Raw genomic sequence first — 103,811 nt, 5'->3', positions numbered from 1 at the left:
GCAAAGATCTCTCTTGGAGAATGAGCCATAGTTCTGGGCAGGGAGTAAGGAAGTGGGCAGTCTCAGGGAGAAAGAGAGAGACTTATTAGATGGAGACCCCAACTATGAGTGTGACTAGTCATGCTTATTTCTTTGGTTAGGTGAAATTCTCCAGGACAGCCTGTATCAGATTAGAGCAAGAACATAATCAATCTAAATGTTCCCAACTCAAAGACCTGTTAAACGATGTGCCCACAACTGATTTACGACTTATGACTGCTTAACCAAGAGGAAACTTTCTGAACCCCAAATATCAAATGATTGACATGGGATTTCATTTTCACAAAAGCTTGCCTGACACTTGCATTTTTCCCCCCAGGAAAATCCTATCTGTGGTCAGAATTCCATCCTATGTGCATCACTCTGCTCCGAGAGGCCAGGTCCTCTGCACCCTGCCTGTGAAGTGTGTACACTTTGCTGTCCTTTAATAAATCTTAGCTTGTGCCTTGTTTTTGATTAAATCCTGAAATTCTTTTCAGCCACGTAAGTTAAGAACCTGAAGGAAATGAGCAGACACTTCACAGAAGAAGATCTACAAGCAATCAACAGATATATGAAAAAATGTTCAACATCTCTAGTAATAAGAGAAATGCAAATCAAAACTACCCTAAGATTCCATCTCACCCTAATTAGAATGGCAATTATCAAGAATATAGGCAACAATAGGTGTTGGAAAGGATGTGGGGGAAAAGGTACACTCATACATTGCTGGTGGGGTTGCAAATTAGTGCAGCCACTCTGGAAAGCAGTGTGGAGGTCCCTTAGAAAACTTGGAATAGAGCTACCATTTGACCCAACTATCCCACTCCTCGGCCTATACACAAAGGACTTAAAATCAGCATACTACAGTGATGCAGCCACATCAATGTTCATAGCTGCTCAATTCACAATAGCCAGATTGTGGAACCAACCTAGATGCCCCTCAAATGATGAATGGATAAAGAAACTGTGGTATATATATACAATGGAATATTATTCAGTTATAAAGAATAATAAAATTATGGCATTTGCAGGCAAATGGATGAAATTGGAGAATATCATGCTAAGTGAGATAAGCCAATCTCAAAAATCCAAAAGAGGAATGATCTCACTGATAAGCAGATGATGACCCGTAATGAATGGTGGGAGGGGGACAAGAATGGAGGAAGGAGGGACTGTATAGAGGGAAAAGAGAGGTGGGAGGGGTGGGGGGGAAGGAAAAAAATAATGGAATGAATCAAACATCATTACTCTATGTAAATTTATGAATATGCAAATGGTATGCTGTTACTCCATGTACAAACAGAAACAATATGTATCCCATTTGTTTACAATAAAAATAAATTTAAAAAAAAAAGAAGAAGAAAAATAAAATAGGTGTGGAAGAACTTAAAAAAAAAAAAAAAAAAATCCTGCTTGGGTCAAGTCAAGGTCCCAATGCCCCCTAGAGGTGACATGATCATGTCTGGTTGAAAAGTGAAAAGCGCCCAGAAAAACCACTCTGTATGTGGGAACTCACGCAAGAGATTTATTAGGCGGAGGAGGGGGGGGGGGGGGGGGGGGGGGAATAGCTTGAAGTGGAAGGAGCTGGCGGGGGACCCGCTGGAGTCCTGCTGACCTTTCGTTAGGTTGCTGTAGTAGGGATTAACCTTAGAATTGACATTCCATCTTCCAGGCGGAAGATGAGGTCTTCGTCCGCCATGTTCCAGGCGTGCCCGTTTTACCCAAGGGGTGCACGGTACAGCCAGAGTTACTGGGCAAATGCAGCAGCAAAGGTCCTCCTGGGGGCGGGCAGGCATGGCCACCGCTGCCCACGGCCCCAAGGATCCAGCAGAGCTGGCAGAGGCTCGCAGCCCTGCGCCCCAGGCAGCAGGGTGAGCGGCCCGGAGAGTGCGGGGGAGTGGCTATCAGGGCGCCTGCACCGATCCTAGGGCGCCTGGCTGCCGGACACAAGCTCAGGCAACAGAGAATGGGGCTGGGGCAGCTTTATATTATACTGGTGACCTGATCCTTTATGTTTTAGGGTGGTACCAGGCACAAGGCAGCTGGTCACAGTATTATACATGTTTTATATGGCAGATTAGCTCACCTAGGGCCACACAATTTTTTTTTCACTTTTTTTTTTTTGTTTTTGGATACACATGACAGTAGAGTGTGTTTTGACATACACGCATGGAGTAAGCTGTTCTAATTAGGATCCTGTTCTTGCGGTTGTACATGATGTGAAGTTGCACTGGTTGTGTATTCATATGTGAACATAGGAAAGTTATGTCTGATTCATTCTGTCTTTCCTATTCCCATCCCCCTTCCTCTGATTTCCTTTTTTCTAATCCTATGAACTTCTATTCTGCCCTGCTTATTGTGTGTTATCATCTGCATATGAGAGACAACATTCAGCCTTTGGTTTGGGGGGACTGGCTTATTTCACTTAGCATGATATTCTCCAGTTCCATCCACTTACTGGCAAATGTCATATATTCATTCTTTTTTATGGCCGAGTAATATTCCCTTGTGTATATATACCACAATTTCTTTATCCATTCATCTGTTGAAGGGCATCTAGGTTGGTTCCATCATTTAGCTATTGTGAATTGAGCTGCTGTAAACATTGATGTGGTTGCATCACTATAGTATGCTGATTTTAAGTTCTTTGGGTACAGGCCAAGGAGTGGGATAACTGGGTCAAAATATTGGTTCCATTCCAAGTTTTCCAAGGAATCTCTATACTGTTTTCCAGAGTGGTTGTACTCATTTGCAGTACCACCAGTAATGTATGAGGGTACCTTTTTCCCTGTATCTTCAAGGACACATAATTTTTTGGCAATCTCCTCAGTGATAGCCCAACATTCATTCTCTCTCTCTCTCTCTCTCTCTCTCTCTCTCTCTCTCTCTCTCTGTCTGGTACTGGAGATTAAACACGGGGATGCTTTATCACTGAGCTACATCCCCAACCCTTTTTAAAATTTTATTTTGAGACAGATTCTTCCTAAATTTTTGAGACTAGCCTTGAACTTGTGATCTTTCTGCTTCAGTCTTTGGAATCACTGAAAACCAGGTGTGCAATACCTTGTGTTACGGTTTAGATGTAACACAAAAGCTCACGTGTGAGACAGTGGAAGAAGGTTCTGAGGAGAAATGACTGGGTTGTAAGAGTCTTAACACAATCAGTGAATTAATCCGCGATGGGATTACCTGAAATTGTAGGGTGTGGCTAGAGGAGGTGGGAATTGGGGTGTGGCTTTGGGGTATGTATTTTTATCTGGGATGGAGTGTCTCTCTTTTCTGATCACCATGTGAACTGCTTCCCTCTGCCACATTCTTCCACCATGATGTTCTGCCTCACCTTGAGCCCAAGGAGTGGAGCTGGCCTTCTATGAACTAAGACCTCTGAAACTGTGAGCCCTCAACTAAACCTCTCCTCCTCTGTAATTGTTCTGATTGACTCTTTTAGTCACCACAGCAAAATAGCTGACGAAAACACCTCGCCTGGCTCCAACGCTTCTCAATACCCTCACCTGCCCAGTTTCCATTGACAGTCACACAAAGGTCGCCATTTCTCTATCTTTACTAAACACTGTGGTCAAAACCTTCACATCCTATACTCCTGACATAGGGAGCGATGAGACCGACTCCACCTAGGAGAGGCTGGTGCTGGGAATCATCTCTGTATGGGAAGGAGGTGGGTCTTCCCACCAGCAACTGGTTCTCACAAGCCCAGGCTGCCTCGTCCAGTTCTCTGGAATCCCTGCCTCTCTTCCTTTACTGGTTACACCCTGCCTTCTTCTCTAAACCCTGGAGCCACAGAGAAACCAATGGCAAAGTGTGAGTGTAGAGAGCCGTAGGCCTCACCTGTTCTAATGCTGTCCAGTAGGGAATTATCAGGAAGCCAGTGGCTGGATATGGGATTCCACTGGGTGTAGCGAGTCTTGCATTTGTCCTGGACTTTGCTAATTTCCAAAAACATTTTTTTTTCCTACTGGGGATTGAACTCAGGGACTTTTTACCACTGAGCTATATCCCCAGCATTCCCAGCCCTTTTTATTTTGAGACAGGATCTCCCTAAATTGTTGAGGCTGGTTTTGAACTTGCAATCCTCCTGTTTCAGCCTCCCAAGTCACTGGAATGACAGTCATGCACCACCACACCCAGTCCAAATCATTTCTGTCTCTTTTTTCCTTCCTTAAACTCTGAGGAAATTGTGCAGAAAACAAGAACATCTCAGATTAGCTCTCTAGAGAAGAGTCCTTACTTGGCTGGACTGTGTGTTCCCAGTGTCCGGCATTGACCCCGCCACCTGGTTCCCTAGGCAATCACTGATATTTGCTAAATGAATGATTTTTTAAAATTAAAATATGATTCACATGCCATGAAATTCACCCTTTCGACAATACAATCATGAGCCTGGCACAGTGGTGCATGCCTATAATCCCAGAGGCTCTGGAGGCTGAGGCAGGAGGATTACAAGTTCAAAGCCAGCTTCAGCAACTTAGTGAGGCCCTAAGCAACTCAGTGAGACCCTGTCTCTAAAATATAAAAAAGGGCTGGGGCGCCCCTGAGTTCAATCCCCAGAGAAATCCCATTCCCATTAGCAGGCACGCCCCATCCTCCCTCCCCTGGCCTCAGCCTCTGACAACCAGAGTGTTTCATTTCTGTTGAAACAATTCAACCAGTACTCTTAGAAAAATGATGTCTAATGTTAATGGACACAAATGAAGTGCTCTGGATGCTTTTCAAGTTTATCTCTCACATGGGTTTTGCAAGACATGTCTTATTAATTTCCATTTTACAGATAAGGAAATAGAGGCCCCGTAGGCTAAGAGACATAGAAAAAGTCACTCAGCTAAAAAGCAGAGCAGCTGAGCCTTGAACAATAGGTGGGAACTGTGACCACAAAGCCAGGAAATCTTCTAGTAGGGCAGCATCCCTAAGGGAGCTGGAGGTCACTGAGCCGGCAAAACTGTCTCAACTGTGGCATTAAGCAAGCATGGGAAATTCACTGGGTGCATGCCCAGTAACATGTGACACAGATAATAGAAACTCTGTGGACTTCCCTGGGGCTTAGGAAGGCTCCCTGAAGCGGAGGGGGCTGGGCCTGGATGGAAGAGGATTCCACCTGGCAGGTTGCACAGAAGTACTCAAAAGCACAGCAGGAAGGTAAAGATGGAAGGGTGCAGAGGGAGGTGGAAAGGTACGTAGGACAGGCTTGAGCATGGCACGGCGGAGCTGGTATGGCCCATCTCTAAGGATCTGCTCAGACCACGAACATCAAGGAGGTGTCCTCTTTGTCACTCAACATCTTGGCATGCAGAAGACACCAACTATATCCAGGAGAGGGGACAGGTTCTCACGCAACCCTCTTGTGCCCTTCCCAAGGCAGTTCATGACACACCTCCCTGCCCGTCTAGCAGTGCCAAAGTTTTGAAACTGAAGCTCAGGGCTTGGGCCTAACAAAGACGTTTATCTTTGAAGGTTTGGTGGTTTGGATACCGAAACGCTGGCATGTCCAGTCCACAGAAATTACTTGATGACTGGTGGGGACAGCAGACAAATTGTCTAACATCACAGAATCGAAGAGGAGGAAGAGGTGCTGATCTCAGCCACAGGGAACCTGGGCCTGAGGACCTTCCACCCAGGGTCACAGGAGCTCCAAGACACAGGGTCAACTGAGGAGCCTGGGAAGAGGCAGTAACCCCCCTGGGAAAGAGGCAGCCATCAATTCTGAGGAACCTGGGAAATGCTCTCCTTTTCTGCCTGTAGTTCCAGCTGAATTGGTGAGACTCAACAGACAGAGGGCTAGGCCCTGCAGCATCGCCTTTACCCTCCAGCCTCCTGGCAAGCATTAGGCACGGCGGCCCAGGCCTGTAATCTCAGGGACTCCGGAGGCTGAGGCAAGAGGATGGCAAGTTCAAGGCCAGCCTGGGCAATTTAGTAAAAATAAAAAGGGCTGGGGCTACAGTTCAGTGGTGGAGTGCCCCTGGGTTCATCCCAGTGCCAGAAAGAAAGAAAAAAACCACCGGGCAGGCTTGGCTGGAGCAGCCAGGGTGGCCCTGTGAGGTAGGCATTAGAACACGGAGACCAGGACAGCCCAGAGAGGTCAGGTCAGGACATGGCCATGTGCTGGCAATGGCGCAAAGTCAACGGAGAGGACAAGCGAGCCAGGCTCCTCTCTGATGGAGGGAGGTGGAAGTCTGAAAAGCTTCACACACTCAGTAGCCTCCAAACTGAAGCTGTTGGTGTGAGCACATGGCGAACGACAGAGAGAACACAATAGGAAGGAACACAGGTGTCAAGAGGGCCCGGGAGCAGCAACGCCCGTAGAGGAAGCACACCTGGTGCACAGACCTCGGTTTCCAGATGCCACCCTCCACTAAGACCCCTGCAGGAAAGGACAAAGTGACCTAGAGCATTTTGTTATGAGGGGCATGCTGAAACAATGATGGGGAGAAGCCAGCTTGAAGGCAGGCCCTCTGGCCAGATAGAGCAATGTGAACCTCAAAATAAAACTGACATTTAACCCACCCAATAAAATATGAAACCCTCAGTCCACACAGATATAGAGAGCAGGGAAAGCTCTCAGACAGAATGCCACCTCATACTGCAGGAGGAGAGAAAGAATACAAAGTTACCACTTGGCAACCAGTACAGTTAATCAGCAAACGACAATAGACCTGACACCTAATAGGTGGAATAAGGAAGAGTGTATTTACATAGTCTCCAAGTACCTCTGCACAAATTTTGGGAGCGGGGGAGACTAGGAATTGAACCCAAGGATGTCATGCATGCTAGGCAAGTGCTCTACCCCTGAGCTACCTCACCTGCCCTTTTCATATTATTTTGAGACAGGGTCTCGCTAAGTTGCCCAGACTGATCTTGAACTCATGATCCTCCTGCCTCAGCCTCCCAAGTTGCTGGGATGAGGCCTGTGCCTCTATGCCCAGCTCAATTTATTTTTTTATTACAAATGAAAAATGGGAACTTTACAATGGGGAAAGTTGTAATCACTGTTAATATCATCATTGGGACAAATAAACATTGAGTGCCACCCAAGAGGACACAACGAGAAGATGACACTTCTGTGATTACCCTGCCGAAGATGCTTGGACAAACCCAAATGAGGAGCCATTCCATGTAATGACAGTTATCTTCAGAAAGGCCAAGGGCATGAAGTTCAAGGAGAGGTCAAGGAGCTGTTCCGATTCAGGGGTGAAAAGAAACATGGCAAGTGGGTGCAATCAGTGATCCAAGTTAGACCTTCTTGTTACAAAGAATACCACCCAGGCATGTGGAGATTGGGTGGGGTCTCTGGGCAAAGAATGTGTGGGAATTCTGTGACTCTTCTGTGAGTCTGAAATCATCTCAAAATATAATATGTATATTTGACTGTGTGTGTATATATATGATATATATATATATATATGTATATATATGATATATATATATATATATGGGGGGGCCCTAGGAATTGAACCCAGAATCACTTTACCACTGAGCTACATCCCCAGTCCTTTTTAATTTTTCCAATAAAATCTCTTTATTCTTATGTATCAAGATCGTAACAGAATGTCTGTATGATTAAAATATTCTTTCTTCCCATTGACACAGTTGGCAGTTTTAACAGAATGACAGGATACATGTTTTTAGCAATATAAAAAATCAACATTTGGGCTGGGGCTACAGCTCAATGGCAGAGCACTTGCCTCGCACATGTGAGGCACAGTGCTCCATCCTCAGTACCGCATAAAAATAAGTGAATAAATAAAGGTCCATCGACAACTAAAAATATGTATAAAATATTTTTAAATAAGAAATTGAGGGGCTGGGGAGATAGATCAGTCGGTAGAGTGCTTGCCTTGTAAGCATAAGGCCCTGGGTTCGATCCCCAGCACCCAAAAAAAAAGAAATTGATCAGGCTGGGGTTGTGGCTCAATGGCAGAGCACTTGCCTAGCACCTGTGAGGCACTGGGTTGGATTTTCAGCACCACATAAAAATAAATAAAATAACTATCTACAACTAGAAAAAGTTTTTAAAAATCAACTTTTAACAATAACTATTCGAAGATGGCTTAAAGATGCCTATCACGAGGTTTGCAAGTTAGGTGTATTTTCTGGGGTTTTTGAAAGTTCCTTCTGATCCTTGCATGCCTAGAAAAGCTCAGCTAAAGATAGTTTGATATAAATGAGGCTGTGAACACAGACTTGCAAGGTGGTTACATGTTCAGATGAGAGGTCTGGACGCTTGGGGACACCACAGAAGGACGTCAGAAGAAGGACTGAGACAAGATCTCGACCCTAGAAAACTCCCCTTTATAAGACAGGGTCTTGCTGAATTGCTGAGGCTGACCTCAGCAAATTTGCAATCCTCCTGCCTCAGCCTCCTAAGTTTCTGAGATGACTGGTGTGCACCATCATGCACAGATCAAGATATAATTTTTTAAAAAGCAATAGCAGGGGAAAAGGATAAAAAAAAAAAAAAAAAAAAAAAAAAAAGGAAGAAGCAGGGATCCTTTCTCCTCTCTTTCCCCTTCAAACAGGTACAGAGGATCTGGTAGAGGACTCTAGGCCCCAGATCCAGTCCCTCCATCACTATTGCACAGGGGCCAACCTTCCCTTCTTGGTCAGGCACTACTTTTATCTTTACACGAACAATAAACTACGAAGCACTGAGATGGGGGTGCATCTTCTGCCTGTCCTACCTCACGTGCTATCCAGCAGCCTGAATTTGGCAGACCCCTACCTGAGGGCTTGGAGCCCTAAACTTGTCAATCACCTTGTCGTTATCCCAGCCAGAAATCCAGGCACCACTGGACCTTCCTCTCTGAGACTCAGTCCCCCATCTGGTCAGTGCCACCTCTTGTGCAGCTTGATCCTTCATGGGAGGATGTCCTGCCTGCCACCTTGCTTTCACCAAGCCATCATAAGCGGTCCTGGCGCCTCAGCCCTTCTCCCTCCCAGTTCTCTGTAGGGGGCATTCCCAGAACAAGGCGTGGTTTCACACTTCCGTTTCCCACTCTTCTTGGCTGCAACACTGTCCCCATTTCCAGTCCACTTGGTACACTCTGAACTCTCACAGAACAACACCTGAGTCACCTTGATGAAGTCCCTCTCTGGTCCCTACCCTCTGGTCCCCAGGACATATTCTTCGGTGGACAGCTGCTCTGCACACTGCACTATGGGCCAACACACATCTCTCAGGAACAGGGCCCACCCTCTCGCCCGCACGATCATGCTGTTCCCTGCGGGTACTGGGTGCCTGACCTGATGGGCTCCACCTCCTGATGCCAGCAGTATTCGTTAGCCAGCTTGCAGTAGAGCTGACCATTTCCACATTGAACATGTGTAAAACTGGCTACTTCTATACCGACTGTCTGGTGCCAATGGTTGGAAACAGTCTCCCAGGAACAGACCGAGTGCCTTGGCACCCATATATGCCCATACAGGTCCTCCCCTCCCACCCCCAGGAAAGTCAGACCCCAGATCCAGCCTCCTGCTACCACTGATCTACTGTAGGACTTCTCATGCTACCTCGCCCCCTGGACCTGCTCCTAATCTGTAAAGGCAAGACCAATCATAGGAATATCCTATAGTTACCCAGCGTCTGCTCAATAAATAGATAGAAGCAAGGTACTCCCAAGGCACTCTTTCCACTTAGATTAGCCCACTAGCCATCTCCCCAATGGCATTCAACCTGCAAATGAAAATCATTTTTTTCTTTCTTCCTTTTTTTTTTTTTTTTTCTGGCACCGGATATTGAACCCAGAGGTGCTTTACCACTATGCTATATTCCTAGCTCTTTTTGAGACAGGGTCTCCCTAAGTTACTTAGGGCCTCATTAGTTGCTAAAGCTGACTTTGAACTTACAATCCTCATGTTTCAGCCTCCCCCAAAAAATTCCTTGAGAGCCCTGGACACATAGCACACAGCCTCAGCTCATAGTTGGTCTCAGCTCCTAGAAGTTGCTGCATGTCCTTGGAACTCTCACCCACCCCAGAGCCCTGCCCAGACCTCTGCAAATCCTGGGTATTTTCTAAATAGCTGCTGCCAGGCCAAGACCACCAGCGTCCAGGACCCACAAGTCCCAGCCAGCACTGTGCTGGTGCATGACTAGCAACCGGAAACAGCCTGGCAGGACTCCTGTGAGATGAAACCCTGCCCAAAGAGCAGCATAGGGAGGAGGCATTTCTTTACCAGGTGCTTGTCTATTTCTGATTGAATTCTTGGGGAAGAGTCGGCTCTAGAGAAGTAGCAAATGGTGTTTATTCCAGGTCCCAACCACACATCCTACCCCCAAGGTCCCTGAGACCCAGGCTGTGGGCTGGAGAATGAAGGCACTGCATGAGTGAAGACCCAGGAGTCCTGGGCCTCAGGGACCTGCCTGCCCACAGGTGTGGCAGAACAGGGACACACAATCCCACCCCTTTGTCTCTGGCCTTCAGAGTTAGGCTCTCTGAGCTGAGGTCTTCTGAGCAAGCCCAGACCAAAGTGGCCAGGAGTCAGCAGGACAGATGCAAAATCTTCCAAGCAGCGCCTGACTACCAGGACCAGAGTGCTGTGCAGGTAGGCTGGATCCCCAGGAGGGAAATAACATGACTGAGTCTATGCTGGGGCAGTAGGGGTCAAGAAAGCACCCCAAAACAGGCTGCAGCTCGGAGGCCTGTGGGACTGGAGTCCGGAGCTGGGTGGGCCGGGGATCCTAAGGCGGCCACAACCTCAACATCACTTCGTGTGGCACAAAACAGTCACTCTTCTTCTGGGGGCAGGAGGGATGACAAAGCCTCAGAGCTTGCTCCTAGGGGCCTCGGGCAGGGGCCGCTGCAGCCTCCATACCACGCTGACGGACTCCGCAGCACGGTCCAGCTCGCGGAAGCCCCCCAGGTCACCAGTCTGACTGAACCGCTGGAGGGCGGGCTGCAGCACGGTGATGGGAATGCTGAAGTTCAGGTGTGGGTAGGTGGCCCCTGTGTTGTTGTCCCGGGTGTTGCTGGCAACAATGCCTGTTGAGGAGCCAAAAGAGAAAAGAGGACATGAGCCAGGGGGCAGAACGCCAGAGGGGGTTGGAGGACCATCTCTACTCTGGATCCCCGGGGCCATGGTAACAGATGACACTGAGTTTCCTATGATAGACACCCTCACACCCTGCCCCTGACCACAATCCTAATCGAACCCACTGTTATCCGGTCATCTCTCTCCCCCACTTGCTGAGTGCTTCACTCGTGAAGTTTCCTTAGAACCCAGCAGAGTTCCTGGCAGAGCAGGCCCTCAGCAAACACCTGCTGAAGGAATCGATGAGTCATGCCGGCAGACACATTTTGTTTGGTCTGCTGTGTCTATATTTTGTTTAAAGACAATTTCATGGAGAAGCCTTGTCTAAATAGTTTCTGCATGCCTTTCCTCCAGCTTTCCCCTGTGGCAAAAACTTATGTTATCATAAAACATTTATGGAAATTAAGAAATTCACTTTGCTAGCCAGGCACAGTGGTGCACACCTGTAATCCCAGCAGCTCAGGTGGTTGAGCCAGGAGCATCACAAGTTCAAAGGCAAACCTCAGCAACTTAGCAAGACCCCGTCTCAAAAGAAAAAAATTAAACGGGCTGGGGATGTGGTTCGGTGGTTAAGCCCTCTGGGTTTTATCCCTGGTACCAAAAAAAGAAAAAACAAAATTAAGGTTGCTGCTATACTATTGACTAAAATGGAGAACTCGTTTGGATTTCACGAGTTCTTTCACTAATGGTTCCCTTTCTGTTCCAGGACAACCCAGGATTCCACATTGCTTTGTCACATCTTCCTAAATCTTGGCAATCTGGTCGGATTCCTCAGCCTTTCCTTATCTTTCATGGCCATGACATTTTAAAGAGTCTAAGTCAGTTCTTTTGTAGAATGGGCCTGAATGTATCTCACGTTTGATGGAATTCTGCATTATTAGGAAGAATCCCAAAGAAGCAATGTGACTGTCTGTGTGTCAGGAGGTGGCTATCGCCTGTGTGCCAGGGACCACAAACCCAGGGCCCTCCACAGGAGGCAGCACTCCACCAACCTGCATACGTGGTACTTCTGGTGTTAACCTTGACCACTGGCTGAGCCGGCATCTGCCAGGCCTCTCCGCTGTACACAGGATGTCCACCTTTGTGAAGTCTAAATATTTGAGGAGCTATGCTGAGGTTATGCAAATATTCTGCCCACTACTTCCAGCATTCAGCCATGTAAGTCCTGTCTGCAGCTGCTGCTGTGGTGTCTGACTGTGACTTCCTATTTTCCTCACTTCTCCCCTACATTTATTACTCAGAATTCTGTAGGGAAGAGCTGTTGCTTGTCTCCATTTCTAACATTCAGTTCTTATATCAGTGTGGACTCGAGGACGTCCACTCTCGCCCTTGGGTATAATCTGACACTACTGACACCTGCTTTCCTGTTGGAGTTGCTCCCTCGAGAGCTCCTGAGGTTGGCCCTGGTCCCCTCAGCACTTGACACGCCCCCACCATTCTTCTTGTTTGGACTTCCTTTTGGGGACAAAATACTCCTAATTCATCTTGGTTTTTCCCTGTTTTAGCCCTGGGATCAGCCAGTTCTTGGTTCCTTTTGTAGGGAAAAGTATTTAGAAACCAAGGTCTGGGTTCTGGATGTGCTTGTTGACAAGTGGAGTCAAAGTGCTCCTAGTCCCTCTTGGTGGACAGAGTCAGGGTCGGGGGACTAACTTGTGCACACAAATCTGTTTTCTTTCTGCATCCACTTATGTGTATATATAGTTTAGAAAGACACCCAGGATATGAGGAAAACATGGAGAAAAGCTGAGAAGGTGACTGTTATTACAAATGAATAGCCTCAATGAAGGAAGAGACAGGAGCTGAGCTAAGTACCCTGGGAAAGCATTGTTTCGACAGGATGCTCCAAGGTTAAAGACAAAGCAACTGCACATGAGCACTCCGACACTCAACTCTACTTGCTAAAGTTGCTGCTCACCCCTGTGAGGTGAGCAATTCTAAAACCATTTGTACACTAAACTTGAACGAACAAGTAAAAATACTGTAGGTAGTAAGAGTGAGGTTACTCCCCACAAGAGAAAAAAGTAAGAAAGAATGAAAAGTAGTGCTGGGCATGGTGGCGCACGCCTGTAATCCCAGCAGCTCAGGAGGCTGAGGCAGGAGATCACGAGTTCAAAGCCAGCCTCAGCAACTCAGCAAGGCCCTAGGCAACCTAGCAAGACTCTGTCTCTAAAGGAAAAAAAATAAAAAGGGCTGGGGATTTGGCTCAGTGGTAAGTGCACCTGGATTCTGGGATCAATCCTGGTACTAACAAAGAATAAAAAAAAAAAAAAAAAAGAAAAGTAAAAAATAAAGGCTAGTAACAAACAAGTAGTGCTATACACAGAATCCTAGCAGTTTCTATATGCACTCAAGGTTTGCTTTTTTTTTTTTTTTTTTTTTTTTTTTTGCTGTTTGCAGTGTTGGGGGTCAAACCCAGGGCCTTATAGTGCCTCTGTCTCTTTTTCAAAATAGTTAAATAGATTAAAAAACAAAACAACAACAACAAAAAACTCTGATATTACCAAAAGTTTAAAATCAAAAGATTTAACAATCACTAATTTAAAAAAAAAAAAAAAAAAAAGTTCATACGGCCATGGTGGCTTATACCTATAATCCCAGCAGCTTGGGAGGCTGAGGCAGAAGGACATACGTTTAAGGCCAGCCTCAGCAACTTAACAAGATCCTAAGCAACTTATCAAGACCCTGTCTCAAAAAGTAAAAATAAAAAAATAACAGTAAAAGGGGCTGGGGATGTGGCTCAGTGGTTAAGGGTCCCTGGGTTCAATCCCTGGTTCCAAAGAAAAAAGAAAAAGTTCTCAGCTTCTTGTGAAATACTGTCAGGCCTGCATGTCTTCACGGCCACAGTCTGCTGCAGCTGAGCAGTGTTCACCCTAACTGACTTCTAACCTCACCCATCCACCCCCTGTTGTCTTCACTTTACCTGCCTGGCCACTGTAGGCTTGAGACTGACTTTCCTAAGGTCACATAGCAGAGTAGTGGCCGAGAAGGGACCAAGGCCCAGCTCTCTTCCCTTCCAGCCTAGCCTACCTCCCTCTCCTCCCTCAGAGGCAGAATAGCCTGGAAACTCTGGTAAACTAACTCTGGGCATAACACCCCACATCTTCCCAGACAGAGGGTCCTCCCAGGGCTGGACATGGAACATTCCCTGGGCAGGACTGAGGCTCTGGCATGGGGAAGGTTGGGAGAGGGCCTAGGAGCTGGTTACCCAGGAGGTCCCCCGAGTGGGTAGAAAACAGGGGTCCCCCACTGGAGCCACCATGCACAGCACACGTGGTCTGCAGCATCACTGGTGTGTCGTCCACCTGCACCACAGCCGACAGGATGCCTGAGGTCATTGAGGGCCCACAGGCTTGGCCGAAGACACCGAAGCCCACCACACTGACAGCCTCTCCTGCAAGGGAGGGAAGGAGGGTGAAGCAGGGAGGACTCACTCCCTCCCCATCCCCACCCTCTCCAAAGGTCCCAACCCTCCCCTCCCTTATGAGTTTCTGCTCCGATACCCGCATTCCAAGGAGTCTTCCTCCCCAGGTCCCCACCGCAGGGAGACCAGGCAGGCACACTTTGGGGCTCCCGTCACCTAGCTAGGTGCTTGGTAGACGTTCGTGGAATACTCATCTCCTGGGATTAAGAAGTCTCGGTGAAAAGAAATGGTGATGAGGGCCACAAAGCGGCACCGCCTTCCTCCCCAAGCGCTCCAAAGGTCAGGGCAGGGCTGGGCTTAGGTGCTTTTGAGGCACATCGCCAGCAGTCCTCAGCACACCAAGGTAAGGGAGCACGGAGCCCACTCTTCAGGGGTCCCTTCAGGGACATCAGAGGCCAAGGAGAGGCAGATCCAGAGCATCCGCCCTCTTCATCACTACATCAGTGTCCCCATGAAACAGGACATCTCACACTATGTGGCAGCGCCTCAAAGCCATTTATCCAGATCATACCACGGGAGCCTGAAGATACCACACACTCCTCTGACCAGCCTGAAGTGTCAGAATCAGCCCCCGCAAACCAGCACCCCAACGCCACACTGCTGCAGAGCCTGGGGGTAGGGCCATGCCTGACCCTTCTCAGGGCACACCATCTGCCCCCAGCCCGGGGCATTCGGGAACAGCCTCCAACAGGAGCCTCACGATGCCACCCTGACTCATCACCCCTGCGGGCCGGGGAAGGGAGCTGCCACCTGGTGCAGCATGGCTAGAGTAGTCAACACTGACTCTCCTTCCTGAGGTCTGGCCCAGACCACAGAGCCCACCTCCGGGCTGTACCCTTTGTCTTTACCTTCGTGGAAGTGCTCAGCAGGCACAGGCGTAGGGACACCGTCCAGGTCCTCCTCCAGGCTCACCACTGCTATGTCATAAGGAGTTGTCTCCTGGGTGGCAAACACCACCTGTCCCCAGATGGCCACACTCCTGGGAACAAGGGAAACAAATGACAGGCTAATTTTGCACTGGGGAGACAGCAAGATGAGAGGGACAATCAAAGTCACGGATTTGGAGTCAGAAGATCTGGGTGTCAGGACTGACACCTAGTAGCCAGGCAGCTCTGGGCATGTCACTTAACCAAACATGCCTTACAAACTACAGAGTACTCATACGCTAAGCTTCCTGTACCTGCCGTGCTAACCAACACTTGTTACCTACTGAGCACCTCATGCCAGGCCTTGTGGATATCATTTCACTTAGTCCTCATGACCCTGTGACCTAGGCACTGATACAATCTCCATTTTACTTATCCTTCTTTGGCAGTCCTGGGGATTGATGTTATCTCCATTTTAGATGATATGGTTGAGGTCCAGAGGTTGAGTAACCTTCCCAGGGTCACACAAGTGTAGGAGTTGGGCAAACATACCAGAACCGTTCTTCACTGCCTCCTTAATATCCCCAAGTCCCATGAGTGGCATGAAGGCACGATGGGCTTCCACCCCTCTTAGTTCAAGTTCACATAACATGCTAGTGCTTCCTAAGCACACTATGAACCAGCCTCTGGTCCAAGAATCTACATGTCAGCTCACTTAGGGGTGGCAGGGTGAAGCTTAGACACATTAAGTGACTTGCCCAACACGGCACAGGGATATCCTGCTACACAGTGCAGGGGTATCTTCCCACAAACTCAGTGGTTTTCTTAGGAACAAGAGCGGAGGGCTGAGGAGTTAGGGTACACCACCAGGAAAACCTTACTATCAGTTTTCCCTGTGAAATCCTGGTCAGTCACCCATGGGCCCTCTGGTAAAGCTGGGCTGTGCTAACCACACTGGACTAACCTTGGGGATTCAGAAGGGAGATCTGAAAGGGCCTGGGCTTGCAAGGCTTGGTTAAGCCAGGTAAGGCCAGGCATGAACATCAAGGTGCTACACAGCTTAACTTTGACCTGAATTAAGCACCTGAGGCTACAACAACAGAAAAACCTCACCAGAAAAAAAAAAAAAGCCAGAAAGCCAAGGCCTCTGGCCCAGTCACCAGAGGGAGGGCAAGGCTGCTTTTTGCTACACAAGGAACAAATGGCTAATCTGAAGTTGGCCTGGCTGCCCATCAGGGTCACCCAAAAATTGTTCAGAAAGTTATCTATCTGCCTGGGCCTCCACCCTTTGTTTACCTATGGAGAACTATACATTTGTAACTTTCATCCAGAAAGGCAGCTACTGCTAAACTCCAAGAAATTAACTAAGATTAAGAGGTCCATCTCATGACCCAGGAGGGCAGCATCTTGGGTCCCTGAAACGTTAAGATTAGGGAAAGGGATCAAAGGGCTTAGTGGAGTGTGAGGTCCAGGGCTAGAAGAGAGGCAAGAAATTCAAACTGCGGAGGAGCTCAAAAATGCCCAGTCCTGCATGTAGGGAAGAGACCCATCACAACTCCCAATTCCAAAGCAACTTGTAGCTTGGCATCTTGACCAAGCTCTATTTAGGTCCTCCCACTCAAGAATGAGGAGGGAGTCACAGGCATCTTCCCACAGTACATCCCCAAAGCACCGGCATGAGACCAGAAAGGCGCTCACAATCCTGTGTGGAAGGCCTGATCCACACCTGAGACCTGCTGAGTAGAGGGGGATAGTCCTGCAGCCCTTACTTGGGAGTGGCAGAGTGCACCAGGACTCTGGCTGCCTCCCGAGGGGCCACGTGCCGGCAGGTTACCACGAGGCGAGGCGCCACGGCCACTCCAGAGCCCCACACGGTGCCGCACTCCACCAGCACGGCTGCGGCTGCCCACGGGGGTCCCGGGTCTTGAAGGGACAGGCCCCGCGGGGCGCCCACCTCGGGCGGCAAGAGATCAGCCAGAGCAGCGGCCTCCGGCTGGAGGTGGGAGAGCGCCTCGCGGGCGACGCGGAGCAGCGGGGCTGCGGCACAGAGGAGAGTGAGGCCCACCCACTCGCGGGCCTTCCAGCAGAGCGGCGCCGCCACCAGCGCCACCAAAGATCCAGTGGGCCGCGCAGCGAACACACCGCCGCCCTCGGTGCCTGGCAGGCAGCGGGCGTCGGTAAGCAGCAGAGGGCCCGCCGCGTTGCTGAGCACCCCGCGGCTCAGCGTGTTGAGGAAGATGTCCGGGCAAAAAGCCCCGAACGGGGAACCGCAGGCCAGCAGCTGGGCGCCCTTGGGCACGACCTCGAAAGGCGCCACCGTCACCGTGGGCCCGACCTCCTCCTCCGCCTCCTGGCCGGGCTGCACGCGCAGCAGTGCGAACCAGCCCAACGCTCTCAGCTGATCCTCCTCCTCGTCCTCTGACACCTCGTCCTCAGGCGCGGCGCTCGCGAAGCGCCACTGCTCTGCCACCTCGCCTCCGAAGAGGCGCTCGAAGTGGGTCCGAAAGGTCGGGCAGCTTAGCAGCAGCAGTAACTCGGCCGTGCGCGGCGGTTGCAGGGGTCGTCCGCGGGGCCGCGCGGCCAGGCCGGGATCGAGGCCCGAGCATTGGGGCGTGCACAGCCCCGGGCGGCCCAGCTCCGCGCGGCCGGCAGGACTCGCGGCCGTTGGTCCCCACTGTACGTGCAGGCGCATGTCGTCGCCACAACTGTCGCCGGACAGGGAGGCGGCGCCGGCCGCGGTCAGGGACCCGCTGCCAGCCCGCAGGAAAGGGGTGAAGATCCCCCCGTGGCACAACACCAGGCCCGGGCTGCGGCTCAGGATCACCCCGCTGCAGCTCCAAGAGCCCGCTTCAGGCTGTCCAGCCCGGGAGGCGCTCACCACGCAGCCCGCCTGCTCGGCCGCCCTCATGGAGGGCCCCCACTGCCGGTTTCCGGGGCCGGACTCCCAGGACTTCCCGAGAACAAGGCAGAAAGCAAGGTAGGACCCGAGACCCTCAGAGTCAGGAGATTCGACTCGGCGCTACCCACAACTGCGAGCCAGAAGTGTAAGCACGGACTCAGGTCTTCCTTGTCGAGCCCGATTGGCTAAACCCCAAATGAACAGACCCGATTGGTTGGACATGAGGCTGAGGCCTGATTGGCTGCTGCTGCCTCCTTTCCCCGCCCTCTTTGGATTATCCAATTTGTGGGATTTCGAAGCAACAGTTCCACTAGTCCAGCCTCGGTAAAGAGTGACAGGCGTGCGTCACCCGGATATGTGGTGACGAGGCTCGAGGGACCCGCCCTCCGAGCCTAATCTTTGGGAAAGAGAAAAAAAAATGAGCACTTAAGTAGCTATACATGCCTATGCCTTAAGAGGACCAGATGTAGGCGACCCTTAGTCTCTGACCTGGGATAATGTGGCCAATTCACATGGGGTCTTTTGTTTTGTTTTTGGGTGAAGTGGGGGTTACTGGGGATTGAACTCAGGGGCACTCGACCACTGAGCCACATCTTCAGCCCTATTTCGTATTTTATTTAGAGACAGAGTCTCAATGAGTTGCTTAGCGCCTCGCTGTTGCTGAGGCTGGCTTTGAACTCACGATCCTCCTGCCTCTGACTCCTCAGCCGCTTGGATCACAGGCATGCGCCACCGCGCCGGGCAATTCTAGATTTCCTATGTTATTTTTGTATTTTGAATTTTTAAAGTAAACCTTAAACCAGGCGCGGTGGCGCACACCTGTAATCTCTGCAACTCGGGAGGCTAAAGCAGGGGGATGGCAAGTTCGAGGCCAGCCTCAGCAATTTATCAAGACTTGCAAAAAAAAAAAAAAAAAAAAAAAAAAAAAAAAAAAAAAAAGAGGAATGTAGTGCAGTGCTTAATTTCCCTGGGTTCAATCCCCAGCACAAAAAAAAAAAAAAAAAAAAAAAAAAAAGGTAAAATCCTAAGCACCACCACCACCAGGGGGCGCAAAACTCACAAAATTACTCTAGGACCGTTTGTTGCTAAAGCCTCAACTTGACAAATCTCATGGAAACTAGATTTGCTCTAAATTAAATTGTCCTTTAAATTGACTATGATGAATAGTAGCTAAAGTCAAAAATTTTAATCATACAATTCTATATTTTGCAGTATGCACATCTGACATAATGACATTTATAACCACCACTCAGGATTTATATAGGCCCAGCAATCTTTTCTTCTGTAAAAATCAAGAATGGAAATAGTTCAAGTTTTGCAGGCCATACAATCTTTGTCACAAATACCCAACCCTGAGTTGTATCACACAAAAGCCAAAGGAAGGGCAATGGCTGTGTTCCAATAAAACTATGAATTTTGTCATGGTGTAGCACACCTGTAATCCAACTGCTAGGGAGGCTGGGGTGGGAGTAATGCAAATTCCAGGCCAGTCTCCCCAATTTAGCAAGACTATGTCTCAAAATAAAAAAAGGGCTGGGGACATAGTTCAGTAGCAAACTACCCCTGAGTTTAATCCCCAGAAATATATACACCAAAAAAAATTACAAATTTGAATTATTTTTGCTACAAAAAATAGCATTCATAATTTTCAACCATTTAAAAGTGTAATCTTTATTAGCCCAAAGGCCATACAAACACAGCTAGCAGACAGAGTTGGCCCCTCAAAAAGTTAAGTCTGCCATTTCTAATCTAGGCTAACATAAAACTTCCCTACTTTTCCAAAGAAATATCTTGAGGATAAGTGGGCCTGAGGGGACGTCCTGATACCCCAAAGCAGTCACCACAAGCTAGACATTGTATGAAGGTAGCTTTATCACTGTATCACTAAAATGTTGATCTTTAGTAAGATTACTAGCACATCTAGGTCAGTATTAATGAAAAAGTTACTATTTAAATTACATAAACCTTTTTTAAAAAATTTGTTTAGTTGTGGATGGACATACCGTTATTTTATTTTATATGTGGTGCTGAGGATCGAACCCAGTGCCTCACAACATGCTGGGCAAGCACTCTACCACTGAGCCACACCCAGCCCCAAATGACATAAACCTTTTGCATGACTTCTTTGAATAAAACTAATGCTGCTTGGTGTATCACCAGCACAAGATAATGCTTTCCATGTTCCTGGTGACACAAATCTGTTTGAAGAAACAATTGATCATGGTATATGAGGCAGATCTGAAAGCAAGCAGTCTTTCTACAGCAGGCACAGTCTTCTTTTGGCTTTGACACAGAAGACAGCTTGATCACAGCAAAATCTCCCCTAACTCAACTTCTGAGCAATTAAGACTTTCTCTCTAGAGTCCAGTGATTCTCCCCTAATGACGCTCAAGCCGCTGGCATGAACTATTATGCGTCAGGTTTTTCTGTTTCTGTATACAGAAGTCCCAAGTCACAGCAAGCAGTAGCCAAGGAGAGAACCAGAGTGCCAGGCTCGTCTTTGATCCTCATGTTCCACTGCCTCACACAAAACAATCCCATTTCCCCACGGAACCCACGGCATCCTCTCACACCAACGGGCATGAGAGCCCATCTCCGGTGGTTTAAATCTTGTTTGTAAAGAACCTGTTGCATTTTGTTTCCCATTCTATTTGTCCTCATTTTATTTTGGAATCTCATTTTTAGTTTTCTGAAAACAAGGCTTCCCACAAGTCCATTAAATGCTCAAGGTGCTCAAGGAGCCTTATTTGCCAAGGGTAGCATTCAACTGATTATCTGCAAGTCGAGTAAAATGAGCTAAAATGGATGCTTCCCTGCCAGCAGGTAAATAAGTGACTCTGCTTACACATCTGCCATCCCTCTCCCGTTGTACAGATGACAGCCACCCTGGGTCCACAAGACTTCAAGGTCCCCCAACAGTACTAAATTTCTACATCTACCAGTCCAGGCTTGTTTGTTTCTTCCTGAAAACAAAATTCAAGACTCTTACATCCACATTAAATGTTTCTTCCTCTGTAAATGAAAGAACTCTGCTTTTCTTCCCCAAAACAGATGATTATATGCTCAAACTCAGAATAAATCAATGAAAAAGAAAAGAAATAGCAAGTTTGTTTTAACTTTTTATTAAAACACTTAGGATACAGATTGACTTTCTTTCGTAAATGAATGTCTTACTTTTCCTGAAGTAAGACATATATGCACTGATAAAACAGAATGAAAGGTCTCAGCTCGTGGGAGTTCTTGTCCAAGGCTCTGCTCGTCTATCTGAAGCTGAGCTCCTCAGCAGCTTTCTCAACTATTGCAATATAGGACAGTGTTTTGTGGGGCAAGAAATTGATGGTGCTGCTTGACTTTTCAATGCCCTCTTTCTCCAGTGGCCAAAATAAACCACTTTCACAAAGAGCTGTCCTATGTAGAGTCCACAGTTTTCTAGCTCACTACAAACTGATTAGGGACAAATGGGGTGGGGGTGAGGAACAGAAAACTAACACTGAAGCCATCTTACTTCTCATGTCTTTGGATAGAAAAGTATGGACAATCTTTAAGCCAAAGGGAAAAAACTGTATGCAAGTTATCTACCTAGTCCATTCACTGTTCGCTAGATTTGTTCACTTAAGGCTTTGACCCCTTTCCAAACCAACGATTTTGTCTTACTCCAGCTGCGCTTGCTATGAACACGTTTGCACTTCCCAGACATACTTTATTGAGCCTCTGCACTTGGGACCTGGCAGTGGAAAAGAATGCTTTCCCAACAAGAAGGTACTAAAAACTAAGAATGAGAAATCCAACTGAAGAATGATCCTCTCTCGCCCCAAGAGAATGTTACCCGCAGTCTCCCTACCCTCCCATTGAAGTCAGAATCCACTGAACTGAGTTCAATCTTTTGCAAAAAAGTATCATCATCACAATTTTCAATTTTGAAGAAACCATCTCCAATCTTTTATTAAAGAAATGAGTATAGATACCTCCCACTTTAAGATGATTCCCTATCATCTTTCACCACATGGTAGAATATGGGTTAAGATCATGAAAATCCAATGTTACACGTGGCACTATGAAAATGGAATGCTATAAAAATGCTCGCTGCCCTCGTGGGACGCTGATGCCTTCATACTGACGCCAGTGATGCTGCTGCCACAGGAAGAGCTCATAGGACGTCCCTGGGTTGGTGTCTCCCCCCAGCTTATTTCTGAACAAAGAAAAGCAATTTCATACCAAAAAAACTGGAAAAGCTGCAGATATTAACCTTTAAAACACCAACAAAACAGGTAACTGATGAGAAGAAAAGATGTAAGACAGAACCTCATAAGAGAGAAACCAAATTCTGCAAGTGGAAATTTTAAAGCGCACTGAGAAAGTCTTTCCTAAATTCACACAAGTGCTACGATACCAGATGTTTAAGTCCTCAACTCACAGAATTAAGAGCCTTTAAGCTGTTAACTTTGTCCTGTGTCCTCCTATTCAAAATATTTCCTCCTAGAATCCCTGCAAACGCAACTGAGACACACCTGCAGTATCTGACTACATGAGAGATGTTTTCAACTCTCTCTTGAGGCAAAATTCACTTTTTATAACTGAAAATGAGAAAGGAAGATGCTACAGAGAGTAATCAAATTTCACAACAGTATAAAAGCAAAGATTGGCTGAGATTTGTAACTTTATAAGTAAAAATAATATAATAATAACCCACTCTATAATTAATTCCTCCACAGTGAACAATCTGTTACCCACTCTGTGATGAGGAATGACCCCAGCTGACCACAGTGGAAACCTGCCACACCATAAGGCCAAGTTTCTGCCCCTTTTTCAGTTCTCCGTGGTCAAGCTGATGCCACCTCCTACAAGGTAGTTACAGAGACAAGGGAGCTCAGGGGAGCCTCTCTCACCAACCTGCCACCCCAGCAGGAGTAAGTTCACCCTCCTGAACTCTGGTCTCTAATGTGTAACTGTTCATAATTTTATGAAGTATCTAAATGTCACTCACTAATTAAAAAAAAAAAAGAATAGAAAACTCTGGACCAAGGATATTATGAAGTCAAAAAATTAGGAGGGATACCAATTACATTAACAACACTTTCTTTAAAAAATAGAATCACTTTCTTTTGAAATCAACCACAGTGGTGAGACGTGTTTTTCTTCTCAGGTGTCCTGTGAGGGCACACAGCCTTACCCAGCAAATCCTGCCAGCTTCCAAGTCCGAGGATACTGACCTGCACCACCAGCACATGGGGCAGCACTACCTCACAACAGTGTGGAGAAGAGCACATGTCACCACTGGGCGATGAGAGTTGACAGAGACTCTTGGCTTCTCAACGCCAGACATGGTTGGAGAGCTTTCCTTGTTCTATTAGAAAAGTTCATGAGGAAGCTGTAAATAGGATCAGTCCAGAGGAGTAAAACTCTTTTATTTTCACTGTCCAAACATCAGTCAATATACTGGGAGAGCCAGCGGAAACCCTCGCCGTAGCCTTGCCTCTTGAGCACACTGCACATGAACACTTCCATGGGGCGGGCATTCAGTTCCTTCAGAGTCACGTTCCCCTAAGGGAGGCAAAGCCAAGAAAGAGCTGTTAGTATCTCTGTGGTGGAAAAGCTTGAAAGGGTCATCACGAAAGTCTGAAACTCAGTTCCTTAAATGCAAACCGAAGTGGTATTAATTACAGAAGTGTAGTCCAAGCCATCGCACTGCCTTCCCCGGCCTCTTGCTTTCAGGATACAGTAAGTAGTACAGTTCTACTCCCAGCCATTCCCTCTCTCTCTTAAGAGCATCTGCTTTGAACACTAACTTTCATCTAGAAAGTCATGGCAGCAAACCAAGAAACAGATACTGGGAGCCATGGAGCCAGCATGTTTTCTGATGAACAAGAGAGGTCTGGGACTGATTAGAAGTCCCACTTCTCTCAGCAAGGAACACTAAGAATAATCAAGTGCTTTGATTCCAATGCTTAGAATGTGACATAAATGACTGCTTCACTTTCAAACCTGCAATCTTCAGCCCCCCAAAACAACAACAAAAACCCCACACTTTCTGGCTAAGAAGTGTTCTTTCAAAAGATTGCTTTTCTACTAATTCTTCAAATTCCTAAGGAAATAGGTATCAGAAGGTTAAAAAAGGGGCTGGGGACAGTGCTCAGTAGTATAGCACTTGCCTAGCATGTGTAAGGCCCTGGGTTTGATCACTAGCAACACACACAAAAAGAAGCTTTAAGAACATGCTCCTGCCTTCAGTGAGCTTACAAAATACCCATACTAAAAGAAATCCTAAGCCTTTAAACTTTTGAAAGGAGAATCCAGAGAGCCAAACATCAGCATTTCAAGTGTTGTGAACATCCTTTCAATGCCTTCTGAAGACTTCTCTCTTACCTTTCCTGTGGTCTGTCCATAAAGCCCAAATATCTCGCGGAGTTTTTCTTCACTGATTGCATCTGTTCTGTCAATTTTGTTTCCCAAGATAAGGATTGGCACATTGGATATTGTTTCATCAGTCATTAAAGCCTAAAGACAGCATTAAGAAAAAAAAAGAAAGCTAAATGATGAACCAGATAATGAAAACATTGACTTCTATTGATCTTATAAGGCATTGTATGCAAAGTGAAAAATCTGAACACTTCTATATCTGAATAAAGACTCATCATGACAGTTGGTAAAAATCCCCTAACTACCTCAAAACAATTTCAACTTAAGGTTCCATTTACAGGACAGCAGAACTGCTCCAAACTTAACTTTGAGCTAGTTTGCTAACCATCCTCAGATGGTCCTGTCCATTTGCACAATTCAAAAGAATGAATGCTCTGACTACGGAGCCTCAGAGATATAGGCACCATCCATGTCTGAGTACCCAGTGTGTGAAAAGCCCCATCTCAGACACAGCACGGGCTGCAGAATGAAGGGTAAGAGAAGACATTCCAGTCCACATTCTATGTCCACATAAATGTTAACACATTTATGTTAACAGAACTAAAACACAATGTAGTAGATTGTCACAATGAATGGGGATAAAATAGTAACACTAAAACAAATTCAGGGAAATGAACAATTTGGCTTGGCAAAGATATGAAACCAAAACTGGGCTCTAAAGGAAGGGCAGGACTAAGACTAAGTGGCAATAAAAAGGAAGAACAAAAGCAATGGTTTTGCAGTAGGATAAGAACTGAGGAAGCTACATGAAGTATTGCCTGACTACATTAAAGCATTTATGTTGACATGCAGCAACAAGGTAAGGATAACCCATGTTATGGTGCCAGTCTGAAAAGTCAGAGCTGCACTAAATCTACAGACATAGATCCAAAAGTGAGTGAATAAAAATCTATACTCACAGGACAGTGAATTTACAAATAGTATCTATTATAAATGAGCACATTTACAATGTGGTGCTCATGTAAAAGATGATGATCTGTAAAGTAGCAGATTTAATGAACAGTGCATGAGACATTTTGGAGAAAGAAGTGAAGTGAATTCTAAAAGACATAAAAAAGGAGAGAAAGCTGGCACAGATTTCAAGACTGGAGATCTAAATTTTAATTGATAAGAAGGCTTGGAAGGAAAGCAGAGTTGAAGCGATAAAGGGGGAATATGCTCTGACCATTTTGAATTCCAGGAAATGCTAGACAAAATCAGAGTGAGGATGCTGCTTTGTCATTTAAATACTAATGAGATGCCTAATATGTGTCCCAAGCTTTGCTGGGGGTGCGGGGGTCACAAAGAAATAAGACAAGTCTGTTGTAGTCAGTTTTTGCATCACTGTGACCAAAATACCTGACAAGAACAAATTAGAGGAGAAAAAGTTTATTTGGGGCTCATGGTTTGAGGTCTCAATTCACAGATGCCCAGTCACTACTCTGGGCCTAAGGTGAGAAAGCACCTAGTGGGAGAAGGGCCCAGTGGAGGAAAGCTGTTCATGGTAGGGTCAGGAAGCAAAGGGAGAGGGAAGAGAAGGGGCCACAGGGGAGATGTACCCTTCCAGACCCACCTCCTCTAGCCATACACCACTGCCTAGTTACCACCCAGTTAGATCATTCAAACTAGGATGGACTGATGAGTTTATAAATCTCCCAATCCAATCATTTCACTGCTGAATTAATAAAGGAGCTTTGTGGGGCAGCTCATAACCAAACCACAACAAAGTCTCTACACCATATAAGTTCATAGTCAGGTGGGAAAGACCTATGAGGAAACCAATAAGGACAAGACATGCAGCTAGGGGGAGACAATGCAGTCTGAGAAGTCAGGGATGGCTTCTCAGAAGTGCTCATATCTGAACAATGAGATCTCTTTTAAACGATATTTTTAAATTTAATAGAAAAAGGAAGGTGGGCTGGGAATGGGGAGAGAGGAGGGAAAAGTGAGGAAGTTAAGCAGGGAATGGCTACTTATACATATTCAAGGAAGGATGAGTTGTTCTCCATGTTTGGAATGCAGTTTAAGGTAGGCAGCAGGAAAAAAGGAAGCTAAAGAAAGAACAAAAAAAAAAAAAAAAGAAAAAAACAGGGAGGATCATAAAAGATCATAAGTTATGCAAAAGATTTACAGACTTGGGGCTGGGGTTGTAGTTCAGTGGTGAAACACTTGCCTAGCATGTGAGAGGCACTGGGTTTGATCCTTAGCACCACATAAAAATAAAACAAACAAATAGAGGCATACTGTCCATCTACAACAACAACAAAATTTTTAAAAATTCATGGGTTTTATCCTGAAAGTGATATAGAACCGTTAAGGAATTTCAAGCAGGGCAATGCCAAGTCCGAGATAATTTCTTCTAGCAATTTAGTAGAAGAATCTACAATAATTCAAAGGTTTCTGGACTGTGTATCTAGGAAAGTGGTGGGGAAGATGAATAGGTTCCCCTCTGGGAAAGCAGGATCAGTAGGTTGAACTGTCCAGCAACAAGCACTGTGCATGAGGCAGAGTTCAGAAGATGTCGGGAAGTCATTGACCTATGGGTGGCAGATGAAGGAACGGGAGGAGATGAAACTAGTCTCGGGGAAAGTAGAGACTCTGGGGAACACCCACATTCAAGGGCTAAACAAAGGAATAAGCACTTATGAAAAGACTGAGATGTATAAGCCGGAGAGAAGTCATCAAAATCAAGAGTGTAAAGGAGAGTTTAGAGAAATGAAAAATGGCCAATGTCAACAAGACAAGTGGAGACTGTCCTGTATGCAATTCCACAAGACCAGAGCTATAAACATAAAACACACTTGGAAATAATCAAGCCAAGAATATGCAATGTTAGTCAGGCACAGTGGCACATGTCTGTAATCCCCTGTAATCCCAGCAACTCGGGAGGCTGAGGCAGAACAACTGCGAGCTCGAGCAACTTAGGGAGACCCTGTCTCAAAATAAAAAAGGGTTGGGAATATAGTTAAGTGTCCTTGGGTTCAATCCCCAGTACCAAAAAAAAAAGTTGATAAAGAAGAAAACCTGAAGTGAGTCCTTGACAGTTTTTTTTTTTTTTTTTTTTTTTGGGGGGTGCTGGGGATCAAACTCAGGGCCTTGTGCTTACAAGGCAAGCACTCTACCGACTGAGCTATCTCCCCAGCCCCCCTTGACAGTTTTGAAGGATGCATGTAATCAAAAAACTGAAGACAGACTGTTAAGATCTAGCAAGTCATTCAGTGGGAGGACGGGTAGGTACAACCTTAAGAAGGCAGATTTTAAAATACAGTTGGTCACAGTGGCTCACACCTATAATCCCAGTGGCTTGGGCGGCTGAGGCAGGAGGATTGCAAATTCAAAGCCAGCCTCAGCAACTCAGCAAGGTCCAAGGCAACTCAGGGAGACCTTGTCTCTAAATAAAATAGAGAAAAGGGCTGGAGATGCGGTTCTGTGGTTAAGTACCCCTGGGTTCAATTCCCAGTACAAAAAAAAATTTTAAATAAAAAATAAAGAACTCTGATCTCTTTTCTCAGGTTTCACTATACCAATACTACATAAAGATTTATAACACATGATACATGAAATGTAAGGTTACTAACTATGCTGGGACAATAGGCATAAACAGACCTTGAGCAAACTGAGTCAAATAGTCACTGCCATGATATAAAGCACAAAGTTAATTTATTCAAGTTCAAGCTGAGATTCCCAGGACATTGAAAAACAATGCCTTGGGGGTTTGGGGGCTTTTTTGTACCAGAAATTGAACTCGGGGTGCTTTACTAAGTTACATCCCCAGCCCTTTTCATTTTTATTCTGAAACAGTCTAAGTTGCTCAGGGCCTTGCTAAGTTGCTGAGGCTGGCTTTGAACTTGCAATCCTCCTGCCTCAGCCTTCTGAACCACTGGGATTATAGGTGTGTGCCACTACGCCTGGCACATCTTGGGATTTTTGTATTTTTTTAAATTATTTTTAGTTTTAGATGGACACAATAACTTGATTTTCTTTATTTTTTTATGTGGTGTTGGGGATAGAACCCAGTGCCTTACACATACTAAGTAAGCACTGTACCACTAAGTCACAACCCCAGTCCATGCATTGGGTTTTAAAACATATTGTGACTTAGACTTTTACCGTGCTAACTGGAATGATTAAATATTGGCACTACTGAGCTATATTCTTTAGAACAAAGGCCAAGAAAGAAAAAAATATAAACATACATTAAGCTCAACTTTGGATTCCATGAGGCGAGAATGATCTGCACAGTCCACGAGAAAGACAATCCCATTAATTGCTGGAAGATAATTTTTCCAAACACGACGAGCTAAAAGACAAATTTTACAGCTGCATCAAAAAAAATATACTGTAATAACTAATAACCTAAATGATCTATAAAATGAGCACATCTTAGGCACACTGCAGTAACGCTAGACTCCCTATGGAGTCTCTTAGTCCTGGGCAGTACTAAATCAGAACAGAGGATGCAAACTGATGGTTTATGAGCTGAACTTCTTTTTCTAAATTTGAAAATCAGAGCTTCTGCCTTCCTTAAAAACCAGCATCATCTGGCAAACCCATGCCTACTTACCTAAATGTCAATAATCAGCTAGAACTGAACAAATGGTACCTTTCTCTTTAGATGAGGTTGGAGTTCTTCAGTTTGCCAAAATCTCTTATTATTCCCTAGTGTCTTATGCTGAGTTAATCTGACTCACTTAAATGACCTGTCTTGTCTTTGGAGTCAATTTTGTTTGCAACCTCTGAGTTAAAACATTAGTGTACTAATTACTTGTCCATATAACTACTTACTTTGGTATGGGGACTATACCCAGGGGTGATTTACCATGGAGTCACATCCCTAACCCTTTTTCTTTTATTTTGAAACAAGGTCTAGCTAAGTTGCTTAGGGACCTATTAAGTTGCTAATGCTGACCTCAAACTTTCAATCCTCCTGTCTCAGCCTCCCAACTTGCTGGGATTACAGGAATGCACCACCATGCCCAGCTTACCCATATAACTTTTTCTAATTCCTTACCAACTAGAATATGGGTGTGGTGACATCTCATCTACTCAGCTCTCAGGGGGCACTCAGACTTCCATACTTCAAGTCAGTCCCTGTGTTTTTTGCTTGTTGTTTTGTGACAAGAAGTGAGAAATTTGGGAAGAAGTCCTTTAATTACATTATATTTCTAAACCATCCATGTCAAGTCCTTGAATGGCACGAACAAGGAACCATCTCTACATTTAAAGGATTAATAACAGTTACCTGGATACCTCTGAACATGAGGCAAGGAGACTGGAACTTTCCTTTTGACTTTCCATATTTCTATACTGTCTGTTGCATTGAGACTGTACTAAGTTTTATTTTTCTTTTATGTACATTTTTCGTCACGTTTCCCCCCTTTTTAATAGTTCTGGGATTGAACCCACGGCCTTGTACATGCTAGGAAAGCATTCTATCACTAAGCCACACCCCAGCCTAGAAGTTAAAATCCATGCCAATATAAAAGGAAACCTCCAGATGTGTATTTTAGTAACTTCTATAAAATGGTGGCTAGATTATTAAAAGGTGCTTCTGTTAAATTTTCCTCAGTCTATTTAAAAAAAAAAAAAAATAGGACAATATACATCAACACATTTCCCTTCCCTTCTTTAACAAAACCTGAAAGCAAAATTTATCACACTGAACAATCTACTATCCCCAGTTCAGGTTTCTAAAGACATCTGGTATCTATTTCTTCAGCATTCTCCCAATGATCTAGGTTGTCTTATTCTGCTCTGAATTTAAATTTGTAAAGAGTAACAAAGTCTTTTTGGAAGGAGAAAAGACACCGAATACCCAGGATTTTATGTGATTGTGACCATATTATATGGAGAATTATTCAGGATATAAATATTACATGAATAAAATTAATGTATATGCTAATGAACTTACCAACTATAGAATTATTAGGCTAGATGATTAGAAACTACCAATATCCTATTTTTAACTTTTTTAAAAACTATATTAGATTTATCCTAATAAAATGCTCCACAAACAGATGTCTCCATTCAATAACAATTGAGTAAATCTGACAGAATGTCAGTGGTTTCTTTTCCCTACTTTCCCAGAATATTTATTCCTACAACTTAAATGTTTTACTCCCACACCTACAGTCTTGCCAAATGTTATCTGTCCAAGAGATAAAGATGCCCATTTTGTAGATCTTGAAAGTACATAAAAGACACCTGGTGGGAATCTGTGAACCAAAAAGACACAGCCTGAATAAGGAAAAAGGAACTTATGAGAAGAGCAAAAAATTGGAAAAAACGGTTCCAACTGTCCCAAATGGGTGGAACATATGAAATATCAGTTTAAATCAGAGTGGTCACAAGTAGTCACTGTATTATTTTGGCAACTTTTGACAAGTTTAAAATTACTTATGAATACTAAGTTAATTTTCTACATACTTACATTCCATTGAATATAAGTACACAAGAGAGATGACAAATTGAATACAATTTGTGATACTGTACAGGTCTATTCAAGAGGCACAAATGCTAATAAGAGAGATTACTGGGATGATAGACAAAAAAAGGAATATATATGACAGAGTAAATAAGAATAAAAATCTTAGATTTTTATAACTATAATGATTATATAAGAGAAATCTTTTTCTTTGGTAAAAGGCAAGAAAGTATTAGGGAGTAAAGGAGCATGATGTATTCACAAACTGTTCAGAAAAAATAAATTTTAATGTTATTAGAGAGAGATTAATAAATATGGACAAATGTTATAAGAGAATAGAATTCCCTGTATCATTTATGCAACTTTTGACAAGTTTGAAGTTACTTAAAAATAGTAAGTAGATAAAAAAGCTTCAATGAAGTAGTAAGATCACAATCCTAAACATGGGCATAGCGGCTCCTGCCTGTAATCCCAATGACCCAGGAAGGTAAGACAGCAGGATAGCAATTTTTTTTTAAGTTGTCAATGAACATTTTATTTATTTATTTATATGTGGTGCTGAGGATCAAACCCAGTGCCTCACACATGCTAGGCAGGCATTATACCACTGAGCCACAACCCCAGCACTAAGGATAGCAAATTCAAGGCCAGCCTCAGCAACTTAGTGAGACCTTGTCTCAAAAAATAAAAACTGATGAGGGATGTGGCTCAGTGGTAGAGCACCCTGGGTTCAATCCCCAGTACCACAAAAAATAAAATAAAATAAAATAAACAAATATGAAAACAAAATCATTCCAATCCTAAATGCAAGCAACTTAAAAGGTAAAAATGACACACTTGTGGGGTGAGGGGTGAGTACAAAATGAACCATAAATTAATACCATGTCTTCCCTAAGTCTCTTACCTTGCTCATGCCCACCAAGATCAAAAGTTGTAAAAGTCATTCCAGCAATTGTCAGCTCTTCTGATGCTGAAAAATTGTCAAGAGGAAATAAATTTTTCCACCCATAAGCCCAACTTCCAATACTGCAAGCCAACACTAATGCAAAACCCGATAAAGTTTTCACTTTGTGAAGAAAAAGATACAGAAGCAAAAACATTCTTAACACATTTTAAAGTCAGAAGTTTACTTTTCTCCAAGATATTTTGTTTCTTAGGAGATAAGGGAGATATGTCCCATTTCAGAACCAGAGAGAAGAGAGAGTGACCAATGTTCCAGAAGTTCAGATCTATGATTATCTGATCTGAGTATGTACTAAAGGTAACTTCAAAGTCAGCTGGCTTCTGGGGCCTCATTTAATAAAAGAATGACTTTAACTGGAGATTCATCCACTAAACCTGACATTGACCTTCAAAGGTCAAAAGGTCACCTAGTATTTTCAAACATACTTGGATGTAGTGTTGGAACATGCTGGCCCAATCTGTCATCTTTGAGCATGTGAAGAAGAGTGGTTTTGCCTGCATTGTCCAAACCCAAGAATACAAGTTTTCCAGATTTCTTGTAGAGTCCTAAAAGAGAAGAAAAGTTTTTAAAGTAAACTCTCTCCCTATATACCAAAGGCTGCTTATATTTAAATTGCTGGAAGAAATGCATAGTATAAAACCTCTAATATATTTAAAGGAAATGACTTTACCTAGGAACTGGAGCACACTGCTGAAGCCATTGTAGATCCACTCAAAGATGAAAGACATTATTAATGCTTACTACCTGTATAAAATATGAAAGTAGCAAACATTAGCTTTCTGAATACCAGTACAGTTCTGGAGAAGTCAATTCTTATTCCCTGACTCAGATGCATGTTCATATCCCATGTCTTCTGTCTTCTGGTCTAAGAAAGATTAACTAATCTCTTTTACCTTTAAGACATTGATTTTGAACACTGAAGGGAAGCTTCGAGGATCCTTGCATCTGCATAAATTCATGGTTTCCTAATAGCTATCAACCTATGATACTCAGAGAATTATGAGTTAACGATACACATTCCTCATTTACTGCGTGACTCACTCCTCCAGGCAGCTGCTGCTCATTCACATTCCCTAGATACCACTGAGGTCTACCATTTAATAACACCTCTAAGAAATCAGTCATTCATCACCTGGATCAAAGGACATAAAATACAATAGGTAGAAAATAAGAATGAAAAGCATATTAACCTATCCTTATGCACAGCTCTAAAAACAAAGTCAAAATCATACTGGCTAGCTTAATTTGCCCTGGTCCATTTTCAACCTCTTCATGCCCTACTGGGGATTGGACCCAGGGCCCTGAGCAAGATAGGCCCTATGCTCTAATACTAAGCTGTATTGCCAGTCCTTTCTTAAATTTTATTTTAAGACAGGGTCTCACTAAGTTGCTCAGGTTGGCCTTGAACTTCTGATCCACTTGCCTCAGCCTACTGTGTAGCTGATGGATTTCAGGTATGCACCACTGAACCTGGCTAAGTATTATCTCTTCTTAAATAAAATTTGTCTAACCACTTCTGCAAATATGTTTCAACTTTTAAAAAGAGAAGACATACTATTTTATAGAAATATAAAGGAATAAGATAATCCTTTCATAATATAAATAATCAAGTTCAAACCCACTTCATAAATTATTTAAGTAAGAAAATTCATTTATAAGCCAGGTGTAGGTATGCACCCCTGTAATCCCAGTACTGGAGAGACTGAGACAGGAGAATCACAAATTCAAGGCCAGCCTCAGTAAACATAGCAAAATAAAAAATAAAAAGAATTGGGGATGTGGATCAGTGGTAAAGTGGCCCTAGGTTCAATTACCAGTGCCAGAAAAAACAAAAACAAAAAAAACCCAAAGACTCATTCATAATACAATAGTAGCTTTCTAAGCAAGTACATACATTAATTAGCACTAATTAATATAATGAGCAAGTACATATATTAATTAGTAATTAATTAACTATTCTTAGTTTCCCACAGACCTAGACAAAACAATGACCCAGAGCTACAGGTCTAAATACACTGGTAATAAACAACAGAACCTCTGAGTGAAGTTAAAAGGAAAGAATCTAGAGACATTGGTGAGTCTAAGGTGTCTCAGAGTCATTTTCTGGTTACACTAAGTATGTGCTTCAATATCTCAGACTTAGGGCTGGAAAAAAAAAGAAAGATCACCACTTTTACTCCTCTCCATTAACAACGAGTTGTGTTAGTACAAGACTTTATTCTAGATGTGATCAACTGTAATCAAACAAAAAACTTTCACAAATAGTAATTGGTAAAAGGGTTGCACACAAAATATTCTTTTCTATTGCCTAGGCTGGCTTTGAACTCCTGGGCTCAAGTTACCTCCTGCCTCAGCCTCTCTAGCAGCTGGGACAGCTGGTGCACTCACACAGGTCACAACTATGTGCTTCAAAGACTGCTAGATGAAGAGGAAGCTGAAAAATGCAAACAGCATATGTTTTTCTTTTTCATTCAATTACTGGATTTCTGTCAGGATGGAGTACTGACTTACAGACTTTAGGGTCTTCCTAACACTTTTCATAGCTCTTAACATAGAGCAACAAATAAAGCATGAAAATTTGGGTGGAGGTACATACTGAGGGAAAAGCTTTTATGAAAATAAACTAAATCAAAGCTTCTACTCCCATTTTCAGTAACACTGAAATTTATTTTAGTAGAAAGATAGATCACATTTGGCATGTTAAATAATAGTTTTGTTTAGAAACTTAGTCTGCACTTTAAGTCCAATAACTTAAATGCACTTACAGGCTGGGCGTGATGGCACATACTTGTTAATACTGGTGACTCAGGAGGCTGAGGCAGGAGGATCGCAAGTTTGAGACCAACCCCACCAACTTAGGAAGGTCCTAAGCAACTTAGTGAGATCCTGTCTCAAAATAAAAAATAAAAAGGACTGGGGAGTATCTCAGTGGTTAAATGCCCCTGGGTTCAATCCCCAGTACCACAAATAAACTCAAATAATGCACTTACAAAGCTCCCATGCTAAGTGTCTTTTACAATAGGCAAGTAAAAGAACAATGTGCCTTTCTGCATAGTCCCCTCAAAGCAGACATCCTTCCCTATTTTTCCTCAGTCTATTGCTTGAAGAAGCACAGTCACCTTTATTTATTTATTTCACTGGGATTACAGGAGTGTGCCACCACACCTGGCACAACTCACTTTTAGAGAGGGCCTGCTCCTTATTAAGGTACTCTCTGACCACTGCTCCTTTACAACACAACACATCTCTACTAATTTGCACTACACTTGTTTGCAGTCAATAATTGATATTCTCCCCCCACACACACCACTGCACTGTCCCCACCCCCAACATACTGGGGAATGAACTCAAGAGCTCTGTGCACAATAAGCAAGTGCTCTACCACGAGCTACATCCATAGCTCCTACATTGTTCTGTTTTGTTTTTTGGGTGGCGGGGGGTGCTGGGGTTTGAACTCAGGGCCTTGTGCATGCAACACAAGCTCCCTACCAACTGAGCTATAGTCCCAGCCCTCCTAGGTTCTTTTACCACATTATTTCAGATACTCCCAACCAGGTGAATTCTGCAAAGGTGATGAGAGGAAAACCCCACACTTGAAGGACTTTTTCACAGTACTCGACTACTCTGATTTTCCAACTTATTTTCCTTTGACATCACTATAGTCTATTATGGGTACAGTGTGGCATGCCCGTAATCCCTGCTACTTGGAGTCTGAGGCAGGAGGATGGCAAGTTTGAAGTCAGCCTAGGCAACTTAGTGAGACTCCGTCTTAAAATAAAAAATAAAAAGGAATGAGGATGTAGTTCAGTGCTATCATGCTGGTCTAGCATGTGCAAGGTCCTGGGTTCTACTCCCAGCACCGCAAACACCAAACAAAGCCATCTATGGAGAGTGAAGAAACTTCAGGTGAGGTTGAAAAAACAAAACAAAACCACAATCAAAAACTCCAAGCCTTTACTGGACCCAAAGAGTTGGGTTGTACTGCTACCAAAAGTTAAGTAAATGGCCTTCACATCTCCATTCTTGAATTCTCAGAATTTATACCAACTCATCAGTCATTTTAGAGTTTACAGAGTACCTGCATATATATCTCATTTCATCCTCATACCAACTCCAGAAGCAGGGCTTATTAGCCTCATTTAACAAGATGAGGATGCTAACACTTCTAGGTTAGCTACCTTGTTCAGGACTGCTTAGCTGAAAAAGTAACAGTTCCAGGACTGAAACCCAGGGCCTCACACATAATAGGCAAGTACTCTACCATTGAGCTACATGCCCAGTCCTTTCTATTTTTTGAGTCTGTTGCAAAAGCTGGCCTTGAACTTGGAATCCTCCTGTCAGTCTCCCTCACAGTTGGGATTACAGGCATGGCCCCCATGCTCGACCTTATTATTTTCTGGGATCTTGCTAACTTCCCCAGGCTTGGCTTGAGCTTCTGATCCTCCTGCCTCAGCCTCTGGAATAGAATTACAGCCACCCAGCTTAAACCCTCCTTTTATAACACCAAAGCCAAAGCCCTTCCTGTTAATATCACATAAAATTCAAATCCAAATCACAAAACTGATTAAAAGAAAAAAAATTCCTTAATCCACCAACTACATAGATGATAATTTTTGAAGTCTTTATAATTCTTCATACCTTTTGGATGGTATGTTAATAACTAGTATTCTACTTATTTTCTTGACCCACAATCACATTATGGCAAGTTAAGAGTATTCTAAAATTTAAGGGTTCTAAAGATCAACAAAAACAATGCTGCATCTAAAACCAAGTTCAGTTCTGAGTCAAACAAATATTGAAAGGAGAAAACACCAGATTTTTCTTAAATTCCCATTTTTAAAAATTTTGCTTCAGTTCTTATACATACTCAGAACAACTTTGAGACACCGTGCCAAACAGATCTGAAGTAGTAGACAGTTGGCTTTTAGCTAGGAAACTACTTGGCTGAAGGAGTAAATGTTAACCCATGGCAAATCTCCCTAAACCTCCTCTTTAGGACTCGGGGTAAAGATAAAGAAGAGGAGCAAGAAAGAATATTTATAAAGGCAATTTGGCGCGACTCTCACGATTCTGACCTCATTGGCTAGAATCGTGAAGAAAATAGAAATCTGTGCTGAACCCACATTAAGAAATTTGTCCGTGCACCGAAGAGGTGAAAAGAGGGAGGCGGAAGGAGAAAACACGGGGTCTGACACAAGACATCAGATGACAACAGAGAGCTGATGTGGGGAGGAGCCCTGAACTAGGAGTCTGTAGACCTGGTTCAAGCGCTCCCATTTGCTAGCTGCGGGGACTTGCCGTGCCTCAGTTCCTGAGTCTGTACAAAACAAGGATGATCAAAAGCTCCCAACCGCCTCACCGAAGACTGAGGCACCTCCAAGCCCGGAGACACGAAACCGTTTCATAAGCTGGAGCGCAAAGTACACACAAGGAAACTGTTATCCAGCCAAACAGCTGCAAGACCCCGAGAAGAATGCAAGTGGACTCCAGAGCCCAGAGGCCGGCAAGGGACTGAGCAGACCCGGGCGAGCCGGCCTGTCCCCGCCCAGAAGCAGCCCCGTGGCCCCAAAGAACCGCCTGCGTGTCACTTCCCCCCCCAACCCCGCCGGGGCCGGCCTCCGCCCCGAACCCCTCCGCGGTCCACCCCAGCTCTTCGGACCCCCACTGCCTTCTCCGTCACCGTACCCTGACTTACGAACCAAGGGGCTCCTCCGACGGCAGCGGGCGGCTGAGACCCTCCCTCAGAACACACAGACCAGCAGCACCCGGGACCGCCAGCTACTCACCGGATATACGTCATACGCCTCCCCGGAGTTTCCGGGAGCGTCCTTGCCCCCGCCCCCAGCGTCACGCCGCTCTTACCAAGTACCGCTCTACCAGCAACTCTGGCAGGGGAGGGGCGGGCCTAAGGCGTGACGTGAGCGCTCGGGGGCGGGCCCTGCACAGGCTCCACCTGCTCTCATGGAGACTGCAGGCCGCGCGAGACGTGGCGGCGCCTGGCTTGGCAGGCTGTGGCTGGATCCCGGAGTCCAGCGGCGTCTTTGCTCGCTCAGCTCCCGGGTTTCCTATCCTTCTGTGCTCCTAGATGCACCGAGAAAATCAAAAGGGGCATCCGACGGGTAGGTAGGTAGGTGGGTTCTGCTAACAAGAGTTGACCTTGGGGCCGGCGACCTCAGGTGGATGCCACCAAGCTTTTGCTTTAAGTCACATTTTCCCTGTCCTGGGATAGCCTGTTTAGTGGAACAACTAATATCTGTTGAGCACTTATGCCCAAGCAGTCCGCTGGGTACTTGCACGCTTCATCTCATTTTACCCTCCTTACAGTTTTATGAAGCAGATACCATTATCAACGCCGTAGTGCAAATGAGAACCGAAGTTCAGTTTAGTCAAGTAACCGAACTTAAATTCAAATAGCTAAAAAATAGCAAAGCATCATGTCGCCCCCACTGTACTGTGCTTCACATACATTTTCTCATTTGATTCTGAGGGCAACCCTATGAGGTAGTTATTATTAGCCCCATTTTGCAGATGAAACAGTAGAATGCAAAGATGATGCTCTGGGGTAGGAAGACTTCAGTATCATAAAGATGTTAATTCTCCTTAAGTAAAATTAAAAATTTAACGTAATCCCAGTAAAAGTACTAGTAAGATTAATAGGTCTTGTGTTTGTGTTGAACTACCCTGTTCCTAAAATTCATATGGAAAAATAAACAAGACTAGTCGAGAAACAGGCTCTGGAAAACAGCTAGGAAGAAGAAACTACCACTATCAGATATTACAACATTATAGATCTGAGCAGGTGGTACGTGCCTTTAATTCCAGTAGCTCTGGAGGCTGAGACAGGATAAACAGTAGGTCAAAGCCAGCCTCAGCAACCTAGCAAGACCCTGTCTCAAAATAAAAAGTAAAAAGGGGGTGTAGCTCAGTGGTAGAGCGCCCCTGGATTCAATCCTCAGTACCAAAAAAAAAAAAAAAACAAAAAACAACAACAACAACATAGCTAGGCTTGGTGGCCCAGAAGGATGAGTCAGGAGATTCACAAATTCCAGGCCAGCCTCAGCAATTTAGAGAGGCCCTAAGCCACTTAGTGAGACAGTCTCAAAATAAAAAAGGGCTGGGGATATGACTCAGTGGTTAAACACCCCTGGGTTCAATCCCCAGTACCAAGGGAAAAAAATTATAGAGCCTCCTTAATTATTTAAAACTGGTACAAACCAGTTGAAGTGGCACATGCCTGTAATCCAGCTACATGGGGGACTCAGACAAGAGGATCACAAGTGCTAGGCCAACCTGGGCCACTTAGAGAGACCCTGTCTCAAAAATAAAAAAAGGGTTGGGGATGTGGTTCAGCAGTAGAGCACTTGCCCACCATGTGCAAGGTCCTGGGTTTAGCACAACAAAAACAAAAAACAAAAGAACTGGTGCCAAAACAATGAGACAGAACAAAGTACAGAAATCGATCCAAGTGTACTTGGAGAAATAAAGTGGCCTATGGCACTCCAGCAGCCACATCCCCATTTTCTCCCCCGCTTCATCCTATGGGTCTTGGGTATTGAGTTTGAATCTTGCTGAGAAAACAAAAAAGGATCAGACCATGTTCTGAGGCTTCTTTCTTAGCAGCTTTGTCGAAACCAAGGGTCTGTGCCCCTGGGGCTTGCAACTGCAATGTGCAACCTGGATTAAATCCCCAGAGTGCAAAAAAAACCAAACCAAAAACCCAAATTGCATCCATAAATAACATATACCAAGTAAGTTCCAGGTGATTCAAAGATTTGCATATGTTTGGCTAGGTGGTAGAGCATGCGCTTAGTGTGTTCAAGGCACTACATTCAATCACCAGCACCAAAAAAAGTTTGCATATTTTAAATGACACCATAAAAGTACTAGAAAAATAGAAGAAAGCATGGATTCCTTATCATCTTGAAATGAGGAAGACCTTTCCAACTATGACTGAAAATCCAGAAGCAATTAAAGGAAAGATTGACAAATTCAACTGCATAAAAATAAAAACTGAAATGTAAAGGAGCAAAAAAAAAAAAAAAAAAAAATAGGGACATCATAAGTAAACTCAGAAGGCAGATAAGTTGAAAATATTTGCAAGTGAAAAATAAGCATGAAAAAGATGAACATTGGAAAAATAGGCAAGGAATAGGAACAGATAATTCACAGGAAAGGAAATACAAATGGCTCTTACACTTCATAAAATAATAACATACTATAAGCTGAGTACAGAGTGTTGCATGCCTGTAATCCCAGCCACCTGGGAGACTGAGGCTAGAGGATCATAAGCTAAAGGCCAGCCTCAGCAACGTAGAGACCCTATCTCAAAAAATAAAAAGGTCTTGAGGTATAGCTCAGTGGTAGAGCCCCCTAGGTTCCATTCCTAGTACTACCAAAAACAACAAAAACAAAAATTATAGAATATATACACACTCTATAGTAGAGGACATATATGTATATAGGTAGAAGAGCTACTATAAAATATATTTATCTGTTTATATAGGTATATAGTTACAGTTGTTCCCTTAGTGTCCAGGACACCTCTCAGATACCAAAATCCAATGATGCTCAATCCTTTATATAAAATGGCATTATATTTGTTTATAACCTTTTTTTCAGTGCTGGGGATCAAATCCAGGCCTGTGGGCTGGGCAAGTGCTCTGTCACTGAACTGAACCCTCAGTTACTTCCTGTATACTTTAAACCACCTCTACAAATACAAAATAAATGATGTGCATACATTTGTTTTGTTTTGCTTTTGTAGTGCTGAGATTGAACCCAAGGCCTCACGCATGTTAGGCACGTGTTCTTCCACTGAGCTGTATCTCCAGTCCTGTGTATATAATTGTTATATTGCATTGTTTAGGAAATAATGACAAGGAAAAAAATCTCTGCATGCTCCATACAGATGCAGTTTTCCCCCAAAGTAGTTTCAATTTGCTGCTGTTGAATTATTCTGTCAAAGGGCTGATTGCATAAGGACAGACACTAATTGGGTAAGATTTGTTTGCAGATTCCTCTGGTACCATTTTGAGCTGGTAAGAATTACATGCTTATCTTGGTATGGTGGAAGGCACCTCTCTCAGAGGAATTTTATGGCTTGCTGCAAGCAGGAGCTGCTGAAGGGCAGTTCAGATGGTCATTTCTGTAACTCCTATTTCTCAAGTGCCTTCTGCTCTAAGTAATTGGCATGCCAAAATGACCTATCTTGGGGTGGCATATTCTGGTTTCCTTCATGACTGTTTATGGGAATATATAAGGTGATGTCATTTTTTGAAAAAATAGGTTCTAGAGACAATCTGGGTTTGAATCCTGGCTCTTCCACTTACTAGCATAACAAGCACTTAGAAGCTGTTTTTGCTGAAAACACTGACTCTTTACTTAGGCCTGCAAATGTCTGGTGGGGTAACAAAACTCAGGATAAAGCTTGGCATCTCTGTCTTTCTTTTGTATCCGTCTTCTTTATTACCTTAAACTTTGGGTCAGATTCTTTTTTAGCTTTGCACACAGGCATGTTAATCATTTAAGAAGTGTTAATCTAAAGCTGGCAATCCTACCCCAAGATAGAATAACTAAAGCATTTGCAGGATTTTCAGGGACATCATAATCAATTGATTGTCAACTGCCAGCTTTTACAATATCATGTTCCAGAACACCAAGTAGCACCTGAATGACCAGCAGTCATTGCCGTACACCTGAAGGAACTAACACCATCTTGCTTTTCTAACCTGTCCTTTTCTCTGAGTCATGCTCTCCTGCCGTCACCTTGGATTCCAGGAACACCAGGTCTGATCAATAAACATTTTGTGATGAGTCCAAACTACCCCCAGGCAACAGCAACTTTCTTATAGCTACTGAAGAGGCTCCACATGGCCAATCCTGAGATAATGATCAACCAGACCAGTTTGACCAAGCCTGCTTGACTATGCATACTTGTGGCTCCCCTTTCTCTGTATAATCTGGAAGTTCATGTCAGTATTCGCAAAGAAAGGGCTGAAGACAACTGATCCCCCTTATCTTTCCTATACAACTATGTTGAATAAATTCCTTTCCTGCCTTTCACCATTACTTCTTCCATTTAATTTCTGGGGTGAGTGGCTGGACCTGATTGTTGGGACTCCTGGAAGTCAGGCCCCACATAGTCTAGGACTCTGGTCATATGACATTCGCTGCCAAATTTGGGGTAATTTATTTAACCTTTATGTACATAGGAAGGATAATATTGTTGATTTTATGATAGTGTCTCCAATGGTTAGCATATTTCCTAGTGTATAATAGATACTCAATGAAGTTGAATAATTGATTGAGTGAATGAATGAGTAAATGGTGGTGTGTGTTGTTTCTTTGGTTTTTTGTTTTTTTGTTTTGTTTTGTTTTGTTTTTGAACTGGGGATTGAACCCAGTGGTGCTTTACCACTGATCTGAGCTACATCCTCAGTCCTTTTTATTTTATTGGTACTAAGGATTGAACCCAGGTGCGCTTTGCCACTGAGCTATATCCCCATCCATTTTTATTTTTTATTTTATTTTGAGACAGGGTCTTTCTGCCTTAGCTTCCCAAGTCACTGGGACTTACAGGTGTGCACCAATGCACCCAGCACCATTTTTGTTGTTGTTGTTGTTGTTGTTGTTGTTGTTTTGTACCAGGAATTGAATCTGGGGCACTTAAATCCCTGAGCCACATTCCCAGTCCTGTTTATTTTTTTATGTTGAGACAGGGTCTCACTAAGTTGCTCAGGGCCTTGCTAAATTGCTGAGGCTGGCTTTGAACTTGTGACCCTCCTGTCTCAGCCTTCCAAGTCTCCATGATAAGCCTAGCATTGAATGGTTCTTATGGAGATTAAGATTACATAATTTTAGGACTGGGCCTGGGGCTCAGTGGTGGAGCACTTGCCTCCCATGCATGAGGCACTGGGTTCGATCCTCAGCACCACATACAAATAAGTAAATAAAATAAAGGTTTAAAACATGTATCAAAGATTATATAATTTTAGTTTCTAGCACACACATTCAATAAATATCAAGTGTTACCATCAATTTCTCCTTTAGCCTGGGGATTCCTTCTTTCCTGTATATATTTGCATGGGCTCTTCAGTCTGGAGGGCCCTTCAACTCCTTCACATTGTTGTTCAGGTCAAGCAAATCTCTATAAGCCACCTTTTCTAGGTGGTCGTTCCCCACATCGCAGGTTGACTTCCTAAAGTTCACATACGATGATTTTTTGGGGGAAATAGCTTTATTGAGATATTATTTGTATACTCTAAAATTCACCCATTTAAAATACACAATTCAAGGGGCTGGAGAGATAGCTCAGTTGGTAGAGTGCTTGCCTTGCATGCACAAGGCCCTGGGTTCGATCCCCAGCACCGCAAAAAAAAAAAAAAAAAAAAACACTGAAAATACACAATTCAGTGGGTGTTAGTTTATTCACAAGATTGTGCAACCACAACTACAATTGATTCATTATATTTTCACCATCCTCTTAAAAAACCCATTAGAGCCTGGCACAGTGGCTCACATTTATAATCCCAGATATGCTGGAGGCTGAGACAAGAGGATCACAAGTTTGAGGTCAGCCTCTGCAACTTAGACCCTGTCTCTCTGAAAATTAAAAAAATAAATAAAAGGGGTGGGGATGTAACTCAATGGTTGAGTGTCCCTGGGTTCAAATCCTGGTACTGGAAGGAAAAAAAAAAAAAAAAAATGAGCAGTTACTCCAAATTTATAGAGGCAAAAAGTAGGGTAGTGGTTGCCAGAGGATAGGGTAGGAGGCCAAACCAGAACTTTCCAGAAGGCAGTTCAGGTCATATCAGAATCTTTGTAAAGGTGCATACTCATCTACCTGCAGTCCACTTCTAGGAATTTATCCTCAGGGGAAAAGGTTAGAGATATCTTCTGATTTTTTTTAAATAAAGATGTTCATTCATTTCAGCATTCTTTAAAACCAGAAAAAACTGGAATATAAACCAAAAGGCAAATCATAGGAGATTGGTTAAATAAACTGTTACATATTTTCTTTAAATAATTAATTGAGTCATTTTATTTTATTTATTTTTTTTATAATTAGGAAATCAACTTTCTTTAATATAAAATTTTAGATGCATGTTCTAAAACTCAATGGTAAAGGTTATCATTGGCACTCCCCCCTCCACCAAATGCAGAGTTAATGATTTTATCCTGATAGCTCTTAAATGAAAGAGCTATCAGGCCTGTTTTTAATTGAGAGGTCAAGGATTAGAGATGGAGGAAAAATGCATGCTAGTGGTCCTTAAATGAAGGCCTGCCTTGTTCTTGTCTTTATCACATAGGAAGGGATCACAGCAGTTTTCTCTCTGTTCTTATGACAATGGTCTTTACTATTACCATTTAAGGTATATCCCTTTAAATCTACACAAATAAGACACTCTGTAGGGAGAGGAATTCAGATTAAACCTGCCCACCTAACCTTCATAAGTCCTACAATGCCTGGTTCTTTGCAGTTGCTATGGTAGAAGAAGGCTTCTTCTTCCAGCTTCATGGCTCTAAGGAAGTTTCGTGCCTGGTAGTTTGGAACACCATCCCAGCATGCTGTCTGCTTGGGCTGTGCTTTGAGATCCTCAATGCTGAACTTCACATCTACACCTTTCTCTAATCGGCTCTCTGGCTCTGACTTCATCAGCCAGTAGTTGCTTAGATTCCTCCCACATTTTTTAAAGGCTGAAGTCTTCTGAAGGCTGGAGTTTTCCACTTTAGCTGATGCCTCACCTAAATTCTCAGATTTGGTACGTTTTTCTGATTGCCCCTTCTTTTCTGGGCCAGCAGCCCCGGCTGGTCTCTTCCGGGGTCTCGGCATGGTCTCTCTGTGCAAGGGGCTGAAGTGCAGAGGGTTCTGGAATCAACGGGAAGATACAAAAAGGAACTCCACTGCCCTTCGAAAAGCGCAGAGCAAGATGGAGACGATGCGAGGAAGTTCAAAGGGCTTCCGATTTGCGAAAAGCAGAAAACTGTACTTAAGGGTGTCAAATCCTTCCCTCCGTTAACTGCGCCCATTCCATCTCCAATAGCCTGCCCTCAAACTCTTCCCAGGTCTTCCCTTGAGCCCCGTCTTAGCCATTTAACCATTCTCCCCAACATCAGCCCCACCCTCAACAAAAAGGACCACCAAAGACCCAATTGAGTCATTTTATATAGTATTATTTTTCTAAAAGAAGAACAGTTCCCATATTAAGTTAAAATAACAGGTTACAAAGCTGCAATTGAGTTTCTCACTTTACTTACCTAAGTGTACATGTGTACGGACACACATGTTGATTCTGGTTACTTGCAGGAGTTGGGTTCTTTAAAGTCACCCCAAATGCTGAATCTGCTTCCTTCCGCTGTTGCTTTGTTAAGGGAATTTGCTCAGAAAGATGGGCGCTCGCTCCTCTGGTTATGCGCTTCCCCACTCATATCTTTCCAGGAGATTTCTTCATGGTCTTCTTGAAGAGACTTGCATGTATCTTGTAGCTGAGGACAAAACCTGAGCACTAGACTGCGACTCTGAGGTGCCCTCCTCTGTCCACTTCCAATAACTTCCAACCACTGCCTTTTAGCTTTTTATCGCTGCAGACACTCCTCAGGAAGTGAGGAGGCAAAGCTAAAGTGACCTTAGCACACCATCACATTTAGGTTGCACCTCAGGCCCCACCTTGCTGGGACACATCCTCTGGGAGGAGCTATGAACATATCCTGACACAGCAAAGAGTCACACCAGTCTTTGTGTTCTGAAATTTAAAAATCATGTAAATATGGCTGGGCATGATGGTTCAGGCCTGTAATCCTAGTGGCCCTGGAGGCTGAAGCTGGAGGATCACAAGTCTGAGGCTAGCCTTCGAAACTTAGTGAAAGACCTTGTCTCAAAACCAACCTTGGGGTTGTAGCTTAATGGTAGAGCACTTGCTTCACATGTGTGAGGCACTGGGTTCAATTCTCAGCACCACATATAAATAAATGAATAAAATCAAGTTCCATCCACAACTAAAAAAAATACTTAAAAAAATAAAAAATACAGAGGGTTGGAATGTAGTTCAGCGGTAAAGTGCCCCTGGGTTCAATCCTTCATACCAAAAAAAAAAAAAAAAAGAGAGAGAGAGAGAAAAAAATCATGCAAATGTGAATTGAATCTTAATTATCAGTTTCCCAATCACTCACCTCTTCAGATCCTGCTCCCGACTATATCAAAATCAGACATGACATCTTTCATGTTAAAATGTATGATCAAGGCAGGAGTCAACTATCTCATTATACAAAATAGGAAACTCAAGCCCAGAGACACAAGAGAATCTGCTTAAAGTCGCAAGAGGCCGAGCCAACACAGAACTTTTCAACTTTGACTTGAACAGTCTGGTGTCACAGCCATGAGACAACAGTCGCAAATAGCAATTTGCCCAGAAGTGGCACATTTTCCCTTCAAAATTCATGAAGATTGGCATTCAAAGCCATAACACATCTGTGTCATATAACCGTGGCAGGACCTTGCATTTATTCCCTTCCTGGTGAAATCGAAGCCCCAGGGCTTTGTCTATGTTTGCTCTGTGGCTTTAGTATCACTTGGCACAGGCTGTGTCCCACGTGGAAAGTCCCATCACTCCACCTTGACACCCACACAGAACCTCTGAGTGCAAGCAGGCAGGCTGCCGGCTCTGTCATCTTGAGGAGCCCAGTGAAGTCCTATTTGAAAAGCCACTCTGAACAATCCGAAGGCATTAACTGAACTCCTACTGTGGACTGTACTGTGCTGGACAGCAGGGATCACAGTGACAAGGCCCCAGCATGTGAGGAGTGCAGCAGCAGGAAGCCGCATGTCACACTGGAACACACACACTATGAAAAAGAACAACAAAGCTGCTTTAAGACAGAGGCATGGAGTGTTGGGGTTTGGGTAGGCCTTCCAGGACACCTCGCTAGCCCCTCAGAGTGTAGTTGTGGAAGTTGTGGGGCTTGGGGGTTTTGTTTTTCCAGTACTTTACCACTGAGCTACACATCCCCTTTTAATTTTTTGAGACAGAGCTTGCTAAATTGCTCAGGTAGGCCTCAAACGAACAATATTATACAAAAGAGCAGAGATTGGCAAACATTCTCTTTTCTTTTTCTTTTATGTGCAAAAGACCGTGGTGCAGGTACTGGGGATTGAACCCAGGGCCACACACATGCTGGCAGATGCTCAGTTGTAGAGCACTTTGAATAAACACCTAGGGAGTAGATATCTCTCACTAAATTGCCCAGGTTGGCCTCAAACCCACCATTCTCCTGAGCAGCCAGGATTAAAGGCATATGCCACCATGGCTGGTGGTGAATATTTTCTGTAAAGGATCAAATAACAAATATTTTCAGCCTTTTGGGTCATGTGTATTGTGTCCCAGTTACTGAACCCTCCATTGCAACATGAAGGCGGCCACAGACGGTTGTGAAACGAATGGACATGGCAGCCTTCCAGTAAAATTCTATTTACAAAACAGGTAGCAGGCTGAGTTTGGGCCAAGGGCTTTGTTTCCTCCTATAGAGTACTGCCACTTCCTCTTTTCTCTTACATAATTGGACTTTTCCATGCCAGTCATGCATCTAGTTCAATCCAACCGCTACATGCTATGGGTGACATATTCAGCCATTCCTTTATTGGACATTTATTTTTCCTGTTTTGCCATTATAAACAAAGCTGCTGGGTCATACTGCATACTGTTGGGTCATTGTTTTGCAGAATGAATTCTCAGAATTGTGCAAAGGAAACTACAAATTAAAGAAAAGAAATTTTTTTCTTTGTTGGCAGTACAGGGGGGGTTGAACCCAGGGACTCATGAGTGCTAGGCAGGTACTCTACCGCTGAGATGCATCTCTCCTACTTTGTTTTTGTTTTGAGATAGGGTCTCCCTAAGTTGCCCAGGCTGGCCTTGAACTTGTCATCCTTCCCCCTCAGCCATCCAAGTAGTTGGATTTCAGGTATATACCCTGGTACTGAGACTGAATTTAAAATTTTGATAGATGGTGCCAAAGTGCTGGGAGGCTTTTATTGAAATTCAGTTTGTCATGTAACCTTGTCATTCTCATTACTTAATCCTGTTTCCAGTGAGTATTTTCTGTTAAAGTTTTGGAGATAACTAAGGGAACAATTGTAGAGACCAACAGGCAGCAATGAATCAAATGGTAATGGATTCAACTCTGAAATAATTTTCCAACATGAAACAATTCTTTTTTTTTTATTAAAATCTTTTTTATTTTCACAGACTATATTTTGATTCATTGTACATAAATGGGGTACAACTTTTCATCTCTATGGTTGTACACAATGTAGATTCACACCACTCATGTAATCATACATGTACATAGGGTAATGCTGTTTCATTCTACTATCTTTCTGTCCCCCCTACCCCATTTTCCTCTACTCCATCCAAAGTTCCTTCATTCTTCTCTTCCCCCTGCCACCCCCACCTCATTATATACTGTCATGCACTTATCAGAGAAAACATTCAGCCTTTTGTTTTTTGAGCTCAGCCTATTTCACTTAGCATGATATTTTCCAACTTCACCCCATTTACCAGCAAATGCCATAATTTTATTCTTATTTATGGCTAATATTCCATTGTATATATATACCACAGTTTCTTTATCCATTCGTCAATTGAAGGGCATCTAGGTTGGTTCCACAATCCAGCTATTGTGAATTGAGCTGCTATGAACATTGATGTGGCTGCATCACTGTAGTATGCTGATTTTAAGTCCTTTGGGTATAAGCTGAGGAGTGGGATAGCTGGGTCAAATGGTGGGTCCATTCCAAGTTTTCCGAGGAATCTCCACACTGCTTTCCAGAGTGGCTGTACCAATTTGCAACTCCACCAGCAATGTATGAGTGTGCCTTTTTCCCCACATCCACGCCAATGCTTGTGTTCTTGATAATAGCCATTCTAATTGGAGTTAGATAAAATCTTAGGCTGGTTTTAATTTTCATTACTCTAATTACTAGGGATGATGAGTACTTCTTCATGTATTTGGTGATCACCTGTATATCTTCTTCTGTGAAGTGTCTGCCCATTTCCTTAGCCCATTTATTGATTGGGTTCTTTGTATTTTGGGTGTAAAATTTTTTAAGTTCTTTATAAACTTTGGAGATGAGTGCTCTGTCTGAAGTGTGTATGGAAAAGATTTTCTCCCACTCTGTAGGTTCTCTTTTCACATTATTAATTGTTTCCTGTGCTGAGAAAAACTTTTTAGTTTGAATCTATCCCATTTATTGATTCTTGCTTTTATTTCTTGCGCTATGGGGGTCTTGTTAAGGAAGTCTGGTCCAAAGCCAGCATGATGGAGATTCAGGCCTACTTTTTCTTCTATTTGGTGAAGGGTCTCGGGCCTAATTCCTAGATCCTTGATCCATTTTGAGTTTTGTACAGGGTGAGAGATAGGGGTTTAATTTCATCTTACTGCATATGGATTTCCAGTTTTGCCAGCACCATTTGTTGAAGAGGCTATCTTTTCTCCATTGTAAGTTTTTGGCACCTTTGTCTAGTATGAGATAACAGTACTTATGTGGGTATGTCTCCATGTCTTCTATCCTGTACCATTGGTCTACCTGTCTATTTTGGTGCCAATACCATGCCGTTTTTGTTACTATTGCTCTATAGTAGAGTTTAAGGTCTGGTATTGTGATACCTCCTGCATCACTCTTCCTGCCTAGGATTGCTTTGACTATTCTGGGTCTTCTGTTCTTCCAGATGAATTTCATGATTGCATTTGTTTCTATGAGAAATGTCATAGAGATTTTAATTGAAATTGTGTTAAATCTGTATAATGCCTTTGGAAGTATGGCCATTTTGATAATATTAATTCTGTATTCCAAGAACATGGGAGATCTTTCCATCTTCTAAGGTTGTCTTCAATTTCTTTCTTTAATGTTCTGTAGTTTTCATTGTAGAGATCTTTCACCTCTTTGGTTAGTTTGATTCCCAAGTATTTTATTTTTTTGAGGCTATTGTGAATGGACTTGTTTTCCTCATTTCCCTTTCAGATGTTTCATTGCTTGTGAATAAAAATGCTTTAGACTTATGTGTGTTGATTTTATATCCTGCTATTTTGCTGAATTCATTTATGAGGTCTAGAAGTTTCCTGATGGAGTTTTTTGGATCCTCTAAATATAGAATCATGTCATCAGCAAATAGTAATAGCTTGAGTTCCTCTTTTCCTATTCGCATCCGTTTAATTTCTTTAGTCTGTCTAATTGCTCTGGCTAGTATTTCAAGCACAATGTTGAATAGAAGTGGTGAAAGACGACATCCCTGTCGTGTTCCAGTTTTTAAAGGGAATGGTTTCAGTTTTTCTCCATTAAGAATGATTCTGGCCGTGGGCTTAGCATAGATAGCCTTTACAATGTTGAGGTATGTTCCTACTACCCCTATTTTTTCTAGTGTTTTGAGCATGAAGAGGTGTATTTTGTCAGACGCTTTTTCTGCATCAATTGAAATAACCATACAATTCTTAACCTTAAGTCTATTGATGTGATTGAAAGCACCCAGAAACCACTCCGGGCATAGGAACTCACACAAGAGATTTTATTAAGCAGACAAGCAGAGTGTCTCCCTGCAGGGTGAGAGAGAGAAAATAGAGAGAGAAAGAGAGAGAGAGAGAGAGAATGCGCTAGAGAGTGAAAGCCAGGAGGAGAGAGCATGAAAGCGAGGAGGAGAGAAATGGCGGGGGAGCTATTCTTAAGTAGTTCCCAGGCTAATAACAGACCAATGACTGACAAGAATGTTTGCAGGCTGACAATCTGGACCAATGACTGCTGAGAATGTTCACAGGCTGATGAGCAGACTATTAGCTGGCTGGGATGTTCACAGACTGACAATCTGGGTTGTAAAATGGTGTGGGGGAGGGAGAATAATGGCAGCAGCAAAATAGCAGATCTGATGCCAACAGTGATGAATTACATTTATTGATTTCCAGATGTTGAACCAACCTTGCATTCCCAATGAAACAATTTTCACTGTACTACATTCTTTTTTTTTTTTTTTTTTTTTTGTACCAGGGCTTGAACCCAGGGGTACTTAACCACTGAGCCACATTCCCAGCCATTTTTCATATTTTGTTTAAAGACAGGGTCTCACTGAGTTGCTTAGGGCCTCACTAAATTGCTGAAGGTGATTTGAACTCACAATTCTCCTGCCTCAGTCTTTCTAGCGCTGGGATCAGAAGCATGCACCACCACACCCAGCTGTACTGCATTCTTATCAATGTAAAAGTAAATTTCATTCTGCCCAGAGAATCCCAGAAAACAGCAGGAGCAGCTTTTTCTAAATGTGAAGAACCTGACGTGCAAAACTTAGAGAGCCAGTGTGCTTACAGATAGGACATTATTGCAGTTTGAGCTGTAGTCTTTGCAGGCCTGAGCTCGGTGATGATGAAATGAATTTTGAATTTCCAATTTAGAGTTCTGAATCCAATCCTTTAAACAATCGGGCCAATGCTTCAGGCTTCCGTATCTGAAAAATGCACTGATCACACTCAGTGTTGTTGAGGTTACAACTAGCTCTTATTGAACACCTGTGAGGACTCTGGCAGTGAGTGAGGTCCTTCATGTACATCCCCCCAACCCTGTGATGGTGGCATCACTGTTGTACAGATGGGAAAAGTAAGGCTCAGATAGGGAAGTAACTTAACCAGGTAATACAGTCTGGTCTCTGTGAGGAAAAATACAGTCATGCTGTACTGAAAGTTGGCCAAACCCTGGCAGAAAACCCTAGGGGTAATGAAACCCCTATTTCCCATGACCTGGCAATCTACTCCATAGAAATCTATTCTTAAAAAATGATCCCAAAGGAAAAAAGTTATGCCACAGATAAAGAACCAGAACTTGGAAGTAGGAATAACAAGAGGTGCAGTGGCATGTGTCTGTGATCCCAGTGGCTGGGGAGGCTGAGGCAGGAGGATCGCGAGCTCAAAGCCATCACAGCAACTTAGCAAGGCCCTAAGCAACTTACTGAGACCCTGTCTCAAAATTAAAACACAGGGCTAGGGATATAGCTCAGTTGGTAGAGTGCTTGTCTTGCGAGCACAGGGCCCTGGGTTCAATCCCCAGCACCAAAAACAAAACAAAACAAAAACAACACAAAAAAGGGCTGGGGATATAGCTCAGTGGTTAAGTGCCCCTGGGTTCAATTCCTGGCCAAAAGAAAACAAAAGGAAATGACACCAGGCCTGATGGTGCACACCCCAGTGACCTAGGAGGCTGAGGCAGGAGGAATGCCAAGATCCAGGTCAGACTGGGCAACTCAAAAAGATCCTGCTTCAAAATAAAAGACTGGTGATAAAGTTCCCCTGGGTTCAATCCCCAGTACCTAAATAAATACATAACAGCCTACAGACCTATGGAACAATAACAAAAGATCCAACATTCGTATTAGGAGAGAGAGTAGGGCAGAAAAAGTAAAGAAATGGCTAAAAAAGAAAAAAAAAAATTGGTGAAAGACACAAACCTACAAGATCCAAGATGAATGAACCCAAACAGGATAAAGTACTAATATTTTGATAATTACTTAAATGTAAATGCTGTATATACACCAAATGACTGATTGGTCAGCTATAGTGGCACACTCCTGTAATCCTAGCCACTCACGAGGCTGAGGAAGGATTTCAAGGTCCAAACAGTCTCAGCAGGTTGGTGAGACCCTATCTCAAAATAAAAAATAAAAAGGGCCAGGAATTTATACAGTGAAAGTGCCCTTGGGCTTAATTCCTGTAACCACCCCCAAACATGTCTATTACTGAACAATATGTTGCTCATAAGAAACTGATTTAAACATAGGTAGGTTGAAAGTAAAAGAACAGAAAAAAATACATACCTTGCAAACATTAATTTTTTTAAAAGAAGTAACTAATAGCTGATAAAGTAGTCTTCAGAGTAAAGAAATGACTAAAGATTAGAGAGAGACATTATGTAAGGATAGCAGGGTCAATCTACCAGGAAGACATAAAGATCTTAGGTGTATACTCATCAAACAACAGAGACTGGAAACAAAAACTGGTACAATAAACAAAATGGGCAAATTCAGTTATAGTTTGGGACTTCCATACCTCCCATTTAGCACTGCTAGAACTACAGAGAAAAATACCAAGGCTATAGAAGATCTGAACAGCACTACCAACTGAGAGGATGGGCTCAGTGTCAATAAAGGGAACGTTCCACCCCACAATAGAAAACACTTTTTCTTGCTATGGTGGTAATTAAACCGAAGGTGCTTTACCACTGAGCCACATTCCCCAGTCTTTTTTTTTTTTTTTTTTTTTTGAGATGGGGTCTTATGAATTTGCTTTAGGGCCTAAGTTGCTGAGGCTTTGAACTTGTAATCCTGCCTCACCCTCCTGAGTTGCTGGGATTACAAGGGTGTACTACTGGGCCAGACTTCAACATTCATTTTAAAATGCCCATGTAACATTTCCCAAGACAGACTAAAACAACCTCAATAAGCTGGATGCAGTGAGTAGGACCCACCTATAATCCCAGAGATTCTGGGAGGCTGTGGCACAAGAATTGCAGGTTTGAGGCCAGACTCAGCAACGTAGAAAGACCCTGTCTCAACAGAAAAAATAAAAAGGGCTGGTAGAGCACCACCCTGAGTTCAATCCCCTGTACCACACATACACACTGAGGATAAACTCAACAAATTTAAAAAGTCTTGAAATTAAAATATGTTCTTTGACTATTATAGAACCAGGCTAGAAATTAGTAATAGAAATGCATTACTCTCTAAACACATAACTAAAATTGATTTATAAGCTTAATGCAATGCCTATTAAAATTCCAGTGAGCCAGCCATGGTGGCACACATCTGTAATTCCAGCAACTCTGGAAGCTGAGGCAAGAGGATCACAAGTTCAAGGTCAGCCTCAGTAATTTAGAAAGGGTCTAAGCAGCTTAGTGAGACCCTGTCTCAAAATAAAAGACAGGTGTGGGTGCACATCTGTAATTCCAGCAGCTCAGACGGCTGAGGCAGGGGGATCATAAGTTCAAAGCCATTCTCAGCAACTTAGTGAGACCTTGTCTCCAAATAAAATATAAAAAGGGCTGGGGATGTGGCTCAGTGGTTAAGCACCCCTGGTTTCAAACTCTAGTACCAAAAATTTTAAAAATAAGTAAAAATCCTAGTGAAACTGGGCATGCCAGCACATGTATATAACCCCAGCAATTTGGGAGGCTGAAGCAGGATTCAAAGTTCAAGGCCAGCCTCAGCGAGTTAGCAAGACACTGCAATTTAGCAATACCCTGTCAAAATAAAGAATAAAGGACTAGAGATATAGTTCAGTGGTAAAGTGCTCCAGGTTCAATCCCTTGTAGGGAAAAAAAAAAAAAAAAAAAAAAAAAAATTCCAGCAAGTTTTTTTAATAGGCATGGACAATAGACATGGCAAAATTTACTCTGAAAAGTCATAGGCCCTTGAGTAAATAATCTTCATAAGAAAGTGGGAAGAATTTAGTACTACTTTAATATTAAGGCTTACCATGTAACTAATCAAGAGAATATGATATTGGCAAAAGGACAGACATAGATCAGTGGAAGACATGACTCAGAAAAGGGTCCATGTAAATATGTTCAACTGCTATTTGACAAAAGTGCCAACTAATTCAGCAAGAATAACCTTTGAACATACGATGCTGGAGCAACTGAACATCTATCTGTAGGACCAATTAAGGCTGTGGTTGAGGTCAGGGTTTATGACCTCAACCACAGCCTTCAACAGAAAAAAACTCAAAATGGATTGTAGACTCAAATGTCAAACTTTAGACTTGTAAGTTGGACTTTATAAAAAATCAAAAGATTTTGGCTTGTGAAACCTTGTGTGACGAGGATGAATAAACAAGATATAGACTAGGAGAAAATATTTGCAAACCACACATCAAAACTGAACAGCAAGAACACACAATCTAACTAAAAAATGGATAAAAGACAGGATCAGACATTTTACCAAAGAAGATATACAGATGGCCTAAAACAAGCACATGAAAGATGGTCAACATCATTAGCCACTAGAGAAATGCAAATTAAACTATAGTGACATAGGACCAGGGATATATAGCTCAGCTGGTAGAGTGCTTGCCTCGCATGCACAAGGCCCTGGATTCAATCCCCAGCACCACAAAAAAAAAAAAAAAAAAAAACAACAACAACTACAGTGACATAATATCATTACACACCCAATAGAATGACTAAGACAGTGACAGATCAAATGCTAGCCAGGATGTGAATAAACCAAATTACTCATACATTGCTACTGGGGATGTAAAATAGTAGAGTTACTCTGAAAAACAATTCCCCAGCTTCTTATAAAACTGAACATGAACCAGGCGTGGCGGCAAATGCCTGTAATCTGTGACACAGCAGGTTGAAACAGGAGACTCATAGTTCCAGGACAGCCTCAGCAACTTAGCAAGACCCTGTCTCAAAATAAAAAAATAAAATAAAAAAGGTCTGGGAACATAGCTTAGTGGTAAAGCATTCCTGGATGCAATCCCCAGTACTCAGGGGCATGGGAGACCAGGAATTAGGTAATTGAGCACAGAATCAAGACCAATGTAAGTATAAGGGATTTCACTGTCAGGTTCCCAAGAAAGAGCACTCACTCATCATCTAATAATCACACAATTCAATTATAAGATCACTGACAGAATACAAACACCAAAAAGTAACCATGCCTGCTTGGTAACATTGACTTCAGAATAAAATAAAAATATTTTGAACAAGTTTCAGCAAAATAATTTTATTTCCTAACACATGGTAAACATATACATCCAATATGTGTTCATCTTGCACATCTATTCACAAATGACTTCCAAACCACAACTGCTTTGACATTTAAGCATGTACTAAAGTTGTCTTAGCTGAAATATGAAAAATGCTTTTGGACAGATAACATTCTGAATATACTGAATTGGTCACAGAAGAATTTGCTTTAGTTAGATGAGTTCTATAAATGTAAAGCTTTGAAAAGCTACTACTTTTGCATCTAATACTTCCAGATGAATAGGATGCAGCAGTATCAGCTTGTATTCCAGAGAAATCCCATCAGTTTTTCTGGTGATGGAACCACTTATCCACTGTATTCAGAGAAAAGAAAAACAAATCAGAATCCCTGTTGAGAATCAAAATTACACAACATATAGCAATACTATACTTGCTTTAATGGATCCCAGTATAGATTACCTCAAAACATAAATATAGCAATCCTCCTGCCTCAGCCTCCTGAGCCACTGGGATTACAGGTGTGCACCACTGCACCCAGCTGGGCTTCCTTACTCTTGATGCTAATGGTACAATGTAATTTTCAAATTCGTTTAAATGGCAGGACCATTTTCTTATTAGAAGAAACAGGTTTCTAAGATCTAAAGAGGGAGAGAGCTATTTTCCAGATGAAGCAGTTGGTGACCAGATGGGGATGTGGAGCCCAGCCCACTCAGGGTCCCATCCACATTGTCCACGAGGCATGTACATGATCTCGGAGGAATACTGGGTCACAGTTTGGAAACCAGAGTGGCACTAAAGGTGCTACGTAGCATCCTTCTTCACATATGCTAGGAAATTATAAAAATGTTTATCTTTTCCTTCTCCTTCCATGTGTTATTTGGTATACTAAATATGTATTTATATATAACATGGATGAACCTGGTGCACATAATGCCAAGTGAAGTAAGCAAAGCACAGAAAGACAAATACGGCATGATCTCACTTATATGTAGAATCCAAAAAAGTTGAATTCATAGAAGCTGAGAGCAGAACAGTGGTTGCCAAGGGCAGGAGAGTGGAGAGAGTAGATAGGGAAAGGGGAGATATTGATCCAAGGATACAAAGTTGCGGCTAGACAGGAGGAACAAGATACATGGATGTGCTGCTGCACAGTATGGCAGCTGTACTGAATTAACGAACTGCCCCTTCCTTGCTTTCACGCTAGGGACTGAACCCCAGACTTGAGCAGTTTACGCTCTACCACTAAGCTACACACCCATTTTGAAATACATAGGTAACACTGGATCAGTGTTATTTTAAATGTTTCCACCCCACAAAAAAGGTATGTGAGGTGACAGATTTAAAGCTGATCTAATCATTCTATATTATAACATATCGAAACATCACACTGTGCTCCATAAATATATACATCTGTCAGTGAAAAATAAAAATATATAGTTTAGCATACATATACATAATTTTTAATGTAATTTTACTGGAATGTAGACCTTACCATCTGTTGGTATTGTGCAGGCAGATTCACATGGCGGTGGTAACTAAAACAAAATATTAAAATGTATTAGTCTGATCTGGGGGGACAACCTCAAAGTATACTGGCAAAATTTAAAAGAATCTTGACAAAAGGCTACCCTAATTTTTAGATTCTAAAAATAATTTACAATAGACAGGAACAGTGCAAGTTTTAATACTAATATATTCAAGACTCTTCAATTTTAGTGACACAAAGGAGAATGTTTTTTTTAAAACAAAGAACAAAAACATTTGCATATAAAATAATTTTATATATATGCACACATATAAAGTATAGACACAGTGTTTGAAAAGTCAAGTTATAATAATCAATCAATGGTTTTCTCTTCCAGTTTTTCTTATTTATCTGAAATGTTGTCAGGATTCATAATCAACAAAGATGAGTCCTAATGTAATAGGCTAATATTAAGTTGTACTGCAAGACAGTCACAGAGATTTATTTGTTTATTTATTCATTCATTCATTCATTTGCAATTCTGGGGACTGAACCCAGGGCTTTGACCATGTGAGGCAAGTGCTCTGCCACTGAGCTACACACATCTCCAGCCCTTTTTTATTTTGAGGAAGCATCTCACAAGTTGCCCGGGATGACCTGATCTGGAACTTGCCATTCTCCTATCTCAGACTCCTGAGTAGCAAGGACTAAAAGAATGTACCACTATATAACTAATTAAAACTAAATAAACAAAAAATAAAAATGGTTGTCAGCAACTTGCTAAGAGGAAAAAAAAGCATGTACCACTATGCCTGGCTATTTGCCTTTTTAAATACTATAAATGATAAGATTTTTAAGATGACTGGTTCAGTACAAACCAAATAATTAAAAATCCAAAAACAAAATTACTGTTTTGATGGATGGTTTACTATCTCACATGACAGTCTTCTCTAGTATTACAATTTGCAATGGTACCTAAAATTAAGTAACTCCCTCAGTCCTTGCTATAATGAAGACAAGTAAATTCCCATTGGTTCTCTTGTGCAAAATGGGTTGATAGGTTAACAGGCACTTGGGTTACCTGGCACATTCTGGAGTCATTCTGATTTTTATAATTGTACTACTTTGCTATCTGTCCAACTTATGGTTCACTAGGATCATTCCTTGGCTTCTCACTTGGTCAAATGTCTACTTATGGTTTCTAATTTCCAGACTTCACACAATACTTTGCATACAGGAGGTACTCCAATTTGTTAAAGAAGCACTTTCTCTCCTTATTTGACAACATATCTTTTATCACTCAACCTCTTTTTTTTTTTTAATATTCTTAGTTGTATATGGATATAATACCTTTGTTTTATTTATTTTTATGCAGTGCTGAGGATCAAACACAGTGCCTCACATGTGCCAGGCAAGCACTCTACCACTGAGCTACAACCCCAGCCCATCCGTACTCTTTTTAAAGAAAATTTTTACATACAGCATCCACAATGGCTTTGGCAGCATCAGGATCACACTTGAAGGGGCTCTCAGACACCGTTGTATTCATGCTATTGAGAAAACAAAAGTAGTCAAAAGACAAAACAAAACAACAAAATCCTCTCTTTTAAGAGTTAAAAGATAAGTTGAAGATGGTAGACTTTATGATATTCAAGTTTGGTTAGCTGAAAGCTTTCTCACCTATATTAAACATTCTAATTATTTATTTTGTCAAGGTAAAATTTCTTGTGGTTAATTTTACTCAAATATTCAGATTTAAGATTTAAGTTCAGATTTAAGAATCTGAAGATTGGATACTTTTAGTTCTCACTGAAATAGCTGAGAAATACCAACTGAAATGAGAAACATTTTTCCTAGTTGAAAAAAATGAAACAAAAATATCCCGTCTCTATCAGTGTTATGGGACATTTGAAACGAGACACTCCTGGCAAGAGTAACACCTGGCTCGACATTTCTGAAAAATAATTCTTTAAAATGTAATCAAAATTCAAAAGTTCATAAGCTTTGATAGAGAAATTTCAACTCTGACAACCCAATACAAGATTGAATGGTGATCTACAAAGATGTTCCAATACTAGTGTATGGTGAACCAGCGTATTATTGATAATAGCAAAAAATTGGAAGTAACCAAAATGCCCAATAAGGGATGACGAAAAATGGTTTATCTACAAGATGGAATATTACAGAGATAGAATGTTATACAATATTATAATGGGAAAATGCTTATAGTATAGTGTTAAATTTAAAAAGCATAAATGAATTGTGCATGTGATATAATTATAACTATTTTAAAAAGCATTATGTACTTATATAAAGGACTAGGGGAAAAACCCTCTAAATATTAAGAGAAATCTGGAAAGTGTGCTTATGGGTGTTTTTTTAAAATACATAAAAAATACATGATCTTTTTACTTACCCATAGTTCCAACCTTCTTATTATAGTATTAATATAACATATAATATATGCATAACAAAAAATATTTTATTAAAATGAGAAATGAAATGTCTTCATTCCTTTTGCGTTACCTGTTACCACTGATCTACATCCCCAGTCCTTTTTACTTTTTATTTTGAGACAGGGTCTTGCTAGGTTGCGTAGGGACTTACTGAAGATGCTAAACTTGCAATCCTCCTGCCTCAGCCTCCAGAGGTGCTGGGATTATAGGCATGTACCACCACAACCTGATTATATTTTCACACAAAAGTGTTAACTTTTCTTGTTTTTGGAATGATGCCGTTTTCATTTTATAGGACATTATCCTGATACAGAATAGAAGATTCTTAGGAGAATTATTTTTATACATTTACATTAGGATTTTCTTACACTTGAGAAAAATGTAAGCCATGTCTAAGATATATTCACTGTGTACCCCCCCAAAAAAATGCATTTAACTGCATTTCAAGCAATGAATAAGACCATATATTCTCTTATAAATAAACTTTGTTTCCCTATCTTTTTCCCTTCACCTATTAAGTCTTTTTTTCTCATCAACTTCAATAAGATATTTATAAGTTAAGGAATCAGGCCTTTGTTATGCATTATTTAAAAAAGGAAAGTGTTCCAGCATCTTTTAATATATAAAAGATAATATCATTTATAAAACTTTTAAAAATGGATTGAGTTTTACATTGTGTTTAGAAAGGTTATACCTACTACAAGCAAAATACCTATGCTTGTTTTTAGAAATTTTTAATGAATTTTTCTGTCTGGAATTAGATACTGATATAAGACAGGTTATAAATGCAAATGCTGGCAGAGAGAACCTAATTAACCCAAGAGTATAAAATTGGTTGGATGTAAGAAAATTGGTGCTGGGATGTTGTCCACAGGGCACACACTAAGCACCTGCCTAGTTATAGCATCTTACAAAACAGCTGGATCAGGATGGTGGTTACCAGTATGCACACTTGGTTTTAGGATTATAAGGAGAGAGAAATCTAGCTTTCTTTTCTTCCTTAAGCCAGCTGGTCCAAAACCATTAATTCAAAATACATTCTTTATTATGAACTAAATTCCCAGGTCTACCAACTGTAACCGAACACAATCATTTGATTTCTTTTTCTTCAGTACCAAACTTTAAACAACATGAAACTACCATAATAATTAACACTCCTTTCTACCTCTACTACCTTTGTTTTTTCTTTTCCCTGAGTTTTCCTGGTTATTCACACATGTAAATCGTTTCTAGATGAAACTGAATGTCATTCTTGACGTTTATCTTTCTATTTAACATCTTTTATATTCCTCAACAGAATCTTAAAAAGTTCCCTTTCTTGGGTCTTGCAGATTTACTATTTAACTTTGGTGTTTTTTAATTTGTACATGGGGGACACGTTACTAGAATTGAACCCAGGGGTACTCTACCACTGAGCTATATACGTCCCTGGTTATTTTTAGTTATGATTTTGAGATAGGGTCTCACTAAGGAAATTGCCAAGGCTGCCCTTGAACTTAGGTTCCTCCTGCCTCAGCCTCCCAGGTAGCTGGAATTACAAGGATGTACCACCATATCCAGCCTTTTTCTTTATCTTTTTTTTTTTTTAAGGTTTTCTGGATACACAATATCATCTGTATCAACTTGCTCTGCCCTTTCCAATTTTTCTACAGCTCATGTCTTTCTGTTATCTATTTCACTGACTAGTATTTTCAGAAAACAATAGTTAAGTGATCATAGTGGGCATCCTCTTGAGGAAGTCCACAGTACATTAAGAACACAGGTTTGGGGGCCAGACATGGGTGTGAGTTCTTGGAGTAACTGTGATTATGTTCAATTTCCCCCACATCTCTGTTACAGGCTTGGCAGATATTAACTGCTTCATAAACATTAGCTATTATTAGTGATAATAAATTCAGTGTGCATGGTAGATACTGGTGTAGTTGTGATGCATCTTACATTTTTACATCAGAGGATACTAACCCTTGCACTGTCCTTATCTTTTACATTCTGAACTCCCTGATGCTAGGAGCCTTTCCCAATACCCTCACACAGATCTGACCTCACTGTCCCCTTTATGTTTTAGTTTCTCCTTGTTCAGAGTGCTTATGAACACGTTCAGTTATCTAGGTATTTAGATTCCCATTCACTTGAGCACTGACAAAAGTGGTTCTTTACCACATGAATGTAACAGTACAATGTTTTATGGTTACAAAAAACTTTGGAGCAAACTGGTTTGCTCTGTGTATTAAACATGCAGGAGAGAGGAAACACTTACCAACTGATTCCTTTTCCATCCGTTTTCTTAGTCACTAGTGCTTTCCAATAGTCATGAGTGCTTTTAATAATATCAATTGCAAAGTCCTATAATTTGAAGAGATATGCATTACAATGTAGAAGTGGGTTTTTTTCTATTATCATATTTCACAGCATAATTGTCATGGATTTTTGTCAAATTTTGTAAACAATCATTATGATGTGAAGGTTTTTTTAGTTGTATTTTATAATTAGAGATTTAACTCAGGGTTAACCACTGAGCCATATCCCTACCCCTTTTTACTTTTTATTTTCAGACAGGGAGTCACTAAGGTCCTGAGGGCCTCTCTTAAGTTACTGAGGCAGGTCTTGAAGTTGCAATCCTCCTATCTCAGTCTCCCAAGTTACAGGGATTAGAGTCATGTACCACCATGCCAAATATGATATGAAGTTTTTATTTAAAAAAAAAAAAAATCATGCTGACACTATGTAAAAATCATTTATTACTAAATGCCTTTGGTGTAAGATTAGAAGGCTAGGAGGCACAGAAATATGATGACATTTCCCCAAACCCTTATACTTTCTTTATTTTGAATCACTTCTTGTTAAAGAGAACATCTGAACAAAGGTTTATAAACAAGACACCAAGACTATCTTATGTCTTTAGTCTTTTGTTTTATGAATCTTAAATGGGAATGATATGGTTAAATTATAAGTCTCAATACAAACAGCTCTAAAGCTACAGTTCTGAATGACATATTACCTTATCTTTAAATTCAGCATTGAAAGCAAATTCATTTTCTGGTTTTCCATCCGGAACCTTGTACCTTCTAAACCAGTCCACAGTAGCTTCTAGGTAGCCAGGTTTCAGCCGTTTGACATCATTGATATCTATAAAGAGTGTAAGCAATTTGCAAGATGTGTTATTATTTATGCATTCAACAAAAATATCAAATATGTACTTTGACAGACCTCCCCATTATTGTTTTTTGGGGGCAGTTCTTTACTTCCTCACACTATAAGATGCTCAGGCTCATCTTTTCATTCCCTACTGGAGTCATAGAATCTGCCATTTCTCCAAGGACTCTTGGATCCTCTTCATTGTAGCATCTGGATACCAGGGGTGCTCATCATTACTGATTCTCCTAAGCCCTCCCAGCTGATACAGAAAAGAAACAGATATGTGCATACCAAGCCATGTATATACACACATCTAAAAATTTTTCTTTTTTGATACTGGGGATTGAACCCAGGGGTGCTTTACCACTGAGCTACATCCCTAGCCCTTTTTATTTTTCATTTTGACGACAGGGTCTAAGTTGCTGAGATTGGCCTTGATCTTACAATCCTCCTGTCTTGGTCACTAGAATCACTGGGATTACAGGTATGCGCCACTGCACCCTGCTCTAAAGTATTTCTCTATGTCTCCATCTGTTCCTATATTGTAATAAATTTGAGTTCATACTGGTATCTCCAACTCTAATCCATTAATACATGCACAGTTCTAGCCACACCTCCTTGCTTATCTGTAACTCCCACTCCAACAGTGGGCGGTTCATCATCTTCCATCCATTTAATTGCTCAGGTCCAGTAAATGTATTTAGTGACTCCAGGACTGTGAACCAGTACTGCAATGAGAAACAACTTTACCAGCTAAAGTACAATACTACGTGCAGTTCTTTCTGCCTTTGGTCTTACTAACTCCACTCATTTCTAAAGTGATTAAGGTCAACACCTTTTCTCCTCCTTGCCTCAGGGAGGTTATTTCATACATTTGTATTAAAGTTAAGATTATTTTGTCATAATCTGCATTTTATCCTAGAGTAGCCCTTGTAAATGATTCTTCTAAAAATTAACATCTACTAAGGTTCACTCCTATATTGTGTATTAGCTAATCTATTGCTATTAAAAAAAAAATCACAAACTTAGAAGCTTAAAATGACACAGATTTATCATCTCACAGTTCTGTGATTCAGAAGTTCCATAGTGCCACTAGGTGTCAGCAGAGCTGTGTGCCCTTCTAAGGACTCTGGGAGAGAATCTGTTTCCTAGGGTTTGTCAGCTTTCACAGGCTGCCCTCTCCTCACCCTCGACATTTTCAAGCCAGCAATGTGGCACCTCCCGAGCTTTATCTTGCCATCACATCTCTGTCAACACAGCTGGGAAAGGTCTGTTTACAAGGACTTGTGTGATGGACTGGGCTCACTTGGATACTCCAGGATACTTTCCCCATCTCAAGTCCTTAATTTAATCACGCTGGCCAAGGGTAACATCTTTCCAGTTCAGGGTTAAGAGTTAGGTATTTCTGGAGGGGGCATTATTCTGCCACTGTGAAGATCTATGCACATTATCATGTATCCACCATACAGTGCCATTATGAAATAATTTTACTGCTATGGTACAGAGATGTCCATCTCTCAATTCCCAGGTCTGTGAATGTGCTGTTTCATAGCAAAGAGGAACAAATATAGCAGATGGAATTAAGGTTGTTAATCATCTGACCTTAACACTGGGGTATTATCCTTGGTCATCTGGGTGTGCCCAATGTAATCACAGAGGTCCTTACACTGTGAAAGGACGCAGATGAGTCAGAGGAGCTTTAACAAGGAACTCAAGTTTGCAGTGATAAAAGTTGATTTTCCCTGAGAGCTTACAGAGGAATACAGCCCTGCTGACACTTTGATTGCAGCCCAGGGAGACCCATTTGAATTATAAGACTAATTCAATAAGTATATAAATGGATTAGAAGTAGAAGCAAGGTTAATTACTGACACACAGTACACACATGAATGAACTAGAAAATGCACGGTAAGTGAGAGCAGCTAGACACAAAAGGCTGCATATTATACAAGTCTGCTTTTTAACAGCATATGGAAAAATTAACTCAAAATAAATCTAAGACTACAATGCAAAAGCTAAATTTATAAAATTCATAGAAGAAAACATAAGCTCAAATCTTTATGACCTTGGTTTCTTAGATACAACACCAAAAACACAAACAAGAAAAGGAAAACAACAGATGAACTGGACTTCCATCAAAATTTAAAACTTGAGTACTTCAAAGTATATTGTAAAGAAAATGAAAGAACCATCCACAGAATGGAATATGGGCAATTCATATGTCTGATAAAGGTGTAGTATTCAGAATATAGAAAAATCACAACTCCACAATAAAGACACCCGCAACTAGGATGGGTATAATGGAAAAGATAACAAGTGCTCGTGAGGATATGCGAAAACTGAAACCTTCATGCCCTGCTGGCCAAAATGTGAAATAGTAATAATAGCAACTTTTTGGAAGTTTAACAGCTCCTCAAAAGGTCAAACATCAGTTTCACCAACTCAGTAATTCCAATCCTAGGTATAAACTCACAAGAATTAAAAATATGTCCACACAGTAACACACACAGGATTATTAGCATTGTTCATAATAGCTAAAACAATCCAAACGTCTACACCTGATGGATAAAATGTTATTATCCACAAAATGAAACAAAATTCAGTCCTAAAAAGGAGTGAGTACTGATACAGGCTACATGAAAGAACTTAGAAAATGCACAGTAAGTGAAAGCAGCCAGGCAAAAGAGACAGCATATTAGAAATGCATGTATATGAAATATCTAGAGACAAAAGCAGACCCAGTAGTTGCCAGCACCTGGGAGAAGGAGGGGAAAGGAAGTAAACCGAACTAGTGGTGGTGGTGTTGGTTGCACAACCTTGTAAATGTGTTAAATACCAATAAATTATACACTTAAAAATGGTAAAATCAGTCGGATGTGATGGCCAACGCTTGTAATCTCAGCAACAACAAAAGCTGAAGCAGGAGGATGGCAAATTTGAGGCCAGCCTCAGCAACTTCGCAAAATTCTGTCTCAAAAAATAGGACTGTGGGTGTAGCTCAGTGGTAGAGCACCCTTGAGTTCAACCCCCAGTACCCACCCCACCAACACACAAAAAGATTAAAATCTAAATTTTAATGTTGTATGAATTTTACACCAAAAAAGGGGGAATGAAATGCGAAAACAAGTGAGATAAGTCAGCCACAGAGGTGGCCTAGATTATGATTCCATTCATAACAGGCAAATGTTCAAAATAGGCAAATTTCTAAGGACAAAGTATATTAATGGTAGCCAGGGACTCAGCTAAATGGGGCAGAGTATGAGTGCCAATAATACAGGAAATGATCTGGAATTAGACAGTGGTAGTGATTGCACAACTTAGTAAATATATTAAAGGAAAAACCAATAAACCCAAACTACCAGATTTTTTTCTTTCCTGGAACAAAGGGGAAGCTTACTTTTAGTTAACTGTCCCAAGTTCAGTAGTACGAATAACAATACTTTGTTCCTCCATTCTTTAACAATGTGAAGTCAGCGGCTTACAATTCCAATTATAATTATGGGTTACGTTTGGTGGTGCCCAAGAAAGTAAGAAAGACTTCAGACTTAATTTTCTTACCATTATAATTTGCTGCATCAGGATCATCCACGTTAATGGCAATGACTTTCCAGTCGGTTTCTCCTTCATCAATCATAGCCAATATGCCCAGAACTTTCACCCTGATTATTTCACCTCTTGAACATACCTGAGGGTCAACAATCACAGTCAGAACATCACTACAGAATAAAACTGTGAAACAAAGTTTTATTTGGTGGATAATAGGAAATAAGAAAGAAGCCAAATTACTGCAAATTTACCTAAAGATTGTTCCTTGAAGCAAACTTTTATTATTGATTTAGGCACTGGGGATTGAAACCAGAGGTGCTTTACCACTGTACTACATCCCTAGCCATTTTTATTTTTACTTTGAGATGGTCTTGCTAAGTTGCCAAGGCTGGCCTTAAACTTGCAATCCTCCTGCCTCAGGCTTTTGAGTTGCTGGGATTATAGGTGTGTACCACCTTGCCCATCTTAAAGCAAATTTTTAAAAGCTATAAATGCTTCTTTATCAATCTTATTAAGGTTGAAAATAGGACCTGTAAGTCCTATCTTCTTATAGGTAATAAGAAAATCAGTAACATAATTCAGGGTAATTAATAATACTTTTCATACTGTTTTTGTGCTGAAGAGTAAATTCATAATTTGTATCAGAAACAATTTTCTTTTCTTTTTTCTTATTTTTTATTTTTAAGGCAGAGTCTTGGTTTTGTTCCCAGGCTAGTCTTGAACTTGTAGATCCTCCCACTTTAGCTTCCCTATAGCTGGGATTACAGGCATGTACCATAGAACCTGATTCAGATTGGTTTTCTTTCTTTTCATTTTTTTTCTTTTTTTCGTTTTGAGGTAGTGCAGTTTGAACCAAGGGCCTCTTGCATGCTAGGCAAGTGCTCTTAACACTGAGCTACATCTCCTTTCGAATTTTTTTTTTTCTTTTTTTTTTTTGTGCTGGGGATTGAACTCTGGGTCTTATGCATGCAATGCACACACTCTACCAACTGAACTGTATCCCCAGCTCTTAAAAAAAATTTTATTTTGAGACAGGGCTATTGCCAAGGCTGGCCCTGAACCTGTGATTCTCTTGCCTCAGCCTCTAGAATTGCTGGGATTACAGGCATGCACCACCACACCTAGCTTCAGATACATCTCTTAATGTGGTTACTTACTTTCTATTTTATAGAGACCACTGAGTTAAGCAAGTCATACAGTATATCTCAAAAAGTTTGAGGCTGAGGATGTAGCTCAATGGTAGAGCACTTGCCTAGCACATGAAGGCCTTGAGTTTCAATTCCCGGCACTACAAAAAAACCCAAAAAGACAAAACAAACAAACAAACCACTCTCTCTCTCTCTCTCTCTCTCTCTCTCTCTCACACACACACACACACACACACACACACACACAGAAACTTTGATTTAAAAAACATAATGACAACTTTGTTTTTAGTTGTTTATTATTCTATGGCCAGAAAGGGATCATTAAAAAAATATAATCAGCCAGGCACAGTGGCACACACCTGTAATCCCAGCACTTCAGGAGGCTGAGGCAGGAGGATCACAAGTTCAAGGTCAGACTCAGCAACTTAGCAAGGGCCTAAGCAGCTTGGTAAACCCATCTCAATAAAATGGTAGGCAGTGGTAAAGGATCCCTATGTTCAATCCCCAGTACCAATTTAAAATAGGAAAGAAAGAAATAACTACAATCAGAATTTCAGAGCAACTCTACTTGATAGAAGAATCACTATTAGAAGCATACGTGGTCCATTTGCCTTGAGTCATTTCACTGATCTCCAAATCATCAGGCCCTCTGAGTGAGATAACATGTGCCTCCTGGTGCCCTTCACCTATTCACTAGCTATCCGTCTCCTAGGACACTGCAGAATATCCCCTTCTTCTACATGTATGTTTAGTCATATACACATAAACACACACTTTTTTCCCAGACTAGGTTTAAATGTACAAATGAGGATGTATAAATGCTTGGAAGGAAACAGAAGTTTTGATCACCAAAGAAACATCATTATTTCACTAATATTCATATATTCACAATATTATTTAAAGCATGAACTTTGACACATTTCACTAACTTTCATCTTAACACAAGAAAATGTCCAATTTCATTACCTTGCTTCCGATTTCACAAACATCAATTGGGTCATTGTCACCACAACAGCCAGTATGTTTATCACTGTGTCCCGGGTCTTCCCAAGTCTAAAAAAATAAGGACTAGGGTATGTCATTCCTGTATACACTGCTGACAAAAGTCGATTACGTTGACATTAACAGATAACATCCCATGACTTTTCTGCAAAAACATGAATCTTCAACTACTTTTTCTCATTTTTGAAATTCTTTATTCACATTTAAGTGTCTTATTTACAGATACTAAAACAGACATGGGTAGGCAGCAATATGAAAATGGAAATGATATATTTTTATGTTAAAAGCATCATTGCTGACCAGGAATCAAAACTAAACAAGTTCAATCAGGATTTTCTGAAGCTTAAAATTACTGGCTTGCTTTCCTTGCTAAAAGGAAAGCCAGAACCCTTGCAGAGCAGCACACAAAAGAACTGAAGCCTGTGCTTGCCAAGGAAGTTAGATTTGAAATGCAATTGCCATTTAAGTTCTTTTCTTCCTCTACTAGATCATATTTATGACTTGGATTTGTTTGCCTATTCAGCTGGAGTGAAAGCAAAAAGATAAAAAATGAAGAGGGATAAAGAAGACCACATCCAACAAAATCAACATAAGAAAGCAAAGGCCAACACACAAAGAAGAATAAGCATGTTTTGCTTCTTATTTACTAATGTTCAGCAATGTTTTCCTAAAGGGACCATACTTCAGTGCTAACTGAAGTGCAAGGTGAAGTGCTATAGTTAGAGCCCACCACTTTGTGATTACCCAACAAGTTAGATGAGTTTGATTTATGTTCTAGTAACTTAAAATTGTTTCACAGATTTCATGTAATAGACTTAATGGTGAATAGAATTTATCAAGAGGGAAAAAACTGAACATTGAATAAATGCCACAGCAATCGCCTAGCCAAACCAGAATTAAATAAATGTTATTTACTCATAATAGACACGACTCTAATGACTCTTCATTCAAACATTAAATAGGATCTGTGTACTGGCATTCTGGTAGATAAATCAGTAAACAATGCAGATAATCTCCCTTCTCCAAGGGCTAACTGCTTCAGAAAACAGAAACCCCATCATTACTTTACCACAAAGAGCTTGACCCAAAGGAGGAATCAGGACCTTAAACATAAAAATCAATGGCAATGAAAGGGTGCGTGCAAGTACACATGCTATGTCTCTCCCAATAAATTTCATGAACTGAATGTTATTTATGTCTCAGGGAGAGAGAAAGGGAGACAAGGCCGGTGACAAAAATCAGTGCTTTTAACCATTTCCTTACATTCTCTCTTTACTAAGACTTGGGCTGAGTGGTATGTCTGCCTTGCAAGGATGAGGCCCTAAGTTTGATCCCCAGTAACACCCCCGCAAAAGAGAAATCTCTTTACTAGTAGACTTGCCACTTAATCTGGAAAGAATGTATATGTCTTATAACCAGTCCATTAAAAACAAAAACAAAAAGAAATATTTTGGAAAAGAATAAACTTTCAAATCTGAGTTTAAATGTTGTAAATATTTAAATTTCAGTTATTTGTGAAATAAGGCATTCAAGGAAACATTAAAATGATCACTACCTCTCCCTGAATTCTTTAAATCTACTATAGCAAACATTTTCTGACGGTATTTAAAAGAATATATATATACACACACACATATATATATATATATATATTTTTTTTTTTTTTTTTTAAACCAACCAGTTATGTTTTTAGTAAGTTAAAATAGTACATTTTCAGGAAGTACATGGAGACATACCTGAGGGATGGCACCGTAGTTCCAGATATACCCCTTGTAGGGGAACAAATTCGCAACATAACGGAGTTTCCCTTTTTTCACATCTTGCTTAATTGGGTTTAAAGGGTCCTTTGTAGCAATCTGAAAGATTCAAATAGATGTTTATGTGCATTTGAAATATTATTCAAACAGGGATCTGAGGAAATAAATTATGGCATGTATGTCTCCTAATTCCACTTTAACAATTAACTTTATCCCTCAAATTTTTTATAATTTGTACTAATATGTTTTCACAATCAGCTTTACGTGGAAGCCTTACTTGGGCAATTATCAAGGAAAAGAACATTTACCAATTCCAGAAAGCAACAAATAAAATTGGCTGAAATAAGTTCTAACATTTGGGAAAAATACCAAGATTTTTACTAAAAAGGCAAAATAAATCTAATCCAATTTCATGTTTAAGGCCTTTAAAATTATTAAAATATCTGAATGTGCTGGGTGTGGTGGTGCACGCCTGTAATCCCAGTGGCTCAGAGGCTGAGGCAGGAGGATCTCAAGTTCAAAGCCAGCCTCAGCAACTTAGCAAGATCCTGTCTCAAAATAAAAAAATAAATAAAAATACACAGGGCTGCATATATGACTCAGTGGTTAAGTATCCCTAGGTTCAAGACTTGGTACAAAAAAAAAAAAAAAAAAAAAAGATACCCGATTGTATATAACATGTAAACATGGTTACTGCCAAAAAATTCAAAAACATCAAAAAGGCAACTATGTTAGGAATCATCAGAAATAAATTAACAAAGTACCACAAAAATTCCAATGAGATTACTTATGGCTGGGATGGCTAAGGAGGAGCCAAGAAAGAATTTAAGAGTAAAAGAGTAAGAGAAGGAAGTTGGGGGTGGAGGCACATGTCTGAAATTCTACCAATTTGGAAGGCTGAGGCAGAAGACCATAAATTTGAGGCCAGCCTGGGCAACTCAGTAAGACCCTAAATGAAAAAGAGCTAAGGGTATAGCTCATTGGAGAGTGCCCTGGGTTCATCCCTTAGTACCAGAAAAACACAAAGAATGAGGAGGAAAAGTAATGCTAGGCTTTGAGGACATCAGAAGCAAAGGTGTGGGGAAGGAAAGTTTGGAACATGTTTACAAACAGTAAATGGATAAGTTTAGTGGGAGCACAGAGGAAAGACTGGCAGGCAGTAAGAAATAGGGCAGGGACTAGACAGAAGAAACACTTGGAGTACAGAAGTTTCATCCTCAATCCAATCAGTATGGCTAGATCAGAATTAATATCGAAGTCTGATACTGAAGGTGAAACTTTACCTCCATTTTTGCATTAGACCAGCGTGGAACTTCAACTACCATGTGGAAGACATCCTGGAAAAACAAAGAGAAGGTAAGATGAGCACAGGAGTTCATTTGTCTCTTATTTTGGGAAGCATGCTTGCTTCTTCTAAAGTTAAATTGGTGTTTTTTAAAAATATTTTTTAGATATTAATAGGCCTTTATTTTTATTCATTTATTTATATGTGGTGCTGAGAATTGAACCCAGTGCCTTACACATGCTAGGCAAGCGCTCTACCACTGAGCCACAACTCCAGGCCCCCAAAGTTAAATTGTTAATTTGAGGTCAGTTTTAGCAACTTAGTGAAACCTTGTCTTTAAAAAAAAAAGGGGGGGGGGGGTGGATTTTGCGGGGTGGAGGATGTAGCTCAATAAGAGAGCATTCCTGGACTCAATCCCCAGTACTGGGTGGGGGAGAGAAACCCCTAAATCAGCCCAATTACTTGATAATACTTTAACAAAATTATACAGGTAGATTACTCACATTATTCTCCAAATTTGACTGCTTTAGAAAATAAAAAAAGGCCTAGAAGTCCGTTTGACATTAAAGAAAAACATATTCCAAAAATATCAGGCAAAGACAATTCTATTGTAATTAGCTTAGAGTGGTTAAATTGTGTTGTGCGTTGTTTAACTTCTTTTCCCCCTAAATTGTTTACTATAAAGTAGATGAGGGCTGGGGAGATAGCTCAGTCGGTAGAGTGCTTGCCTTGCATGCACAAGGCCCTGGGTTTGATCTCCAGCACCGCAAAAAAAAAAAAAAAAAAGTAGATGATACATTTGGGGGAAAATTCCTAGATACTTCAAGCATCATACTTTGTCATCTCATTTTGCACATCAAGTTAAATATGGACTTGGCATTGGTTTTCTAATTAAAACTGAGTTTTAAACAGACTACAATTTTTACCAAGGAATAAAACTTGTAGAGAGTTTTTCTGTTTATAGCCCCTACAAGGGTACAGATGGAACTTAATCTGCAATCACTCTTATCAAAAATATATCTTTAAGCTGGGTGTGGTGGTGCACACCTGTAATCCCAGCGATTTGGGAGGCTGATGCAGGAGAATCACAAGTTTGAGATTGACTCTGCAATTCTGTGTAGACCCTGTCTCAAAATCAAAGATGAAAAGGGCTAGGGATGTAGCTCAATGGTAGAGCACCCCTGGGTTCAATTCCCAGTACCCCCACCCCTCCCACACAAATATCTATCTTGAAGGAACTGGGGATATAGCTCAGGAGTAGAACACTTGCCTAGCATGTAGAAGGCCCTGGGTTCAATCCCCAGCCCTACCAAAAGAAAAAAGAAAAAGAAAATTAGAGCAAGGTGGTAGTCTTAGCTACTCAGGAGACTGAGGCAAGCGGATCACTTGTATTGCAGAATTTGAGACCAATCTGGGCAACATAGTGATATTCCATCTAAAAATAAATAGGGCTGGCACTGTAGTTCAGTGGTAGAGCATTTGCCTACCATGCATGAGACCTGGGGCTCAATCAATGAATGAATAAAATAAAATGAAAATTACTTAGTTACACAACTTTTTAGAAGTACACCTTTACTATTTTGCATGAAAAAACAGGGGCTGATAAACTATGAGGGAATACGTCAAAGGTTTCAAGTCAGTAATCACCTTGCTGTTGTTTTTAACCAAGCAGAAAAGCTACACAGGTATATATTCAAAACTATAAAACTTCTGTCACTTATTTAAGTTCTGAATTTGTGGGAGACTAAAGTATTCTATGGGTTTCTGGCAAGCCTCCTGATGCCTATGGAATACAACATAAAACCAATATAACAGATTTTACTTAAATCTGGGACTGAATAAACCACTCTCTTCCTGTATTCCTGTTAAGTACTAACCAGATGGTTTAGAAAATGTAACAATTGTTGTAATATCATTTCCCAGGTATGAAAACAAAAGATCTGCAAACAAGGTCAGGGCTTTAAAAGTTTTCAGCAGCAATATCCTAAAGGTTCACAAGGGGGAGCTGTTACTACATGGAAGATCAACTAAGCACCGAAAACCAAATTTTTGGGGTGGGGTTCTGGGGGCAGCACAGGGGATTGAACCCAGGAATGATGTATTCCTCATGACTTGTGATCTGTTTCCAACACTGGATCTAAAGCCTAGTGAACATGACATGTTTTATCACAGAATCATACAAGTGGCTGAAATTAGAATTTTTAAGTTGATTCTTCATGTATTTCTCTAGATAACTTCAGAAAGAAATAAGGCCAGCCTAGAAAGAAACATAAAAATCACCCTCTGAAACCATTCATTTTTAAGTTAACTGTTTTCAAAAGACAGTGGTGGTTGTAGAAAGAATTTTCTTCTAACATCATCTAGGGATTAGACATGATGAAGCTAATACCAAACAAAAACAGCTTTACCCTTTTTTTTGAACTTCAGGTGTACAAAATCCCTATCAGAAGAGCTCACATAGGGGCTGGGATTATAGCTCAGTGATAGACCACTTGCCTAGCATGTATGTGGCACTGGGTTCGAATTTCAGAACCACATATAAATAAAGGATCATCAACAACTAAAAAATTTTTAGAGTTCACATAATTAATAAGGAAATGTTCCAGCCCATAATGGTGCTTTTGAAAAGGTATTCCAGAATTTCCATCATTCCAAGAATATTTTACTTTATTCAGTGCTCACTGAGCAAAAATGGCTCTTAACATTGATTTTTCAGTTTAGGCTTCAAAGTTGGTTTTATGATTATAGAAAGATATTCTCTCCAGTTGTTAAAAGTAAATGGATTCCTGAGCTGGGGTGTGGCTCAGTGGTAGAGCACTTGCCTAGCATGTGTGAGGCACTGGGTTCGATTCTCAGCACTGCATATAAATAAATGAATAAAATAAAGGTCTATCAACATCTAAAAAAAATTTTTTTTAAATAATTGAAAGGAAATATGATGAACAAAGTTTATACCATTGTGCCCCATTTAGAACTGTAAAAGCAAAGGAAAACATGATTTATGTCAACCAAAAAAAGAAATTTGCTCAAAAATTTTGTTGAAAGTCCAGAAGAAGATGAATTAACCTATTAAAGTTAAAAAACCAAACACATACACACACAAGACTTTCAGCAATACTGGTTGAGTATCCCTTACCCAAAATGCTTGGGACCAGAAGCACTTGATTTCAGAGGGTTTTGGCTTCTGGAATAGTTACATAGACACTACTGGTTGAGTATCCCTAATTCAATTCCAAATGCACTGAAACATGAAATATTGTGAGCACTCAAAACACCTACTTTTCCCCTTCAGATAACTTCAAAATCACTAAATTTTGCAAATAGACATTCTAACCATATCTCTTTTATTTTCTCTTCTTTATAAAAGCAAGCAAAAGAGCCTACATTTGTAGTGGTCAAACTTTTCTATCATTTGCAATGACTGACCCTGGAACCTCCCCCCAAGAAAAATGCACAATTGCACCAAAATTGCAGAAAATATTAAGTTTCTGAAACAACCTATTTGATTAGAAGCTTGACTTTCTTTTTGGAAGGAAAGAAGAAACAATTCCATATTTACATACATTGCTCATTGTTCCCAACAAGTCCAGGAAAAACAAATAGAAACTACATAGTCAGAACTAGTATTTAACATGAACATTTAAGGTTCACGAACTAGAAAAACACCAACCTTCTAAAATTATAATATCAAGTCCTGATGCCTGAGCACTTTAAGATTTACATCTTTATCTACCCAGTGTTTCATATTGTTTACTATGACCTGGGGTTTTTAAATTCCTGGTATCTTAGAAATTCCACCTTCTAAGGTATTCCTGAGCTACCGATACTTTTATATTTGATCTCCAAACAGATGCAAAGCAAAGGGTGTTCCTACAATTAAAAAAAAAATTTGAGCAACTCCTTGTCCTCACCTATTCCACCCACTAGATCTTGACATAATCCACCTGAGTCACAAGAATTTCCAGGCCTGCTAACTTGATAACTGAATGGCATAACCAAATTAGATGTTGCTCACACTAAAAGAGTCTGATGTACAGTAGAATACACAAACCTTTGGACATTTTTCTTTAGTGGAACTGACCATGTTAAAGGTAAATCTTTACTTATTAATGACATCCCCTCATTACCTCAAATGACTTACCACATTAGGGATAAAGATTATGACCACACACGCAAAAATGTGTCATGTAAACGTAATCACATTGGAATTAGAAAGAAAGGGAGGAAATCACATTCTTCTTTAACAAACTAAAACATTTGGGGGGGGGTTAATAATCCAAAATTAACTTCTATTATCCACACCATTGTTTATGTTTTCAACAACTTCCCTCAAAACAAAACAAAAGAGCTTCTTCCAGCTTCTTGAGCAGGAATCAGAAGCACCAAGGTCCTTAGGTTCTGGACAACTGGGGAAATCCAGAGTTGTCCCAAGAGCTCATTCTTCTGAGCCAGCACAGGGTGGTACAGGGTAGAAGCCTCGTCTGAGTAGCCATATCACAGACACAAGCAATCCCTAAAAGAGTTCAGTGTCACAGGGTGACTGAGCAAAGATGTTTTGCACAACCCCAAAAGGTCATCTCGGTTTCCCATCTTGGAAGACTTGAAGGAGCAATAAAAGGAGGTACCACCAACTTCTATGATCATTCTGGTCTTGGCTAGAACATTGTCCAATTATTATGGACAACAAAAATCAACTACATGTCAAGGGATTTTCCTTTCTCAGCACACCTGCATGCAAGGGTACCATTAATAAACCTAGGGTCATTGTTTCATATCTCTTCTTTATTCAGAATGGCCTGAGACACTAGTAAAGTTCTTTACATATGACATAAATACTATTATGCAACAAATGGATAACTCAAACCAATCAAACAAGGGCAATGCAAGAGGCAGGGACGATTCTGCAATTCATCAACACCCAGGAAATCAGATGCAATAGTTCCTGAATAGATAAAATTTCGAGTCTCCTTTAGGAAAACACATGCCAATTAGAGGTCCCTCCTGTATAACTATGGCACATAATTGGCCTAGGGCTCCATGCGCTCATCTCCAACTGGGGACCAGTTCAGGCTGGCTCCTCTGAAGCAACATGTAAACTGGATTTTCTGCCAGTGTCCAAGTGTTGATAGGACTTAAGCAAACTTCCTGGCAGAAGTGCAGTACAATATATTCGTCTAGTTCTAAGAGTCAAGCCTAAAAAACAGTAAGACTGCACATGCACGAGGAAAAAAATTTCATCTTACTATTATTCTACACATGCATTGCAATGTGACAGGTAGTATGTATCAACATCGAGCCAAGGAAGGTCAGTAGCCTATGCAGCTTTTTTAACTCAAAAAGCTTTGTACTCAATGTGAATCAAACTTCCTTCTTGAAGAAAAAAGAAATATGAAAGGTATAAAAACCAATCAGATATATGTCCTGTGTCAAGTTCCTAAACACAGTACAAACTTATACTGTGAAGAATAAAAAACAAAAAACCTATTTGTTTTTTTTTAACATAACTGAAGTAAAAATATGCACTGGGGATACAGTTCAGTGGTAGATCACTTGCCTAGCATGTGTAAAGCCCTGGTTTCTATCCCTAACCCCACAAAATCAAAGAAGTCATTGGTAATCCTCCTACCCAAGGATTATAATTTTTTTTTTTATATGTAGTTGTAAATATTTTTTCTAGAAAAGTAAAGTTTCTCATTAATTTATGGTAAATGTATCAATCTGCTAAAGTTAGATTTCTCCAGCTCATTAGTACATATAAGAAGAGATCACTAGCCGGGTGCAGTGATGCACGCCTATAACCCAGCAACTCAGGAGGCTGAGGCAGGAGGATTCCAAATTCAAACCCAGCCTCAGCAACTTAGTGAGGCCCTGAACAACTCAGTGAGACCCTGTCTCTAATAAAATATAAAAAAGGGCTGGGGATGTACTTACCTTTATTAACACTATTTACAAATCTTCACTCTACTAGCCCATTAAAAGTATTAAATTTTCTTGTATTCATTGAATAAACTGATTCATTTTTATGTTGAAGAAATATCAGTCAAGATTTTGTGCTGGCCACCTGGTTCAGTTTTAAACTACTAAGGTTGTACGAAGGTTTTAGTTCTAAACACACACAGAAAAGACCAACGTAATTTTTTCTTTTCTTTTTTTTTTGAACAAGGCAGCCTAAAAAAATCTGCTCCTATTTCTCTAATCTTTCCCCACGGTGCAACTGCTTCTTTAACTGAATAATCTGGTTTTAAGACTGACTTCTTGCCAGGTGCCACGGCACACACTTGTGATCCCATCTATTTGGGAGGCTGAGGCAGGAGGCTCAAACGTTCAAATCAGCCTGGGCAATTTAGTGAGACTGTCTAAATTAAAAAAAAAAAAAAAAAAAAAAAAAAAAAAAAGATCAAAAGGGCTGGGGGATAGTACAGACTGATTTCTTATTTGGTCAATAAACGTTTCATTCAGCACAATGAGACATTTTAAACATTTGTTAAGAGACAATCCGTACGTAGAAGTAGCTAATCTGAGTAAAAAGATCATGTTCAAATGACAGATGCCTTACCTTATCTGCATAAATTGGAATATCATGAAATGGAGATATATATTGTCCTTTTTCATTTTCTGCAAGATAAATTTAAAAGGTTATTACTGTGGTTACATTGCCAAATGCATTTCTGTTTTTAATTTAATTTTTTAGTACTGGGGATTGAACCCAGTCTTTTTTATTTTAAGACAAGATTTGCTAAGTTGTTGAAGCTAGCCTGGAAGCGATCTTCCTGTCTCAGCCTCCTGAGTCACTGGTATTGAGGGCTTGAAGGACACATTTTTAAATACCAAAATTTTATTCCCACACCAAAAACAAAACAATCTGGTTGTATATTTCACCTTTCTTGAGCTTCCTCCCAGACTGGGTTTTTTTACCCAATACGCTCTGTAGGCATGTATGAAACCTATTATGAGAATAGGAACTGCCTTGCATCCCCCAAACCTAGCAATGCTTAATATACAGAAAGTGATCAAATTTTTTTGACTGATATTATACCACTCAAATGTTTATATAACTTTTATTAAAAACCTGGAGAGAAGGGAGACTTATTTGCTAAATCATAAATCATGTTGCTTTAAGTGACGTTTAAGAAGATGGCCATAATGGCTTTTAAGACTAATCAAGTTGCAACAATTCCTTTGCAGGTAATTTCTATACTCTAGAGACTCAACTATCCAAAAAAGTCAATTTTTTTCAAACTTCCTTAGGACTGAGGATGTAGCTCAGTGGTAGAGAGGCTTACCTAGAATATGCAATTACCTGGGTTCTATTCCCAGCACCGCAAGCAAACAATAATCACACACACACACCTTTCTCACTATTCTGTTCTTAGAAGACCTAAGAATCCATCCACATTGCATTTCATCAACTTTAAAAAACAAAGTGGAACAGGAAAACTTGTGACTGTCCCCAAACCTGTAAGGATCTCTTCAGAGTCAATGGTGACTTCATAGTTTATCAGACCCTTATCAGTGTTACATTGTTTTGTTTTTGTACTGGGGATTGAATCCAGGGGCACTTTACTACTGAGCTACATCCCATTCCCAGATATGATTTTTTTTTTTTTTTTTTTTTTTTTAGATAGGGTCTCACTAAGTTGCTCAGGGCCTTACTACACTGCCGAGGCTGTCCTCCAATTTGCAATCCTCCTGCCTCAGCCTCCCAAATCACTAGGATTACAGGCATGCATCACCATACCGAGAATACTTATCAGTTTTAAACAGATTGACATAAAGATAAAAAACTACTTTCCATATTAAGGAAGGAAGCTAAGAAATCTGATTTACAGAAAGCATGTAAAATTAATTACATAGTTCAAGTCAGGCATGGTGGTGCACGCCTGTAATCACAGCAGTTTGGGAGGCTGAAGCAAGAGGATTGGGAGTTCAAAGCTAGCCTCAGCAACTTAGTGAGACCCTAAGATATTCAGCAAGGCCCTGTCTCAAAATAAAATATGAAAAAGGGATGGGGATGTGGCTCAGTGGTTAAGTGTCCCTGGGTTCAATCCCTGGTATCAAAAATAATTCATAGTTCTAATTATTGATATTTCTTAAATTCCAGAGAGTTCCATTTGATAGTTTACTTTTGTTAGGGTTGAAGTCAAGGAGTGGTTTTGGTCTACCTTATCAGCCATCAAATACTCACTGTCAATACACAACCTAATTAAAAACACTTTTGTCAGTCCTGCCTGTATAGCTTGAAGATAATTATCAGATGATATCCTAACCTTGAAACCAGTCACTTCTCTAAGCCCATTCTACAAGGAAATTCTGGAGCCAACACTTTTCAGAAATAAAGCTCTGTGAATTATTAGTCAAAAATTCCTGCACTGCCCTCGCTGCTTAATTCCAATATTAAATAAAATGGGGAGTCCCACCCTTCCTGGATTTTACCTGGTAATCTTCAACTAGATGTGTAAGCTTTAGAGCTCACTTTCCTTTTCCTTTCAAACAGGGCCATGTTTTGCTAGGTGCTTTGTTCATTCTCTCGGTACTCTTCCTTTCCAGCCCTTCATACACTAACAGGTACCCGCACCTGCCCATTTCCTTTACATAAAACTGGAAAGAGGTTAAAATAGAAGCGACTTCGGTGACACCTTTTTTCTAACGCCTCCGTTATCGCCATTAATCTATTTCTAGTATCTAAGGGTGAGAGGGTAAGACAAAGATAAATCCCGGGTAGCATTCCTTCACCTACAAGGGATAAGGTCGTGCGCCCAGGAACAAGGAGCCCAGCCTACGCGCGGCCCGCTCGCTTCCCAGTGCAGGGCTCGGGGTGGGAACCCTTGGATGCCGACCTCCGCACCCGGTAAAAACTTGGCACTAGCTCGTTCGTGCTTCTCGGATTGACGTCACCTGTCTAGCTGGAGCGCAGGCTTTCTGTTTCAGAAGGCGCGTTCCCAGCATCGGCGCTGCGGAAAAACACGCGGCGCAAGAGCCGGGAGCGCAACCTCCGAGGCGGATCCGCGCGTGATCCGGGTCAGTTTCCCAGTCCGAAAAGGAGGAGCGCGACTTGACCCGGCTCGGCGCCCACAATCTGAACCAGGGCGGAGGGATGAAGGTCTGTGGGCAGTCACCGCCCTCCGCCCGGCTCTCAAGACGGCAATCCTCTTACGGGGATTGCTTTACCCCGGGCACCTTTCTAGGGTGACTCGGTGGATTCCTGTCCCATCAGACCCTGCCCGAGCCCGACTCCTACAAAACTAGCCCGATCCGGATGCGGGTCCCGCCAAGCCGATGAAAGGGGAGCCTCCCCCGTCAGAGGGCGATGGCCAGAGGGCGAATCTTGTCGTCCCGCCCGCCCGGCCCCGGGGACGCTCCCGAGGAGCCCGGCCCGCGCCAGAGACCAGGGGCCGAGCGCGGCGCGCGGCGAGGCCGGGAATGAATGGGCGGCCGGGGGGAGGGAGGCGCCGCAGGCCGCCAACACTCACTGAGGAAAACTCGGTACTCGAGGGTGAAGGGCGCGGCGCGCTCCTCGCTGCTGAAGCTGCTCATGGTGCCGGAGACAAGTCGCCGCCGCCGCCACACAGCCACCCGCCTGCACGCGGCGCCGACTGACAAGGAGAGAGCCTGCGCCTGCGCACCGCGAGGGCTGGACCGCAGGCCGGTGGGGGCCGACTTTTACGCCGCACGGGCGGCGCTCCCACCGCGCCCCCGTCCCGCCCACCCGCGCAGACGCATTCCGCCCGCCAGGCCCCGCCCCCAGCCCCGCCCCCTGGCTCCGAGCCTAGGCCACGTGGCCGGTGCCGGCTCTGACTTGGGCTTTCTCTAGCCGCCCGCCCGCCTCGCTGTTCTCCAGCTAGGGCCGGGTAAAGAGTAAGAGCGCCAGCTGGCAGCGGAGGCCAACTGGCAGTTGACCACTGACCTCTCCACCACGCACGCAGGGAGCTCACCTTTGACTCTCGCGTCTTCCCGCAGAGCAATTTCTAATCTCTGGAGGCGATAAGTCACTTGCTTCCCAGACAACAGGGCCCTACCTGCAGTTCTCTCTCTCTGCACCCCCCCATCTCTCTCTTCTTTCTTTCCTTCCTTTTCTTCTTTCTTGAGAATTGAACCCAGGGGCCCTTTCCTACTTAGCTAAATTCCCGGTCCTTTTTATGTTTTATGTTGAGATAGGTCTCATGAAGTTGCCGAGGATCTTGGTAAATTGAAAAGGCTGGCCTTAACTTGAGATCCTCCTGCCTCAGCCTCCCCAGTGCCTGGGATTACAGTCATGTGCCACTGTGCCAGGCTCCGCTTGCGGTCTTAAAAGGTGAGCTTTTTCTCTATATTTTAGTAAAGTTCAAGCATATTATTGACACCTCTTAATGGCTACCTCTTAAGCCTAGCTCCTTGTAAACACTCAGGGAATGTAATTTATTATTCCTGCTCTCCCCGGTGAGGACAGATTGACTCTGTCCTCCCAACCCCCCACCTAGAGACTGCTTGCCCAACCCACCCTAGGTCCACAGAGACTTCAGATGGAAGCATTGGGAAGGTTCCTGCGTGAGCTCAAAGTCCCTGGAGCACATTTATCTCAGGAATAGGCTCCTTAGAGCTTGTTTTCCTACTTCTGCTCCGTCTTGTCAGGCCAGACCCCCAAAAGTAAAGTCTGATTGAGGCTAGAAGCAGATCTTTTTCTGTCACTGATTTTACCAAACTACATGGTAAAAAGAAAAAAATGTATTCAAAATCCTACTTATAAAATGGGAAATAATTTTTCATATTTCAAAGATTACCTAGGTTTTTTTGTTGTTGTTTTGTGGTATGGAACCCAGGTCCTCGCACATGCTAGATAAGCATTCTACCACTGAGCTACATTCCCAGCCCCATGCCTAGTTTTATTTTAAAAACTGATAGGCAGTATTGCTTTTTGTTATTGTTGTGTTTGTTTTTTGTTTTTTGGGGGGCAGTTGTTTTGGTACCTGGGATTGAACCAGGGCACTTAACCACTGAACCATATCTCAAGACCTTTTTGTATTTTATTTAGAGAGAGTGTCTTGCTAAATGGCTGAGGCTGACTTTGAACTTGTGATCTTCCTGCCTCAGCCTCCCAAGCTGCTTCGATTACAGGTATATACCGCTATGCCCGGCTCTCTTTAATAATATTGCTTTTCTAGGGCATTAATTGCCTTAAAAGCAATTGAAACTTTTTTTTTCAAAACAATGTCTATTACATAAAATAAAAGGAGTATTAAATGAAAATTTAATGAGATAAAATTCTAATTAGTGTCCCCCTATTGGTCTCCAACTCCCAACCCCATTGACACCCGTTAATTTTGAGAAGACTGGACTCCTTGACCTTTTGAACACAGCACCACACTGTTTTAGAATAAAAGGGCAAGGAAAAAAAAAATAGTGGTGCAATAGTTTAGTCGGCATAGGCCTGAAAGTTAGGGAAATCTCTGCAGAGTGAGCAGTGAAGTAGGATCAAGTCTGGAGAGCGTTTGCAGGGGCGGTACCTTTGAACTGCTCTATTATTTTCCTGCCTTTGAACAGATGGTACCAATTATCTCAGAAAAACCCGAATCTCATCTCTGACTGACTTATGAACAGGCAGAAATGATGCAATAATAATGTGCTGCACACTCTTTCCCTTTAGCTTCCTGCCAGCTCAGAGCAGGATGATGAAGTCCCGCTGACCTCTGGATGTGCACACCGGCTCTGGTCGCATTGAGTACCCTCGGAGAGCCCATCAGCACAGCTCCAACACAACCCCCAGCCCTGCCTCCTGTAGCTTTCCCTAGCAGGCAAGCGAGTGAGCCCCACGAGCCAAGAGGACTTGTTCTGTTTCTCAGGTCTCCAGTGCCTGCCCCAGACTAGATGTTTATTGAATCTTTGCCTGACCAGAGAATAGAAAAATTATACTTCAAGAATATCAGTTTGATGAATGGGAATCCATTCTCCAACATTGTCTTTCTTGCTCTGTAACCAAATCCTGTGTCACTTTTCAGTCCGTGTCCGATCGTCTTTGCTGTGGGTGACCCCTGTTGGATACCTCTAATTTCCTGGCTAGTGACTGCATTCTCTGCTAATGCTTTTTATTGTGTTGTTGTGGTTTTGTGGTTTTTGACCAGGGATTGAACTCAGGGGCACTTAACCATTGAGTTACATCCCCAGCCTCTTTTTGTATTTTATTTAGAGACAAGGTCTCCCTGAGTTACTTAGGGCCTCACTAAGTTGCTGAGGCTGGCTTTGAACTCCCAATCCTCCTGCCTCAGCCTCCTGAGCCACTGAGATTACAGGCCTTCGCCACAGCACCTGACTAGCTCCTTTAATGTTCTTTCTCCTTCTCTGGCCACTCATTCCTTATTCTCCCCTTAGTCTTCTCTGTATCTTCCTCGGTGTTTTTCTTCTCTCTGTTTCTAGAAATGCCCCCTCTCTTGATTATCCCATGTGTATCTTTGGAGTCCACTACCCCCTGTAGGTCCAATAACCTGAAATCTTTCAAGTCTGCAAGTTTTATGTAATACTGTGGCCGCGCTCTGTGCTGGGTGGTAGGGGTATAGCACTTAGAAAAACATAGTCCTAGCCCTCCCAGAACTTAAAGTCTATGGGGAGACAGACTACGACAAATAATTACAATAAACGTGGATGAGTACAGTGATAGAGGATGTACAGGGCATTGCAATATGGGATCAGAACCTTTTCCAAAGAAATGACCCTTAGTCTGTGACCTGAACTGTAAGAATGGATTAATAAGGTGAAGGGGACAAGGCAGAAGCCAGAAAATGGATTAGTAAGAGGTAAAGCCAGAGAAGTAATCTGGATCAGATGACAGAGGGCTTTGGAAGGCATGGACTTGTCTGTGACTTTGTCCCAGAAGCGTAGGGACATCTAAGAAGGGTTTTTAATGGGAAAATGACATAATCTGATTTGCCTTTAAAAATCAGCAGCTCAGGGCTGGGCTTGTGGCTTAGTGGTAGAGTGTTTGCCTAGCATGCGTGAGGCACTGGGTTCAATCCCCAGCACCACATAAAACTAAAAACACCAAATAAAGGTATTTTTTTTAAAAATCAGCAGCTCAGAACTTGGATCAGCAAGAGCAAAGGCAGAGAGACCAAGGAGAAATCTGCTGCAATGGCCCCGGTGAAGGATCATGTTGGTGTTCTTGACTTAGGGAACAGAAGATCTACCCAGAGCTGTGTTCTAGATGGAGTTGATCGCTGATTGATGGAGGAAGTGATGAGAAAGATGGACGTTTGAGGATGATTTCCAGGTTTCTGGCTACAACAACTGATTGGCGTGTCATTTACTGAGGTGCCTTATCGGAGATGGAGTGTGACCGCAACAGCAAACACTGCTAGTTGCCTGCCATGGTCTTATTGTCCCCTCCTTCCTAATAGAATCCCGACTTCATTCAGGAGTGTTCTCCTCTGTGCACACCTTGGCTTCAGGGTAGCCAACCCCTCTTCCATCCTCCAGGAATGAGTTTTAAATAAGCTAAGAAAATGATGGTCCCCAGTGATTTGTGTTCAGGCACATAAAATATACAGTTCTGTCTAGTGGGACGAAGGGAAAATTGCTAAAGGGTCTCTGAAAAAGTATTTCCTCATTTTCAAAAGAGAACACTTGGACTGGGGGTGTAGCTCACCGGTAGAGCGCTCACCTAGCATGTGTGAGGCACTGAGTTCCATCCTCACAACACATAAAAATAAATAAAAGGAAGATTGCATCCACCTACAATAAAAAAAAATAATTAAAAAAAAAGAGGGCTGGGGTTGTGGCTCAGTGGCAGAGCGCTTGCCTAGCATGTGTGAGGCACTGGGTTTGACTCTCAGCACCACATAAAAATAAATAAATAAATATCCATCGACAACTAGAATATATTTTATAAAAAAAAAGAATACTTCTAGAGACTTCTTGGTACAAGCCACAGACATTCTGGGGAGTGTTCATTATAACAACATAATCTGGCAAAAGCTGATCCAAACAGCTAGTGCTACTGCACTGGTTCTGTGAGCTGTCAGGCATGAGGAGAGTTCACCTGGGACGGCAGGCAGAGATTAACAGCACAAAGGTGGAAATAAACCCGAGAAGTTCTGAGATTACTTTCAGCTACCAACTTAACCAACCCTGAAGCTGCTTTACCCCCAGGCATCTTATTGGGTTAGATAATAAGTTCCTTACAGTTTAAACTATAAAACTGAGTTAAACCCAGGTTTCTGTTACTTGAAACCAAAAACACCTTGGCTCAAACATACCGATAGCCTGAAAAAGGAGTGAAATTTCAATACGTGCTCTGGTGCAGGTGAAGTGAAGACCTAAGGCTAATGAAATAACCAGGCACATGCTGGAGGATTCCGCCTGCACAGGAAACTCAGGACGGTCAAAGTCACAGATGAGGAAAGTAGACTGGTGGTGTCAGGGTCCCGGGGGGGAGGGAGGAATTAGGAGTTTTCATTTAATACTGTGCAGTTTCAGTTTGGGAAAATGGAAAGGTTGTGGAGATGGTAGGTGGTGATGGTTGTACGACAGTGTGATTATACGGAAGGCTAATGAGGTCTACACCTAAAGATAGTTAAGGTGGTAAGAAAAAGTGTATAATCAAATACATCTTTAATTATAAAGATAAGTTTAAGGAAACTGTGATCAGTAGTTACTCCAAAATTTGTAAGAGTCGTGTATCCAAACACAATGTGCAGGTAAAAACCGCACAAAGTGTTTCAGGCAGAGGGACGTTAATGCAGGGAGTTGGAGCAGAGTAGCCAAACAGATTAGCAACAGCAGGAGCCACTGTTGCTTCTAGGCTGGTGGGACTGGAGGTAAGAGGCAGGATACCCAAAGGAAGGAGCTCAGGGGCCTATCTATCTGGAGATGGAGTTGCTGCAAGGGAGGGAAGACTGTTCTTTCCCTTTGTCACGCCTCCTCCAGTCTCCTGCCAGGGTCTCCCATGAGCTGGGCCCAAGTGGAAGCCAGCTGTGTTAGTCAGCTTTTACTAGTTTATGCTGCTATAACAAATAATATAAAAGATCTCAGTTACTGCCATCACAGTGGCACACACCTGTAAACCCCAGCTACTGGGGAGACAGAAGCAGAGGATCACAAGTTCAAGGCCAGCCTTGGCAACTTAGTGAGACCCTGTTTCAGAATTTTTAAAAGGGCTGGGAATGTAGCTCAATGATAACGCACTCCTGGGTTCAATCCCTAGTACTACAAAAATAAGTAAATAAATATCTCAAGTTACTTATCAGAATGAACATTTCCTTCTTTTTCAAGTCACGTGATGGTGCCAAGGGCCAGCTATGGCTTTGCCCCATATGTTTTCCATGCTCACACTCAGACTGAAGTAGCACCCCCCATCTTTGTCTTAGTACAGAGTGGGGACAACGGCAAATCATTTTCTCAGGCTCTCGAGCTTTTGATCAAAATAGAGTAGGTGTCACTTCTATAGGTCATGTGACTTTGCCTGATGTCACTGGGTCATGTACCTCCTCTAGGGGGTATTGCAGTGCAAACTGTTTTAGTCAGCTTTTTTACCTGTGACCAAAAGACAAGAACAATTAGAGGAGAAAAAGTCTACTTGGGGACTCATGGTTTCAGAAATCTCAGACCATAGAAGGCTAACTCCCTTCCTCAGTGTTCTTGGTGAGGCAGAACATCATAGTGGCAGAGGAAAGCAGCTGGGAGCAGGGCACCCAGGAAGCAGAGAGGAGCTCACCAAATATATACCCCAAAGGCACACCCCAGTGACCCACCTCTTCCAGCCACACCCTGCTAGCCTGCAGTTACCACTCAGTTAATCTCTTTCTGGAGATTAGTTCACTGATTAGATTAAGGCTCTTGTAACCCAGTCATTTCACCTCTAAACCTTGCATTGTCTCACACATGAGTTTTGGGGGGACACCTCATATCTGCCTGTAACAATAGCTATGTATAATTCTCTTACAGAGAGAAACAACTGGAAACAGTAATACCCTCTATCACAATCTAATTTCTTGATCACAAATGTTCATCTTCCTACTTTTATAGGAAAAATACTCTCTCCCCAAAAAGCGTCACCCAAAAGTCTCAAACAGTTATACCAACAGGGTCAAAGTTCAGTGTCTTACGATAGTTTCTACATTATGTCCAGATATGGCTTCTTTTAAACCAGGGACTTATGAACTTAAAAGCAAACAAATGTTATCTACTCTTCCATCCATACTTAATATGCAGTGGTTGGGACCAAGAAAGAATAAACACAGAAATTAATGCTGCCATTCATAAACAGAGTGGGAGGCACACACCACGTCTCATTCTTGGAATTCCAAAATCATGCCGGGTATAATAGGAAACATTCCTTTTTTTCGGTTCTGCATCAGCTGCCTGAAGGTAGCCCTCTGGTATCATTTTTCAGAGCTTTATCTTCTGGAAAGGTCCATTCTTTTCCATTATTCTTCATGACTCTATCTAGAAAATGTGTACACTCCTTGGGACCTGAGTAGCTTTTTCAGCCTTCTTCCTGTCCACTAAAACTTGTGAATGCAAGATTGTTCTTGGTCTTGGGTCCTTTAACCCAGGCAGGGACATTTCGGCCTCACACAGCAATTAAGAACACGGAGAGTGTTTTATCTGATTTCAGCATGTGGCACTTGCCAGTTACCACACCTGTCATTCTTTTCTCTCTAGGCATGATTACTAAGGTAACTTGAATTTATCAGGCCTCTTTGGGAGGCTCTGAATCTGTTTTCCCGAGCCATCTTATCCAGTGAAGAACTTGGTGGGAGTTGCTACTTATGCCCTTTATCTGTCTCAAGGTTAAGTTTTAAGACTTTGTCATCTTTGTTACTGAAAGCATTTCTCAATTTCTTGGTTAGATATAAACTATAGTTGCATCTCTCAATGATGGAACTTCTGAGTTCTCTCTTTTCCTTTCCATCCTTGCTTACAAAACAGCCTTTTTTTTTTTTTTTTTTTTTTTTTTTTCTGAGCTCATTTCTATCTAGTAGAATCCTGTGAAATGCAGCTAAAAGCAATAAAGGCACACTAGTAACAATTCTTTCCCAACCTCTTTGCCTGAACTAGGAAGCTACATGGTACCTTACCTACCTTCCTAGTGACTGAAGGCTACAATTTCCTTGGTAGTCACCCTTAAGCCCTGGAGCCAATACATACTGTATTTCGGGCCTGCATTCTGCTCCTGGTACCAGTTACTCCCTTAGTACATTTTTCTAGATAACATTGTTGTAAGAGACAGCCCTCCTCCCACCAAAATGTTACAACACTCATTTCCTCCTCAGAGTGCATGTCAGCTACGGGTTGACTTGGCTCAGTTTTACACATCCGTTAGCCTGGGGTCCTGACTTAAGGGACCGTGTATCTCTTGGTCTCGTGGTAGAAGGAAGAGAGAAGTGGCTGAACCATCCATATAATGGTTCCTAATAACCATTATGCTGACCTAGCTTCTGGACAGCTTAGTATAAACAATTTCTGTCCACTTTAGGGGGTGAGTAAGTATACCCATCAGCAGGAGGGCCTCTAAGATACTCTGCACTTGGCAAGAAGGTGGTGTATACTCCTTTCACAGGGAGGAGAGAGAAGAATTGGTAATAGTAATCCAGTCTTGCACACCTCTGACAGAGGAGGTTTCTCAAGGCCCCCCCACCCCAACACACACACATACACACATGCACTTATACACAAATGTGATCACAAATGTGATCAGGGGAAGAGAGTAAAAATGGATATGACAACCGGCTCAGAATAGCAATAGAACAGGGTAAGAAAGTGGCTTGATGTTGCATCTGCACAGTACATTATATAAAACAGAAGAAAACAATTAGCCATAATTGTCAATTGACAAATAATAGGAAAGACCTTGTAGAGATAATAGGGGTGTGGAGGGACTAAAGTTCAGGCTGAGGTCCTCAGTGGGTGGTTAGATATGAGGTCTGGAACTCAGAAGAGAAAGGTTGACTGGAGCCTTTGGTTTGGGCACTTGAAGCCATAGGAGAAGATGAGCTCACCTAGAGGAAGGGGATAGAGGGAAAATCAGCAGGGAGCCTACAAAGGAACCCCAGAGAGTCCCAATATTCCAGGGCTAGAAGGTCATAGAAGAGGTACCAACCACCGAATCTGAAAAGGAATGCCAGGTAGAAGATAAATTGAGACGGTGTGCATTTTGGAAGCCAGGGCAAAAGGGGTTTTGAGAAGAACACAGTGGTCAACCCATAATATATATATATATGATTGAGTCCAAGAGAGAGCTCACCATCTCCACCTTGATCCCCACATCTCTGCTAGCTAGGCCGTGTCTGCCCCGGCAGCCAGCCTGGAGTTTCCTCTGCAGGAGCCCCTGCCTACCAGCACTTGTTCACACTCCTTCCTCCTTCCTGATAGGACTCTTGTTTTTCAGAGATGCATCCACCAGCCCCTGTCTATCTGTATGCGTTAGGGAAGGTGATGCCTTCCCAAGCCCCAGGGAAGGGTCCTGATTAGTCTGTTACCGTGGTGGTTCCATCCCCCTTGCCAATGACAGGTTTGGCTGTGGGTATGTGACATAATTCTGACAAGGTAAGGGGAATTATGATGAAGGCTTCTGGGAAAGGTTCTCTTCTATGAGAGATACACTGAAAGAGGCTATCCTTTATTCCACTGGACAGTGTCCTGGAATTTGCCAGCATGGAGGAAGGGTATCTGTTGGTAATATTCTTTTTTTTTTTTTTTTTTTTTTTTTTTTGCGGTGCTGGAGATTGAACCCAGGGTCTTGTGCTTGCGAGGCAAGCGCTCTACTAACTGAGCTATCTCCCCAGCCCCTGTTGGCAATATTGATAGACTTAAAATGAACATGCAAAGTTAAAAAACCTTGACTTTTTTTTTTTTTTTTTTGGGGTGGTACTGGGGATTGAACCCAGGGATACTCTACCACTAAACCACATCCCCAACCTTTTTTATATTGAGACAGGATCCCTCTACATTGTCGAGTCTAGTCTTGAACTTGTGATCCCCCCGTCTCAGCCTCCCAAGTCTCTGGGACTACAGGTGTAGGCTACGACAGCTGGACAACTCTTGACGCTGTTGAACTGCTGGATAAACTGACCCATGGAGCTGCCCTGCCTCTGATTTTCTTTTTTCTGACATAATAAATTGGCTTTGTTGCTATTATTGTGTTCAAACCAGTTTGATCCAAGTATTCTATTTCTTGTCCCTAAGAACCATCTTAATGATACAGCTTCTTACTGCCCCAAACTAGCTTAGACATTGACCCAGGATTTCAGGATGGGCTTTGATTTATCTAAGTCAGTCATTGTTGTCCCATCCTTGTTAACACTGATGGGAACCCCATCCCAGAACAAAAGATTCAGAATGTGACATTCCCCTGGCCACAGGAGTCGGCTCAGGAACAGGTACCTGACCCAATTTAAGCCAGTAACTGCCTCCTGTTCTTAGGAAAGGTCATGACAAGAGAGACTTCTCTCTCTGACTCTCGCTCTCTGTCTCTCCCTCTCTCTCTCTTTCTGTGTGTGCGTGTGTGTGTGTGTGTGTGTGTGTGTGTGTGTGTGTCTGCAAGAAAGCATGTAGTTCTGTCAGTGGCCACGTACTGTAGAGGAATGGACACGGTCTGGTCTTTGATGACATTGTGAGCCCGTGGCTCCCCTGGTTCCCTGCACTTGCCATTGTATGAGCCATTTAATCCCTTTTAACTTGGTCACCTTGTACCAGGTTTCTGTTATGACAATGAAAGCATCTGGGGTGAGGACCCGTCCTCCCTAGCCGGCGAGTTCAGGGAATGAGTTGATCTCTCCAGCAGCTGTTGAACTTGTTCCTCTTCTCCATCCCTACTTCAGCCAACCCCATGATTTCTCGCCCTGATTCCTGCAGATACCTCCTTACCTTCCTGGTCTTCAGGTCCATCTCCCTCCAGTTTGCTCTCTATGTACTGCCAGTGTGAACTTTCAAAGATTAGCTGCTGGGCCTAGTGGCACACACCTGTAATCCCAGCTGTTCAGGAGCCTGAGGCAGGAGGATCTCAAGTTCAAGGCCAGCCAGAGCAACTTATCAAGACCCTGTCTCAAAAAAAATAAAAAAATAAAAAAAAAAGAACTGAGGGTCTGGGGTTGTGGCTCAGCGGTAGAGCACTTGCCTAGCGCGTGTGAGGCACTAGGTTCAATCCTCAGCAATACATTAAAAAAATAAAGTAATTCTGTCCATCTACAACTAAAAATATTTAAAAAAAAAAAAAAAAAGAGGACTGGGGATGTGGCTCAGTGGGTTCAATTCCTGACACCAAAACAACAAACAAACAAAAAGATGAAGAGCTGAGTGTTCCGCCCTGTTACAGACCCTCCTTTCCACGTGGTTGTCTCTAGCTCAGTCCTTACTGCTTCTATGAAGCTGCTTCTGGCAACCCTTTTCTTACATCCCTCAAACTGTCCCCTAACCTTGTGGGACTCCACTCTAAAAAGTACCATAGCACATTATGATTTTTCTCTTCTGTTTCTTTTCACTGGATGGTGGGGCAGTCCATATTCTCAGACTCAAAAGACTGTAAATTTGTTGAGTGAACACAAAATTCAGTTTCATCTAAACTGCCCCTATAATTATAAATGGGGAGTCTCCAAACAGATAATTCAGAATAGTGTTGAAACTTCCCTCTATAATTATAAATGGGGAGTCTCCAAACAGGTAATTTGGAATAGTGTTAAGAACACTGGAGCCGGGCAGGGTGGCTTGTAATCTCAGCAGCTCGGGAGGCTGAGGCAGGAGGATCTCAAATTCAAAGCCAGCCTCAGCAATGGTGAGGCACTAAGCAACTCAGTGAGACCCTGTCTCTAAATAAAATACAAAATAGGGCTGGGGATGTGGCTCAGTGGTTGAGTGCCCCTGAGTTCAATCCATTGCATGGTACAAAAAAAAAAACCTGCTGGACTGTAACCCACAGAACCTGAGGTTTTGTTTTGATGTCAGTGCTTATGAGCTGTGAGACCTGAGGGAAGTGCCTCGGCCTCCATGCTACTCAGTTTACGTTGAAATGGCGTGGCAGTTGTGTTAGAGGTAAGGTAGCCTACTGTCTACCTTTTTTTTTTTTTTTTTTTTTTTTTTTTTAAGGGATGACTATTTTGCCTAAAAACAAACAAAAACAAAAACGAACAAAAAGAAATCATAGTGGAGACACAAGTGGAAAATGCTAATGAAAAGTACAAAAGAAACAGCAAATTCTTTCACAATGAGTTTATTTTCCATAATTTACATCACAGGTAACAGGATCACTGTGGAGAGGAGGAGAAAGGAGATGGTCATGATCATTAGAGGCAGAGTCCAAGGGCCACCAGACCACACTACCGACCAAAAATCACTACCCCTGGGGGCACTCAAAACAGAAACATGGGCTGCTTGGTCTCTAAAGTAGCCGGACTTGGCTGTTCAACCTCCACACAGAAAGGAGACTGGAGGGTGCTGGTGGGGGAGAGTGATCACTCCTCAAACAAAGAGTGATTTAATACCACTTCTGGCTGGGTGACAAACTCATTTCTCCAAATCACTAAGCTTGGGTTTTTCCACCCACATTTATTTGGTTGTTTTCACATGACAACAGCAGCATTTGTTGGTGACTGGATTCAAAGACCTGGGCATTGCAGCAAGCAAGAGAACACAAACAGCAGGACACTATGGTCAGTTCAGCAGCTTCTGCTCCTTCAGTGACCACAGGCGCAGGGGAGCCTGTGGCTGATGAGGGCTCCATGTGGTGCTGGATCAAACTTAAGTTTGTATCTTTTACTCAAACTGCTGGTATTCCTCCCATCTCAAATCTTTGGAAGCCTTTGAATGTGATGGAAATATGGCCTCGTGGCCAACACAGCAGTCCGGAGCCTGTGGCTGGCTGGTTTTATTTTTAGGATTCTAGGAGACCTCCACCAAGCCTCCTGTTTTTTTTTCTGAACCTCAGTTTCCCAAAGCAGGAAGGAGAAGCCGCAGCAGCTTCAAGGAGTAGCCAAAGCCTGAGTTTTATGGTCACATGAGTCTCAAACTCATCCCCTCCTAGTGACATGACCTTTATGTAACTTGACCTTGGTTTTCCCATCTGTAACATGGGAATAATAAACACCTACTTATTTCATTGCTTTGCTCATCCAGTAGACGTTTGTTGAGTGCTGCTTACGCACCAGGCAACATCCTTCAGTCCACATAGGTGAGTGAAATAGAATAGCTGCTGTCCACATGGAGCTATGTTCCATCATGAGGAATAAATGATACACAAAGCATTAGTACCACGTCTGGCTCTTAGGCACTGCATAATTTTGTGTTAGTGTTTGTGTGTGTGTGTGTGTGTGTGTGTGTGTGTGTGTGTGTGTGTTGCTGGGGACCCAAGCCAGGGCCTTGCACATGCAAGGCAAGCATTCTACTACTGAGGCCCAACCCCAGCCCCTGAATAAGTGTTTTGATTTCACCAGAAATTTAATTATCATCTGTTAGAGAGAGGTGCCTCTTAGATTTAGGGAGAATGTTTGTGCTCAAGTCTGCAGTATAATCATGTTTTAAAAGATAGATTTGAAAATGCTTTATAATAAAAGATATGAGATATGAGAATGGCCAGAAAACACATGTAAAGATGCCCAGCATCACTAGTCATCAGAGAAACATTAAAAAGATGGATGCTGGGCTGGGATTGTGGCTCAGTGGTAAAATGCTTGCCTGGCACGTGTGAGGCACTGGGTTCGGTCCTCAGCACCACATTAAAAAATATATATATAGTTTATAAATAAAATAAAGATCTTATGTCCATCTACAACTAAAAAAAATTACAAAAAAAAAAAAAAAAGACGAATGCTACTAAATGTTGGCAAGGGTGTGGAACAACTGGAATGGTCAATGAGAATGTAGAATGGTAGAACACTTGCAAGATGCTTTGGCAATTTGTTCCACAGACGGTATTCCTGCCATGAGCTCCAGCAGCCTCACTCCCAGGTATTAAAGTAAGAGAACTGAAAGCATGCATACATATAAGGCCTCATATATGAATATTCATAGTAGCATCATTCATAATAATCAAAAGCTGGTAATGACCATCAGTTGACCAATGGATAAAAGTCTTCACACACAAAGAATGAAGTACTGCTTAGCAATAAGAAGCAACGAACGATTGAGAAATAGCACAACATGAATGAATCTCAGAAACGTCCTGCTTAGTGGAAGAAGCCAGACCCCAAAGGCTATCTGTAGACATTGTGTGTTCCAAGTACATGACATTCCGAAGGCAGATGGGTGGCTTCTGGGGTCAGGAGTGGCGGGGAGAAGATTGACTATAAATTGACACCAGGAAACTCTTGGAGATGATGGATGTATCTTGTGCATAGTGGTGGCTACACAAATGTAAATAATTGCTAAAACTTCCTGAACATTTATTTAAGATGGGTGAATCTCATCATGTGCAAATTATGCCTCAATGAAGCTGTTATAGAAATTTAAAATATATAGACATATATGCATAGAAAATGAGTATGCCTATCTTGTGGGATTTAAATACTTTTAATTTTCTTTTCTGTACTAATCTAAATTTTGTAAAATTTCCACAACGATTATGTAATACTTTTGTAAAAAAAAAAAAAAAAAAAACCCACACCAACAATAATGGAGTTATTCAACAAGGAATCTATTTTGATTCAACATTGTTTGCTTGTAAGGAAGCCCATTTGGGTCACCTCTTTCTCATCTATCTTTCTTCGGTGGCATTTCTGAGGGGTGAGCTGAGGAAACGGATGCAGAGGGTACAGAGCTTAATAGCCATGCCTTGTCCGTGCAGCCCTCGTGCTGGCTCTCACCTGGATTTTGGGATGAATACACAGTAGGTTAATGATAGGGGGCTCCGGTCCTCCTTTGCCAACTCCACCCTCCATTCCAACCCAAATCAACTCGTGTCCTCCAGGCCCCCAGAGAAGGTCCGCAGCCCAGGGCTGGGCAGACTGTGGTTTGTGGGGCTGGGGCGGGCCCAGCCTGCAATTCACTCTGGTCAGTTGGGTGCCGCGTGGTCTTGGGGAAGTCAAGGGGCCATTCATCCATGGAGACCCGCCATGAGAAGGACCACTCTTGTTACACATGGTACCACAAGACACGGAGTCCCTCCAAGAACCCCTCTGGGGTGGGGGCACTCAGTGTCAACAGGCCTCTGGCCCTTTTCCTCCATCACATACTCAGTCCATCCCTGAGCTTTCCGCTGTGAAAGGGCAGTCGCCTCAGGAGACCCCACCAAGCCGGAGGTAGAAAATGGCACATCAGGGGAGGCCCCCATTGCCTGCCCTTGAGTGCCTTGGTTATACAAGTCTCCTGACAGGCCCTAGGTGTCAGGACACAGGAATCCAGTGAGCATAATAAAGCTATAATTATAAAAACAGCTTCATAAAACCGTCCTGTGGGCAGAACATACAAATTTTTAGCCACTCTAGTCAAGAAACAAAGCCCGTGGAAGCACAGGGCTGTTGGGAAGCTTCTGCTCTGTCACACATGAATTCTAAGTTGAGAAAGATCTTGGGGTCTCTGTCCTCAGGGTTCACACCGACACTGCCTTTAGGAAGTACTTTCTTTTTTTTTTTTTAATATTTTTTAGTTGTTAATGGATTTTCTTATTTATTTATTTATTTATTTATTTGTATGTGGTGCTGAGAATCCAACCCAATCCCTCACACATGCAAGGCAAGCGCTCTACCACTGAGCTACAACCCCAGCCCAGGAAGTACTTTCATTATCTAAAATCTCCATACATTCACCACAACCAAAAGATGGAACAGCAAGTGGCCATTGTTGGATGAATGGATCCACAAAATGTAGAATATAACTACAGGAGAAGAATATGAAGCCTTTATAAAGGAAGGGAAGACGGGGTGGGGCTCAGTGGTAGAGCACTTGCCTAGCATGTGTAAGGCACTGGGTTCGATCCTCAGCACCACATAAAAATGAACAAATAAAATAAAGGTATTATGTCCATCTACAACTGAAAAAAAATTTTTTAAAAGGAGGGAAATTCTGACACAGACTACAACACAGATGAACCTTGAGAATAATATGTGGAGTGAAAGAAGTCAGTCATAAAAGGATAAATACTGGATGGGTCCAATTGGATGAGGTACCTGGAATAAAAATTCAGAGACAGAAAGTGGAACAGCATTTTTAGGGGCTGGAGGAAGGGGCGTGGGCAGTTGATTCGCAGGTACGGAGTCGGGATGATGAATTCTGGGAATGGGCAGTGGCAATGGTTGTGCGACAGTGTGAATGTAATGAATGCCGCTGAACTGTACGCTTTAAAGTGGAAAAATGTATCTTGTGTATGTTTTACCACATTCACAAAGAAACAAGCTCTTTGCACTCCCAAGGCCTCCCGGCCTCACCAAAGCATAGACTGCGTCATCGTTCAGATCAAGTCTCTAAACGGGCAGTTTCTGATTTTTTTAAAATAAATAAAAAATAACAGCAAAATATATACCCTGCGGCAGGAATTTTGTTTGTTTTGTTAGCAGTCACCACCTCTCAAAGCAAGGCATCCTTAGAGGAAATAAAGCAAAGGGCCGAGGTGGAAACGTTGGTTTTTGTGAGTGCCTTGGTGTCTCTCTCTCTCTTTTTCCTTCCCTCTCCTCCTCCCTCCTGCTCTCTCCCTCGCTCTCCCTTTCTCTCTCATACACACATATGAAAGAGATATTTTGTGCTGGAGGAGGCCATACTAAAGGAGAAATACCCTAGAGCAGCAGTGTCCCAGCTGCTCCCAGCCAGCCACAGGCCAGCCGTTTGGAGTTTGAGATGGCCCTTTGTTTGGTCTATTTTTAGAGCCCGGAGTCAGAATTCTTCACATCGACAGCCAGCAATTCCCAGGCCTACGTGTTTTGTGACACAGATATGGCACCAGAAATGAAGATCATGCAAGGCACCAGCTAAGGCCACGGAGAAGCAAGATGGCACATCCCAAGACCCTCCTCCATCATTCCCAGACTTTTGGAACAGGACAGGGTCATGAGGGATATTGGCAGCCTGCTCAACACATGGTTTATAGATAGTATACACACAGCAACTCAGGCCAGAAATTGCAAGAGCAAACACAATAGATTCATTTCCCAGCCCAACATCTTGAGCAACAGGATCCTACTCCAGGGACCTGCTGTTTCACTGGTGGGCAGAAAGTCTTTGGGGGAATTTCCAGCTCTGCTTCCTGCCATGCCCATCTTCCCTGAAAGGCAGGATGCAGTATAGGAAGAACAGTCAGAAGACATATCCTCATACAAACCCTGCCCCTCCCGTGGCCCTCTGACCTTGGCCCTTTAAAATGTCACTTTTAAAATGTCAATATCTCCAACTTCACTTGTATGAATGAAATAACATAGTCAGCATCTGGAAACATGTTTGGACAAGTACAACTGCTGGGCATTTTTTTCTGCCCCTGTTCCTAGTGCTTAGAATGGAACAAACAAGGTTAAGTCATTGTGTGTTGATTAAGGAAACAATCAGAACCTCAGAGCCCTGACCCCTGGAAATGTTTCCTTTTCATTCACTCAGTTTCTAACAACAGCAGTAATGGAGTTGGGAGGAACTGTCCGGTCAATTGCAGGTTTTTGGGACTGCACAAGAACCACCGGAGGTAAACCAGTTCCTCCCACCTGCTGGAGAGAAGCCTCACTCTTGAGGTGGCGCAGGTGCACTGGGAGAGAGCAGAAGAGAACATGGGATCTCCTGGTTCGATTCTTTGAGGGTATGTGAGTCATCCGTGCTGGGGAGGGGCTTAGTGTTTGTCCTTCAGGAGTGCCCACCCAGCAACCTAGCTGCGGAGCCACTGGGCCAGCTTCTCCCTCCCAGTACGAGGGAGGAGAGGCCTTGGAGCTTTGCACGTGCAGCCTCCACACGGGGTTCCAAAGGTAAAAACCAGGCTCTGGGCTCTCCCTTCCCCTTAGTCCAGTAGTAAATAAACACACCTCCACGTGGCCTCACAGCTGCTGCATGTAGTCTGCAGGGTCTGGGTGATGGAGGTAGGAGATGGACCCTTTCTCCCTCCTCTAGGCTCGGGTCTAAAGTACCCTGTGACAAGCAGATTCCCAGGGCTCAGAAGAGACTCTCAGTTACGACATCCTGAAAGAGAATGGCCCTGGACCCTTCTTGGAACAAGACAAACCAACACATCGGAGCTGGCAGGTAAGACACACCATGTTCTCCCAGAAAAGGGCCAAAGGAAGTGACCTCAGCAACAGAACAGAGAGAACTTAAGGACAGGATTGAGAGCATCAAAGCACAGGCAGTCTGGTCTTCCTGTCTCTTCCCAGCTGTCAAGTTAGGTAGGATTTACACGTTTCCCTGCGCTCCACCTTATGTGTCCTTGTGGAGACAGCCGGAGGTGGCAAAAACCAGTTGGGCACTGGAGTCAGGCAGGTTCAAGTGAGATTTCCAGCTGCGAGACCTTGGGCTAGACACCTCTTCTCTCTGGGCCTCAGTTTCTGCATCTGTAGAAGAAAAGGAGTAAGAACGCCCATTTCCAAAGCGGTGGTGAGAATTCGAGGAGATGATGGTTGTCAAGTCTACCACAAAGGGCAGTTTGGGGAACGCTGGTTTCTTCCTCTTTCCTGCCATACGAGGGTAGAGGACATCAGGAGCAGTGGCCTGTTGTCTTGTTGGTTTTTTTTTTTTTTTTTTTTTTTTTTTTTTTTTTTGCTTGTTTGTTTTCGTTGTCTTGTTTTTGAAGAGGCTTTTGACACCCTCTTCTAACTCCACCTCAGGCTGCCAAGCGTTCAGGTACTGCATGTGCAGTTGGGGCCACAGGCAGGCGTCTGCCCTTTTTGGACCACCTCAGATGTTCCATGCTGGTACCGTGAGGGGCAGATGGGAGCAGCCAGGCCCTTCCCCGGGTAAGCCCTGGTGAGCCACCCGCCCATTCCGCAGCGGTAGGCGCCCAGACTTGGGGGCCCCACTGCTGGGACCCGACTCAGATGGCAGGCCCGAGTCGCTGGGCTGCACCTCCACCAAGACCCTCCTGCGCAGGAGCCAGCCAGGCCGCTCCGAGTAGGTCCCTTGGTGGCTGCCCCACTGCAGCGGGCAGAGGCGGGCACGGAAGGCGGCCTGGAAGCCGCGGCGGAAGTTCTCGTTGAAGTAGCCGTAGATGATGGGGTTGGCGCTGCTGTTGAAGAAGGCCAGCCAGTGCGCGAAGGGGAAGGCGTAGACCGACAGCAGGTGCAGCTGTGGCTCGCTGAGCTGCCCGTAGTCGATCAGCAGCAGCAGCGCCCAGAGCGGCAGCCAGGACAGCGTGAAGAACAGCGCCACCATGACCAGCATGTGCACCACCCGGGCCTTGCGCCGCGCCGCGCGCCCGCCCTCGGCCGCCCCTTCCCGGTTGTCGCTGGCCGGGCCCGAGGCCTTGCAGAGCTTGCGGGCGATGCGGGCGTACATGACCACGATGAGCGCCAGCGGCGCCAGGTAGATGTGTGCGAAGAGCACCGCCGTGTAGACCTTGCGCATGCCCTTCTCGGGCCAGGCCTCCCAGCACGAGTAGAGCGGGTAGGAGCGGTTGCGGGCGTCCACCATGAAGTGGTGCTCCTCGCGCGTGACGGTCAGCGTGACGGCCGAGGGACACATGATGAGCAACGCCAGGGCCCAGATGACCGCGATGGTCACCAGCGCCTTCCGCAGGGTCAGCTTCTCGCGGAAAGGATGCACGATGCAGCGGAACCTGCGGCGGGAGTGGGGGAAGAGAGGCTGGGATCCGGGAAGGTCCCCCGGCCCAGGGAGGAGGGCGAACCTCCTTAATGGCTGGTGGGACGTAGGCACTTGACATTCCCCCATGGCACCCAGGGCAGCTCAGAGGACAGCTCAGACATTAATTAGGTGAGTTTGCAAGCAAATTGGCTTCTCACCTGGGAAGGAGGTTTTCCAAGACAAGATTTACTAAGAGAGGGGAGGAGGGGACCTCGGCCTGGGAACGATGAATCCTGCCCCTGCATTCTGGGTAAACTGATCGATTAGCTGGCAGTCCGCGGAGCGATCAGTCTGAGGCGCGCGTCCTGCCCTGGAGAAGGCTGATTGCGGGTACCAACAAATACAATTTTTAGCAGTTATGGGTTTCCCAGAAAACCCTGGGAGGTCAGATGTGGAGCCTATGTGGCAGACTGTCCCTCTATCATCTCAGCCAGTGTCCCTTCATCACTGCCTCCACCACACGAGGACAAGTCTGTACCATTTACTTCCTCATTAGAATCTTTCAACAGCAATTGTTATTATAGCCTTAATTTACAGATCAGGAAACTGAACTCAGAGGGGTCAAGTAACTGGGCTTAGGGTCACACAGCCAGCAAGTAGCAGGGACCCCCTTTGAACCCAAATTTGTCCTGCTTCACTGGGCCACATAACCAGTAGCTGTAGGCCCTTGTTATGAGTTAGAAGTTCCTGAAGCATTTAAAAGGTATGCACCCACCCACCCACACAAAACTCTGCCTATTTCTCTAGTCAAAGATCCCCAGGTAATTAGTCTGGGAAGCTGGGAAGGGTTTTAGCTAGCCAGCTAGTTTGCTTGCTTGGTTGGTTTTATTTTGCTTTTAGGCTGTGGTTGATTTCAGTTATAGCCAAGTTTGAGAACTGCTGCTGGAGGTGCTGTGCCCCTGTAGTGTGGTTCAAAGGCCATTGTCCTACTATACTGAGGACAGGTGCCTTACCTTTTATCTCAGTACTTCTAGAGTGTGTTTAGATAAATGCATGGAATTACCTGTGGGGCCAATTACTGAAAAAAAAAAAAAATCTTTCCAGACCTCAGTTTCTTTATCTGCAAAATGGGGCCAATGGTATGACCTACTCTGGAGGGCTGCTACAAAGACGAAGTGAGATCACCACCCTCTGGAGACATTCTGAATGCTTACTAGTGAGACAAAGGAGGGGCGCCTGCTTTCCAGGAAGTCTTCCCTCATTTGCTGATGTCAGAAAACAGACACCTGAGGTATGTCCAGCTTGCTTGTTTCATAGAGGGGGAACCTGGTCTAGACAGGGGAAGAGACTTTCTCAGAAGGTCACTGGCTCCTTAGGGACAGAGCCTGAGCTTGAACACAGGTATGAAGCTGTTTCCAGCCAAGTGCCCTTTCCATTTCACTACCTGTGTCCTGTCCTCCTGCCTATCCCCTGTCCCGGCCTCACAACACCTTTCCCCTCTCCCTCGGCCTGACTCAACCTGCATGACCTTGACACCTCACCCCCCACCCCCGCCTGGCTTCTCAGCATCACACTCAAGAACTGTCCAGAGAACAAAGGATACTTCAAGCATATACTTAAGAGGTGGAGGAGAATCCTGGGGTAGTCCAGGAAGGCTTCCTGGAGGAGGTAGCACTTGAAGAATACTGCAAACACCACTGGGAGACATTGCACATGCTTATTTCACCCAACAACGATAAGAACATAAAGGCTGGTGGAGGAGAGGGACTTCCCACACTCACCCAGCTAGTTAGTGGCTTTGTGGAAAGAGGAACCAGCTCCAACACCCCACCTACCTACTTCTTTTTTAAACTTTGGATTGAATCCAGGGGTGTCTGACCACTGAGCCACTTTTTACTTTTTATTTTGATACGGGGTCTCACTAAGTTGCTTAGGGCCTTACTAAGTTGCTAAGACTGGCCTCAACCTTGTAATCCTCCTGCCTCAGCCTCCTGAGCCGCTGGGATTACAGGTGTTCACCACCTTGCCCAGCCCAGCAGCCTATTCACTAGGTTATAAAAAGTAGGTTTGATGGGGGCAGAGATGGAGAGAAGATGAGATCACTAGATTCTAGAAAGGGCAGGACTGAGTATTAGTATTGAAGAGAGGACAAAAGAGGAGTGTGAGGGTGTGCCGAAGAAATAATGTTCACAGCTGACCTTTGGACTTTGAACCAGGAACTGGGCCTAAGCTTTTCAGGCAGAAGTTGTCTGATAAAGGCGGTTACCATTTATAGATGAGACCACAGAGGCTCAGATTAGCTGAGTGACTCACCCTACATCTCACAGCAAGGCACCGATGAGTGAAAAACCATCTCCCGCTCATCCACCTGCCCACTATTCCTTGGGGAAAGTACCCACAGGAGCCCTTGCGGCACTGCAGATGCTGAGCGGGAGGACGCCTGCAGCGGAATAGGGAAGACTTAGGGCTCCGAGCCGTTCAACGCCTCCCTGACCCTGGGCTCCATGCCACGCCTCTGGCCACATTCACAGAGCCATGCTATTCAGAGAATCTGATGGAATCTGAGGCTGAAAGACCAGAAGTGGTGAAGATGGGTTGGGGCTGGGGATGGAGCAAGACCTGGATTGCCAGGGACCGGCAAGCAGGCGGTGGTTGGAGTGAGGGGGCGGGGAGAGCCCCAGCCACACTGAGCCCACCCCAGGAGCTGGCTCCCTTAGCTCGGGCCCCCCCGCTTCAGACCAAGGCAGGCAGGGTTCCCAACGCGCCTCACAGACCCAGAACTGCTCAGGAGGCGCCTCCTCAGGAGCTCTCTCCAAGCCTTCCAGAAGGGGCTGGTGGCATCCTCGGCAGGTAGCCAGGTCTGGAGGGCAAGCGGCCCTCCAACCCGCCTCTTCGGAGCCCAGGATCCAGACCCGCTACCGCAAGTGGCCGCTGCCTTCCCGTGGGCCAGCACTGCAGGCAGAGGCACCTCTCCTCGCCAGCCCCCGTCGCCAGGGTCGACTCTCACCTCTCCACGGCGATGGCCACCAGCGTGAACACGGAAGCCGCCACAGACATGCCCTGCACCAGGCCGCTCATCTTGCATGTGGCATTGTCGAAGGGCCATCCTGTAATGACAGAGGCCCCCAGGGGGCCAGGAGTCTGAGCCTCAGACCAGGAGTCTGAGGCTCTGGCCATCTCAGGCAGGACCCACTGACACTTGGATCTTTCCTCCTTGTCCTGCTGGAGGTCATCTGGCCTCCGCTTGCCCACTTCCGGGACTGAGGAACCAGGCAGCCCATAGCAACATGCAGAGTTCCGACGGTTAGAGAGATAGCCTTTGTGAGGGCCAGTGATTTCTCTCCACGAGCCCTGTCTGGCTTTCTGCTCCCATGGTCTTGCCCCAGGTTCTAGGCCATTCCTCCCTCATAACAATTCCATTGTCACCCCCTATTTACAGACAGAAAAATTGAGCAAGAGATTACTTACAGTCTCTCTGGCCCTAAGTCACTATGGATTAGTGGCAAGAATCAGGCTTGGGTTGGGACTGGGGTAGTTGAGATAACTGGGAATGATGCTTCTCTGAGTTTCTCTCTTTGTATGGTTCTGGCTTTTCTGGCAGATATTTCACATATTCGAAAAATAAATAATTAAAACCTATCAGGATATTGTGCAGC

At 42.9% G+C, this 103,811-nt stretch overlaps 4 protein-coding genes and 2 long non-coding RNA genes across 9 annotated transcripts; 2 read left to right on the top strand and 4 right to left on the bottom strand.

The window, feature by feature from the left end:
• Nucleotides 1-10,487: 10,487 nt before the first annotated feature.
• TYSND1 (trypsin like peroxisomal matrix peptidase 1) lies at nt 10,488-18,435 on the bottom strand. Its single transcript, XM_079138005.1, has 4 exons — nt 17,115-18,435; nt 15,328-15,458; nt 14,264-14,449; nt 10,488-11,009 (listed from the first exon to the last, which is right to left on the bottom strand). The coding sequence occupies exons 1-4, from the start codon at nt 18,251-18,253 to the stop codon at nt 10,792-10,794; spliced, it is 1,674 nt and encodes a 557-aa protein (XP_078994131.1). The 5' UTR covers nt 18,254-18,435; the 3' UTR covers nt 10,488-10,791.
• A 3,717-nt stretch (nt 18,436-22,152) lies between these two features.
• SAR1A (secretion associated Ras related GTPase 1A) lies at nt 22,153-37,826 on the bottom strand. 4 transcript variants are annotated; one of them, XM_079135823.1, is made up of 7 exons: nt 37,728-37,826; nt 32,699-32,772; nt 32,454-32,573; nt 31,969-32,034; nt 28,837-28,940; nt 24,608-24,739; nt 22,153-23,785 (listed from the first exon to the last, which is right to left on the bottom strand). In XM_079135823.1, exons 2-7 carry the CDS (start codon nt 32,754-32,756, stop codon nt 23,669-23,671), a joined length of 597 nt encoding a protein of 198 aa, XP_078991949.1. In that variant the 5' UTR covers nt 32,757-32,772; nt 37,728-37,826; the 3' UTR covers nt 22,153-23,668. The 4 variants fall into 4 exon arrangements, with proteins under 4 accessions (XP_078991949.1, XP_078991947.1, XP_078991948.1 ...); XM_079135821.1 differs by having other exon boundaries at nt 37,714-37,824; XM_079135822.1 differs by having other exon boundaries at nt 37,724-37,824.
• An 8-nt stretch (nt 37,827-37,834) lies between these two features.
• LOC306658653 lies at nt 37,835-40,769 on the top strand. Its single transcript, XR_013763111.1, has 2 exons — nt 37,835-38,147; nt 40,648-40,769. It is a non-coding gene; the product is annotated as an uncharacterized lncRNA (long non-coding RNA).
• A 14,996-nt stretch (nt 40,770-55,765) lies between these two features.
• Nucleotides 55,766-81,212, bottom strand: PPA1 (inorganic pyrophosphatase 1). Its single transcript, XM_079135817.1, has 11 exons — nt 81,030-81,212; nt 78,116-78,174; nt 71,558-71,611; nt 70,254-70,373; nt 68,482-68,568; nt 66,380-66,506; nt 62,685-62,812; nt 61,944-62,029; nt 58,711-58,780; nt 57,258-57,300; nt 55,766-56,118 (listed from the first exon to the last, which is right to left on the bottom strand). The coding sequence occupies exons 1-11, from the start codon at nt 81,091-81,093 to the stop codon at nt 56,087-56,089; spliced, it is 870 nt and encodes a 289-aa protein (XP_078991943.1). The 5' UTR covers nt 81,094-81,212; the 3' UTR covers nt 55,766-56,086.
• Nucleotides 71,567-92,524, top strand: LOC306658657. Its single transcript, XR_013763115.1, has 3 exons — nt 71,567-71,630; nt 82,570-82,650; nt 92,467-92,524. It is a non-coding gene; the product is annotated as an uncharacterized lncRNA (long non-coding RNA).
• Nucleotides 92,525-99,217: 6,693 nt separating this feature from the next.
• LOC306659041 (neuropeptide FF receptor 1-like) lies at nt 99,218-103,532 on the bottom strand. The gene is made up of 2 exons (XM_079136281.1): nt 103,163-103,532; nt 99,218-100,189 (listed from the first exon to the last, which is right to left on the bottom strand). The coding sequence occupies exons 1-2, from the start codon at nt 103,330-103,332 to the stop codon at nt 99,313-99,315; spliced, it is 1,047 nt and encodes a 348-aa protein (XP_078992407.1). The 5' UTR covers nt 103,333-103,532; the 3' UTR covers nt 99,218-99,312.
• Between the last annotated feature and the right edge of the window lie 279 nt (nt 103,533-103,811).

Source organism: Sciurus vulgaris (genome assembly GCF_902686455.1).
Source record: "Sciurus vulgaris genome assembly, chromosome: 4".
Lineage (NCBI taxonomy): Eukaryota > Metazoa > Chordata > Mammalia > Rodentia > Sciuridae > Sciurus > Sciurus vulgaris.
The sequence above is the reverse complement of the archived record's forward strand: the minus strand, read 5'-3'. Positions and strand labels throughout refer to the sequence as shown.

Coding starts and splice junctions, on each gene's coding strand:
- TYSND1 (XM_079138005.1), bottom strand. CDS start 18,253: ATGAGGGCGGCCGAGCAGGCGGGCTGCGTGGTGAGCGCCTCCCGGGCT. Junction 14,450..15,327: donor TGCTGAGCACTTCCACGAAG/GTAAAGACAAAG, acceptor CCTCCCTTGCAG/GAGAGGCTGTCAGTGTGGTG. Junction 11,010..14,263: donor CCACTCGGGGGACCTCCTGG/GTAACCAGCTCC, acceptor GCTCCTCAACAG/GCATTGTTGCCAGCAACACC.
- SAR1A (XM_079135823.1), bottom strand. CDS start 32,756: ATGTCTTTCATCTTTGAGTGGATCTACAATGGCTTCAGCAGTGTGCTC. Junction 28,941..31,968: donor TCTTGGTGGGCATGAGCAAG/GTAAGAGACTTA, acceptor TTTGTCTTTTAG/CTCGTCGTGTTTGGAAAAAT. Junction 23,786..24,607: donor ATGGACAGACCACAGGAAAG/GTAAGAGAGAAG, acceptor TGCCTCCCTTAG/GGGAACGTGACTCTGAAGGA.
- PPA1 (XM_079135817.1), bottom strand. CDS start 81,093: ATGAGCAGCTTCAGCAGCGAGGAGCGCGCCGCGCCCTTCACCCTCGAG. Junction 71,612..78,115: donor TTCCAATTTATGCAGATAAG/GTAAGGCATCTG, acceptor TTGTTTTTCCAG/GATGTCTTCCACATGGTAGT. Junction 58,781..61,943: donor GATGGAAAAGGAATCAGTTG/GTAAGTGTTTCC, acceptor TTTTCTCAATAG/CATGAATACAACGGTGTCTG.
- LOC306659041 (XM_079136281.1), bottom strand. CDS start 103,332: ATGGCCAGAGCCTCAGACTCCTGGTCTGAGGCTCAGACTCCTGGCCCC. Junction 100,190..103,162: donor GTGGCCATCGCCGTGGAGAG/GTGAGAGTCGAC, acceptor CTCCCGCCGCAG/GTTCCGCTGCATCGTGCATC.